Below are 140,000 nucleotides of genomic sequence, written 5' to 3' on the forward strand. Positions count from 1 at the left end.
GGTGCTCTGGAGGGAAACCACCGGAAGCTGGTCTGAGGCACACTGAATGCTGGGCCTCCACATCCTCTTTCCTTGGTCCTTGACTCTGCGGCCGAGGTTGCCCTGGAGGAGACTTATGGTGGAGTTTCCTTGGCATGGGTCTGGGTGGTTGATCTTTCTGCTTGAACCATCGAGGCTTGAGAATTCTTGATGTGAGCCCAACCCCTCCATAATGAGGAATAGTACTAAGCTTCGAACAGTGGGCAGAGAGGTATGTTAGCAGCTCTCTGTCTCTGGTAGAGCCATGACCTAAGGGAGGACCAAGAGTCTTAATGGAGCTTGGGGAGTGAGAAACCTGTGGGAAGGGAAAGCATGTGGGGAATCTCAAGGGCAGGCATGGATTGGGTGGAGTAAAGGCTCCACCCTAAGCTGAGGGCGGAGCCTCCAGGACGCTGCTCTGTTAAAGCCACTTCCAGAATGACTTCTTTTTCTGTTTAAGGTGTTAAGTGAGTGAGAACACACGGTGGAGGGATGAACAAGTGGGAAAGAGCAACCAGGGAGAGAGTATCGACTGCACAAAGGCCCCAAGGTGTGGAGGAGCTGGGCTAAGCCTTGGAAAGAGGCCAGAGTGAGAACATTCCCCGTGTAGGAGGCCAGAGAAGACCTGAGAGCCTCAGAGCCCACCAAGTTGTGCCAGGGCTAGGGGCCATGAGAAAGCTTGCGTACCATTCTTAGAAGCAGGGAAAGCCATTTGGGGAAGTTAGACAGAGGACAGCCCTGGAGGGAACATTCAGGATGATAAATCAAAGCTTTCTTAAACAAACAAGGGTTTAGCTTCTTGCTTGCCTTTCTCTGGATTCTGCAGAGACTAGGAATTAGACAGATGAGCTGAATGGATTGAACACCCGACTGTTCTGGGCCAGTAGGCCGGGTTTGGCAGTGTTTCCCTACAAAGGACTCATAGTAAACACGTTCAAGTTGGTGGTAGGCTGTGTGTTCTCTGCTGCTGTTAGGGCATGATGAAAGCAGCCACAGACAGTTTTTCAATGAACAGGCAGAGTCTGAATACCAATAAAACTTTATTTACAAAAACAAGCAACAAACAAAAATTAGTCTGTGCGTTATATTTTGTCAGCCACTGAGTTCTGTAGGCTGACAGAACATGGGGCATGAGGGCTCAGGGGAAGAGTGCATGAGGGTTCGACAAGGAGTCAATTCCAGGCCACTGTGACTTTCAGTAAGGATGTGGATAGGTGCTGGGTGATAAATTTACCAATACTTGGTAAAATTTAGCCATAAAAAGAGTAAAGGGGGGGCTGGGGATTTAGCTCAATGGTAGAGCGCTTACCTAGGAAGCGCAAGGCCCTGGATTCGGTCCCCAGCTCCGAAAAAAAGAACCAAAAAAAAAAAAAAAGAGTAAAGGGTCCTTAAGATGGCTTCACGGCTTGCTGAATTTCCCTAAACCATATTTCTGTAATAACTAGCATCTTCACACGAGAACAGAGCATGGACAGAAGGAGGACTCTCTTGCACCCTTGCTCTGAAAGTAGGCCCTATTTTGGTTTCTAGAACATACACGTGTTTGGTTGCTTTGTACTACATATCAATGCAGGCATGCGGTGTGCACTTGGATACCAGACTCCTTTCATGTTGGTGTTGGCGAGAGGGATCAGAATGGTGGTGATTGTCGATTCTTCAGTCTTACTGGGTAAGAAATACAAGCGTTTTAACCATTCTAACATGGCTACCGTAGACTGTTTTGTTCTGAGCAGTGGTAACCATTTCTCGCTAAGTGTGCATTACTTTTGGACACACACACTTCGATGGTATAATCGCAGGGTCACAGGATGGCTATATGTTTAGGTTTGGTAGATAAAATTTTGTGGGGCTGGGGATAGCTTGATCGTTTAAGTTCGATCATGGGGAACTGAGTTCAAATCCCCAGCCTCCATGTAAAAGGCCAGGTTCAGGGGCATGCACCTGGAAATCCAGTCTGAGGAGGTGGAGACAGTGGGATCCCTGGGACTTGCTGGCCAGTCAGTCTAGCAAAGTCAGCTCTACCCTCAGTGAGAGACCCTGTCTTTAAAAATAGGGTGGGGAGCAATTGAAGAAGCTACTCAACAATGATCTCCGGCTTCCACATATACACACGTGTACCCCCTGTCTTAGGTGAGCAGACACCATGACCAAGGCAAGTTTTATAAAGGACAACATTTACTTGGGGCTGGATTACAGGCTTAGAGGTTCAGTCCATTATTATCAAGGTGGAAGCATGGCAGCATCCAGGCAGGCGTGGTGCTGGAGAAGGAGCTGAAAGTTCTACATCTTGATCCAAAAGCAGACAGTAGAAAACTGGGTTCCATATGTCTAGGAGGAGGGTCTCAAAGCCCACCCCTACACCGACACACTTCCTCCAACAAAGTCACACCTATTCCAACAAGGCCACACCTCCTAAAAGTGCCTGTCTCTGGGCCAAGCATATTCAAACCACCACATACCCCATACAAGTGCACATGTATGAGCACACACACACACACACACACACACACACACACACACACACACCTCTTTTGGAAAGAGATGATATAGCAAGCTGCCCTCTCACAGGAAGGTATGAGGGTTCCCAGCTCTACACTATTTCTCTGTACTATTTTGTGTATTGAAGATGTTACTAGACTTTTTTTTTTTCCTTTTTCTTTTTTTCAGAGCTGGGGACCGAACCCAGGGCCTTGCGTTTGCTAGGCAAGCGCTCTACCGCTGAGCTAAATCCCCAACCCCTAGACTTTTTTTTTTAAGATTTATTTATGTATATGAGTACACTGTAGCTGTCTTCAGACACACCAGAAGAAGGCATCGAATCTCATTACAGATGGTTGTGAGCCACCATGTGGTTGCTGGGATTTGAACTCAGGACCTCAGGAAGAGCAGTCGGTGCTCTTAACCACTGAGCCAACTCTCCAGCCTCGTTACTAGACATTTTTAAATGAATCTTCTCTATGGTTACCTTGGGGTTACAACCAATTTTCTTGGATCTTGTCTCAATCCTCACTCCCAAAACCCTACCCAAGCTTCAGGGCTTAGCTCTCTTCCTCTGAATGTCCTACAGAGGCCCAAGGTCTTGAGGTCCCGAGAGCCTATGGAGTGAACCAAGTGGAGAGGGACAGTAGCGGGCCTCCTGGCAAAACTCTGCTTCTGGGTTAGGATATAAGTAAGTATTACTTTCATTCATATTGTTTCTTTTTAAAGATAAACTCTCACTTTTCCCTATAAGGAGAAAAGTGTGATCTTCACCAGGGCAACAGACCTACTGTGTCTGTCGATCGGGAAAGGTACAGCATGGAGGTCTTCCACCTCCTTCACCAGAGTGACATGGCATACATTGGTTCTCACCCATATGCTCCCGTTCAGAGTCGAGGCTGGACTGGAGACTGAAGCACAGTAGCTCAACCCAGAGGTTCTTTACTTGAGTATTTTCTCTAGAGGGAGTTCCTAGCTGCTGCGCTGCCCTGGTAACCCAGAGCTCCTAATCCCCATGGAGCTTCCTTGGGCTCAGGGGAACTGAGCAGGAAGCAGCATCCTTGGGAGTCTTATTAGCTGTTCTTTGGAATGTTGTTGGGTCATGGGTTCCATGACTTAGGTCCCAGAGGAGTTGTTGGGGATCTGTTAACATCAGTTTCATGTCTTGAGACACATTTTTTTCCACTGAGCTGATTTTCTTTTCCCTTCCTTCCTTTCTTTCTTCCTTCCTTCCTTCCTTTCTTTCTTTCTTTCTTTCTTTCTTTCTTTCTTTCTTTCTTTCTTTCTTTCTTTCTTTCTTTCTTTCTTTCTTGTGAACAATTCTCTTAATACTCTTGACATCTGTCTCAAATGCCCTCCACAGAGGACAAGTTCTGTGGGAACTGGGAAGTGTGTCATGAGCTCTCTTTACTCTGCTCTTAGGTTTTTCCTTAGAATTTTCTATCTGACCTCTGATTTTTATCTGATGATGACTGCTTGGAGTCTAGTCCATATCCTCTTGTATCCCTCCACAGAGGGCCACAGATACTACTTTTGAGGCCTCAAATCCCCATATAACACCCCATAGTCATTGCATTAATTACTCTGTTTATTGCTGTGATCAAATACTTGACAGAAGCTACTTAAGCTAGGAAAGGTTTATCTTTGCTTGCAGTTTGAGGGGTTATAGTCCCTCATGGCAGAGAAGATGTACCGGAAAGGAGACATCGGCTCACATCACGTCTTTCTGCAGAGAGACGAATGCGGTCGCTCAGTTAGCCTTACTCTTTTGACACAGTTTCTAAACTTCGAGCCCACCCCATGAAACTGTGCTACTCACATTTAGGTTGGATCTTCCCACTAGAAAATCCTTCACAGACACCCTGGAGGTGTGTTTCCATGGTGATTCTAGTCAAACTGACAATGAACCGTCACAGCATGGTGACTTGCAGTTTGAAAAATGAATGCTCCCCACCGGCTCATACATTTGAACACTTGGTCCTCAGTTGGTGGCTTGGGAAAGTTACTGATTTTTTTTTTTTGAGACAGGGTTTCTCTGTGTAGCTCTGGTTGTCATGGAACCCACTCTGCACACCAGGCTGGCTTCAAACTCACAGAGATCCATCTGCTTCTGTCTCCTGAGTGCTGGAATTAAAGGCGTGCACCACAACCACAGCCTGACTGGGTTATTGAATCTTTTTCTTTTTGGCTATTGAATCTTGATGGAAGAAGTAATCATTGAAATCACCAAGGAGTAGCATTTGAGACTCTGTAGTTGTCTTCTCTTCTTCTTCTTCTTCTTCTTCTTCTTCTTCTTCTTCTTCTTCTTCTTCTTCTTCTTCTTCTTCTTCTTCTTCCTCTTCCTCCTCCTCCTCCTCTTCCTCCTCCTCTTCCTCCTCCTCCTCCTCTTCCTCCTCCTCTTCTTCTTTTTCTTCTTCTTCTCCTCCTCCTCCTCTTCCTCCTCCTCCTTCCTCCTCTTCTTCCTCCTCCTCCTCCTCCTCAGCTTTCTGTGCATAGATAAAATGTGGTCTCTCTGCTTCCTGACTACTGGGTGAGCCCCATGCTCCTGCTGCTGCCCTGCCTACCCCACTGTGACAGACTCTATCACTCTGGACCCGTAAAAACCCAAATAAACCCTTTCTTCCTTAATTTGTGTCTTCTCAGAATACTGTATCGTAGCACTGGAAAAGTAGCTAATACATGACTTTAGGCAAGAGGAAGACGAGGAGATGTAACACAGAGAGCATGGTCTCTGTGTCTCCATTGTTAGATAAAGCTGAGCCTGAATGCCCAGCTGCACGGCCTTGGCTAAGGTACTTAGACAAGGGGTCTCATCTCTAAATGGGATAAACGTTGTATCTCTCTCACGTCCACAGTTTCCCCAGGCCAGCTTGCTCAACATGCAGTCAGCAGCAGGAATTCAGGAAGCGTTCTTTGCCCGGTCTTTTTGCATCTGAGAGAATCTTCCTAGGACAGAGTCTCTCAGGCAATTGTTAAGGAAGAATACTTAAGTTTTACAGAAGCTTAAAGCCAAGTACTTCTCAGGCATGGTGGCCCTGTGAGGCAGTTGCATTAGTACACACACACACACACACACACACACACACACACACACACGTCTGACCTGTGTTCTCATCCCCCTTGACCCCCACATTGCAGTGTGCTCACAGCTCTTCCCTTTAGGTGGTAAACTCCCAGCCTTTCCCCTTGGAGCTGAGCCGTTATGATGACAGAATGTGGTGGGAAGGATGTTTTGTTACTTTAACGCCTGTGTTTCCAAATCGTGTGCACAGTGCCAGCTCTTCTCTCTGGACACTGCCAGTCACTCTGTGCCAACCTCGATAAACCTGATAAAGGATGAGAGCCTCCATGGAGCAGAGACGAGCCTGCCAGGGGGAACCCTCCTGGACCAGACAGCACCTAGCCACTCTGTCAGCCAACAGCAGGAACACTGAGGGAGCCCACCCGAGCCTACATCGTTAACCACATCACGAAGGCTAAATCAGGGGCTGCGGTTCTCTGACGTTGGGTTTGGGAGTTAGTGTTTTGTGGGTGTTGCTTTAGTATGGTGTATGTTTGTTACACATGCACGTACCTATGTATGTTTGCCTGTGTTGGAACATGTGTGCTACGGGTGTGTATGCATGTGAAGGCCTGAGGCTAATACCCCATGTCTTCTTTGATCACCCCTCTCTGATGTATTGAAGCGGTGTATCTCACTGTGTCAGAAATCATCTATTCTGCTAATCCAGATAGCCAGCCTCTCCGGGGACTCTGAGTCTGCTCCTCTCCTACTGGAATCACAGGTGGGTTGCCATGACTACAGGGCTTCCACACGGGCTCTGGAGATCCAAACCCTGCACCTCGGGCTTGTGCACCAAAAAATTTTACCCGTTGAGCATCTCCCCAGACCTTTACTTAAAAAAAAAAAAACCAACCCAATTTTCTAAGGTTATTTTCTGCTCGTGAATATTTTGCCTGCAAGTGTATCTATGTATCGTGTGCTTACGTTGTTCATGGCGACCAGAAGAAGGGCATCCGATTCTCTGGACCTGGAGTTACAGGTGAAATTACAGATGGTTGTGATCTGATTTATGGGTATTAGTAACCAAACCCGGGTCCTCGGCAGGACCAGTCAGTGCTCCTAACCACTGAGCTATCTAGTCAACCCCTTGATTTCACTTCTTCTGATAGGGTCTCATGGGACGCAGGCTACATTCACTATGTAGCTGAGGTGTTCTTAAATTTCTGATCTTCTAGCTTTAGCCTCCTATTGACCATGCTGGGATTTGAAGAGCAGCCCCATGTCTATTACACAGAAAAGGCTAACCAGACTGCTCCCAGTCTACAGTAAAATCAAGCCCTAGGTTCGTTTCCTAACTTTGTTGATTTTATTAGTTATACGGTCTTCAGCTGGTCCGTCTTTCTCATGGGTGCAGCGATCTCCACACATAGCTTACCACACACAAGACAATTCGCATCCAGCCCAGCCCATTTTAGATGCACTACAATCGAGTCTCTGTCTCAGAGCCAAGGTGACACCGTCTGAAAGTTCAACGTGTGGGAGGCGCCATTGTTCTGGAAGCCAGTCTTGTCACTGACTGCATGTCACGAATTCTCTTTTGTAAGATAAAACATTCTTTCAACCATTAGCCCAGCTTCATTACCGGCAATTTCCATGCTTAAAAAAAAAAGCTATTCTTTTTTCCCTTAAAGACTAAGATTAAATAGCACCTTTCCCTGCAGGACACTTGACCGATGATACCTGTGTTCTTCGTATGTTCATATTAAGTGGTCTGGAGCACCAAGCCTTACACATATGACATTGCAATGCAAATCCTACCCCATTCCTCTAAGCAAAAGTCAGGTTGCCAAAAGCTGAGGAATTATATAATTATCAGTCTTGCTTGCTAGATAATTGTACTTTTTAAAGGCTTTACTCAAAATAGTTTTTCTTTCTTCTTCTTCTTTATCCTAAAAAAAAAAAAACTCTACATTTGCCACCATCTCTGAGTTAAGGGTAATTTGAATTTTCTTTCTTTCTTGGCATAGCTTTTCTTGGTACTAAAATTCCGTAAGAAACAGCATTATTATAGGTAAACAGAGAAAGCCGGAGGGCTTTTTAAGGAAATGGTCTGCACTGTGTTCTCCGACACTGAAGAAGGCCCTCTCATTTAATTGGGTCTGACATTCTCCGTCCGCACTCAGTGTAAGTGGGATGCTCTCAACACGCACCCCACATTTGCAAAATTCTTGAAATTTCAAATCAGGAATTTCGATGCAAGACAAAGACACGGACTCAGAAAACCACAAAATGCTCACCGTGGCTGACCGCCATCCTTTGAGGATGGAGATGCCCTGTCGCTTCTTTTAAAAACCCACTCGTTCAGCAATTTGCTTTCCAAAAGATTTAGATCACTCATGGGAGTTTTGGATCGTCCGTCAAATTTATGCCCTTCATTAAAAAAAATAGCCACAAAATTTAAATATTACAGTGTGTGATGCTAAAGAAAATTTAGACACCAAAAGCAGTAACCTCAGATGTGGAGCGGGAGAGGCAGATCCCAGCTTCTCTTTAAGCTTCCTCCTACTCCCTTTAATGCTTATTGTTACTAAATCACAATTCTGGACCTTCAGGATGCCAGCAGGTTTTGAGTAGCTCAATTATGTGGTTTGATACTGTCACCACAGCCCTTCACAGACAATACAGAACTGCCTCTTTGGAACACACAGAATGGGTTGATGGCCACATGACCAGAGCCCAGATGGGTGGGTGTTAGCACTTATCAATGATACTTGTTGGCTGGAATTCTGTCTTTTTAGCATTAACTTTTAGTTATTAAAGATGCACACAAAAAAGCAACACCCCTATGACTGGTTTAAATCCCATGCAGACATGCAGACCCTGGAGACATGTTCAATTCTATACTTACATAAACGTGCCTCTAACCGTATCTGTGTCTGACTGTGGGAGAAGCAGAGTAATTCTGACTGCCTGTTTCTCCTTGTGGCACCCTGGGAAGGGAGACATCAGCTGCTGCAGTTTGATCAGCATCGTGATTTTCGTGGGTCCCTGAGATATGGTACAGTGACCACAGGGCATATTGATTCCTACTTCTGGCTGTTGTCTGCTGACACGGCTTCCTTTGAATTAGCTTGTAGGAGAAGGCCCTTAGCTAGCAGGGTGGGGATAGCCTCCTTTGTTAGGCCTGTGGCCAGTGTCCATTCCCCATCCATTCTCCATCTTCGCCCTGCCATTTACTTTCCTGGGGTATGACAGTCACACAGGCATAGCTCCTCCATCCACCTCCCATGTGACAAGAGCTGGGTCATACTTTACAGGATCTTGTCCATATATCAGTGCAAGTAATTTTAATTGCACACACACACATACACAGAGGGAGAGAGAGAGAGGAGAGAGAGAGGAGAGAGAGAAGAGAGAGGAGAGAGAGAAGAGAGAGAAGAGAGAGGAGAGAGAGAAGAGAAGAGATAGGAGAGAGAGAAGAGAAGAGAGAGGAGAGAGAGAAGAGAAGAGAGAGGAGAGAGAGAAGAGAAGAGAGAGGAGAGAGAGAAGAGAGAGAAGAGAGAGAGGAGAGAGAGAAGAGAGAGGAGAGAGAGAGAAGAGAGAGAGAAGAGAGAGAAGAGAGAGAAGAGAGAAGAGAGAGAGGAGAGAGAGAAGAGAGAAGAGAGAGAGAGGAGAGAGGAGAGAGAGAGGAGAGAGAGAAGAGAGAGGAGAGAGAGAAGAGAGAGAGAAGAGAGAAAGAAGAGAGAAAGAAGAGAGAAGAGAGAGAAGAGAGAGAGGAGAGAGAGAAGAGAGAAGAGAGAGAAGAGAGAGAAGAGAGAGAGAAGAAAGAAGAGAGAGAGGAGAGAGAGAAGAGAGAAAGAAGAGAGAAAGAAGAGAGAGAAGAGAGAGAAGAAAGAGAAGAGAGAGAGGAGAGAGAGAAGAGAGAGGAGAGGGAAGAGAGAGAAGAAAGAAGAGAGAGAAAGAGGAGAGAGAGAGAAGAAAGAAGAGAGAGAGAGAAGAAAGAAGAGAGAGAGAGAGAGAGAGAGAGAGAGAGAGAGAGAGAGAGAGAGGTGGCCTCACTGCTGGATGCAGGGTGCAGATCACTACTTTTATGTTATAGCAATAGAAACAAAAGTGGCTTTCTTTTTTATTATTATGTTGTTTTATTTGATATTTCTGTTTAGTATACAAACATGGGCTAGATGCTTCTAGATGGTGGAAAGATCCAGGGAAATAAGCAACCTCTTCAAAAACGACTTTCAAAAGCACCACTCAATATTGATAAACGAATGGCCACAGGAAAGTAAGACGCAGTCTCGGGCCCCTATCATCAGGAAAAGATTCATGGCAAGATTTTGGGTACCATAGGCTCCTGCCATACTTTTGAAACTTAGTCTGCACATCTCAAAACAAATGCAGTACCTACGGTTGAGCATCATACCTAAAACAAAACAAAATAAAAGAAAAACAAAAACCCAAAAACCAAAACCAAAACAAACAAAAACCAACCAACTAGGCTTAAGCCTGCAAACATGAGGCTACTACAATAACACGTGCTACCCTGTGGAATTACCATGCCTGTCCTCAAAGAGTGAAGCGATTATGAGCAAATGAACACCAGTCCTACTTCCCACAATAAGGCATGTAGTGTGCAAAGTCAGACACCCATGCACACACAAACACATGTACAAGATACTTATATCTAATCTACCATCATCTATGAGATACACAAAGCCCCAAACACTAGAAACCCAACCTCTTTTAACACATTTATCCATGATTCAGTTATCCGTTGTTAAGCCCCTCGTGGTCATCTCAAAAAGATAGAAGGCTTACCCTGGACACATGTGCTGCACTCAAATATAGAGAGAGAACAAACAGCCTTCCCCGCCTGTCATGTAGCTTCAGAAACTTGCTTTCTTGGTCTGGAACCTGAAAACTGCCCAACCCCCGAAGCCAAGTATGACATGCTGCTAGTTTTTGTCTTGTTTATTTATCCACTTGCTCTTTCATTTCGGTGGTGGTGGTGATGGTGGTGACAGTGATGGTGATGGTAGTGTTGTTGTTGGTGGTGGTCATGGTGGTGGTGGTGGTGGTGATGATGGTGGTGACAGTGATGGTGATGGTAGTGTTGTTGTTGTTGGTGGTGGTAGTGATGGTGGTGACGTGATGATGGTGGTGGTGATGGTGGTGATGGTGGTGGTGATGGTGGTGATGGTGGTGGTGGTGATTGTGATGATGGTGGTGGTGGTGGTGGTGGTGATGGTGGTGGTGGTGGTGATGATGGTGGTGATGGTGGTAGTGATGATGGTGGTGGTGATGGTGATGGTGTGGTGATGGTGGTAGTGGTTGTGGTGGTGGTGGTGATGGTAGTGTTGATGATGATGGTGATGGTGGTGGTGGTGGTGTGTCTGTGTCTATGACATGGTGTGCATGTGTGTATGAGGTATATTTGATCCTGTGTGGTCACCTCACAGCCTGTATGTAGAGAACAGAAGGTCATTTTCAGGGATCAGTTCTTGACATTCAGCTTTGCAGGGTGTGATCTCTCTCATTTCTGCCATCTGTGTATTCCAGGTTAGCTGGCCCAAGAGCTCCAGGTGATCCTGTCTCTGTCTCCCATCTCGTGGCAGCAGCATTGGGATTATAGGTGTGTGCCACGGCATCCATCATTTTTTAAAATTAATCATTCCATTTTTTTTACAACTCAAATGGTATCTCCCTTCCAAGTTAACCCTCTACAACTCTCCTATCCCATCCTCCCTACCCTCTTCCCCTTTGTCTCTATGAGGGTGCTCCCCCACACACCCACTACTCCAACTTCCCCCTATGCTGGGGCATCCAACCTCCACAGGACCATGGGCCTCCCCTCCCATTGATGTCAGACAAGGCCGTCCTCTGCTACCTATGTATCTGGAGCCATGGGTCCCTCCGTGTACACTCTGTGGGCTAGTCTCAGGACATCCATCTTTATGTGCGTCCAGAGGACCTGAAGTCAGACCATCAGGCTTGTGCGGCGAGCCCTTTTGCCCAGTGACCTTTCATTCCAGTCCTATTCATTTTTGAGACGATCTCACTACATAGCCCAGGATGTCCTCCGTCTCTCTAACCTCCTGCCTCAGCCCCCTCTAATCTGGAATTACAGTGGTAGTTTATGAATCGGATGCTACCCTCTTGCTGTGTAATCCGGGGCCATGTTTTGCCCAGCATTCTCAACGGTGGAAGCTCTCTCTCTGCGATCTTAGTGGGGCATCTGAGTTTTTCAGTGTCAGCTCTGGTGACTTAAGGGAAGGTTTATATGACGTGTCTCCATAGCTATATGAAATAAAGAAAATGGGTTACAAACACTGGCAACTCAACTGCTCTACACATAGATTGTGAAGGAAAATCATACTAAGCAAAATAGTTGTGTCTGTGCACAGAGATGACGCCAGGAACTCCGTGTGGATCCATCCACACAGACATTACTGCTTTGCGTCTGCCTTCGTCTTATTTATTTGCTCGTTCATTGAAGAAAGTAGTCGACTCACAAGGGAAGATGTAAAAAATCCGGCGACCTCTAGATCGGCAACGTCAGCTCAAAATACTGCTTTCACCTCAAAGGGAACAAAAGAAATTTTTTCTGAGCTGAAGATGAATGACTGGGATCTGTGACCAGAGATTCAGGGTGTCCCAAATAACCCGTGTGTCAATGAGTAAACAGTTAACATGAAATTAGTATAGTCATAGAGCAAAAGTCCTAAATCAAGGCATTTTCTAAACATATTCTCGAGAACATCAGGTAAGCAGTCACCACAAAGCAGAGGGGACTCCCCTGTTCTTTCTGATGCCATCTGATGACACTCTTAACCTTTGGGTTGGTGGAAGGTACGGTTTTGCTGAGTTAATGCTTGCCCATAGTTTTACCTGATAATGAAAAGCACTCTGGGTTAGACACACAGGTGGACTGTCGATGATTACTAAAGGGGATGAAGATAGCCCAAAATAGTGTGGATCTGCAATATTCCCAAGCTCCAAAGCCATGACGTTTTCACCTGCTGTTTGGACTCGAAGAGACTTCAGCACGGGTGTGATTTTATTCTGGGCACATCAGCACTTACAGTCAACCAGCCGGACCCTACTCTGTCTCAAAACTCTGTGGCCAAATGGTAGGAAATGACACGTCCTTTTCATCATTTTAAAGTGAAGCGCAATGACAGAGCCTCAGGAATGGGGCCCCAGAATAAACCACACATTCCAACCTAAAATTGGAAAATTAATAATTAATGGCCAAGGAAAAAAATACCCAAAGCTGCAGGCGCATTTCAGAAACGGTGACCTTTCTGAGGCCAGGAAGAGAATCCTGAGAGGAGCAGGCACATCGGCCACAGCAACATCATGCCTGGAGAGAGCGCACATGAAGACTGTGAATGAAAGTTCAATGACTGTGTGGGAAGTCATAAACAGTCTGTGGGCACTAAAAGAAAAAGTGTGTGTGTGTGAGTGTGTGTGTGTGTGTGTGTGTGTGTGTGTGTGTGTGTGAGAGAGAGAGAGAGAGAGAGAGAGAGAGAGAGAGAGAGAGAGAGAGAGAATTATTCAGACAGTGTAAATAAACTGACTAAGGGCCTGGAGACATGGTTCAATGGTTTTAATACAGTTGTGAGGGCAGGAGTTCAGGTCTTTAGAATGGGTGGGTGTGGTGGTCGCACTATAACCCGAGGGCTTGAGATGGAGAGACAGGAGGCTCTATGGGCAAGCTGGTTAGCCAGGCCAGCCAAATTGTCAGGATGCAGTTTAGTTAGAGAACCTGTCTCAACTGTTTCTCCCAGTCAAGTGGTTTCTCCCAGTGAACTGAGGGGACAGTGATTAACCGCTAGCATGAACCTCCACTTCATGCATTCACACGCATTTGAACATGTATGTACATGTACATACACACACATACACACACACCCCACACACTCATATACTACATCATTCAAAACAAACAAACAAACAAACACCCCAAGGCAAACAGATCCATTTGAAAGCAGGAATTGTATCCAGAAAAATCAACAACATATTTCAGATGTGTTCATTTAATTCCTAATTACAAGTAGCTGACTTACCAACCAAGCGAGAAGAGGGATTACAGGCACTCACTCAAATTCCGTGTTTTCTCCATGTAGGGCAGTGGTTGATTTCTTGGTCTCTGAAACCTTTCGGTGCAGTGGACTGTGGTCAGATTGATGAGTCTTCAAACTGGATAGACCACCTCACTGACTGCAAGATAGGTAGGAAGCCACGACTGGCTGGGTTACCACTGACCCCCGTTGGCTGTCCCCAGGGAAACATCCAATTGGTCCTGATATTGTCACTGCACTTCCCACCCTCTTTCACATCCCTCTATTGGTGATGGAGGCAGAGAAATTACTGGTCAACGGCACGAGCCTGAACCCTGGCCTGGCAGAGGTGGTGCCTAGGCAAAGGCTGCTCAGAGACAGGGATAAGAAAAGAGATGGGAGTCAAGGAGAAACAGGGGGTATGCTCTAGCGGGGGCCTTCAATACTCACAGCCAGTGTCCAGAGATCAGAGGTTGAAGAGCTTTGCAAGCCACCTTAAAGGGCTTTAGATTTGGACTCTTACACGTCATTGCAGGCTGTTACGTGGGAGATTGCGCAATAGAGTAGGTCAGTAAGGAGGATTTCCTTAGCTCTGCTAAAGCCAATGATCTGGGAGCCAGGCTGGAATGGAGATATGCAGAGACGTCAAGGATCTGCCTGAGGATGCCCAGAAAGCTTGAACAAGGCCAATGGAGTGAGCAGGGCAGAGGAAGGGACAGCCGAGCCCTCGACGATGGGATTGGACTCGATATTAATTCGTAGGTTTATGGCCTGGATGAGTTAAATACGATCAAGAATCTTGCAGGAAAGGCAGACGGGGTGGGGAGAGCTTTCTGGGTGTTCTGTAGAGGTCCCTGTGGGTTGCCACTCAATTATAGGCGATTGTGTTGGACCTTGGGAGGGACTGAAGAGCAGATAGAAGTGAAAACCAAGGGCTTCGACATCATCATCCAAGGAGAATATGCCAAAGATATCCTCGAGTAATTGTAAGATTTAAGGGATGCCAGAGGACAGGAAACGTGTTTACTCATTTATTCATTTGTTGTTCTTTGAAAGATTTATTTTACCTTTGTTTTGTGTGTATGTGTGTCTTGTCTATTGTGTGTGTGTGTGTGTGTGTGTGTGTGTGTGTGTGTGTGTGTGTGCTTGGTGCCCAAGGAGCCAAAATAGGGCGTTAGGTCCCCTGGAACTGGGTTAAGAATAGTTGTGAGCCGTCTTGTGGGGACTGGGGGACATAATCTGGCTCCTCTGCCAGAGCAGGAAAGGCTGAGCCATCTCTCCAGCCCCTAGCTTTTGTTTTTTTTTGACCTTTATTTTTCAGGCAGGGTCTCCTATAACTCAGTCTGGCCCATGGTTAGTTAAGATGGATGGGCTCAGAGCGGACAGGTTCCAGGACATCAGACCAGAAGAGAATTAAATGAACAAGAGGAGACAGGTCATAGCAACGGTATGAAGGAAAACAGGGACAGAAATGGTTTTCTGAGACAGCCCAGAGAGACAGATCAAGGCAGTAGATCGCAGCTAGCCTGAAGAGAACAGAAGTGAGTGTGGACGTACAGGGAGGAGTAGTGTCTTGGGCTGGTGACTGGCTGCAGATGTAGCTGGGATAGAGTGTTTAACTTGCATTCAGGAAGCCCTGGGTTTCATGCTCACCACCACCTACTCTAGTGCTCTCTTCTATGTAGTGCATGCCTGTGTTTCAGACGCTTGGGAGGCGGAGGCAGGAGGATAAAAGGGCCAAAGCCATCCGTTGTTTTATGGGGAGTTTGAGGCCAGAGATCTTGTTCAAAAAGAGAAATGAGAGAGAGAGAGAGAGAGAGAGAGAGAGAGAGAGAGAGAGAGAGAGGGAGAGGGAGAGGGAGGGAGAGAGAGAGAGAGAGACAGAGAGAGAGAGACAGAGACAGAGACAGAGACACAGAGACAGATTTCAAGTTTACCTGGGAGGAGAGGATAATGGTGGTAGTTATGGGGAGGAGATGTGTAAGAACGTTCTGTAGCTCTCATAAGGAGACTGAGTACCCACTGCAGGCTCACTGGGTTAATGAGCTATGTCATGGGATTCCCCATTTTTCTGCTTTCTGAAGCTCCCATTGGGAGCCCTTCCTGGCCTCCATGTAATTCTGGGAACAGGGAGGTTTCTCTTAGAGGTTCCATGGTCTCCACCAAAGTCTCTCTTCCAAGGAACCCTTAAACACGCAGTGGCATCCCAGTCAGGACAGTCTTCCTGGAGACAGCTCCAAGTCCTTCCTCAACAGAGCTACTCAGAGTAAATGAGCTGGGTGAGGGAATTCTTCCCCGGGAGAAGGCAGATCATAAGCCATGCCATTGTGAGGGGCATTTCTGGGTAAGGCCTTACTGCTTTTGAAAGACTTGCGTGTAGAGGCCCTGTGTTGAATTAAGAATCCTTTTGATCACCCTCATCTTATTTATTGGGGCAGAGTCTCTTGAACTCACAACTTAGCTGGACAATATGGCTTCCCCTGAAGACCTCCCATCTCTGCCTCTGAAGCTGGAAAGGTGACTTGTGGTTCCAGCCTGGTACTGAAGTAGGTTCTGGAGATCCGAACTCTAGCCCTCAGCCCTGTGTGGCAAGTGTTTAACCGCTGAGTGACCCCTTCAACTCCTCACCCAGAGATTTCCCCAGACAGCCTCCAACGCCTTTGACTTAACTGGAGCTCCATGAGTGAATTTTACTTACCTGAGATCAAACTAGCCCTCTGCCTTGGCGAGGCTCCATGGCCACTGTTGCACTCCCTTGAGCTACGCCAAATTACTTCTAGTTCAGTGGCTCTCTGTGAACATGGTGTTCCTTTTTAGACCTCTATTTTGCATTCAAATGACTGCCTATGTCTGTATTCAATTTTGTGTGTGTGTGTGTGTGTGTGTGTGTGTGTGTGTGTGTGTGTGTGTGTGAAAAATATTTTATTTGGAAGGCTTGAGCCATTTCTTAGGTAGTAAGACTGTGGTGACTTAATTATTGCAAGGATGCACTCTCTTTTAAAAGGGAAATATAATGCTGGCATTGTTCTGCACTGTCATGTGGGACCCTAATCTCTATTTCATTGGCCCTTAACTTTTTGGGCTTGTCTTAAAACTTTAAGGCAGCCCATTGGTATCAACCCAGAAGGCAGCTGGAGCTCCAGTAATTGTTGGCCACCATATTGGCTAGCTTTTGCTGTAATAATCTTGATGGACAAAATAGCTCAGAAATTAATTGTTTGTAACTCTAGGCATTTATTTCTGTCCCTTCTAGGTTTACAGTTCTACAGAGTAGCTCTGAATCAGTGCAAACGTTAGCTGTAGGCTGATGCTGTTAGCTGATGCTGATGGTTCTTTATGTTCTCATTAGGCCGCTACTCAATTATTGTCAGGATTAGATCTGAGGGAGTTAATCTAGGAGGGTAGACGTCCAATAGCATCTCATTGGTCATTAAGTAAGATGGCCACGATTAAAGACAAGATGCAGAGAAATACTGTGGTTTGAAGGGCAAAGAATGTTACTGTGATTTGGATCTGGAATCTTCCTTAGAAGTCTAGGGGTTGAAAGCTTATTCTCCAGTCCGTGGTGCTCTAAGGAGGTGGCAAGCCATTCGGGTATGAGAATTAGTGGGGGGAGGTTAGGTCATTGGCGTCACACCCTTGAAGCCATACTGGGGCCCCAGCACCTTCTTGCCTTTGCTTCCTGGCTGTTGAGATGTAAATAAGCCTCTGTGTGTTCTTGTCATGACATACAATACCACCACCAGGGCCAAGCAAGCATAAACTGGAACCTCCGAGACTGTGAGTCAAACAAATATTCCTCCATTTAAAGCAGTGAACTCAGGGAGCCGGAGAGATGGCTTAGTGCTTAAGAGCACTCCCTTGTGTTGTAGAGGACTTGAATTTGTTTCCCAGCCCCACATGAGATGGCTCACAAGTCCTTGTAACTCAGGCTCCAGGGGTTTGGATATCCTCTGCAAAACTCTGTGGACACCTACACTTCCAACACACACTTGTGCACATAATTTAAAATAATAAAAAACAAATTTTTAAAAATTTGGTTATTGGGGTTGGGGATTTAGCTCAGTGGTAGAGCACTTGCCTAGCAAGCACAAGGGCCTGGGTTCGGTCCCCAGCTCCGAAAAAAAAATTGGTTATTGATTACCTTGGTGTTTTGTCAGAGTAATAGAAGACAGGTTGACTGTCTAATTCTATTAAGAAATGGAACAAGGAATTGCTCCTGTAATCTAACTTATTATAGACATCATTTTTGGATGCCGGGATGAGGTAGGAGGTTTAAGGGGAAAATAGAAAGCATCAATTAGTCTCAGAAATACTTTGAGAGTCCCCTACAAAGCTTCCCAGTCATTTTGTCTTTTTTTTTTTTTTTCTTCCCCCGGTGCTGAGGACCGAACCCAGGGTCTTGCGCTTGCTAGGCAAGCGCTCTACCACTGAGCTCAATCCCCAACCCCAAAGCTTCCCAGTCATAATTCACTGGTCAAAACCTTTTCTTATGGTCATTTTTAGCACCAAGGCAGCAGGGAAATATAGTCTTTCTTGAGGGTTGCAATGTGTTCAGCTAAAAATTGGTGTTCTATTAATGGGTCAGAAGAGAAAAAGAGGACTGCTGATATATGAACAGTAGTTTTCCCCACAGCATGCGTCGAAGTGTGGGATAAATGCGCTGTGGTGTGTTGTCTTGAGCCGAGAGCTTCACCCCTGCTGCGGCGTGTATTAAGCCAAACCACATGAAAATGTTGGTTATCCATCCATCTAGCCTTCAGATGCTGCCTGACGTCTGCGGGACAAGGCAGAAGACTCATCATCTGATCCCTAAGTCTATTTGACTCTCTTCCCCTTCGCCCAAATATAAAGGTCCTTAAGGGGAAAGTGCGGAAGTGTGTTTATTTCTGGGACTCTGAGACTTAGGGGTGTGGTTCGGAGAAGGGGGGCATTTCACAAAAGGCCTTCTGTGGTATCAGTAACCCCAAGAAGGGAGGTCATTCTGAGCCCCTGGGTTCGAACCACTGTGTCCTAATTTTGACTCCAGATGCAAAAAGGACGTTTTGGTGGAGAACCTACAGTCTGGCCTCCGCCCTCCAGGGAGAGGCAGGGTCGCTAGGGTTCCAGGCCTCCTTGACTTGGGAATCATCCACTGAGAGCACTGTAGAGGCTCAGGTCCCCACAGCCTTGGCAGAGGGAAAGGGGAAGAAAGGAGGAGAGGGAGCAAAGAGAAGGGAGGGGAAAAGAAGGAGAGAGAGAGAGAGAGAGAGAGAGAGAGAGAGAGAGAGAGAGAGAATCCCGTGGGGTTCTGGCTATTCTGCTAGCTCTCCTGAATCGCCCTACTTGCTCAACTTCACCGCCAACTCCACCGCCCCCGGGTAGCCTAGGGCGAGGCGGGGCGGGGCGGGGCGGGACAGGGCGGGGCGGCGGCAGCGCGGTTGTCAGGCTCCCTCTGGGGAGACCGTCCTTGCGCTGTGGCTGCGGCCAGCAGCAACCAAAGGGAAGAGGAGACCCGAGCGGCTCTGTGCAGCAAGTAGTTAGTCCCCGAGCCTTCCCGCGCCTGCTCAGCTGCTGTCGGGCCAGGTCCCGGAGCTGCTACCTGCAGCCAGGCCGCTAGCCATGCCAGCCGCGCCGGTCCTGCGCCCTCCGCCGCCACCGGCGACCCCTGCCCCGCCGGCACCCAGCCGCCCTGCGCCTGCTATCTCGGGTAAGTACCCTCGGTGACTGTCGGTGGGAACCCCACTCTGAGAGATGGGGCAGCAGAGGCAGACCCCACGGGGATGCACTGTGCAGGCGTGTGTGCATGTGTGCGATGTTGAGTGTATGTGTGCTCTGTGTGAGTGTTGTGTGCATGTGTGTACTTGTGCAACCCCTCTACACCATGGTTAAACTCTCTTGCTAGGGGTGACGCCGGCTTGAACGGTTCCCCTCTCTGGTCAGTCAGAGCACCATTCCTGGAAATATATACAGTACACTGGGCAGGAGCAGCAAGGTTGCAGAAGGCACCAGAGAGGGAGCTGTTATTGATTAATCTTCCTGGGCCAGGCAGTGGTCACCCAGAGACCTCCCTCATCCCATCCTTTCCTGAAAGAATCTGTTTTGGAGCTCTAGAGTCACCTCCCTGTCAAAGCTCACAGGAGAGTAGTGGAGTGGTTTTCTGAACCCTGCTCTCCAGAGCGCCGATTCTAACCAGAGCTATACAGAAGAACAAAGGGGGTTTAGAGAGAAACACTACAGGCAGAGTGTTTGGGGATTAGCAGGATAGATCAGAGCGGGAGAAATAGAACCATCAATTCATTTCAAATATAGCCCCACGTTTTCGCTCCTTTCCACGTCTGGCTCTGGGGGCGAGGTGTGGTGGAGAAAGGATAAGGCAGCTCCCGGGCTGGGCAGAGGCGTCTGGGGACACCTTCCCAGAGTATCTGCCTGCTGGGAGTGGGGCTGAGAAGTTGTGGAGGGAATTAGATTGTTACTTGCTCCTTACAGTGAGTCATTTCTCTGCCTCACTCCTTCTGAGTCCAGACCATTCTCTGTCCTTTCCTTGATGGCGACAGCTGTCTAGTGAAAGCGAGGTCCCACTGTCAACAGCCCTTATAACACACGCTGGCATTAAGGAGACCTGCACTTCGATGAGTGTTTTGGGAGATGCAGAGTGGGGTCTGTTGGCTTTTACAGGAGTGATCTGCCGGGCTAGTGTTGAGCTAAGGATCACAGAGGAGCGAGGTTCCCAGAGCTCTAGGCAGGGACTCATTATTCTTGGGGGTTAGGGAGCAGAAAGAAGAGCCCCAGGGAGGAAAGCGGGCTACGGAGTGCTGGTTCGTCTACTCCCAACTTCAGCAAAGCATGCTCTCCATGATAGTATTGTTAGCATGATGCCACAGGAGAAAGGGCAGGTGGAGGCAGCTGCGATTTCTGAGTTCTGCTTTCCAGCCCTCTTTCCCTCAGCCCTCTTGCGGCACGTTAAAGCCCTGAGTACTTGACTCTCAGCTATAAGCCATCCCCCCATCTTCGTTGGAGGCTGACCTTTGTGCTGCTCTGCTGCCACAGGCTCAAAGCAAGGACTGACTGCAATTGCACGTCCCTCTGGGGCGGCCCCTGACTGACAACTGGAGGGTCGTGAGGAGAAGGTTAGTCAGCTCAGGTCCTAGGCTTTTCCCTGGGGAGCTGAGTGAGGAGTCCTGTCCTTTGTTTATCAAAAGCTCCTGTGGCATCACATGGTTGACTCCCAAGGATCCTTGTGGGTCTTACTTCCCTCACTTGGGTTTTAGTTGGCTTCTGCACTTCCCGACCATTCTTTCCTGCGAACAACTACTCATACACTCAGTTCCTGTCATAGGGATTCCTCCTGGGGATCTGATTCTGAGGAAGAACAACAGCAAAACCAGCCAGCCAGCCAGCCAGCCAGCCAGCCAGCCAGCCAGCCAGCCAGCCAGCCAGCCAACCAACCAACCAACCAACCAACCAACCAACCAACCAGAAAAACAAACCCCAGAACATGGAGTCATTTCCCTTCTGTTCTAGTTTGCTCTCTGTTTCTGTTATAAACGCCATGGCCAAAAGCAGCTTAGGAAGGAGAGGGTCTATTTTAGCTTACAGGTTACCATCCACCATGAAGGGGAATCAGGACAGGAACTCAGAGCAAGAACCTGTGAGGAGAAGCTGAAGCAGGAGCCATGGAGCAATGCTGCTTAGTGGTTTGTGCCCCATGGCTTGGTCAGCTTGCTTTTTATGTAACCCAGGCTGACTTGTCCAGAGATGGCACTGCCCACATTGAGCTGGGCCCTCCCACATCAATCATTAATCAAGAAAATGCCCATAGACTTACTGTCGTCTTAAGGAGGCATTTTCTCAATTGAAAGCCCCTTTTCTCAAATGACCCTGGCTTGTGTCAAGTTGACAAAAATAACCAGCACACATCCCCTGCCCCCTCCCTCTTCCTCCTTTCCTCCCTCCCTTCTTTCTTCCCATGTTTGCTTTTGGGAGGAGGATCTCATGTAAACCAGGCTGACTTCGAACTATCTGTGTACCAGAGGCTGACCTTGAACTTGTGATCCTTTTGCCTCCACTTCTCAAGTGCCGGATTGCAAATATGTGCCACCATGCCTGAAAACCTTATCAGTCTTAGTGTGTTTCCTCCTCCTACTGTTCTGTACCAGGAGCAGTGGTAACAGCAGCAGTGGACAGCCTGCTTCCTTTAGGTTGCCTTTGGGTGAATTCACAGTGCCCTGTCTTGGCTCATGGTCTTAGTACCCAGACCCAGGACTGGCAAATCTCAGTAGCATGGCCCTTCTCAGTGTTCCTTTGGCACAGTGCTCAGTGTTCTGGGTGGGACGGCCCTTGGACTTGGTGCTCAGAGAAGCAGAAACAAAGTGGAGAGTTGTTCTGCTGTCCCAAGCTCTTAAATCTGTGTGTGTGTGTGTGTGTGTGTGTGTGTATGCATGTTTGTGTTTGTATGTGTGTGTATGCATCTATGTGCGTTCATGTGTGTGTGCCTCTGTGTGTATGCCTGTGTCTATGTATGAATGTGTATGCATGTTTGTGTTTGTATGCGTGTACGAATCTATATATGCATGTGTGCCTGAGTATCTGTGTACCTGTGTGTGTGTGCCTGTGTGCTTGTGTGTGCCTCTGTGTGTGTGTGTGTGTGTGTGTGTGTGTAAAATCTTTCCATTGGTTCCATGGCCAGTTCGAGGGAAATTCCCCTCTCATGTGACCCTTAATGTTTCAGGCAAAAATAGTTTGTTTTTCTCTGGATGAGCTGAGTTAATAAAGGCCTTAGTGTCTTCCTAAACGCAATAAAGGAAAGGAACGGTGCTGTGTCAACCTCAGACTCACAGGCTGCAGTGCTGCCTCGCCAGGGTGAGTGGCCTGGTGTTCTCCAGCCTGGTCTTGGAGACCAGGGGCCTTTTCCAGCAGGTCTCTATAGCTGAGAGGGCTGCTTTACTTGGAAGCCTTTGGTTGATAGCTGTTCCCTTATTGCAGTCCAGAGCCCTGCTCTATCTGTACCCAGGTTCCCCATCTTCCCAGGCGGCTGCCTGTTAACATCTAAATTCGTTCCGTCTAATGGCAAGCCCTTTTAAGAGTATCTGTGGGAGAGTAACTTGAAAGGGTTGTTTCCTCAAACTGCCTGGTGGTGTAGGTCAGAAGTGGGAAATCCAGGAAGGTGGAGCAAGGGGACGAAGACATCTGTCCTGGGAATTGGGGAAGGGCTTTATGTTTCATTCCTAGCTGTCTGAGGACTTCCAGAGACCCCAGGCAAGACTTTGAACTTCCCTGAGAATCTCAGTCTTCACCTTTCTTGCCTTAATGATAGCCATTCGCCTGACCTCAGTATCATTTGATGATTAAAGGGGAAACATTTTCATGAACTCATCAAATAGTTATTGAGCAAGCTTATAAAGAACTTACCTGGGGATAAGAGACGGACTCCTGGGAACAGTGGCGTGTGTGGAGGCACCATCATGTGGGTAGTAAGAGAGAGGGGAGATTAATTCCGGGTCAGTGGGACACGAAGGGTCAAGAAGACTCTAAAGTACCTACATTACTCTCAAAAGTCTTATCTAATGTTTGCCCACGGCAGGTTTCAGTCTCTATGGTTATGGAGTGAGAGCTTGGGAGCCTTTCAGACCTATCTGGGACTTCAAAGTCGTACAATCCTGTGACCCGCCCACTCTGAGCTTGTTTCCTTTTTTTATAGATGGGTATGTTCCACGTGTTCTGAGGAGACAGTGATGTACAACTCTTCACCAGATGCTACAATGGAAGACAATTGAAGTTACCGACAGGCTTAGGCAGAAGAGATTGTTTGACTGTACCAAACTTTTAAATAGCTTCGGGCAGTTTAACCATCTGGTGATGTAGGTAAAAATGGAGACTTGGATTCAGAATGTCTCGGAGCCCAAGATTTCTCTTTTCTTACGGGCACCCAAAATCTTGTAGGTGGTTCTTGTTTTGGGGACCACACTTGGAATACAAGGTCCTTAGTCATTTCTTCCCAGGGAAAGTCTGAACTCTCGTGGGGGCTGAGCAGTATGTGGGGAGACAGTGGACCAATTCAGGACTCTGGGGAGGGTCTGAGTAGGAACTGAGCTGAAGAGAGTCAAGGGACACTGTTATTAGGATGTTGTGTTTGGTGGGTGCTGGATCTAATCCAGCTGCTTTCAGATGTGCTAGAATCGTCCCTCCTGAGAAAGTTCCTTCCTACTCAGTGGCCACTGCAGCTTCTCTCTTATTGTGGCCTTGAGGATTCAGGAACACACAGGTTATTGGTGCAATCACAGTGTGGTGGGCCTGTATGATCTAACATTGATTGACAAGGATAATTATAACACGGAGACAAAAGCATTTTATAAAGTTGATGGGCAATGAGGGTGTGCACTGAGATTCTAGGTCACGCCAGTCAGAATGTTTATCTTCAAGAGAACAAATAACAGATGTTGGTGCAGGTGGGGGAGAACTTTTATGCACTGTAGGTGGGATTATAAATTAGTCTAGGCACTATGGAAATCAATATGGAAAGTCTTAAAAAGAAACAACCCTGGAAATGCCACAACCATGTGATCCACCTATGCCACTCAAGAATATGTAACCAAAGTCAATAATCAAAATCAGTACACAGTAGAAATATTGGATGCCTGTGTTTATTGTGATGCTAGTCATAACCGTCAGGGTATGGGATCTGCATGGCCATCAAGGGTGAACAGATAGTGGAAACAGGGTGTGTCTACAATGTGTCTACAATGTGTCCACAATTAATTCAACACAAAGAAAGATGAAACTGAAACAAATTAAACTCAGCATTGTCATAAGCAAAATAAGGAGAAGGGGGGAGGGAGGAAAGGGGGAGAGAGAGAGAGAGAGAGAGAGAGAGAGATAGATATTGGTATGCCACCAAGACCCAACCTGAGCCCAAATCCCAGAACCCTCACAATTGAAAGAGAGAACCAATTCACACATCTGTGAGCATGTACACACACAAATAAGCAAAGAGATAATCTTTTCATGTTTTATTTCACTCACGGAATTGCTTCTTCTCTCCAAATGAAATAATTATTTATTTTTATTTTATGTGTACGGGTGTTTTTCTTATATGTATGTCTGTGTACTCTATGCCTGATGTAATAGAAACCAGAAGAGAACATTAGCTCCCCTGGTACTGGAGTTACAGGTGGCTGTGGGGTGCTGGGAATTGAACCCAGGCCCCCTCTAAGAGCTGTCAGTATCCCTAACCATTGAGCCACCCCTCCAGCCCCTGCAATTTTTATTTTTACAAGAGTCATGAAGGGAGAAGGAAAAGTTTATGGAAAGAGGAAGTAGACAAGTAAGGAACAAGTGATGGCAATGGGGGAGGGGTGTTAAATAGAATCAGAGTACACTCACCACACACACCCGGCAGTATCACAGCCAAGCCCATTACTCTGTGTAATTGGTACGTGCTGATTGTAAAGGGGGAGTGTTAGGAAATAGAGGAAAACTTCCTGGTGCAATTGGATGTGAACTGACTTTTCGAAGCTTGAGTTACAGTGGCCGGGGCGGTGGAGGAGGTAAGCATGTGGAGAGTGGTGTTATGGGATAAGGGGACAGCACGTTCAATGGAAGGGTGCTGTGGAACAGTGAGGAGTGTCTTGTCTTTGAGCTGAGTCCCTTGGAAGATGCAGTGTGGTGGGTAGGGCTTGTGCTCTGCCTGTGAAGTGGTGTTAGCATGGATATGCTGAGTTGTGCTGCAGTAACAGCATCTTAATTGTCTTAAAAGCCAAGCTCAAGACAGGCACGGCCCACTCGTACTCGCTGTCTCTCACAGGCCAGGCGGGCAGACTTTCTCTAGCTTACAGTGTGGCCACCAGGACACGTGGCTGTGGAGTCAACCGTGCTGCCCATGTCCGGTGTGCTGACTCGATTCTCTCTTCAGTTTCATCTCTCCATATTACAATTAGTTTTGAAAAAAAGATTTATTTATTTATTTATTTATTTATTTATTTATTTATTTATTTATTATATGTAAGTATACTGTAGCTGTCTTCAGACACACCAGAACAGGGCATCAGATCCCATTACAGATGGCTGTGGCCACCACGTGGTTACTGGGATTTGAACTCAGGACCTCTGGAAGAGCAGTCAGTGCTCTAACCACTGAGCCATCTCTCCAGCCTCACATTACAATTCTTATTTTTACTAGACAACTATAATATTTAGTGACTATGGGGAGGGGGGGGAGAAGGGTCAGTTGGTAAAGTATTTGCCAAACTGGCAAAAGAATCTGAGTTCAATTTTCAGCACCCATGTTCATAAAACAAAACAAAATTGGGAGAGTTGGTGCACACCCATGTACCCAGAGTTAGGGAGGCAGGACCAGGAGGATCCCTGGAATGTGCTAGCCAGACAGTCGGGTCTGGAAAGCAGGCTCCGGATTCAATGAAGCAGTGATTGAGAAAGACACCGAGTGGTGACCCCTGACCTGCCCATGCTTGTGCAAACAAGTGTACACATACACAAAGACACAGGCACAAAAATAAAAATAAAACTAATATTTTCTCTTGGAATGCAAAGGCAGGTGAATGTCTGTGAGTTCAAAGCCAGGCCATTGTACATAATGAGTTCCAGGAAAGCCATATTTGCATAGAGAGATCATGTCTCAAACACACACACACACACACACACACACACACACACACACACGGACATGCACACACATGCACCCACACACATCTCCTTATGTAAATTACATTGATAATTCAAGAATATCTATGGGGGAAATATATATGGCAAAACTTGATTAGAACACAGTCATGTGAATGATTCATAATATTGTTCAAAGGACATAATGAAAAATAAAAGCACAAAGTTAGGGCAATGTTTGAGGACATGTGGTCCCCTAGAGTATGTCAGGCTTTCCTGGGGAGCATTGCAACTCTAAACTAAACTTGGAGGTCTGGTTTAGAGACATCATCTTGTCCAGGGAATATGGAAGTGTTGGTGGGAGCAGGAAGCAAGGCTGAAGATGTCAAACTGGGGTGTGTCTGCAACAGGATGAGGTCTGGAGTGATGGGGTGGGTGCTGAGGTCTGGAGTGATGGGGTGGGTGCTGAGGTCTGGAGTGATGGGGTGGGTGCTGAGGTCTGGAGTGATGGGGTGGGTGCTGAGGTCTGGAGTGATGGGGTGGGTGCTGAGGTCTGGAGTGATGGGGTGGGTGCTGAGGTCTGGAGTGATGGGGTGGGTGCTGAGGTCTGGAGTGATGGGGTGGGTGCTGAGGTCTGGAGTGATGGGGTGGGTGCTGAGGTCTGGAGTGATGGGGTGGGTGCTGAGGTCTGGAGTGATGGGGTGGGTGCTGAGGTCTGGAGTGATGGGGTGGGTGCTGAGGTCTGGAGTGATGGGGTGGGTGCTGAGGTCTGGAGTGATGGGGTGGGTGCTGAGGTCTGGAGTGATGGGGTGGGTGCTGAGGTCTGGAGTGATGGGGTGGGTGCTGAGGTGGATGTGATGGGGTGGGTGCTGAGGTGGATGTGATGGGGTGGGTGCTGAGGTGGATGTGATGGGGTGGGTGCTGAGGCAGTAGTTATGAGATGGGGAGGAGGAAGCACCAAATGTAGGTGCAGATCAGGTCAGGCGCTTCCTCGACAGGACGTGGAGACGTACTGCACTGGGAATTGATGAAGAGGCTGAGATTGGTTGAAATCTGCTGCTGCTGAGGATGAGGCCCACAGGTAGCCATGGTGAGGATACAGGACTCTATTGATGAGGGCCACAGGTACCCAGTAGCGTTTTCCATCCGTCTTCTCTAACAGACGTGACACTTCTGACACCAGTCTGAGGTTCTTCTGCATCTTGTGGTGTCTGTTCTTTCCTTTGTGGATGAATCTGGTGGGGTTATTATCCTCCTTTGTGTCTGCTGCTTCTGACTTGTTGGAGTAAGGTCTGAAACATTCTGCCTAATTAGGACTGCATTTTTTTTTTGTCTCCTACATTTTTAAGGAAAGGGGAAAAAGTTGAGAAAATTATGGATGGTTTTGACATAGAAGCTGTCATGCCAATGTTGTGAGATTCATTATCTGGCTTCAACTTTAAGAGCCCAGTAAACTTTCCACTCTGTTCTTTAAGGCAGAGAGGCTTAACATTCTTGTGGGGAGGGGCAGATGGAAACTCCACACGCTGAGGAAGGGAAAAGAAAGGGTAGGAAACACAGAGACGGAATGTCATAAAATAAACCTGTGTGTGGCTTCTACAGGGAAGTGTTATGGTAACTGAAACGTTCGGTATGAAGTACTTAGGGCTGGTGAGGTGGCTCAGTGGGTAAAAGCATGGGCCACCAAATCCTATGACCGTGCCTCTGTCAGTGGCATCCGTCTGGTGGAAGGACAGAAGCAAAGTCCAGTAAGTTGTCCACTAACTAACTAACTAACTAACACACACACACACACACACACACACACACACACACAGAGTAAGAGTGAGAGAATTAAAAAGTAAAAAAATAAGAAAGAAAATGGTTTTAAACCTCACCCAGTGTTTCCTTTCTTTATAATGATTAACCTAATACACCAGCTGAAAAGTAGCACCGTGAGCCAGCATGCCCAAGTGCCTTTTTCTTCCCTCTTTTTACCAGAGTTGAACTTTCAGCCTCACTGGCCTGGGGAGGAGAATCAAAATAGAGCCTCTGAAACTCCCTTGGAAACATGGAGCCCACTTCTCCTGCTTCTGTTGGGACTGGTGCTGGGGTTCTTGTGATTGGGCCATCTTGTTTAGCTGAAAGTGAGGTCTGGCTTCAGTGAGGGGATGTCTCAAAAAAGAAGAGAAAAAAACAAAAGAACCAGGAAGGAAGTGAATGGGAAACACCCAATATCACACTCTGGCTTCCACATCCACACACGTGGAACTCTCCCAATATGAACATGTGTGTGCACACATACAGAAACACAGACAGACAGACAGACAGACAGACAGACAGACAGACACACTCTACACATCCTGAGATCAAGTGCACACTTGCTTCCCCCCAGGACTGCACACTCCTTGAGGACAGGAACCTTGTACCTTATCTAGCCCACCCCTACCATGGCGCCTCTCCAAGGGAGCAGACCCCACAGGCACAGCTCCTGTAGGACTCTACAGGATGCATCTTTGGGCCTCAAGGTTGACAGGGTTTTAGGAATGACTTAGGTGACATTGGTAGAGAGTCTGGGGAATGGAAGAGGAAGGTTGTTTCAGGTGTCTGCAGCTAGAATCCTCTGGAGCTTCAGTTTCTGTGTCCAATGTTTGCAGTGGCAATTGGGTCTTGCCAGATACCTGTGTCCTTTCTAGGCAGCTGCCTTGGTCCCTGTCCATGGTCCCTAATCACACCACCTCTCCTGGTTTCAGGGGCGTGGTTTGTCCATGTCGGGGACGTGGTTTGTCCATGTTTGGTGCAGTCCAGAAGAACAGGCGGGGCAGTTCCTGAGCATTGGAGCAGCACTCAGATGCCAAGAGATTGCCTACAGACATCGATGTTTGATGTTTCTCTCCTTTAGGCAGGGCAGCCATGAGACATGCCTGCAGTTTCCAGAGATTCTCAGCAGATTACGCCAAATGGATTTAGATCCTTTCCCAGCTTCTGCTTTAGGGAGGGCCCAACACTTTGGGCTCGTTTGTGTTCTTGTGAGCAGCTTCTGTAACAGGACAGGGGACGGGAATATTGTGTGTCATCTCTTATGCTAGGCAGCTGAAACTCAGGGTACTGCCTCCGCTCTGCTCTGTTGCTCTGGCCGTCTTGGGACTGAGTTCCTCAGATCGAGGAGATGATATGGAAGAAACCTCGTGAGCACTCAGGGGTTCATTAGAGCAAAGACTTACTGTGGTGAACCTTTGGGTTCTGGGGATTTATTAACCAAGGCACTGGCTTGTCTGTCTGCACATCAGGTTGATCCTCTAAGGACTCTGGGGAATCGTTTCTTTTCTCTTCTCTTCTCTTCTCTTCTCTTCTCTTCTCTTCTCTTCTCTTCTCTTCTCTTCTCTTCTCTTCTTTTCTTTTCTTTTCTTTTTTTTTGGAGTTGGGGACCGAACCCAGGGCCTTGCGCGCTCTACCACTGAGCTAAATCCCCAACCCTGACTCTGGGGAATCTTTGACCCACACTTTCACTTAAAAAATGTTTTATCTTTTCGTTTAATTTTTTTTTGAGACATGATCTCATGTATTGCAGACTGGCTTCTCATCAGATACTAAAGCCAAGGGTGACTTTGAACTTCTGATCCTCCTCACGCGTGCCGGGGTTACAGGAGGGTGCTACCACCCTCTGTGCTTTGAATGTTCTAGGCAAACCTCTACGAACTGAATTACATCCCCATCCCTAACGACTCCTAACCTTTAAGACACTCGTTGGGGGCTACTATTAAAGTAAATATGAGTGGTTTTCTGTGTCAGCTGTAATTCCTGCAGAAGGCACCTTGGCTTTATTCATGGAATGAAAATTCAAATTCACTCTACTTAAGAATCATTAGCCCACTAATGATCGTGTCCTAATATTGAATAAAAACAACCCCAGCTTGCCTGCTTGGGGTACAATCATCTTCGATTCTGCATTAAATTACAGTGTCAAGCGGCAGCTAGTTGGAGGCCGTAGTTTTGTCATTTCCTTGAGTTCCTGAAGAAGTACTGTTTTGATCATATCTCTGTAGTGAGATATGAGAATCTGCATTACGGATTCTTTTTTTTTTTTTTTTTTTTGGTTCTTTTTTTCGGAGCTGGGGACCGAACCCAGGGCCTTGCGCTTCCTAGGCAAGCGCTCTACCACTGAGCTAAATCCCCAGCCCCGCATTACGGATTCTTAAACAGTGGGCTTCCAACCCACCCAGGGTTGTGTAACTGAATGTGTGTGTGTGGGGGGAGGGTAGGGTCATGAAACATTTGGCAACAGAAAGGTTTCTGAATGCACAACTCACTATTAACTCAAAGGCAGACAGGTAACAAACCTGAGGTGCTTCTGGCCGTGTTCATGGCTGTTTCCTCACGTGACGTCACTGCAGCGTTGGCTCCTAATACAAACCACGTCGTACACTTCTCCCTTTGCGTGCTGCCGGACTCTTTAACCCCAACAAACCTTGAGTAAAACACCTTGGGTCTGATTCAAGACTGTTATGTTTTATGGATTGTAGTGTGTTTTTTTTATATATATACAAAATCTTCTGCTCTTATTAAAGCCCACGATTCAGTTACAAAAGACCCTAAAGGCTTTTAATTTTTTTCATGTTGCCATTACTTAGCATCGAGTATAAAATTAGTAATATCTGTGGTGCCTCGGAATGGCTCACTTTAAAACAGTTTGAATTGCTGGCTCGAGTATCATCAGGAATAATTCAATGGATCTCGACTTGGTATTGGGACAGAACAAAGAGTAATTTGATGAATTTTGATTTGGGATTAGGACAGAATCTCTCACAGTTTCCGAAATGACCCCCAAATACAGCGTGGCCATCTTTCTATGTATTTATGCAAAATAGCATTCTCGGGGGTGATGATTATAAAAATCAAAACACCTGTCAACCCTTGGGAGACACTGAAGATGCGTGCGTCCTACAGAATCAGCACTGGTGGCAGGATTCTTGTGACTGGGCTAGAGAGATGGCTTGGTTGGTAAAATGCTTGCTGTGTAAGTATGAGGACTCCAGATTGGTTCCCTGGCAACCATGAAAGAAGCTGTGTGTGCATGGTAGCACACGTTGGTAATCCCAGCTCTGGGGAGATGGTCACAGAGGGAACTGGGGTATGGGGGGTGTTCTGGGGGCTTTGGGGGGGACAGGGACAGGGACACGGGGAGGGGAGCTCCCTGACCAGCCAGTTTAACTAAAACTGATCTCCAACCTTGGTGAGTGTCAGTCTCGAAAAGATAATGAGATGGAAAAGAATTGAGGAAAACGCCTGATGTCAATCTCTGGCTTCCACATTCACACAGATACACCTTCTCGACATGTGAATGTGCACACGCACACGTCCCCCTCCCCCCTACACACGTTCCTGTGATTGAGGGCACAACTGCCTCCTGAGAGACTGTTCACTCCCTGTGGACTGGAGCCTTGTCCCTAGGTTATCTAGGTTCTCCACTCGTGGAACATCTTCAAAGGAGCAGTTCCCACAGGCATGTGCCCCTGCAGGGTTCCACAGGAAGAGTGGAAAAAACTTTAAGAAACCCCTGCAGTTTTCTACTAGCCTCTCTCTTTGTTCTCTCTGGAAACTTGCACTAATTAGTGTCAAACAGCCTTTCACCTACCACTTACAATGGGGAAGAGCTGGGAGCTGTTTAAAGCAGCCTCAGCTTCTTATGGTGTTACTGTCTGCTGTGGACTGTGATTCTTCCATACCTCTCTCATGCGCATGTGCGCGTGAGCGTGGGTGCGTGCGTGCGTGCGTGAGTGTGTGTGTGTGTGTGTGTGTGTGTGTGTGTGTGTGTGTTCATATCAGAGGACAAGCCTGAAGCTCATTCCATGGTGGCTACTTATTTTTGAGGCAGTGTTTCTCATCTGTCTTGGAACTGGACAGTTAGGACAGACTGGTGGACAGTGAGCTCCGAGGATCTGCCGACATCTGTCTCCCAGTGCTGGGGTTATAAGAAGCTACCACTGTGCCCAACGTTTTACATAGGAGCTGGGGATCAAACTCAGGTCCTCAGACTTGTGCAGAAAGCCCTCCAGGCCTCTCTTCTCACAGTTTTGTACTGTTCCTTACACTGATCAGATACATTTCTTATTAAAGCTATTACCGGGGCTGGGGATTTAGCTCAGTGGTAGAGCGCTTACCTAGGAAGCGCAAGGCCCTGGGTTCGGTCCCCAGCTCCGAAAAAAAGAACCAAAAAAAAAAAAAAGCTATTACCAAGAATTTTCAAAAGTTGAAAAAAAATCCAGCCTATTGAAGTTTCTGTCGGGAAACTGGTATGCCTATAAACTTTAAAAAAATACCTTAAAATTAATGTACAAGAAAAATGAGTTATTAAATATTTTTACCTTATACTGGGCCACTTTTAAATTGTATTTTGTGATAAAGAAACGTAGGAAATGATTTCATGAGCTTCAGTTGTTTTTCCAGGTAGTTTCAGAATAAATAAATAGAGCATGTCCTAGACTTGAAGTGAGTTTGTAGAGGGAGAGAGGGAGCAAGGAGACCGCAGAGGCCGTGAGCATCACAGGATCCTGTCCTCACAGCCAGGCAGAGTCACGGGCGCCATGAAGACCAACAGCTTAGATCCAGCATGCATTTCTCTTTGAAACATAGTCTCTCACACATGTAAGATCTGCCAGAGTCTGGTCAGAGAGAGAGACTCCGGAGTCCACACATCAAAGCCTTCTTGAAGACAATTGGTAGTTGTTGGTAATAACACAGTCTGTGTAACAACAGATGATGCCAGAGGCAGCCACCCCCTCACTGATGCCGAAGACGGGCCCGGCAGGCCAGACTGGTTAACATAAAAGCAAGTGTAAGGATGGCATGTTCTTAACCTGTGCACTTGGTGAGAAAACCAAAATGATAGGTTATACTTTAAAAATAAAAAGGAATCACTAAGAAGTTGGTGTCCAAGCATCAGCCCCCTTTATATTTTGGGATCTTGGGGTCACCTGCAGCTGCAGCATGCAGAGCCATGGGCATCTGACTTAAGAGAAAGTTTCAGTTTCTGGGTGGAAGTGTGCTGTGCGTTGGCTGTGGGAGCTCTTTAGTGCTTTTCCTTGAGCGTTACTTTATTAAGTTAGACATTCGTGATGCGATTGTTTTATGCACAGACTGGACAGCTGAAGAGGTTTCCCTGCTCTTGAAGAGGGTGTTTTAGAGGATGTTGACACCGTGAAAGGAAGACAGTCGTCACACTCACAAGGAGGGAGTCTGGTAACTAGTTGGCCATCCCAGGGTCCCATGTTCTCCGGCCTTTACGTAGGTCACTTCCTGTTTTCTAAACCATTCGGTTTGTTACAAAGCCAAAACAGCATGGCTGCCGGGTTCTCTCCCTGTTTAGCGATTTGTGCTTTCTTCCTGGCCAGTGCCAAGCAGTGAAGGGTGTTGGTGGAGGTGCAAGGGGTGGGTATAGAAACAGACTGAGCCTCCTCCACTGAACCCCAGAGTGCTGTCTGGGACAGCGTGTGGGTTTTCAAATGCTCTTAAGGAGTGCGCTAACAATTGGAGAAAAAGAAGGCTCAGCTGGTAAAGCTCTTGCCGTGCATGAGGCTCTGAGTTCGGATCTCCAGTTCCCATAAAACAAGTCAAGGAAAAAAAACCCCACAAACTTTTATTCCCCATGCTGGGGAGAAGGACAGGAGGAAGACTGTGCTAGTGAGTTCTAGGCACAGTGGGAGATGCTATCCCTAAAAATAAGGCCAAGGAGAAGGCTTGTCCTGAAGAGACACTTTGATTTTGAGCCTGGTGATCTGCGTTTGATGCCCCAGAATCCACATAAAAATGAGAGGGTCAAGTTCACATTTTCTGTGTACTCACACCAGGGCATGAGAGTACACACACACACACACACACACACACACACACAAATAATAATAATAATAATAATAATAATAATAATAACAACAACAACAGCAACAACAACAAATAACAAAATAGAGATTAATGAAGATGAAGACCCTGGCTGTCACACACCCGTACACACGCACACACACACACACACGCGCGCGCACATACACACACACTAATAATAATAATAATAATAATAATAACAACAACAACAAATAACAAAATAGAGATTAATGAAGATGAAGACCCTGGCTGTCACACACCCAGACACACACACACACACACGTACACACGCACACACACACACACTAATAATAATAATAATAACAACAACAACAACAACAAATAACAAAATAGAGATTAATGAAGATGAAGACCCTGGCTGTCACACACCCAGACACACACACACACACACGTACACACGCACACACACACTAATAATAATTATAACAACAACAACAACAACAACAACAACAAATAACAAAATAGAGAGAGATTAATGAAGATGAAGACCCTGGCTGTCACACACCCAGACGCACGTGCACGCACACACACACACACACACACACACGCATGCATGCACGTACGCACACACACGCACCCATGCATATAGACACACACATACACATGCACACATGCATGCATGCACGTACGTACACACATGCACTCATGCATATGCACGCGCGCACACACACACACACACACACACACACACACGCACGCACGCACACACGCACACCATGAGCGATGGACTTTTACTTGGAAGGATGGAATAGAACATTAAATATCTATTCATTTTATATGAGGGAAAAAAAAGGAAAGTTTTGCATTTGCCTTATGCAACTGTCAGGAACTTGGCCTTTCTGGTGTACGAATTGTCTCCATCTGGATGTTGTCATGGAGTTTCTTTAACCTACAATTAGTTACCTTCCTCTATAATCCAGCCAGTAATAGGCATACCTTTCTTACTTTAGCAATTATTTTCATAAATGTTCTTCTTCCTTTCCCTAATCTTGCCAGCATCTGTTTTTAGTGTAATAGCTTTAAAATTAGGTCCCGAAGCAGTCACCGATAATCACCGTCAACTAGCCACTCATTTACTCGCACGTATTTATTGAGACTTTACTATGTGCCACCATGTATGATGCAGCAACGTCATAGTAGCTGTGGCATTAGAGAGGGAGGGCATCGGACGGAGGTCAAAGCATATCATGAATTCCTCTATTGGGACTGTACAGAGGGTTGGTACTGGGGTGGAGGATCGTGTCCTCAGCGGATGAATCAGAGTAGGGTGTGGGGTCTGTGGCGGACGTGAGCCAAGGAAAGGTGAGAGAGAAGCCCCTGGGGAGAGTCCAGTGAGCTCTCACTTGTGTGTTCATACATGCGTCTGTAGAGGGGCACACACGGAAGTGAGGGTGGACGTGGACGTGTGTGAGACCTCTCAGTGAGGGTCTCTGGAGAACTCCAGTGTGTGCCTGATACCTTGGAATGCTCCCTCAGGGCAGCTTTCCTGGGTTTCTCCTGCCTCCTCAATGGTGTAAATGTTGAGTACGTGTGTGGGACCCATGGGGTGAACGGAGCAAGTTCAAACAGCAGATGAAAAGGCATGGGAGAGCTGGGATCCCCTGGGCTAACACAGCAAGAGCAGTGGTTAGAGACAGCTGCTGCTGGGTGTGGGGGGCGCTGGCACCGGCCAGAGGTTTGCTGTGCTGGACCTGCAGAAAGCTGACTGGGAAGCTTTAGATACATGTGGGGCCGAATATCTGGACATGTAGGCCTGCACCTATAAAAGTAACTTATTCTCCTGTAGTAATTGCTGTCTTTGACTTACTGCCTCTGTCAGTAACCTAGGTCTAGTCCTGGAAGCTTCTAGCCTCTGTGCATTCTTATTTCCAACCTCTGAGACTTGTTGCTGAACATGGTCACCTCCCCTACTCCCTTTTTTCTTTCTGACCTCTGGCTGGCTGGTTCAATTCAGTTGTTCTGGCTCCAAACTCCTCTCTCCACTGACTGAATCAGTCTGGCTTCTCTCTCTAGGCTCTCCTGAATTGCTCTGCTTGGCCTCATACTAACTTTGACAATCTGTTCTAATCCGGCTCACCCTCATTCTCTGGCTTGTTCTCTCTTCACCTGTGTCTGGTTTGTTCTTTCCTCAGTCTGTCTCTGTAAAACTCTCCTGGTAGGACTACCCCTTCATTTCTCTGCACTACCCATCAAATAGCTTCCCTTTCCTCTCTCTTCTCTTGAGAGTCGAGCGTATCCTATTCTGTCAAATCTTCCTCTGATTCATCACTCTGTCTGCCACTCAGTTAGACATCGCTCCAAACATGGGTGCTTCCCTCTACAAACTAACTTCACCTTCTACTTTTAACTTTACTTACTTTTGTTTGGGATTAAAGGTGTGGACTAAGGGCATGTCTGTATTTCAGTCAGAGGGATTAAAGGTGTGTGCGGAAGGCTGCACCACACCACAACCTGAAACAGGTATTTTCAGTAAATAACACAATTTCAGGGTTCACAGTGTGATCAAATGTCCTATAATACATGCCTTTAACCCCAGCACTTGGGGGGTAGAGGCATGAAGATCTCTTTAAGTTTGAGGCCAATCTGGTCTACATAGCAAGTTGCAGGATGGCCAGGATTACTCAAAAGGAGGAGGAAGAAGAGGAGGAAAGGAAGGAAAGGAAAGGAAAGAATTGGTAGGACAAAAAGAGAAAGAAAAGTTGGCGTGCTTGTCCAGCACGTGACAGGTTGCTCTCATCAATAACTCGTAATGAGCATTCCCTGCCAGCCTACCTCGGCCATGGCAACAGCTCAATACTCTTGGAATCTTCCCAAGCAAATGCATTTACGCAAGCCATGTTTCTGCAAGGAGACAGTGTTGCATAATCTCCCCCCCCCCTAAAAAATCTTATACTTCACTCCCCAGGGAAGCCAGGTGGTGACGGGGCAACTGGAGGTTCTGAGGCCACCTATGTTTGATGCCTTCAGAAAGTCGGATGGGCTCTGTCGGGAGCTGTTCTTTCAGGGAAGCCAGCCTGCCTGGGTTGCACTGTGGTCACGGTGTGTTGAGTGTTTCCTGCGGCAGAACTTATGGCTGGCACCTTGCTACCATATTTATAGGGTGTGGGAGGTACCACAGAGAGAGGGTGCTGGACCCGGCCAGCATCTGTGATGTTATCCTGGCCTTGGCTTCTCTGGCTGGGTACTGGGACGGCTCCCAGAGATCTGAGGACACCTGTGATGACTTTCCAACCACACCTTTCCTACTTCAATTTCGAAGGAAACGAAACCCATTCTGAATCCTGAGATGGAGGAAGCGACTGCACCTTAATCCGCTCTATGCCAATATTCTTCTTTGTTTGGACTCTCTGTTCGCTTTAGAGAGCTTCTTTTTTTAGATCACTCTCTCTGCAGGGACATCGGGGACGCTCACCTGTTCATTACCAGCTCCGGGAACACAGTGTGACTTTATTTTGCCCAGTGGGATGCCAGTTGGCTTCACAACTAGGGCAAGGCTGTCTCGCTAGGTGTTGGTGCCCACTGGTGGGTTTTGTGTCTGTTCTCTTTCCTCTGCAGACCCTGAAAGTTTGCTTTATATTGTGGTTACAAAGGACGAGCTAAATGTGCTTTTGTGCAAAAGAATTCAGCATCCAGGAGAAATAGTTTCCGTGCCTACTGCTGACCCGTGTAATAATTGCTAAGTGTTCGTTGTCTGTATATATAGTTGTGTCTTTATTAGGAGTCGCTTGCCTATCGATAGATGCTCTCATATATAGATGTTCGTATTCAGACAGCCTTTGCACCCGCCACAGTCCTCCTGAGATTGGATTTGTGACTTTACTTTTGTTTGCAAAGGATTTCTGTTTCAGTGCAAGCTGTTCTTGAGAGGTTTTGTCAGAGAGAGTCGAGTGGATCACTTCAGCCACTACGCTGATGAATATTTATGAGAAGTATCTTGTCAGTCAGGTGTACCGAAGACACGGATAGCAGCACAGTGAAGTCAGGCGATACTTGTCTTCCATGGAATTAATGCGTTTCATTTACATTATTTATGGACACAAAATCATCAAGATATGTCCCTATGACTTATCTTACAGTCAACCCCACTCCGTCCTGTGTTCATGTGTGTCATGAATATGAATAAGATCCATTATTTATTCTTAAATAGTGTGTGTGAGTGTATGTGTGTGTGTGAGTGTGTGTGAGTGAGTGTGTGTATGAGTGAGTGTGTGAGTGTGTATGAGTGTGTGTGAGTGTGTATGAGTGTGTGTGAGTGTGTGTGAGTGTGTGTGTATGTGAGTGTGTGTATGAGTGTGTGTATGAGTGAGTGTGTGAGTGTGTGTGAGTGTGTGAGTGTGTCTGAGTGTGTGTGAGTGTGTGTGAGTGTGTGAGTGTGTGTGAGTGTATGAGTGAGTGTATGAGTGTGTGTGAGTGTGTGTGAGTGTGTGAGTGTGTGTGTGAGTATGTGAGTGTGTGTGTGAGTGAGTGTATGAGTGAGTGTATGAGTGTGTGTGAGTGTGTGTGAGTGAGTATGTGAGTGAGTGTGAGTGTGTGAGTGTGTGAGTGTGTGTGTGTCTATGGGGCGGTGTATGGGTACGTGAGTGCAAGCCTCTGTAGGTGGAGGCTGGAAGAGGGCATTGGATCCCCTGGGACTCGAGCAGCAGATTGGGCGCTTACATCTGAACTCTGGTCCTTTCCTAGCCTATCAAGTGTTCTTAACCACTGAGCCATCTTTCCATCCTCCTAAGCTGTATACTTTTGAAACACCCTTCTTACCAGCTCTGGGAACAGCGTGACTGTATTTTGCCCAGTGGGATGCCAGCTGGCTTCACAACCAGGGCAAGGCTGTCTTGCTAGGCGTTGGTGCCAACTGGTGGGTCTTGTGTCTGTTCTGTTTTCTCTGCAGACCCTGAAAGTCATTTTAATTGCTCACTATTTAGCTGTTTGGGGCTCCTCACTGAAGTGGTCTTACTAGGAAATCAATATCACCTAAAACTTAGAATTACTTTTTTTTGGGTGGGGGGGGTGGGCAAGGTTTTGAACGTAGAAAGTCAGAATGGCTTTCAACTCCTGGCAATCCTCCTGCTCCAATCTCTGGAGTACTACGACTACAGGTGTACATCACACTCAACTTTCAAAAATGACCATTTAAGGAATCTTCAGGCTGTGCCACTCTTCTGTCCCACACAGTAGCAGATGGGGGACTTTCACCTGTCCTGACACACACAGGACAAATGGGAAATCCCAGCTGCGGATGCTGACAGATGGTTTAGGAATCTTTAAGTCCATCTAACTCCATCCAACAGAATAGTAGAGATACAGAAACGATCAGAGGAAGACATGCGAGTTTGCTCTTTAAAAAAATTCTGTGGTGCTGTGGATGGACTCCACGGTCAGAGGTTTGCCTGACAGGTGCCCACTGTGGAGTCAACCACCCACGAACTCATAGCCCAGCCCTGGGAGTAGCCTTTCTACTGCTCTCTCTAGCCTCACGATGAGGAATGCACTGTTACTTTTCTGTGGATGTCAGAAAACATCTGATCAGAAGCGATTTTAGGAAGCAGAAGTTTGCATTGGTTCACGGCTTGAGCAGATACTATCCACTGTGACAGAGAAGGCAAGGAGGCAGATGACTCCTTGGCAGTAGGAGCGTGTGGCAGCCTCTTGCTTGCATCTCAAAAGAGGAGAGAGAGAGAGAGAGAGAGAGAGAGAGAGAGAGAGAGAGAGAGAGAGAGAGAGAGAGAGAGAGAGAGAGAGAGAGAGAGAACGCTCAGGGCCTTTCAAAGATCCACTTCCTCCAGTGGGATCCACCTCCTAGAGACTCAGCAACTTTTCTAAACAGAATCTGGCTGGAGACCAAATCGTTTAAACCCGGGAATCCGCGGGGCATGTCGGTCTTGCCATTAAACGTTACGGAGGAAGTGTGTTAAAGCCCCATTTGGCTTGGTCGGTTTGAAGTGCTGTATGACCCTGGCCAGTGGGCTGGGGGTCTGGAGTCACCAGACAGACAAATCAGTGGTGAAGTCTTAGCGTGTGGGTGGCTGGAGGAGAGGGCAGAAGGCGGGGTGAGTGCTTCCAGCAAGACCCATAAAAAAAGACCCCCTTATCTAGCATTCAGCTCAAGGCAAGGCTGCCGAGAAGGGCTCTGACGGAGTTGGGTTTACCAATTCAGGTCACTAGAGGTAGCAGCTGGAAACCGCACCCTTTTGTGATTTCACCGAGTGGGCGAGTGGGCGGCAGAGCCTTGGGGATGCAGTTGTAGGAGAACTGGAAGGAAACATTAAACCCAGTGGCAGGAAGGGAAGGCCAGATGTCCCCAGGGAGAGCTCCTGGAGGCCCAAAGCAGGCCAGCTTCCTCAAGTGTCCCAGAGAAAGACCACACGAGGGCAGGGTGGATTGGCATGAAACGCTGGGCTGGCAACAGGTCTGTTCAAGAAAAGAGTTCAGGCCACTTCCGAACCAGTGAGGTGGGAGAGGAGCTGTAGAGTACACGCCAGGCAGTGGCTGAATGCCCATCGGCAGACAAGGCAAGAGAACCATTACGGCCAGCTCTGGGAGCAAGTGGGGCCGTGTTAATATTACGGCTCAGTGCACTGTGTCCCGGCTGCTCGGCCGCTCACATAGGCCCTCCACCTGCAATCTCAGTCCACAGAGCAGTGGGTCCCTAAGGTATAGTGTGGCTCCTCCTCTTCCCCCAGTTGCTATGCAACTTCTTTCCCCGCCCTTTGTTGTCCTCTGGCTGTCTCCTCTCCCCAGAGGCTTCTGTTGAGCCTGAGTCAGGCAGCAGGCAGGGTGATTTTTTTCCTCACTTATACCTGGTCACCTGGGGTCCAGAGGTCATACAGGCTTTGGAAATGTAGCCCCTACCCGCTTCCCTTTTCTCTGTAGCTTAGAGGTTCTCGAACCAAGATGTTTGTTCCCTCTTCTTTCTTTGAGTCGGTCTCAAACTGTCTGTAAACCTGCGGTATACTGGAGGATGGCTCCAAGCTTTTGACTCCCCAGATTCCATTTCCCAAATGCCGGTTTTACAGATGTGCACCCCTGGCCCCCCCCTCAGTGCTGAGGTAGAACCCAGGGCTTTGAGAATGGTAGGGGAGCACTGTTGAGCTTAGCGACACCCCAATTTCTGTTCCCTCTTCAGGCATTCGGCCTGCTATCTTCTCGCAGACCTCAGGAGCTTCCTCTGCTATTCCCTAGCTCTCTGGATCTACCGGTAACTGCAGCCAATAGAGGCATGCGCTCGGGTCTGCGTCTGCTCGCTGTTTCCCATGGAAGGGAATCATGGACGTCCCTCATCACTGTTCTTGGTGTCATGTCTTGCTCATATCGCAAGTCTCACCTTATAAGATTAAACACTTGCAGACAAGCCCCACTCCCAGGAGACCCTGGCTTTTGACTTTGTCCTGGCTTCTCAGAGTGTGGGACAGGGGCGGGGGAGAAATGCAAATCCCGGGCCGACTCCCAGAAGACTGACTGTTTAACAAACTTCAGGCAGTTGCTACAGGATGCAGCGAACTGGAGACTAACCAGCAAGCCGTTTAACCATTAACATAGGCACTCAAGGAGGCAGCAGAGGACGTCAGAGGAGAGTTCAGAGGCTGCTTGTCAATGCTTTTTTTTTTTTTTTTTGTTCTAGGGTAGGTTCTCTTTCCTCTTCCCTCTTCCCCCTCCCCTTCTCTTGCTGTCTATGGAGGTGACTCCAGTCGAGACTCCTAGCAGAGGAGGATATGACTCCTGAAGTGGCCACTTCCTGTAGCCAGGCAGGACACCCAGGGGAGGGGCAAGCATAGCACAAAAATCCTTCGACCCAAAATGTGTCCTGTCTGTAGGATGTGCATGGACAAAGACAGAACAGAGAGATCCTGCCTTTAAAGATGGTCCCCAGGAACACTGGAGGCAAGACAGGAGTGAGTCACACTAGTTCCACTATGGCTATCACGAACAGCTTAGTGGGATGTATCTGCTAACGGCCAGGCAGAATAGGCCACTCCCAGAGACGGTGAGATACCTCTGTGCCTGGAGGCACCTAGGGCAACGGTGACCAGATCAGCAGATAAAACCAAAGCAAAACAGAGTCACTCCTAAGAGAAGAGAGTGAAAAACAAATTTAATCTCCCTTTGGGTGTCTCAGTCAATGTCACGATGTTGGTAAAGACTGGGGTGACAGCATCCGTCCGGAAGAGCTTGATGGGCCGCTTGTGATGACAGCATCCGGTGACAGGACACTTCTTTCCTTGTCACTGCTTCCAGCTTCCATTATTTGAACGCTGGCCGGGTTTCCAATTTACAGAACAGCGGCGTCTCTGCCATGTTCCCGGGTTTTAATTCATTTGGAAAACTCTCCTCGGGATGTTTGCATTACCAAGCGGGGACTGCACAGATGTTTCTCTGGTCTCATAGCCACAAGTGAGCAGAATGTGTTTGTTCCCAAATGATGCCTGGAAAATGCCCAGAACAAACTCAGCGAAAAGGAAAATTTCTTCCATTTCCTATCCTGAATCACAGTCCATCTCTGAGGGAAATCCGGTCAGGAGTTCAAACAAGAGCAGGGGCAGGGACCGTGGAAGAGCACTGTCAACTAGCTTGCTCTCAGGCTCACAATCAGTGCTCTCCTCCTCCTCTTCCTGTTCCTCCTCCTCTTCCTCCTTTTCTTCTTCCTCCTCCTCCTTTTCTTCTTCCTCCTCCTCTTCCTCCTTTTCTTCTTCCTCCTTCTCTTCCTCCTCCTTCTCCTCTTCTTCCTCCTCCTCTTCCTCCTTTTCTTCTTCCTCCTTCTCTTCCTCCTCCTTCTCCTCCTCTTCTTCTTCCTCCTCCTCTTCTTCTTCCTCCTCTTCTTCCTACACCTCCTCCTTCTCCTTCTCATTCTTATTCTTCTAGAAGAATTTATTTATTTAATGAATGTGAGTACATCGTTGTATCTTCAGACACACCAGAAGAGGGCATCGGATCCCATTACAGATGGTTGGGAGCCACCATGTGGTTGCTGGGAATTGAACTCAGGACCTCTGGAAGAGCAGTCAGTGCTCTTAACCACTGAGCCACCTCTCCAGCCCCCAGCTCTTTTTCTTATACATTCCAGGCTCATCTACAAGGGTTGGCACCTTCCATAGTGGGCTTGGGCCCTCCCACATTAGTCAACAATCAAGAAAATGCCAGTTGTCATGCCTATGGGCAAATTTGATGGAGGCATTTCCTCTGCGAATGTTACCAAAATGACAAAGTGACAGGCAGAGAAACAGAAACTCAGAAGGATCCTGGGATTTCCCGCATGCACAGCTAACGAGACTAAGGATTTAATGGCAGCTTTCTGACTCTGCATTCCATGTTATAGCCGCACAATGAAGTTCTCTCGAACTCTGAGCAAATGGACCACTGTCGCCTAGTTGTTCCTTACACGCTTTCCTTGGTGGTTTTCCCACAGAAGACGAATGTCTGCTACACAAATTCTTTCCCCTCCAGTTTTAACCCATCCACTGGCTCCGAGAGTGAGGACTCTTGGTGCTCAAAACAGGGATGCTGTTGTTTGTGGCAAAAAGTGTGCAGCTGTTGGTCTTGATTGCCAACCTAACAGGGACCAGAGTCACCGAGGAGACAAATCTATGAGCATGTTCTCGAGGGAGTTTCCAGGTCAGGATCACTGAGACGGGGCGATCACTGTAACTGTGGGTGGCACTGTTCCATGGGCTGCAGTCCCCGGCTGAACAAAAAGAGTGAATTGAAACATCAGACTTTCATCTCTCTCTGTTTCCTGACCATGGCTGGTGTCTTAGGGTTTTATTGCTGTGAACAAACACCATGACCAAGGCAAATCTTTATAAAGGACAACATTTAATTGGGACTGGCTTACAGGTTCAGAGGTTTAGTCTATTAGCACCAAGGCCAGAGCATAGCAGCTTTCAGGCAGATGTAGGGCGCAGGGTGAGAGGAGTGAGGAGCTGAGAGTTCTACATCTTCTTCTGAAGGCTGCTAGGAGAATACTGGCCTCCAGACAGCTAGGACAAGGGTATTAAAGGCCACACCCACTCCAACAAGGCCACACCCACTCCAACAAGACCACACCCACTCCAACAAGGCCACACCCACTCCAACAAGACCACACCCACTCCAACAAGGCCACACCCACTCCAACAAGACCACACCCACTCCAACAAGGCAACACCCACTCCAACAAGACCACACCCACTCCAACAAGGTCACACCTACCTCAACAAGTCCACACCTCCCAACAGTGCCATTCCCTGGGCTAAGTATATACAAACCATCATAGATGGAAAGTAACTTGCTTCCTCACCCGCCTGCTTCCGTGACTTTCTCCACCTTAGTGGGTTGTACTCTTTGAACCCAAATAAATCTTTCCTTCCTTAAGTTGCTTCTGTCAAGTGTCTTGTCACAGTTACAAGAAAAGCAACAAATACAGTAACCACGCAGCTGCACTTCTCCTGGGGCTCTCTTGTTTCTCGGTGCACCTAGAGCTCTGTAGGGCCATTACTGCTGAGTTCTCTGTCTCCCAAGGATCTGGGTGTCTAGGTAGTGGACTGAGCATAAAAGATGCTCTGTGTTGGAACCCGAACTGTTCTGTCTTTACCTTCCGTTGGTTGTGTCCTGGGTTGTCTCCTTGGTTCAGAGACACAGTGCCATCAGCTTTTTCTCCTTACTTCCAGGGATCCATGAACGCTTTGGACAGAGTCTTGGGAAAATGTCTCAGCGTAGCTATCCTGACAACCCAACCCCTTCTTTCCTCCCAGGCCTGGGTACCTTGGGGTCAAGGTGCCCACCAGAAGATCTATATCACGGCCTTCCAATGTTCGGGCTCATGAGGTTGGAGGTCCCCTTATGACTCATATCTCCAGTGTGGAGGCCGTCCAGCGTTGGTCCTGTTTCATGAACACTGCCTTACACCACTCCGATGCACCATCTAAGACCTCTCTCCGGGGTCTTCCCAAGCCTCCCTCCGTGATGAATCTCTCCCATCACTAATGCATTTGGTGTTTCTTTGCCTGTGTGTCAGGACTCCTCTCTTCTGACTTGTATCTGAGGACACTTCCCTTCCAAAGCCCATGGCTGTCGAAGGCAGGGCTAGGAATTTCGTTTCCCACGGCTGCCACAGAGATTGCTATTTTCCCACTTCCTGTCTCCCCCAAGTGAGACTTGTGTCATCCCTTGGTTTGACACTGTCATGAAGAGACTGACCGTTTCTCCAAATAACCAGAACGTCTATTCCACCTTGGCTTTGCACTTATCTGTAGAAACCTCAGGACAACCTCTCCTACTCCACGGCAGGGTCCTGGGCCCTGACGAGGGGACTCAAACCCACTTAGTGTTGAAGGCTTAACTCAGCTCCTGTCCCTCACTCGCTCCTGATGCTCTTTCTTTTGATATTTGTGTCTGGTTCATCTCTTGGCTTTTCCTGGGAGTGGTCTCTGGCCCCAGCCAATATTTGATCCTTTGTGCTACCCTGTCTGGGATATTGGTTGAAATACGGTTCCCAGGTCCTATACTTTGACTTCACAACCAAGGGATTGGTAAGTCTGAATCAAGGTCCTACTGTATATGTGGACCCTTATTTTCTTTTCCTCCTCACTCACCCTTCACACGTATGTGTGCATTTAATGGCCACCTTCCCTCATAACCTTCCTCAGGTCCAAGATGCAGGCGGTTTAGATCAGTGTTCCTGTTGCCCGTGACTGGGGCAGAGTGACTGAGAGAAGGTATAACCGATGTCCGTAAATAAATCCCTTAACTGTAACTGCGATTGTCAAACTCACAAACTCAAGGCACGTGGGAAGCACTGCTTGTCATCTGATCGACAATGTGCCTAGATAGAAAGTGTCTCAGAACAGATTGTCTGTTATAATTAAAAAACAAAACACATTCTGTGTGGCCAGGAGGGCCAAGCTGTCCATCCCCGCGCAAGCCGGGCTTCTGCTGTGGTTGATTCAAATACATGTTGAGGCAATCACTAGGAAATTTTAGACATTATAGTTACTTAAAAATATTTTTGTTGGGGTTGGGGATTTAGCTCAGTGGTAGAGCGCTTGCCTAGCAAGTGCAAGGCCTTGGGTTCGGTCCCCAGCTCCAAAAAAAAGAACCAAAAAAAAATATTTTTGTCCTATTTTAAAATATTTGTGTGTGTGTGTGTGTGTGTGTGTGTGTGTGTGTGTGTGTGTGATGTTGTGAGTATAGGAGTCCAGTACCTCGGAGGATAGAAGAAGGCACCGGATCCCCTGAAACTGGAGTCACTGGTCGTTGTGAACGGCCTGACATGGATGCTGGACCAGTCTGTGCTCTTTTTTTTTTTTTTTTTTTGGTTTTTTTTTTCGGAGCTGGGGACCGAACCCAGGGCCTTGCGCTTCCTAGGTAAGCGCCCTACCACTGAGCTAAATCCCCAGCCCCCAGTCTGTGCTCTTAACCATTGAACACCTCTCCTGCCCCGTGCTTATAACCTTTAAAACTAATATTGTTATTCCGCTTCATGTGTGTTCATGTGTTTTGCTGCATGTAAATATGTATACCGTGTGTATGTGTGTGCCTGGTGGTGGAGGAGGCCAGGAAATCTGTTGGATCCTCGGGAACAATATGTCTGTGAGCATGCTATGGGCTATGGGTGTGTGGGAGTCAAGCACCTAGAGTCTTTCAGAAGGTCAGCTAGTGCTCTTAACCACCGGCCATTTCTCTGACCTCTGACTATACTTTTTTTTTTTTTTGACGCAGATCTCCCTATGTATCCCTCAGCTGGTCTGAAGCTCACTATGTAGACCAGGCTGGCCTTAGATTCACAGAGATCCACCTGCCTCTGACTCCAGAGTGATTAAAGGATTGGGCTGCTGTGCCTGGCGTGTTTATTTGAGGCTGGATCTCATTTTGTAGCCTGCTAGCCTGAAACCCATTGTACAGTCCAAGTTCTAACCTCAGATTCATGGCAGTTTTCCATGTGACCATACCTAGTGTTCTCTCTCTCTCTCTCTCTCTCTCTCTCTCTCTCTCTCCCTCCCTCCCTCCCTCAGTCCCTCCCTCCTTTTTGGTGCTGAGATAGGATCCAGGGATTTGTACATCATAACTATCAAACACACATTGTTACACTGAGATGAACTTTATTTGAAATAAGGAGAGAAAAAATCTTCTAGAGATGAAATTTCTCTACTTGGATTACAATCCTCAAGCTCTTTACACCAACCTTTTATGCAAACTTTCAACTAGATCTTTAGCACCCCCTTTCCCCTCCACACATTGGCCCGGCAGTGTTTCTGATGACGGGCAAAGCTGTGCACCTAGACTTGTGCCGTAACCGAATGAAATGATAGCACAGAAACTGATACTAAGGTTATAGGGGAAGTGTTGATAGCTGTCAGCATTTCGTTAAATGAACTACGACCTGTCTACTTTCCTATTTACTCGACAACACTGGGAGGGAAATGCTACCTTCCTATTGTCACAGGTTTAAAAGAAGGAAGCACAAAAACTTTGCCTGAGTCTATAGAAATAGTTAGGGGTCACTCCAGGATGGAAATCCTGGGCTGCCTCAGCTGCGACCATCATGCTGTCTCCTCATACAGCTTCCCTTGTAGGAGATGAAAGTCTAGCTGGGCAAAAGGATGGGAAAGATCAGAGGCCCCTGAAGTTCTGAAATGTTTAGCTTCAGGTTGCATCCTAGGCAGACAGTTTGGGACTTTAACTTGTGTTCAATGGGCCAGACCCTCACTCCAGTTTTCCCAGTTGTGTCTTGGCTCAGGGGAGGTCTCTCCAAAAGAGCTACTTCAGCCTTTCTGTTGACCCCATTCTGGGCTCCCACAGAGGAGACTGAAGCTGAGACACAAAGCTTAAAGGTGCTGTCATCTATCTCTCTGTCTGTCTGTCCATCCATCCATAGGTGCATCCATCCATCCATCCATCCATCCATCCTTCCATACATACATACATACATACATACATACATACATACATACATACATACATACATATACATCCTCCATCCTTTATCTGTCTGTCTGCCTGCCTGCCTGCCCATCTGTCTGTCTGTCTATCATCTTATTTATTTGTTTGTTTGTTTGTTTATTGTAGCTGGTAAATGAAACCCGTGTCCTCTTCTGTGCTGGCTAGCTGTTCTGTGACCAAGTTACACTTCCAGTCCTTCCATCAGTCAATCCAGAAGTCCAAAGGATTCTTTAAAGCCACTTTGAGTAACCCCCTCTGTATTTCTCCTATTACAGGCCATCGGGGTCCGTGTGACCATTCTCTAAAATGCTTAAGCTCGAAGATCTCTGAGAGAAAGTTGCCAGGCTCCTGGCTGCCTTCGGGACGAGGACCTCTGGAGAAGCCAGTCCTGGGGCCACGTGGTGCCGTCATGCCGATGTTCAGCCCTCAGAGTAGCCTCCACTCAGTCCGCGCAGAGCACAGCCCACTGAAGCCCAGGGTGGTTACGGTGGTGAAGCTGGGCGTGCAGCCCCTCCGCAAGGCCACCCTGCTCCTCAACAGGCGGTCAGTGCAGACCTTTGAGCAGCTCCTGTCGGACATCTCTGAAGCCTTGGGCTTCCCGCGATGGAAGAATGACCGTGTGCGGAAGCTGTTCACCCTCAAGGGCAGGGAGGTCAAGAGTGTGTCTGACTTCTTCCGGGAGGGCGATGCTTTCATAGCCATGGGCAAAGAGCCACTGACATTGAAGAGTATCCAGTTGGCTATGGAGGAACTGTATCCTAAGAACCGCGCCCTTGCCCTGGCCCCTCATAGTAGAGTCCCCTCCCCAAGGCTAAGAAGCAGGCTTCCCAGCAAGCTTCTGAAAGGAAGTCACCGCTGTGGGGAGGCAGGAAGCTATGGTGAGGTAATGGGGAACAAGGCAGTCATTAGGCACCAGGGCAAGACTTCCACAGAGCTGGCCCCAGAAGACAAGGCAAGGGCCCAGAAGAAGTGGGTAGGAGGGAAACAGGAATCAGAAAATGGTGGCCTGCCGTCACCTAGAGAAGCCACTCAGGAGGAGACGCATGCAAGTGGGGAGAAGCACCTCGGGGTGGAGATTGAAAAGACCTCGGGGGAGATTGTCAGGTGTGAGAAGTGTAAGAGAGAAACAGAGCTGCAGTTGGGCCTGCAGAGGGGGCAGTGCCCTCCGGGAACCAGTGAGCTGGACCTGGGGAGGGGCCAGAAGAGGGATTCCGAGAAGTTGGTCAGGACCAAGAGCTGCAGGAGGGCTTCTGAGGCAAAGTCTACAGATGGAGAGGAAGGGTGGAAGGGTGACAGCCACCGGGGCAGCCCCAGGGATCCCCCTCAGGAACTGAGGAGGCCCAACAACAACTCAGACAAGAAAGAGAGCAGAGGCTCAGAAGCTCAGGAAAGTCACCCTCAGGGCGTGGCCAAGGCCCAGAAGGACCTCATGGAAGGTCTGCCAGCTGTAGAGGAGGGGGCGGTGGACGCGAGGAGAGATTCCAGGCACACATGCAGGATTAAGCATGCTGCCTGGCTCCGGAGAGAGCAGCAGGCTGAACCCCCACAGCTCCCCAGAACCCGAGGGGAGGAGAAGGAAGCAGAGCATGAGAAGAAGTCAGGTGGTCTGGGAGGGAGGAGGATGCTAGAAAAGGAGTCTAAGACGAAGCCGGAAGAGAACCGGCCGGAACGACCCAGTGGCCGGAAGCTGAGGCCCACGGGCATCATCTCAGCGGATGTGGAGAAGCACTATGACATAGGTCGGGTCATTGGGGATGGGAATTTTGCCATCGTGAAGGAATGCAAGCACCGAGAGACCAGGCAGGCTTACGCCATGAAGATTATTGACAAATCCCAGCTGAAGGGTAAGGAGGACATTGTGGACAGTGAGATTTTAATTATCCAGAGTCTCTCTCACCCCAACATAGTGAAACTGCATGAGGTCTACGAAACAGAGGCAGAGATCTACCTGATCATGGAGTACGTGCAGGGAGGGGACCTTTTCGATGCCATCATCGAAAGTGTGAAGTTTCCAGAGCCTGACGCTGCAGTTATGATCACAGACTTGTGTAAGGCCCTCGTCCACATGCATGACAAGAAGATCGTCCACCGGGACCTGAAGCCGGAAAACCTCCTGGTAAGTCTGCAGTTTTGCTGTTGCAAGGGGGGGGGGTCTATAAAATGTAGGACACAATGGGTATCAACTGCTTCACGCTGTGTGCTGGCCGGTTTTGTGTGTCAACTTGACACAAGCTGGAGTTATCACAGAGGAAGGAGCCTCACTTGAGGAAATGCATCCATGAGATCTAGCTGTAAGGCATTTTCTCAATTAGTGATCAAGGTGGGAGGGCCCTGCCTATTGCAGGTGGGGCCATCCCTGGGCTGATAGTCCTGGGTTCTATAAGAAAGCAAGCTGAGCAAACCAGGGGAAGCAAGCCAGTAAGCAGCATCCCTCCATGGCCTCTGCATCAGTTCCTGCCTCCAGGTTCCTGCCCTGTGTGGGTTCCTGTCCTGACTTCCTTTGGTGATGAACAGCAGTGTGGAAGTGTAAGCTGAATAAGCCCTTTCCTCCCCAACTTGCTTCTGGGTCATGGTGCTTTGTGCAGGAATAGAAACCCTGACAAAGATACACTGTTTTACCTTTGTGTTCGAGACTATTCCCTTACCCTACTTTAACATGCTTACTTCAGTACTTAAAAACTTGGTTACAGTTCCTAAATTGCTTAATAAATTTGTTTTGATTGTTACATAAATATAAACCTTTCTATTTAAATAAGACAGAAAATGTTTCCTCTTACCCTAGGAGATAAATATGTTTGCTTTGATGGCGAACATGTGACTTAATTTATTGAACACTTACATACCCTCTGGCATAGATAGTGAGCGTCTAACTGGTGGCGGCTTCTCCCTCAAGCTTTACGCTGACCATCCGATCCTCCCTGTGTCCTCTCTGAGGACAGTGCTGTGCCAAGGAGGTCCCGTCTGCAGAGCTGGAGAGATATGTGTGTGGATCACATGTGGCTTGTGGGAAAGTGTCTTGGTTTCTGTTGCTGTGATGAAACGCCATGATAAAAAGCAAACGGGAGAGAAAAGAGTTTATTCTGCTTACACTTCCACATCACTGTTCATTGGAGGAAATCAGGACAGGCACTCAAACAGGGCAGGAAGCTGGAGTCAGGAACTGATGCAGAGGCCATGAACCAGTGCTCCTTACCGGCTTGCTCCTCGTGGCTTGCTCAGCTTGCTTTCTTATAGAACCCAAGACCTCCAGCCCAGGGATGGCACCACCCACAACGGGATAGCCCCTTCCCCACCATCAGTCACTAATGAAGTAAATGCCCTGTGGGGTTGCCTACAGCCTGATCTTAGGGAGGTGAGGTTCCCTCCTCTCAGATGACTTTAGCTTATGTGAAGTTGACATGAAACTATCAAGCACAGGAAGGCAGGTCCCCAGAATTTGCTTCCTGATTTTCTTTCTTTAGATTAAGACCTTATCCTTTCCAGAACTTAGTGTTGAATGAATTCCCTAGGGAGACAGAAACAAAACCCAATGCATCCAGACAGGGCACGGATGACAGACAAAGAAAGATGCCACCGTGCTTAGCTTAGTGGTTTTATTAGAGTTGCCTAGGGGAGTGGCGTGTGGATAACCCAGGCAGCTGCTTCACTGTTCACCCCTGCATGGATACTGATGTCCTACCCAAGCTGGACCTCTCTGCTGGACCTGCAGGCAGTTTCACAGGAGAGCCTCTGTTCCTACAGCAGTTGTTTGCTAACCTTGGGGGGAACCTGAAAACTTTCTAAGCGCCACGAGTCCTAAGAGCCTTCCTCTTTGACCTCTTGAAGAGTGAAGGCTTTGATTGGAAGCAAATGGCCACATAAGAGTTTCCTGACTTATTTCGTTTAAAATTTTTATTGGTGCTGGGGAGATGGCTCTGTGATTAAAGGTGATTGGTGCGAGAGGACTTGAGTTCAGTACCCAACACCCATGTTTGTCTATAAATACAGCCCCAGAGCATCCAACTCCTTTTCTAACATCCCCGGGCATCTGAACCACATGATGTCCACATGCACACACAGACAGTACACTCACATATGCACGTGATTAAATAACCAAATACATCCTTAGATGATGAGTGCGTGTGTGTGTGTGTGGGGGGGGGGAATGGAGCATTCATGCAATAGAACCATGTGTAGTGGTCAGAGGACAGCATTGTGGAATCAGATCTCACTTTCCACCTTGGTATTTCAAACTAAGGTGTCGAGCTTAGTGTGGCCAGGATCTTTACCCATTGGGCCATCTCCTCAGCCTTATTAAATCTTCCTGATTTAATAAGAGTAGAACACTAACTATAAGTAGTACCTTGGATGGCTAAGCTAAAATAGGCATGAGAAAAAGCAGCATCCCCCTGACACGCAGAAGCCAGAACATCTTTCCCAGCTTGGTTACATGCTCCTGCTCAACATAAAAATGTCACAGGATGCCCTCCTGCTTCCCGTAGGGCCACTGTGTCTTGAGTGGATCCTGATCCTGGGCTCCAACTGCATAGGTGGCAATAAATAGCCTAGTAAGGGCACCAGTGGAAGGGGAAGCCCTTGGTCCTACTAAGGCTGGACCCCCCAGTGAACAGGATTCTTGTGGGGAGGGCGGTAATGGGGGGAGGATTGGGAGGGGAACACCCATATAGAATGGGAGGGGGAGGGGTTAGGGGGATGTTGCCTCCTTCTCCTGCCTGCACATGGGAACAAAACACCCAATCAGATGTCAGATGTGCTGCTACATGCCTGTAGCCCCAGTACTTGGGAGGCAGGAGGATCAGGACATGAAGATCACCATTGGCCATCTCTAGTGCAGGAGCAGCCTGGTCTTCTAAGGGCCCTGTCTCAACAGAGACACCTCGGAATGACTCCTACCTCCTCACCTGCCCACCAAAGCATCCTCAAACTGTCCCCAGTTCAATCTTCCAACTCTGCCAATCTGCTTAGAGTTTTGGGTGCTCTCCGAGACAAGGATCCCGGCTGAGTGTGCTCTCTCTTACTGCAGTGAGGAAGGAACCCAGTGTGTCTTACAAGTACATTCCTGGCAGTCTTGGTCACAACGACAAATCTCACACTGTCGCCATCTGGCATCTCTGTTCTGTTTTCTTCTTCATAGCTGTGATCACCACCTGACATGTTCTGATCACCACCCGGCACATGCTATATCTTTACTTTTTTTTAAAAAGGAAATTATTGGGGGACTGGAGAGATGGCTCAGAGTTTAAGGGTACTGGTGTTCCTTCAGAGGACCTGGGTTTGATTCCAACATGGTGGCTTCCAACTATCTGGAACTTTAATTCCAGGGGATCCAATGTCCTCTTCTGGCCTCCTTGGGCACCAGGTATTTACACGGTGCATAGATAAACATGCAGGGGAAACACCCATCCACATAAATAAATAGATTATTAAAATTATTTTAAAACGAACCACATCTTTATTTATGTGTTGTATATTGAGGGAAGCGGGTGGCAGGTAGCTATGGGCATAGCACATTTCAAAGGAGGACAATTTATAGGATCAGGTCTCTCTTTTTGCCGTATGGGTCCTGCAGAAGGAAGTCAGGCAAGCATTTTTACCCAACTGAGCCATCTCACCAGCTGTGATGTAACAATGTGATCAAAAGCAAACTAGGGAGGAGACTGTTTACTTGGTTTACAAATCCTGGGTCATAGTCCACTGAAGAAGCTAAAGTGGGAGCTCAAGGCAGGAGCCTGGAGGCTGTAACTGAAACAAAGACCACAGGGGGGTGGGGGTCTAGAGCGGTGGGCGGGGGGGGGGGAGGTGGGGGATGCTGCTTACTGGCTTGTTCTCTGTGGGTTTCTCAGCCTGCTTTCTCGTACAACATACCACCCCAGGAATGGCTCCTCTCACAGTGGCCTAGCCCTTGTTCTTCATCACTAATCTAGAAAATGCCCTATAGATTTGCCTACAGGTAACCCAATGGTGACATTTTCTCACTCGAGGTTCTTTCTCCAGGTAACTCCAGGTCAACAAAAACTGACCAGTATTTAGTCCAATATTCAAATTAAAAATATTTATCGTCATCATCATCACCACCACCACCACCACCACCACCACCACCACCACCACCACGTGTGTGTGCTGTACATGCGTGTATGTGCAGTGCATGTGTGTGTGACTGTGGGTGTGCACATGACATGGTGTGCACATGGCAGTCAGAGGACAACTTTCCGGAGTTGGTTCTCTGCTTCTGTTTTACTAGAGTCTTTCTTGTTATGGCTCCTGTGCCCCACAAGGTAGCTGCTCCTGGAGTTTCTGGACACATCCCCATCTCTGTCCCCGCCCTCTTGGAGGAGTGCTAGGATTCCACACGCGTGTGCCTGCGTCTGGATTTTTATATGATTTCTGGCGATTTCCCTCACATCACCAGGCTTTCGGAGTCTTTTCCCCACTAAGCTGTCTTCCACAGTTCTACTTTTCCTTTCTTTCCTTCCTTCTCTCCCTGGAAAGGCAGGTCCGTGATATCAGGGTTTTATTCAGGCTAGACTGAGAAACAGGACCGTTTTGCCACACGGCGGACAGTTAACAGACATTAGTTGGATGACATCATTCCCTGCTGCCTGGGGAATGGCAAACGCTCCGCTGGATGCTGATGTCATCAAGACCAGAGTATGGAAAGGACTGTGGTGCCCAGGCATTTATCATGCAGGGCCACTCAGAGCCTGGTTGCTGCAGACAAAGCAATGGTGAATGAGACGGTTATGCCAATAAGCCATGTGGGTGGTTATTTTTATTTTTTTATTTTTTGGGTGGGGCAAATTGGCCAGGAATTTAGTTCCCTTTAAATCTCCAGGCTGCAGAGCCGTGTCTGTGAACTGCCCCCACGGGCAGCCTAAAGGCAGACTGAGTCAAGCTCATTTTCCTGTGAAACGAGGTTTGTGTTGACCATTAACTCAGGGACTCCTGTTTTTGCCAACTTTAATAAAATTGCAAGAGGAATTTGGCTGTTTGCCTGCATGGTCTGAATTAGCCTTCAATAACTCTCTTGGAGAAATTGAATTTTTATATTGCTGGTGTTCTTGTCCCTTCTCTATTGCTTTTAAACATTCTTTATTATTATCTCTCTCTCTATCCATCCACCCACCCATCCATCCATCCATCCATCTATCTATCTATCTATCTATCTATCTATCTATCTATCTATCTATCCATCCATCCATCCATCCATCCATCCATCCATCCATCCATCCATCCATCCTTCTATCTATCTATCTATCTATCTATCTATCTATCTATCTATCTATCTATCTATCTATCTATCTATCCATCCATCCATCCATCCATCCTTCTATCTATCTATCTATCTATCTATCTATCTATCTATCTATCTATCTATCTATCTATCTATCCATCCATCCATCCATCCATCCATCCATCTATCTTTCTATCTATCTTTCTATCTATCTATCTATCTATCTATCTATCTATCTATCTATCTATCTATCTATCTATCTATCCATCCATCCATCCATCCATCCATCCATCCATCCATCCATCCATCCATCCATCTATCTATCTATCTATCTATCTATCTATCTATCTATCTATCTATCTATCTATCTATCTATCTATCTGGCTAATGTATTCACTGATGTATCCCAGACTTGCCTCAGGCTTGCTGTGTAGCCCGAGGATGACACTGAACACCTGATCATCTCACCTTCATTTTGTACTTGCTGGGGTTACAGACACGTTCTTTCCCTAGTTTATGGGAAGGAACACAGGATTTCAGTATGCTACTCAGACACGCTACTGAGTTACAGCCCCCACCTCTCCGTCTTTTTGTTGTTTCTGTCTACTGGGTCTGAACTGGGGCATTTTTCCTGTTTGATGTCGACTTTCAACAGAGTCTTTGTTCTTTCCCTTGCTGTTTTTACTGAACCCTTTAAGCAGGAGAGATTCTTCTGAGAGCTCCGGGTAGGTCCTAGGAGCTGGGTGTTTCCTACACACGCAGACTAATGCAGTCCACCCACACCCACACCCACAGTTTCCATATGGGAGAGGTCAGGTGTCCTCCGAGACTATTTTCACTTGGTCACAGTTGGCTTTACCTTGTATATTCTGACCAGGGCAAGGTCCTGGAGTCAGTCTGTGGTTCAGCTCGTTCTCGAGGTGCAAGTGAGGGACGGACTTGGCACTAGTGTGAGGGGCAGACTTGGCACTAGTGTGTCACCAGAGAGTGAGCTCCAGGGCTGGTTGAGCCTGTGACGTTACTCTGAGCAGTAGGAACTGTAAAGGTGACATGTCCAGAGTGGACAAATGTCTCTGGAAAATTAAGCAGGCACAGATCTTTGCAGATCTTTGCAGATCCACAGCTGAGCTCTTTTGTTGCTTTGAGGCAGTGATCAGTGATGTGTATGTGGGCGTGCACGAGCGTGTGTGTGTGTGTGTGTGTGTGTGTGTGCACCTGCACGAGCGTGTGTGTGTGTATGTGTGTGTGCATGTGTGTGTGTATGTGTGTGTCTGTGCGTATGTGTGTGTGCATGTGTGTGTGTGCATGTGTGTGTGTGTGTGTGCCTGTGTGTGTGTTAGAGAGAGGGGGAGGGCAAACTACAGATTAGGGGATGTAATTTTTCTCTTTGAAAGTTTTCATCATTTATATACACATGTACAACATATTGGGAGCAGATTCACCTCCCGCCAGCATCTTGTCCCCTCCTGATGTTGCCCGCTTCATTCTTTCCAACTAGTCTCTCCCCGCCATGTTTATATATTTTGTATATGTGTGTGTACTTGTATGTATGGACAAGTCTTAATAGCTATCTATAGTATTTTCAGCCCAACACGTGATTTGTTCATGGCTAATTGATTCATTTGGCATTTAGAACTTTCTGATTTTGGAGAAAAAAAGTCTGTTTTATTCTCTCCAAATACACTCTGTACATGCATGTGTGTGTGTGTGTGTGTGTGTGTGTGTGTGTGTGTGTGTGTGTGGTGTGCGCATGTACACACACACATGTGCACATGTATGGCTTTGAAAACAGCAGAAAGCTCTGTGGGTCAGCCATCTTTTGTGTAAGAGGTAATGCCTTGCTCTTCCTGGGTGATCTGTCGGTGGGCACTTATTGAAACAGGTGTCTACCACATGTATGAAACACGTCTGCCCTTTTTCTGCCTAAGTAAAGTTTGGCATGCTATGTCTAGAGTCTACATGCTCTCCAGTGCCAGGCTTTGGTTTTCTTCAGACAAAGATGAAGCCTCTGCTGGACTTGACAACTGATATTTATTGTCTGGGTTTAGACAGATACCATTTCCAAGCTTGTTGATAGAATAATTATGTTGCAAATGTGGATTCAGTATCTACCCTTGCTGCCATGGTGATCAGCATCTGTCAGTTGGTGTTCTTCACTTGCTGTCCAGTCAATGCTTCTGTCCTTTAAGAGGCGGTGGCTGGCTCTCAATTAGACCTGTCTTTGCTAAGCCTGGGAAATGCTTCTTTTAGCACCAACTTCTGACCGAGCAGCGGATGGTAAGTGACGCTGCTTTTACAGACATTTTCTGAGCACGCTAAGAGCTCTTAATGGACGTAGCAGCTTACCATGATGTTTTAATCAACAGAAATATTTACATCTGATAATTAGGCCCCGGAGTAACATTTCAGGCCTCCTGTATTGCCAAGTTCATCTGGTCCCACTGATCTCATTTCCTGATATTAGAATTCTTCTACCCTGAGGGTTATTTAGACTCCCGAGATCTTGCAAAGAAAGTTTTAATTATGAGACTTTCCAGCTTGCAGAAATATCCCTGTTAATTGCTTCTTCTGCCTGTACGGGTCCCCTGATTCCCAGGGAAGGAGGGAGGAAGCCACAGAAGCCTGAGAAGGGGTGGTAATTAGACCAGCTCACCCAGGATGGGGAGAATACAGGCCACGTATTCTCAACCAAGAGAGCTGGGTGAGCGGGCGGCAGCGATGGAAGAGACGTTAGACTCAAGCAGAGTCCTTCTAGAAGCATCGCTTCCAGTGGGAGGGGGAAGGGGAGTCTTGTTCGGGGAAGGAGCTGGGAGGAATGAGGTAGGTGGATGATCAGTTGCTCCTCTCGGTGACATGTGGAGCTGTTGCCTTTCCTGGGTCTTGTCACTGTTTCCAGGTGCTACGCCTCTGAGTGCATGGAGTAGAAGAAATGGAGGTGGCTAGGTAGGGACAGGTCACAGCTTAGGTGAAGGCTAAGGCAGAGCCTTTCTTGTGGGTTCCAGGATGAAGGAGGTTTGTCTAGCCCTCTAACTACTGAATATGGCTGGGATTGTGCACTGTTAATGTGTTCTTCAGGGTGGTAAGGAAAGCCCAGGACGAAAAGGACCCACACATCCCTTGCCCATTCTTCCTCTGACGTAAACCTCTTCCATCATTTTGTTGACCTTAATTCTCTATGTCCTTTTCCCCTCTCCCTTCTGCTGTGAGATACAAGGAGGACTCAGTGGTAGCAATTCTTCTTGACCCACAAGGCATTTCTCCTGCCAGCTCTAACTCTTTTCTCCTTAGCTAGAAGCTAGGCATGTACCTCTGTTTTCTCGTTAATGCTCCAGGCATTAACAATTTTGCACATTGGTAATAACCGTGGTAGCATATCTCATCCGGCCGGACTTCATTAAATTAAGAAACATGGATTTCAGCAATAACACGGAATCTTGAGAGACAGAGTTAGATGAAACAGGGCTTTAGTCCAGGTCATTTTGTTAATGAATCCTGGTGATATCTTGTTGCTACCTTCCTAGGAGAATGTGTTCTGGTGCGCCCTTGGAGGATCGAAGATTAAATTTCTCAAGGTTCTTTTAGCTGGAGAAAGCAGTTAAGTAAATCTCTTCTGTGAGTTTCCAAGATCTAGCTCTCCCGAGGCTCAGTTTCTTCTAGAAGAATCTGATTCATCTTCTGGAAGTCCTGTCTGTTTGGGATGATGTAAGGTCAGGGGAGGAATCTGGGGCTGGACTCTGAGGTAAACTCCCTGTTGTTTTTTTGGCATTCAGCTGAAGTCAATAGATGCTAGTGGTCATTCCTGTGAATGGGTTGGGATGGTGGGTGAGGAGAGAGGACTCTAGTATCCTGACCTGAAGCTAGTTAGCGTGGAACTCATCTTTTTGATGGAGGAAGAAGACTCCAGGGTAATTATAGCAATGCTAGCTTGACTGAATTCAGGAGTTCATGGACGGTGAAAATACGCGTGTAGTAGACATTAGGTACCTGTTTCAGGATGCGTGGCGCATGTGCTTGCGTGCGTACGTACGTACGTACTTGCGTGCGTACGTACGTATGTACGTGCGTGCGTGCGTGCGTGCATACGTCTGTGAAGGAGATCACAAAATAGAACAGTAGCTGAAGGGGTGTGTAGAAATGGACTGTATAGTTTTTAAGTTGGGAGGTTTGGCCCTGTGGCAATGGAGCCAGTCTACAGGCTGGGGAACTAACTCGCAGAGAGAGCAGCAGGGTGAGCGAGAGCAAAAAAGACCAGTGACCTAGAGACTGCTGTGCTCTGACCTGTATGGCTCCCTGGCAAAGGCCATTTTCAGGCATCCTTTGATTTTGTTGATCTTCCTTTCCCACACCCCTCCCCAGAACCCCCATCCCCCTCCTCCTGGGTATTTTTTTTGCTTTCTATCTCCCTGCCTCTGGCTTCCCATCCCCGGAAGCCTCTTTTCTTCCTCTAGTATGACTTGTACTCACCCTTTCTGTACACATACATATAAATACGAAAGTCTAGGGTCTGTATTTGGGAAAACACGGGGCATTTATTTTTCTGAGTCTAGGTTGCTTTGCTTAATGTAACTATACTCAGTTCTGTTAATTTTTTTTCCCCTCTGCAAACGTCATGGTCCCATTCTTCTTTACAGCTGCATAAAGTATCATCTCGTAAGGAGCCGCAGTTTCTTTCCCCGTCTTCGGTTGATGGACACCCAGGCTGGTGTCCCATTTCCTGGCTACTGTGAACAGCTTGGCTGTTCGTGATGGTCAGGGATTACAGTACCTTCTATGTTCAAGTGTAAATTAGTTTATAGCGCTGGCATCTTGATACGATGTGGATCCTAAGATCACTTCAGTCCTTGTTCGTTGGAAATGTGCGTTGGAGGGAAATGACCCAAAGAACCTTGAAGATCCAAGCCTACCATTTAAGGGTTCCTTGTTCATCTGTTCTCTGCTGCCCCCTTCTGCTTAGAGATTACAAGTATATTTTAAATTTTATTTATTTTTATTTTTTAATTTTTGCTTTTTGAGATAGGGTCTGTACAGTAGAAAGTGGCCTGGAATTCTCTAGCCTCCTGAGTGCTAGGACTGCAGGCAGCGTGCACCTCACAACGGATTGCATAACCATGCTTAAATTGATCTACTGCAGAGGAGCAGAGTGGAGGCCGTTGGTCACAACATAGCGCTCTCTCTTGAGGGACACGGATGTCACTCAGTTGGTAGAGCGCTGGCTGCTTGAAGCCGCGTGTTTGGTCCCTAGCAGGGCACTAACTAGGCATGGCGGTGCACACCTATAATCCCAGCCCTTGGGATCTGGAAGTGGGAGGATCGTAAGTTCAAAGTCATCCCGTGCTACCTAGCTTGGTCTACATGATACCTTATCGAAAAAAAATCTTTTTCTTTTTGAGGTTTTGGGGTGCATGTGTAGTTACCCGATGCTTACATCACTGGTGCAGACCACCTGGATTTGAGGCAGGACGCTCTGGTGTGGCTGGAAAGGGGGGAGCATAGACAGATAGACCAGTCAGTTACTCAGACTGTGTGTAGTTATCTCTTAATAAACTGCCCGTCAGAGGGCCTGGATCAGTCCAGCAAGAACACGGCAAGGAAAAACGAGTTTAGATAAAGTTGGAGACTTGGGTGTGGGGAAGCTCAGACACAGGCAAGTAGATCCAGGGCAGGATGCCTTCCAAACTCAGGAAGGCCAGAAAGGCTTTTTGAGACATTTAATGGGGCCTTTGGCTGCTTGGCCACATGAGAGTCCTAAGAAACCAAGCCCCATAAAGGACTTGCCAGGAGTCCTGGATCATAGCTTAGAGAACCCAGAAAGCCATCGTGGGCTTGGGGCGGGGTGGGCAGTTTGTGCTGCTTGATTTCCATCTTTAGAAGGGATGTGTCCTTATTCACTGTCACCCCAGGGGGGATGCTGAGAAAGGGATGAACTCCTGGGTCAGCGCGCATGGATCTGAGGTGAACAAGTGTCTGATAGAGAGACGCGCTAGACGGGTTTCCTGTTGGGGTGGAGGTCTGACCTGAGGGTAAGAGAGGTAGTGCTGCAAAGCAGTGTATTAAGATGCCCAGACACCTTACACATTGCATAGCCGTAAGTGGATGAAGCTGTTTATGTAGTGAAGCCAATGACAGCTTTGAGAAGGGCCGAGGAGACAGGTCATTGGGCAAAGGTGCTTGGTATGCAAGTGAGAGGAACTGCGTTCAAATCCCTGGCACCCACAGAAATGCTAGGCACGACTGTGCATCTGTAATCAACGTGTTGGAGAACAGAGACAGGTGGGTATCAGGATCTTGCTGGCCAGCCGGCCTAGCTGAAACTTCAAGTTCAGCGAGAGATCTGTTTCATTGAAAAGGATGGTGGCCGGGGAGTGGGGGTGGGGACAGACAATGTCACCATGCTTACCTGTATCTACACAGCACATGCACAATGTACCACCTCTCACGAAAATAAATAGATAAACACATGAGAAAATAATAACAGACAACCGTGGAACTATTAAAGAAACCACAAGAGTAGAACTGGAGTCTTTACCACACCGGTCCTCCCCAGCAACGGGTGGTGTTCCAGGTGGGAAAAGCTGAGCTTCCGGGAGACAAGAGCAGCACTTTATGCTCTACACAGGCCCATAGAGTCATCTAAAAACTGATGTGCTGTTTTGAAGACATATACAGGACATCAAACATAATGCAATTTTAAATGAAAGCCTGAGTTCCCGGAACATTTCATCTGATCTCCACTGGCCCAGTGCGGGGAGGGCAGGCTTTGGAATTGTGGGTTTCCAATTACTTCTTTGATAGAAGTACCCATTTTATTTTGATGTATTGAATTGGCCAGATACTTTGATTCTGATCATTAGGCTGGAAATATTTGCAAATATTTTTGTGGGGAACATTTTTTTTTCCTCAACAATTAGGTAGTCAGATGATGGATGGAGAGGGTCCATCTGGCAATTCCAGGCGCTAACGATGTTTTGCTTTCCTTTCCTTCCCAACTAGACTTTCTAGCCTAAATTATTCTGTTGTCTCTTTCAGACTGCATCTGCCTCTGTGTGTAGAGTGAGCAGAACTGGGTGTGGGGTCTGAAACTATGGTTTGTTCTTGGCCAGGTTAATTTGGGAGACAGTGATGTGGAGAGGCTTGGATGGGGTCTGCAGGACACCCTTAGTGATACACGGATAGTGGTAGAAACAGAGATAGTTAATTAAGGAAGAAAAGCACTTTGTAGAATGGAAATGAGCCTGAGTTAGGCAAGGGGTAGAAGCTTAGTAGCTCCCGGATGGGCAGGCAGGGACGTGTGCACCGCACTGCAGGGACGTGTGTACCACACTGCAGGGACGTGTGCATTGCACTGCAGGGGTGTATATACCACACTGCAGGATGTGTGCACTACACTGCAGGGACGTGTACATAGCACTGCAGAGATGTATGTACCACACTGCAGGGACGTGTGCACCGCACTGCAGGGATGTGTGCACTGCACGCCATGCTTTCTCAGCTGCCAGCCTCGTTGGGTTTTCCAGCCTTCCCCTTTGTCATTGTTTCCATTCATACACCAGTTTTGACCGAGACTCAGCCACTGAGACACGTGCAGCTTGTGGAGACCTTGGCCTCAGGGTGAGAACCTCATGTGTGACACTATGATGTCATCAGGATCTCCCCGAAGCTTCTGCTTTGAAATCTCCGTTGAGAGAGTTTGGAGGTGATACAGAGAGGACAGTGTGGAGACGGCTGTGCTATGGCAGGGAGACGCAACCCTTCCAGGAGGGCGATTCCCAAAAGGACCACTCTGTGTTAGACACTCCCACACTGCAGGAAGGCTAAACTCTGGAATCGACAGCTTTCTCTGAAGCGCTTTCCTGCCCAGTTGATTGACAGGCCCATGACTGAATTTTGGGAGGTCACAGCAGTATGTTCTTATTCTTTATCAGGAAGCCGATGGCCAGATAGTGATTTCACAATCTTCCTCGTAGTTCCGACAGTCTTGCCTCTACCTGAGTCCCTAGAGGCAACTCGGGTGCCATTTTCTTGATCCACAGTCGCAATTCTGCTGTTTCAGTTTCAAATTTAACTGGGGGGGTTTACAAGGGAGGGGCCCATCCTTAAAGACCACAAGTATCTAACCTGGGGAGAAGAGACAGGATGGCTACCCCAGCCTGCATGTTGGTTGCCACTAGAACTCAGACACAGGGAGACCCACCAGTCCCTCTTGCTCTCACCCCTGCATGCTGATGGGAGCATGGGAGATCTGTGCTCAGGTCCAGCAGAAACACAGGGCGTGAGCCGCAGACAACACGGACGTGCCTCTTGTGGGTATGGCAGCCACAGTGAGGTTCTTTTCTTTGATAAAGGTGTCCAGTAAGTGTTTACCCCAGGCTTGAATCGACAGTGGTGTTCATCATCTGATCTTGCCCTTCGCTCCTGTGATGTGCTATGGGCAATTGATCTTTGGTTTAGTTGAATTGGTACTTATTGTTATTGAAGAAGGCTGGAGTTTGAATTTGTGTCTGGTATTTTAAAATTTCCCTAGACGGAATCAGCTTACACTGTATGGTCAAACCATGCATTTAAAACTTGGAGCAAGATAGTACTGGGTTTGACCCTCATCTTCTCTATGCAAAGTGTAACGTATGTCTGTTTATCTATAGTGGAGGTTGGAGTCAAGTTCTCTCTCTTCCTACCCTATGGGTCCTGGGAATTGAACTCAGGTTATTAGTTTTGGTGGCAAGCCCCTTTACCCACTGAGCCATCTCACTGTCCCCCTAGACCTTTGCCTGTTCTTGCATGAGTTGGTTGATGCTCACAGTGCCACAGACCCGTGTTAGAATGCAGTGGTGTCCAGTAGAGATGGTTTCCATCTGCACTGTCCAGCACGGTGCGCAACTCACATGTGTCCAGTGCAGCTGAGAAACCGAGTTTTAATCAGTGAGTTTTTAACATCTGATAACACACGACGCTGAGCTGGATGGTGCAGTGAACCTGACGCTGGTTCTTTGGTTGAAAATGTGAGCAGCTGCATTGAGGTCAGGCTGGACGTGTTTGTCCTGGGGTGTCCTGTGACTTCCATGGGTCACTGCTGCTTTTACTTGGTTGTACACGCATACTACTGTCTCAGTGTCCTAGGTTACACACACACATACACACCACACACACACACACACATCAGTGTCCTAGGTTACACACACACATACACACCACATACACTTACACACACACACACTACTGTCTCAGTGTCCCTGTTTGCACACACATACTACTATCTCATTGTCCCTGGTTACACACACACACACACACACACACACACACACACACACACTACTGTCTCAGTGTCCCTGTTTGCACACAGATACTACTGTTTCAGTGTCCCTAGTTGCACACACACTACTGTCTCAGTATCTCTGGTTACACACAGACACACACATATACTACTGTCTTACTGTCCCTGGTTGCGCGCGCGCACACACACACACACACACACACACACACACACACACACACACAGCTGTCTCAGTGTCCTTTATTTCCATCAGTTTTAATGCTTTGGATGCCTTGATCCCTTCTAGGTTCAGCGAAATGAAGACAAGTCTACCACCTTGAAGCTGGCTGACTTTGGCCTGGCCAAACATGTGGTGAGGCCTATATTTACTGTGTGTGGGACGCCAACATATGTAGCTCCTGAGATTCTTTCTGAGAAAGGTAAATGTTACCCTTTGCTCTTTGGTACTCAACCTTTGTAATCAACAAATGCCTTAGTGTTTCCAACAAGGAACTGTTACAAAAACTCAGATAGCTGGAACTTAGGCTTAAAAACATTCATTTGCTTGTTTATTTGTGTGTGTGTGTGTGTGTGTGTGTGTGTGTGTGTGTGTGTGCGTGTGCATGTGCGTGTGCGTGTGCGTGTGTGTGTAGCCAGGACAATGATGAAAAATAGAGAACCTGGGGAGAAATCTACTCAAAGAAGGCCATTTGTACCCAGATCTAACACTATGGGAGAAAATGGAAACATTTCTTACACTAAAAGTTTAAAAATTCCTCTGTGAACCTCCATTTAAAGGCAAAAAAGATCTCATTTCAGACTCCATAGATATTCATTCCCCCTTTGTGTAGACTCAGTGAACTACTTTGGCAACATACTTTGTAAAGCACATAAACAGAAAATGTTTGGAAGAGAACCTGACTGGCATTGGGAAGTGAATTTACCTGTTAGCTGAGACAGAGATTCTGGGTGGGTTGAAAGCTTGGTCATAGGTGGAAGGCAAGGGTAGGTCCCAGTTGACAAAAACACCTCGGAGCTGTGATGAGGAGACAGCATGTGTGAGGCTAGAGAGTGGAGACTTGAGACTAGTCTCACTGGTTTAAAAAGTCAGCGGGTTGGGTAGGCTAAGCCTAGACTTAACCCAAAAAAGGAAGTGTTTAGATTTTGAATGACAGGTATATGAGAACAGTGGAAGACATAGGGCATTGTGATTTAAGCAACGATGAATTAGACGAGAGACAAAGCAAATTAGTGTGAGAGTGTGGAGAGTGCACACCAGCTAAAGTGGGACGCTGGAGAAAAGTTCTCTGAGGAAATGAGGTGGGAAGGGTCAAATTCCCATCACACTGATAAAGAGGCATCAATACAGACCCACACTGTCCTGTTGGCAAGGATGGGATGTCCTGGATCAATGTATCATATTGGCATTCTTCGATCTGATGGATAAACTGGTGAGCTGGGGGCCCTGCCGTGTTGCTTAGAGCAAGGACAGTTAAGTTCTGATTCGGGGAAGTCGCAGGTAGCAGGGAAGGCCACCGTCAGTAGGGAGCTGGGCTGCATGGAAGATGGCTTAGGAACGCACAAGTGTCAGAGGCAAAGGGAAAATCTTAAGAGGGGCCAGGGCAGAAGAATCTGTCCCCCAAGAGTCAACAGTCCTTGAGAAGTGAACGGTCATCACTGGGCTGTCCCCAACGGGGACTTCAGGCTTTTACTGACTTGTGTCATGACAAACCTGCTCCAAGACACGTCCATTTAAAGCTGCCTGTTGTGTTCATTCCTAAAGGCGAGGAGTCAGAAAGTTCTTGAAAATGCGTATATGGCTGTGTCGGGAGGATGCTAGGTAATATACATAGATAGGAACCTCATCTGGACATCACTGTTCCAGTTCCATCCTGTTCCTGTGGCGCACACCGTGAGCAAAAGCCGTTTAGGTGAGGGAAAGGCTTATTTTGTCTTGCACTTCCAGGTCACAGTCAATCACTTAGGGAAGTAGGCGGGAGCATGCAAGGCAGGAACCTATAGGCACACTGCTTGCTATTCCCGCCACAGAACTCACTCACAAAAACGGAATTCCACAGAAATCAAGGAAGAATGGTGCTGGCTGGCTTGCTCATGTTGAACTAGCTTTCTTATTCAGCTTAAGCCTAGGGATGGCACTGCCCATAGGGGGCTCGGCTCCTTTACCTACATCAGTTAATAACCAAGTCAGTTCTGTACAGATATTGCTCATAGGCTCACATTCAGCTGGGACCCCCCCCCCCCCTTAGGGGATTCTAGGCTATGTCAAGTTGACAGTTACAGCTAACCAGGACAGTTACTTTGTACATTTCATCTCCAAAGAGTTACATTATAATCGGTTACCATAGTTGTTACTTTTCTTTTTGCTGGGACAAAATACCAGACAATAGCAACTTAGTGGAGGATGGGTTTTTTTTTTTTTGTTTTTGCTGTTGTTGCACAGTTCAAGCTAAGAGTTTATCACCTTTGACCTGCCTGTCTCTGTGTCCTTGCAGGTTACGGCCTGGAGGTGGACATGTGGGCCGCAGGTGTGATCCTATACATCCTCTTGTGTGGCTTCCCTCCTTTCCGAAGTCCTGAGAGGGACCAAGACGAGCTCTTCAACATCATCCAGCTGGGCCAGTTTGAGTTCCTCTCTCCTTACTGGGACAACATTTCTGATGGTAAGATTGAGGGGCTCCCTGTGATGAGAAGGAAGGCTGTGGGCTTCTTCCCACTCTTTTAAAGAGTGGTCTGGAGAGGTATTTGTAGGGTGTGGGTGACGCTTTGAGTGGTACTCAACTGTCCTCACACATGAATAAGAGACTCGGAAGTCTCCGTTTAGATCCGGCCTTCCAGTATATGACACACTTAGTTTAGAAGGGATATGTTAACTTTTCTGGAAAAGATATTGTCCTAGGCACACTATGCCAGCAACATAGTTAAACACATACGCCCGTGTCTCTTCCCATAATAGCAGAACTTACTGAGTAAAAATACATTTTACAAAGCAATCTTAATGGCAGCAATTTGCCAGATTGGTAATTGGGCCAAGGTTAACACAGGTTCTTTTTATTCCAATCTTAATTGCAAATATTTACTCTCATATATCACGGGATAAATGCGCGCGCGCGCGCGCGTGTGTGTGTGTGTGTGTGTGTGTGTGTGCGAGCGCATTTACACACACACACACACACACACACACACACACACACACTGAATAGATACACGGGGTTTAAGTGGGTTGCAGCAGAATTTCATGAAGTTTCAGAAGTGGGCACATAGGAATGTAAGTAGAATCTGTATTGATAAGGTAAGGAACCCACATTAGAGACAGTCACAAGGCTGCCATTGTCAGTCAGGCTGCTGTGACTCACGGGCTTTGAGAGTGAAGTTGTGTTGAGTTTAGCCAAGAGGTAGAAGCACAAGATGGGGGCTGTGGCTAGAGCCCCGAGATGAATAGGTGGCAGGCCCAGGCAGGCAGATAGGAGGATGGGCAGGCAGCAGTTGGGTAGGCAGTGCCAGGAGTGCGGACAGAGCCGAACTGAACCCCTGGGAGAGCCAGGAGCACTCTCCCTGTGGGTCCTTGAAGCATATTCCCGGTATCTGATGACAGGGTGGTGGGGACTCTTGCCATTAAGGCCCAAGTTAGGGTGTTGCACCCTTTCTCAGTCTGGTATGCTTAAATTCTTGGCCCTGTTTTCTTGATATGATTTTAATATTCTCATGTTACCCAATGGCCTCAGTTCACTCCAATAAATTTATAAGTGGCACATTTTCTACTCCTGGGAATAAGTTACAGGCCTGTGCCTGGTGACTGGTGCTGGATGGATGGTCCCAGTGTCCACCCGGCCCTTCTCTATCCTTAAGATGGAGTCAAACTCTACTTATAAACTGGAATCTCTTGGGGCCAAGCACAATCTGAAAAAGCCATTGGTTTCAATAATATGGAGCACCGTGTGGCTTGGTCTCAATAGACATGACCAAACCTCTACCCACTCCAGAGATACCCACAGACGACCAAACACCTACCCACTCCAGAGATACCCACAGACGACCAAAGCAACACCTTCATGAAAGGGAGACTTGGGGGACCAGTGAGTTTATTGAATTTACTTACACAGGATGGGTGCAGGGTGACTTTCAGGAACAAGGATTACCCCAATGTGCTGTATCACTGAATACTCCCACCCCATCATGGATGAGCTTGTGGAAGACGCACTGTGGAGTCTGCTTTCTTTTTCTATATACTCTAGTCCCTCCTGAGATCACTTGTATTTGGGGCATGGTGGAGGAAGTGATGTCTGGACTCCCAAACATGGTTCCTTCTCTTCCTTCCCTTTGCTAGAAGGGATCAGCAGCTGCCACCGTCATGGAGCTAGCTACCCAAGTGTTATTCTGCTTGGTTGGTTGCAATGGTTATTGGCTAAAGTGATTTGCATTCCAGAGTGGTCATGTAAAAAAAAAAAAGCCATATTATAGCAGGGAGGGGTAGAATCTGCCCTGCTTGAAGCAGACAGGGCAGGAGAAACCTGTGGCTTCTAGACTCTAGAATTGCTGGAAGGGCATACGGGAGGCACCTTTCGATAAGGGAGAAAAGAGGGTATTTTCTTTCTGTGTGCCATGAGTCAGGAGGGAAAGCCTGCAGAGTAGGGGTGAGGATTGGGGAGGCAGAGGGTTTTCTTTTGTCTACTTACCCACAACCCTGCCTACCAGTTAGGTTTGGGGGAGAGGGAGAAGTGAGTAGGTCTGAGAGAATAGAGCCAAGTTGAATGCCCTTCAAGGGAGACAGGGCATACCTGGCACAATGGAGGTATGAAGCAAGAGACCTCAAGGGCCACCAGACCAAGAAGGTCTCTACATTTGATGGTCTCTGGGGAGGGTGGGGAGTAGGGGAGAGGGGGGGTTCTAGACCTCACAGAACCAGGCTTAGTTAATATGTGATCTACACCATGTACCTACATTCAGGTTGCCTTTGATTCACGGCCAGGGGGGTGTGGGGGCTAGACTTTTAGTGAGAAGCCAGGAAGCCTGTAGCTGCTGCTGGTCTCTTTGTAGGAGGTGGAAGTGGCCGGTCAATCTTAGACTGCATGGGGCAGGGCCAGACCTGCGGGGCTTTTCCCTGCGGCACCTGCAGGGGTAAGAGTGGGTGGGGGTGGGGTGGAGATGGGATCTGCCTTCTAATAGTCTCACCACCTCTCTAGGACCAGCGTGGACTTGAGCAGGAAGTGGAATTCATTTGATTTCCTGTTAATGACTACTCACTTAGGTTTCTTGACATGCATTTCAGTTTCGTCAGCATGCAGAAATATCTACTAGCTTCGGGAAAGGGAACAGGTTTGATTTAAAGATTTGTTAGTTTGCTTCGACACTTTGAAATACGGAGACGTGGTGCCCTGCCCTCTGTTTCCTTGGCCTGGGTATGCAGATGTTAGAAGTTTGACATAAAGAACCGGAGCGCTTTCCTGTGCAGCTGTGCTAATTAGCCTTGGTCACACACAGCCAATTCTAACTGTGAATTATTTCAGTCAATAGAGTACCACTAGCCAGATTTCTCTTCTTCCTTCTCCTTGTCTTTCTTTCCCATTTCCTCTTCCCTTCCCTTCCCTTCCATCATTCCCTCCTTCCTTCCTCCCCCTTTTTTCCTACAGCCTTTCATTCCCCTTTCCTCTCCTCCCCTTCTTTTTCTCCTCTTTCCCCTCTGCTGTTTCTTCCTCTTTCTCTGTCCTTTTCTCCCTTCCTCCTTCTTTCCTTCCTTCCATCCTTTCATCTTTCCATCCTTCCTATCTTTCTTTTGGACTGGACTTCACTCTGTAGCCCAGGCTATCTGGGAACTCACTATGTAAATGTAGCTCTCCTAGGCTAGCCTCAGACTCAGGTAATCCTCCTGCTTTAGCTTAACCTGATTGCTAATGCTCAGTGGTTATGAGTGACTGGGACAGGTCTGGGGTTTTTCTGTCTTCTGTCATGTTGCCCTGGACAAGGAAAGTTTGTTAGCACCCCTGCTCCCAGTGCTAATGTGGATGTATGGGTTCCCACCTCATGCTTTGGAAGGAACACTTCAGAGCCACCCTCATTCATTACTTTCCTCCCAATTTCTCCCCCTCCCATAGCTGCCAAAGATCTGGTGAGAAATTTGCTGGTAGTGGACCCCAAGAAGCGGTACACGGCCCACCAGGTCCTACAGCATCCCTGGATTGGGATGGTGGGGCACCCCAGCACAGTGAACCCACAGAAGGAGGAGTCCCCCAGCAGCGAGGGTCGCTTCCAGAGCCAGCACAAGAAGGTTGCAGAGCACGTGTCGTAACCTGCCTGGGACATCTGTCCAGTTTGGTCTCCTTGAGGACAGAGAAGAGAGGGGACGTCTGCGAGCAAGATCATGCAAGACACTTCTCCACAAATCTAGGGAAAGAGAAGAGCCACCTGTCATAGTCTAAAGAGTGTTTAGAAAGCAACAACCTAATGTTGAATGATGTATGATATTTTTAGATTTGTATATCTGAAGTCTTTAATACTTTTTTTTGGGTAAGAATTGCCACGAATGAGGAGTTTTGATAATAACGATGAATTCTGTTTTCTTCTTGAAGTCGAGTTCATGGTGGGCTACATGAGTGTGTTTCACATCTCTCAAGCTCCCCCACACAGTGAATGAGGTGATTCTTGGCTTTTCTATCACAATAAAACACGATGAATAACAGAGAAAGATCTGCCTTGTTCAATGGTGGGGAGAGCTGGGAAAGTAGTTTGACACAGCTGTATTTTAACCTTTGACAAAGAGACCAATACATGTGGTTCTACAAACTGAAATTCCATGAAAAAACAAAAAACAACCCAACACTTTTTTTTTTTTTTATGAATCTGCGGGCTGACTGATTAGAATTTCACGATTTTGGAGAACTGGAATGTACAGATTGAGAGCCAAAATTTACTTTGGGTTATCTCCCATCCCATTAATAGTCATGTATCACCCAACTGTATGTATGACCTGACAGACAGAGCTGTTGGAACGTAGTAACTCAGCTGGGCACTGGCTCCTACTAACCCAAAGCTAAGACTGAGAGCATTCAAAGCCGGCCGAAGAGATTTCCCCACTTCGCTGTCAGCCGCCTGCCTGATCACGCCACCAGTATATTTGGTAAATTCATTGATCTGAGACTTTGTTTTATAATAATTAATAATAATAATAAAATCACATAACCGTTTCCAGGATGGGATGTATCATTTAGGACAATGTGAATGCCGCCAGGTCATGGTCCCTCATGTTTGGCTCCCAATATTTTCTGTATGGAGCAAGAGCGGTGTTTCGTGTTGACAGTTCTCATCCTGCTTTACAGATGGAGAAATGGGGGTACAGGATGACCTGATCTGCCCATTCTTAGTTTACAATGGAGGTGGACCTTAGTGCAGATTGGCCCGGTACCCCTGTTCTTGTCTCTAGCGTCTATCCTTGTGTTAATTTTACTTGGGCATTAAAGAAGCATCGATCCTCACTAGGTAGAGAGGGAAGGGGGATTTGAGGGAGGAGAAACCAGGAATTACTACTCAATCTCCAGAAGGGCATGGGCTCTCCTTGAAGGGCTTATAATATAGTTCTAATACACATGCTTCTTATGGAGATGACCAGGCTATGCCCTGAGACATGGGAAGATGGGTGTGTGAAAAGCTGTTCTCTCGTGGCATGTTGTGTGTATTTCTCTCTCTCTCTCTCTCTCTCTCTCTCTCTCTCTCTCTCTCTGTGTGTGTGTGTGTGTGTGTGTGTGTGTGTGAGTGCAGGTGCACCTGTATGCAGAAACCTGAGGACACCCTTAGATGCTGTTCCTCAAGTACTATCCATCTCAGGTTTTGAGACACTGGCCTGGAAGTCACCAAATAACCTAGACTAGCTTGTCAGTGATCCCTAGATAGATACCCACATGTCATCCACCCCAGCACTGGGATTATAAATGCTCTATCATGTCTAGCTTTAACATGGGTTCTGGGTATTGAACTCAGGACCCTATGCTTGTGAGAGCTTTGCAGACTGAGCCTCACTGTCTCAGGTTCCCTGCAGGAATTACACTGAACTCTGGTGAAAAGACTTGAAAACTCACAGCAGAAGTAATACAGACACCTTGCTTTCATGTTTCTGCACCCCACGGGCAGGGCTTAGTTCTTTATGTTCCAGCCGTGGCCCCTGACTGCTCCTCTCTTGTACTCTTTAAGAAGCAGAAGCAAAGACATTTCAAACAAAACAGAACTGGAGGAGCACCCCTCTCCCCAAAGACATTAGTGAATCTGGTTCTATTCTTAGCAAATGCCCAAAGCCAAACCTTCAGACTGAAGAGGGTGATTCCTTTTGCTGTGTACCTTGCTTCAAAGTTCCCCCAAGCGGAGAATCATTGTTAGGAGACCATCCAAGTTTGAACAGAGCCACAGAGATTCTGCCTGGATCGAATGGCTTTGGCTCTGCGCCTGCCAGGTGGACACTTTGAACTTCTTGGCTTGGCTCTCAGCCCTACAAACATTGCTCAAGGGTTGAGCATTTGTCTCTTTTCAGCTTGGCTGTCTCTTCGAAAAGCCTATTTACTTCCTGTAAGGTGACCCACACTTCCTGGCTTTATCCCTTTCCTTTCTCCTTCTCTCCTCTCCTCCCCTCTCTTCTTTCTCTTCTCCCCCCCTTCTCTGCCCTCTTTCTTTCTCCTCCTTCCTTCCCCTCCCTTCCTTCCTCTCCCCTCCCCTCTCACCTTTTTCCCAGTCCTCCCCCTCCATTTCATCCTTCTCCCCTCCTCTCCTCTCCTCTCCTCTCCCCTCCCCTCCCCTCTTCTCCTCTCCTCTCTCCTCCCCTTCCCTCTCCTCTCCCCTCCCCTCCCCTCTTCTCCTCTCCTCTCTCCTCCCCTTCCCTCTCCCCTCCCCTCTTCTCCTCTCCTCTCCCCTTCCCTCTTGTCCTCTCCCCTCCCCTCACCTCTCCTCTCCTCTCTTCTCCTCTCCTTGTCTCTCCTCTTCTCCCCTCTTCTCCCTTTCCTTCCCCTTCTCTCCTTTCCTTCCTCTTCCTCCCCCATTCCTTCTGCTCTCCTCCCCTCCCCTCTCCTCTTACCTTCTCCCCCTCCTCCCCTTCCCCTCCTCTCCTCTCTTTTCTTCTCTCCTGTTTCCTTTCCCCTCCTCTCTCCCCCTCCATTCCCTTCTCTCTTTTTCTTCTTCCCTTCCTTATCTTTCACCATTCCTCTTTCAGTGTTTCTGTCTCTTTCTTCCTTTCTTTTAGAGACAGGGTCCTTCTCTGTAGCCTGGTCTGGCTTGGAACCCACTATATAGCCCAGGCTGGCCTCACAATAACCAGGCACGAGGTCCTCTGTTGGCCAGAGCAGGAGCAGCAGCTGTGCCTTCTGGCACACATCTCCACATGCTTACCTCTCAAGGCTGACACAAGCTCCCAGGCATGCTACTTCTCCCTGGGAATCACAGCTTTTGACCTAGGTTTAGATGGGTATCTTCATACCTCCCTCTCCCCACTGCAGGGCAGCCTACATGGCAGCTTGTAGGGCATGACCCAGAATGAGGAACAGAAGCTAGGGTGACACTTAGGTGCTGGGGACCTCCTGTCCTGGAGCAGGTTGAAATGAGACACAGAGTCGGACTCAGGTGTGGCTTTAAAGACTGATGGTTTCTGGATGTTCTAGCTCTCTAACTATACTAAATGCTTGTTGATAGTTTCTAAAAGGTCCTTAAAAACATTCCTGATTTTTCTGAGGTGAGGGCTGTAAGTCGCTGGTTTAGGTGATTAACACCTGTAGCCTAAGGTCTGGGATTCAGTAAAGCAGTCTTTGTTATGTCTCTGCAGGAACTGGGCAGCTCTAACTTCCAACCTGCTAGTTGAATTCGCAGGAAGAAAAAGTGACACTTAGAAAGTGGTTTTAGTTTTTATTTCTAAGTTCTGAAAAGTTTCCTATGAAAGCTCTAAAACAGAAAGAGGAAAGGGGTTTCTGAGAAAAAGGGGATAAGAGATCTGAGAAAAAGGGATTAATAGAATCTAAAAATGTGGGACAAGGAGAATGCTTAGAAAAGAATGCTCTCCTCTCTTTGTCCTCAGCACTTAAACATCTTTCAGAATACAGGAGCACATGGTAAAAAGTTCATCACAAGTTCATACATAAATTCAAATCATAAATCGAGTAAGAAGTTTACAGCAAAGAACGTTTATGTGCATATCCATTAGGAGTGATTATCTGGCTAGGCACTCACTATGTGTCACAGCTCCACAAGTTTGTGGGGAGCTAAAAAGCCATAGCTAAGTTATTAGTGATATTTTGTATAGATAAACCATCAATATTTTTTATCTTCTATCCTAGCACCTATAATAGTTAGTTTCCTTTTTATGACCATTTGTTAATGGTTTTACAACCTTTTGGAAAGTGCTCTCATTAGTTGATACCTGCTTTCTATCTCAGTAGTGGCTGTAAAAACTGGCAGAGTTCTCACTGCAGTTTTGATTATCAGAAAGGGTTTAATAGCAGTGTTATTAAAAGAGCTTAATAATTGCAATAACTTTGGAAATTCTTATGGGATCATCATTAGGAATTAAGAAGTCTTCTATTTGTCTATATAGCATCACTGTAAGACAGGACATCATCATAGTTCTGCAGAGATCTGCTCAAAAGGGTGGGATAATACCTAGTGAGATATATATATATATATATATATATGTATGTATATATATCAGGAAAAGTACATTAACAGCTTAACAGCAGGGATCTTTCCTAAAATGAATTCCTCCTGGGTCTTGCCTACCAGAGCTCTGTCGTAGATTTTAATCCAAGGCGGACCCATCTCAGGAAGATCACCTGCTAGTTATTAGCTTGTTGGCTCCTGACACTTAGGGGTGGCAATAGGAACACCAGTCACTTCCTGTCTACCACACAGTCCCATCTCACTCTCCTGATGGAGGGTGTCTGGGCCATGTGATCTGCTGTCACCATCAGACACAGCTGGCTGAACTGGAGGTGAACATTTGACACATCCCGCCAGGCAAAAGTCCCCCCACCCCCGAATTTGGGAACAGATCCTAGTCTCTCAGCTCTGTGGAAACCACATAATCATGGGAAACCTGGAGCTGGTGGATCAGGGACAGGGACACCCATGTGACTGTCTCAACAAGGAAGCAAGAACAAAACAAAACAAACAAAAAAACCCAACCAACCAACCAAAAAACAAACAAACAAAAAAAAAAACAACCAACAAACAAACCAACAAACAAACCACCACCACCACCAAAAACCCCAACCAACCAACCAATTAGAGTCCGTGGTAGATTGTACGGTTTATCTGATTCTCTACTTGACTTCCTATTCTTTGTTGTTTCTGGGAGAAGACTGCACCTTCCTGCCTTAAGGAAGTCATGTGATTCACCTTAGCCAGTGGGATTCAAGCACCTAAGGCCAGTGCCCAGAGATTTATTTGCCCATTCAGCTTGGTACCAGAGCTTTTGCCACAAAAAAAGCCCTGGGCATTCCTGGTTCAAAGAAGATAGACCGTTAGAAGGGACCAGAAGCTGGCCCGTACAGGGAACAGAGTGACCATATCTGACCTTCGGGATGACTAAGGAGAACAACAGATGGATGTAATTATGAGCCCTGGGAACATGGGGATTGTGAGACACCATAATCAGCCCTAACCAGACTCATGGTGAGTCACGGAAGCACTCCCTTTAGAGGTAGAAAATTCTAGTAAGCCACTTATGATGATTAATGTTGATTGCCAATTAATAGAATCTAGAACATCTGGTGATGGGCCTCTGGTCATTTTTGTGGGTGAATTATCTTGGTTACATTGATTGAGGTGGGAAGACATGTTCACTGTGGGCAGTACTACTTCCTGGGTTGGGACCTTGGAATGTATACCCAAGGATGGGAAAGGAAACCTAGGCAGAGGTTGTCTTTTCTGCCTTGACTGTGCATGTGGGGTGAGCATGTGCTCTAAGCTCCGACTGCTTTGACTTTCCTGCCATGATAGCCTGGGTCTTGAATTGAGAGCTAAAAGAACCTGTTTCTCCTATTAGTTTCTTTTATCAGGGTATTTTATTACAGCAACAGGAAAAGGAACCACAATATCCTCTATATGAACTTTATCCATTTACCTATCCATCACACATCAAATAGCAATGTGTGTGTTTGAGTGAGTGAGTGAGTGTGTGTGTGTGTGTGTGTGTGTGTGTGTGTGTGAGAGAGAGAGAGAGAGAGAGAGAGAGAGAGAGGAGAAACAGAGACAGAGACACACAGATATACACACTGAATCACAGACACAGACACAGACACAGAAACTAAGTTATATATATATATATATATATATATATATATATATATATATATATATATATAGAGAGAGAGAGAGAGAGAGAGAGAGGGAGGGATGAGGAGGAGGAGGTGGAGGAGGAGGAGGAAGAGGAAGAGGAAGAAGAAGAAGAAGAAGAAGAAGAAGAAGAAGAAGAATCAGAATCAGAGAGTGATGTTCACAGAAATAGACACACAGAGATGAGACAGAGAAACAGAAAGAGAATGTTATATTATATGATTTCTGGAGAGACACAAACAGATACAATACCAATTGCAAACTGGAGGAATGATTCCACCTCAGTCTAGCTTGGTGATCAGTTAGCTTATAGGGGTTATCTCCAGGAGAACGATGAAGAGTTACAAGGCATGCTTGTTTCAGAGGCAGCTGCATTGCTGAAAAACCCCCTGCAGCATGAGCGATAACTCTGGGAAGCTGTACCCCGGAGTTCCCTACTCAATTTGCAGGCATCTCTCCCGGGGTTCCACTTCCTGGCCTCCGCCATTTGTTTACCACCTGTATAATAGTCTCACATTCTGATATTCACACAGCTGAGTGTTGTAACTTAGTAACTTTCCTAGGTGTGGAAGTTTAGTTTTAAGTCTTTTGAACCTCCCTCCTTCTAAGGGGAATGTTTTCATTTTAGAGGAAATAGCTACACAGCAGTCAGAGAGACAGAGACACAGATACACACAGAGGCAGACAAACAGGAAAAAAAACTAGAAAGAATGAAACCATTTTATACACTGTTTGTTAAATACTACAGACAATAAGAGGTGCGTCTTTTTGTTCCTCTCTCTCTCTCTCTCTCTCTCTCTCTCTCTCTCTCTCTCTCTCTCTCTCTCTCTCTCTCTCGTTTCTTTTTCAAGATAGGGTTTCTCTGTGTATCCCTGGCTGTCCTGAAACTCCATCTGTAGACCAAGCTGGCCTTGAACTCACAGAGGTCAGCCTTCCTCTGCCTTCCAAGTGCTGGGATTAAAGGAGCCTAACAGCACTTCTGGGCATCAGGTGTGCATTTCATATCCCTGTCACTCATGGCCCATCACACAGACCACAAATTAGCTTCATGGAAGGCCACATCTATGACCTATGATCTATAAACACCACACTGGTGGGGGGGTGTTCTGTGTTCACACAATTGTCCTTCGTACATGACCCTGGCTGCTCTGTCCAAGGTTCTTCTGAATTAGATATACTTGTGACATGATTGGACACACTCGCTCCATTCTCATAGTCATTTTTATGGCCAGCGTGCAGCTTGTAGCTGGATCCTTGGACCTCTGTTGATGTAAATGCTTCCTTAAGATGTTAGCTGACCTCTGGCAGAATCTGCCAGCATCTCCTGAAATGCAAAATAAACCCTACATCAGAATCAAGCTTGCTCTGTTATCATTTTTGATAATTTGGTGTGTATTTGTGTTAACTTACTTTTGGATTATCCAGACAACCAACACCCTCAAAAGATTAAAACATCCCACAGAGAAGTTGATTAGGTTGAAGAGGAAGGACCAACCAGACTTTCCACATTCTGAGCAGCAGGTGGCGCTCCTGGCCTTTGGAATCGCGCTGGCGCAGAGGTTGAGCACGCGGGTGGAGGATGCAGTTTGCAGTTGGCGCATTGCAGTGGGCAGGAGGTGATGCATTTTATTAACTTCATGCTTTGCTTGAGACAAGGTTTTGTTACATAGGCACGTTGATGTCAAACTTGTAGTTCTCCAGCCTCAGCTACCTCAGTACTGGGGTAATAGGTGTGTATCCCACTGGTGTATTGGGTCATCCACATTTATTTCAGGCAGGAGGCAGGGCTACTGTTAAGCTCTTGGACTATGTTCTGTACTTTTTTTTTTCTCTTTAGAGTGAAAAGTAGTTCTAGTCCCAGCCTAGTCTGGTGGTGAATGGTTTGGTGGGGAAGGGGGTATCTTTAGACGCTCTTGGATACAAGCGGAAAGGGCTTTCCTGTGCCGTTCTGTCATCTGGATGCTGGTGGGCAGCCCTAGTGCCAGGGTGAGGGTGTGGAGGTTTGTGTCTGGGAAAAGGGACCTGAATTCAATGTGTGGGGGTCGTACCCGGAGGAAGTCTGGGAATCTCAGCATCTCTGTCTAGCCATGTGGAGGTCAGAAGTTGGTGTGTGACCTTGACTGGGGTTTGCTTTAGGAGCCACTTGGAAAAGCAGCAACTTTTTTGGGACACATCTACAGGATGTACTATTTACACAGTTTAGGGCAGGCATTTTGTGTTTTTTGGTAGAGGTTAAACAGAATTGTAAAATTGGAAGTGAAGGATCACTGCCGCAGTGGGTAGATAGCCCTCCCTCCCTCCCTCCCTCCCTCCCTCCCTCCCTCCCTCCCTCCCTCCCTCCCTCCCTTCCTCCTTCCTTTCCTCCCTCCTACTCCTCATTTTTCTCATTGCTGTGACAAAACACCCAACGATACCAACATAAAGAAGGAAAGGTTTCTTTTTATTTCAGCTCCTGGTTTAGCCACGGTGGGACCATGAAGCAGAGATGGATGGGTGCTCCTCTCCCTTTCTCCTCTGAATTCAGTCCAGGGCCCCAGACGGAGGGAAGTGCTACCTACACCCTCTCTTTACATTCTTTCTTATTCACCAGACTAAGACACTCCCAGCGTTCAGACACCTGGCCAGCCCTCACCCAGCAAGAGGACAAAGCAAGGTTTGCATTTTAAAAAATTAATTAATTAATTAATTAATTAATTTATAATACCGTGTTCTGCCTGCAGCCCAGAAGAGGGCATCAGATCCCATTACAGATGGTTGTGAGCCACCATGTGGTTACTGGGAATTGAACTCAGGACCTCTGGAAGAGCAGCCAGTGCTTTTAACCTCTGAACCATACCTCTGGCCCCAAAGCTTGCACTTTAGATGCCTGCATTTCAGTTGTTACTCCTGAGGCCCTGGCCTCAGTCTGTATTTTATATAAACCCTTGGCCCTTTCTAGGGGTAGGCGGCTGCCGAGACTGGCCCGTTGTCTACCCCTAGGGCACTTCAGGATCTGGTGAGGCCAAGTGGCCTGGCATTTGGGTTACTGGGTCCCTAGCTCTTTTTGCCCTGTTATTACCTGAGGTTTTAGGACCTCCACACATCTCTCTGTCTGATGACTTAGAGGCTCAGAAGTGAGAGCAGTGACTTGGCCTTGTCCTGTTGCTCGGCAGCCTTGCCCCCAGCCCTGGGACACCGGTATTTCCCCATTCCTAAGGTGGGAAAAGGACAAACTTCGAACCCCCCGCCCCAAGTTGGTTCTCCATCCTTCCTTTTTGCAAAAAACCCCAAAAGGCCAAGGAACGCAAAAGCTGCCTGCAGGAACCCAGGAGACAGGAGCAGAGTAGGCTAGAGGCTTCCAATGAGCCTCCCCCTGCTGCGGGGTCTCCAGAGCCTACTGACTAGCTTTGCCTGCACTTTAGTGGACGAAGTAGACTACACTAAAGTAGACTGCAGCCCACTTTCCAGAACACTGTCTGTTTTGTTTACCGGGATTGCTCGGGTTAGGATTGTAAATTATCATGGATAGTGTGAACACTTTTAGCTGGAGATAGTAATGTCCTATCCTTAGCTAAATAAACAATTTCCAAGGACATCCTTGGAACATGACTCTGAAGCGCGCGCGTGCGTGTGCGTGTGTGTGTGTGTCTGTCTGTCCTCTCTCTCTTTCTCTCCCCCCACCCCGTCTCTCTCTCCCCGTCTCTCTCTCTGTCTCTCTGTGTTATGTAGCCATGTTGATGTCAAATTTTTAATTCTCCAGCTTCAGCCACCTCGGTACTGGGACAATACGCACGCACGCACGCACGCACGCACGCACGCACGCACGCACGCACGCACGCACGTACAAGTGAGTATAGAGCCAGAGGATAGCCTGAGGTCCTGTCTACTTTATCATTTGAGACAAGGTCTCTCAATTGGCCTGGGGTCTCATAGGCTGGCCAGTTAATGGGCCCCAGGACCCACCTGCTTCTATCGCTTCTGTGCGGGATACAAAGGACGCACCGCCACGTGCATCCTTTAGAAGGGTTCTGGGCAGCTTCCAGGGACTAAGCCACTACCTAAAGACTACACATGGACTGACCCTGGACTCTGACCTCATAGGTAGCAATGAATATCCTAGTAAGAGCACCAGTGGAAGGGGAAGCCCTGGGTCCTGCTAAGACTGAACCCCCAGTGAACTAGACTGTTGGGGGGAGGGCGGCAATGGGGGGAGGGTGGGGAGGGGAACACCCATAAGGAAGGGGAGGGGGGAGGGGGATGTTTGCCCGGAAACCGGGAAAGGGAATAACACTCGAAATGTAAATAAGAAATACTCAAGTTAATAATAATAATAATAAAAAAAGAAGGGTTCTGGGCTCAAGTTTAGTCTGAATGCTCGCATCTGCCTTAGCAAGTGAAGAAGTTACTTTATTTGTAACGGAATTAGGGTTTTTTGTTTGTTTTGTTTTTTTGAGTTTTGAGTTTTCCCTTTCAGGACTGGTGACATCTCGACAAATGAACAGAAGTGACCAGGTGTTCCTGATGGACGTCAGGCTGGATAAATAGCCACCAGGTGGCGCTGCATGCAGCACCGCAGGCTTCCTTTTCTGTGTGAGTGGCTGAGCCTTGTCTGGTCAGGGAAGTAGCTTTGCTTGGCTGAGGAAGGGTTGCGTTTTGCTTGTGCACAACAATGCCTTGCTACTCACGCTCCTGACCTTGTATCCTAGGGACTAGCTATATTGGTTTCTGATGACTGCTTTCCTGACAATCTGGCTTAGCAGCTCTCTCATTTTCTGCCTTGCTGGGTTTAATGTCACAAATCGGGATATTTCTGTCTGACAGATAAGGACCGTGCCATCAGAACAAGCTGTTCTTGCTTGTGGTGACAAAAAGCCTCCACAGTGCTCAGCCCTGGCATAGCTTAATTCTATCCTAGGGCAGGGCGAAAGCAAGACTGGGTGGACCAGGGGCTGGGGTGGGCAATGCTGGGAGTCGGAGGTGAAGAGAAGGATTTCAGAGGTGGGGTTGTCATGAGAAAAGGCTCATAGCTGGAAGGTTGTTGGGGTTGGAGTGGAGCTGCAGAAGGAGCTTAGGAACGCACTTTGACAGAGAAGTACAAGCAAGATCTTTGCATTTTAAAAATGTCTGCTTTGCCATAGACATCGAGGAAGCCAGATAGACATGCTCTCAGTCAGATGAATCTGTCAAATTGCTTCCTGGAAACACGTGTTCTGGGTTCAGTGGGGAACAAGTTTGGGTTGCATTTGCTATTGAGGATTCTTTGGCAAGGTGGTAGGCAGGTGACGTGGAGCCAGCTGGATGCTGTGGCCACATCTGAGGGCTGCTGAGTCCTTTGGGTTTATTTGTGCTTATTCTCTGAGAGAGGAAGTGAGATAGAAATCGAGATAGATAGATAAATAGAGAAAAAAGAGGGTTGGGCTTGGACATCAGTCCTAGAGAATTAGCCTCTCTTTCTTTGCCTCTCTCCTCTTGTATTTTTTTCTTTTCTCTTTAATCTCATTCTCTCTCTCTTCTTCCCTCCCCACTGCTCTTTCCCTCACCCCAGCCCCAACTCTTGGGTCAGGAAAAGATTAGATCAGCCTAGCTTAGAACTGGCCAAGGTGAAGGAGAGATAAGGTCTTGAGACTGAAATGCACATATTAAACATTTTTTTCCCTAATAGCAGTTGCTGACAGACATGAGACCTGTGTACCGCTGTAACCTTTAAAAAGAGCCAAGGGTCAGCCAACATTTTAAGATTAGAAAAGTAAACATTGATTCTATTGACAGTAACCCTGGAGCTGTGTTTCCATATGCCGAAAATTTGAGAATCATTGTATGATGAAATATGTTTTTATCCTTGGATATAGTAGTCCCTTAGAAATACTGATATTTTGTGTTGGAGAGATGGCTCCAAGATCACGAACTGCTTTTCTAGAGAGCCCAGGTCCAATTCTCATCGCCGGCACGATGGCTCACAACCATCTGTAACTTCCATTCTATTGGATATGACACCATCTCCTGGCCTCCTCACACATTGGATATACACAACGCATAGACCTATAGACAGGTGAAGCACCCATACACATTAAATAAATAAATAAATAAATTTTAAAAATCCAAACATTTAGATTTGGAGGCTGTGTTTATGTGTGGTCTAAGGTGTCGGCCATAGTTTGGAGGCCAAAAATACATACCTTCTACAAAATGTTTTTCAAGTTTTAATTATGTTTACTTATTTTGTACATGTGATGTGCATGTATGGACATGTATGTGCTATGACACATATAGAAGCCAGGAAACAGCTTTGTGTGAGCCAATGTTGTCCTTTTCTCATGTGATCTGATTAAGGAAGACACCTGACATTGACCTCCGGCCTCCTCACGTGTGCACGAACATGTACATACAGATAGATTTATTGAGCTCATGCATTGATAGGACATGTAGATGTGTGGATTGATCTCTGGATGTGTTATGACTGGAGATTAGCTGATTAAGGCTGGGTGTGGCTGGGCTGTCCAGCCTTGGCTTCAATGACTGAGGAAACTCTCATCTAAGACTCTCTTGGACAGGATCTGCATCCTCCATGAACCAGCAGTTTCTGCTGTACACCCTCGGTCACTGCAGCGATGAGTTACAGTAGCAAGGCCCCAGTGCAAACCCGCACCTCCAGCCTCAGCTATATGCTAGCCCTTGCTGGTCAAAGCGAGTTTACAGCTGGCCTCAAAGCCATGGAGCAAGGACTATTCCACACTAGGGGATCTTCAAAGACTGGGCAAACAGTGTGGACAGATGGAGATACAGGAAATTGGTTTCCAAAATGCAATAGTGCGTATGAATGAGACTGTGCATTGATCAGAAAATGACTCTTTATGCTACTGTTAGCTTGATACTTACACCTAAAGTCAAATTTTTAACCATCTTTAGAACCTTCCTTGCTGCTATCTTCCAAAAAATATCCTGAAGCCCCCACCTATGTTTTTTATGCCTCAACCTTACCCTTGCTTCACAGCTAAACTACAGTTTCTGCTTCCTCCGAGATGCCCCAACTTGGTGCCAGCTTCTTCTGAACCTGCATTACTGGTCACATCTTGTGTTACTGGTCTTGGCCTACAGCTGAGAGGTCTCTGTGAGTGTAGGCAGCTCTGAACCCTCTATCTGGCTCTCCAAGCAATGCTCAGCAAATGCTCTCTTTGTCCAGGAGACAGAAACAAATGGATCACATGGTACGTGGCTCTTGTGAAGAAGGGAAGCCAGAGCTCCTGCCCTGTCCCTGTCATCCTCCTGCTCATGTCCGGACCTCTCGGAGGAGACAGTCACTGGAGGTGCCTAAGTCCTGATTCACAGTCCTGCTTCTCATGTCCCTCATTACGCTGTTTGATATCTGATGCCTAGCCACATTGATCTGTGTCTTATTGCTTTACCCAGAGCTGATTAGAAGGCAAGATAATTGGCTTGTATTAGCTGATAATGAACTGTGTTTATGAGTCAGGAGTCTGCTTGCTCAGAGCATCTGTCGTGCCCTGGCTTTCTCTCAGCGGGTTTTCACCTGTTGTTCCCACTCCTGGAGAGCTGGCTTCCAGGTGCCTGGAAGAAGTCAAAACTCTGTTCTAACGCAACTTCTCACAGGCCCTTCTTAGGGTCAGGGCCCGAGAGCTGCCTCATCACCCTGGTAAGTGTCACAGTGGCTGTGATTCTCAGCTTTAATAAAAAAAACTTAAATGGGGGAATATGTCAAGTGTCTAAGGTAGACATCACACCAGTATACTGACAACAAGTGGGCTTTGATAAGAGAACACTTCAAATACACTCCAAACAGAACCGTGAATGTCCCTGCACCACTTAGACCCGATGGCTGGTAACATCTTCTGTTTCTTGTCTTATCATTCTTGCACCTTTTATTTTGTCAGGTAATTTTAATTTTTATGGTTATTTTCTCTTTTCCGTTTTTGTCATGTGTGTGTTTATGCATATATGTGTATTTTTTGCATGTGTGTGTGTATGTGTGTGTGTGTGTGTGTGTGTGTGTGTGCGTGCATGTGCATGTGCATGTTAATGTAGGCACATGTGTAAGTATTTTCACCTGCACATGAGACTTCAGATTGATGTCTGGAATCGTCCTCCATTACTTTTCCACCTTAGTCATTAAGGCAAGGCCTCTCAGTCAAACCCAGAGCTCACCGATATGACTAGTTTTGCTAGATAGCTTGCTCTAGGGAGCCCTGCCTTTGCCTTCTGAGGCTGGAATTAGATATTTACATAGCCGAGCTCTGGTCCCCAATGCTGGTGTGGCAAGCGCTTTAATTGCTAAACCATCTCCCCAGCTGTTGGGTAATCTTTAAACAAATCACAGATGTCAGACTGTTTCATTCCTGAGTACTCAGACAGTTGATACATGTTCTTCTGCCTGACATCCACCCATAGATCTCTGGGGCTGACGACATTCTCTGGTTTCTCCTCAGTATATTGAGCAATCTAATCGTGATTTTTGTTTTGCCATGTTGTTCTTTTGTTTCTCCAGGGACATTGCAAACAAGAGATATGAGGTTTGTTAAGCCTTGTCTCCACGTTCAGCTAATAACCCTTGCAACAGGCCATGAGGCATATGAGGAAGTGTGTCAACAAGTCAACAGTCAAGGAACGTGCCACCACATCGGCACATGGTGTGGGCTCAGATGGTGGGAATGACTTGGGGGATGACCAAGATTAGGGGAGGTTGCACTCCAGCTGCAGGATGTGAAGGGAGCATCTGCCCCATGTGTGAGAGAAACTGTAACCCCAGAGCCAAAGGAACCACAGGGCAGAGATGAGCCCATGAGACCCTGAGGGGAGATGGCGGGCTGGCGAAGGCATCTTGGCATCCGATGGTCTTTCTTTTATTAGTGACATGCTTCTGCTTCTATGCTCAGAAGCATTGTTGGAATTCTCAGAAGAGCTTCTGGATAAACGGAGGCATCATTTGAGCTCTCAAATGGGGAAGTTCAGGACTTCTTCCTCCATGTTCTCCCTAAGATTTCCTCTGAAGAAAAAGTTCACTCCCAAATATTAGACTGCAGAATATGTCTTTGTATGTTTCTCCACAGTCCCTGAAATGGTCTGTTGTGACAGATAGTCCAAAGACCTCTTTCTGCTATAGGACAAGGAGAGAGTGAGGGCGTAACACTTTCCTTTCATAACTTGCTGCCAAACCTGATGACTTGAGTTCAAACCTCAGGAGGGAACCCACCTCTAGAAGTTGTCTTCTGACCTCCACATTTTTTTTTGCCACAGCATGCATCTGTGCACATACAATTATAATAAAATAAAAATACAATGACAACCACATCCTTTCTTGTGTCCTAAATCATGAAAGCACATCTAGAAAAGAAGAGAAAAGCGTGCTTCTGGAAGAAAAATTTTCAGTATTTTTTTTAAACACTGAGAGATTATCAGAGTCACTGAAGATAACACGTCTGACCTTTTCAAGTCTCAGTTTCTGCACCTTTGAAATGATGATTGTCTTGGTATCCAGATAACCAGAGTTTGCAAAGCACCACATCCTTTGAGCGTGGTGTGATGGGCAGTTCCCTGCTTTTCCTCAGAGCATCACTCTGAGCACAGTGTCCCTCTGCTCGGCTGTCCCCAGAGTCCTTTGAACTTCTGTGGCCTCATGTAGGCACACTGCAAGGGAGTAGAGGAATCAAAACCAAGGGCAGCTCTGAGGTGAAGGAGCCATGAGGGTTCACTATGAGTCCTATAGCCCTTCTGTGTTCTGCTCTCTGGGTGCACCTATGCAGCTCTCCCTCAGTGGTACAGAGACTAGACACAGCTACAGAGCATCCCACAGGCTGTGCAGGTCCTACAGTGCTCTCAGAAAGGGAGGGCCTTTTTCTAGGCTATAATAGGATAAAATGTCCAGAATGTGGCAGGATCCTCAGGACAGACAGTCAGATGATATCTCTCTCTTTGCCTCCTCTGTGGGCCAGTTGAGGTAGGCAGCTAGGGAAAGACAAGGTAGCCATGGGAACCTAGTTGATCACAGTCTTTCTTTTTTTATGTCTGTCTGTCTGCCTGCCTGCCTGCCTTAATAGTGTCTCATGTAGTTCAGGCTGGTCTTGAACTCACTATGTAGCTAAGGAAGGCTTGAACTCCAATCTTAATCCTAAACACAATCCCAAGCTTTTCCAGTACTGAGTATCACCCATCAACATACTCCTGTAGTGCTGAGAATCAGGCCCAGGATTTTGGGCATGGTAGACTAGCACCCTACCGTTTAAACTACACCCCCAGCACATTTTTAGGAAAACAATTGTTACAATGTTTTGTCTTTGTGCATGTTTGTGTACCACATGAGTGTCTGTCGCCTGAGGAGGGCATTGGATTCCCTGGAACTGGAGTAACAGTTGTAAGCCACCATGTGGGTGCTGAGAATTGATCTCAGGTCCTTTGCAAAAGCAGCCCACTGACCCTCATATAACTTCTGAGCCATCTCTCCAGGCCCCCTAGTGAATAATTTTCAAATTTATTACTACTATGACTTTTATTGGGACAGCTCTTAGCTACATAGGTCGGGCAGGATCTCTTTGGTCTTTGTCTTGGGAATGACCTGCTGGGAAATCTAATTTTCTTTGGGAGTTTATGAGAGTCCAAGGTCAGGACCCATTGGTCACCACTAGAGTCTTCATCTGCCATTTGCGCCAACAACACCTGCCCATTTCCTTGGGGTCAGCCTTTCCGAGAGGCCCACGGTAACCTGCCACATGTGTCTGCAGCCGGCTCTAACAGTACCTGTTCCTGCATTCTGCTGGACCTCTGGCTACACTTTCCATTTCACGGATTCTGCATTCTGGTTGCATCTCACAATCCAAGCAGCTCTTTTCTCCTGGCTTCCATGGTGCAGACTGAAGTGATGGGTGGATGAGAAAGCTCACTTTGTGGTACAGACCCTGGTATTGGAGTTAACACAGACCTCGCTCACACAGCTCAGATCTTGGGTGAGCTTGTCAGGAAACAGAGTGCACACAAATTCAAATCAAGTTAAAGAGGGGCTGGGGCAAAGAAGAGCTCCAACAAGGAATAAATAGTGAGATATTACAGGGATAAAAGTCAGTAGAAGCTATGGCTTCCACTTCCCAGAATAGGCCAGAGGTGAGAGTGGCCAAGAGCTATACCTGCTGGAGAGTTGTAGAAGGAACGGTGGGCCACCTCTATGTTAATGCTGGGGGCTGTGCAGCTGCAAAAGTATCTCCTGCAGGAGGACCTAATTGAGGACTGCCTGAGAGAGCAAGGACTGCTGATGCAAACAATGCCAACAAATCAGGAACTGCTGTTTAGAAGAGAAACTTTCCTGGAACCAATGGGGGCGTGGGTGGAGAGCATTAAAGGAGCTTGCAGCAGTGCTCAGATGGGCTTGCTGCAGTGTTTCTCACCTGCCCCAGGAGTCTGTGTCTTTGATTCTGCACAAACTCATCCCCAACCACCAAGGGCAGGTAGGGTCAGGCAGAGAGCTGTCCAGGGCACAGGCAACAGAAAGTGGCTGTCTCCACCCAACTGTGACCTTGAGAGAAAGTAAACACATGCCTTCCTCCTTTCCTCTCCCCTTTAGTTTAACACTAGTAACTTAAATTGCCAGCGCCAAGCACAAGCCGTAGGCCAAAATGTCCCACATTGGTTCGTCTGCAGCCCAGAGCAGGGCAGAGAAGGGTGACCAAGGGCTGGAGAGCAGCAAGTGAGAGTTCACAGGACAGATAGCGTATGAGCATGATAAATATATAAAATGTGATAGGTGATGAGAGTTAATAGACATGACGTGGAGGACAGAGATCATTGTACTGGGCTGCTGACATAGCCCAGTAGGTGCTTACTACCAAGGCAGGGCCTAGAGTTCAGTTCCCAGATCCCGTGTGGTAGAAGGAGAGAGCTGACTCCTGCAAATGGTCCTCTGACCTCCACACGTGTGTGGTGATGCCTGGGTGTGTCTGTGCACACATTCACACACAGACACAAAGTGAATGACTGAATACAGAATTTAAAATAAAATGTGATATATGCTGGATGATGTCTATAAAATAAATAAATGCATAAAAATAAAAGCATATTAACTTTCCTCTACACTGAGCTTTCCTCAAGTTCATTATTTGGAGGGAAATATTACACTGTCATGTACAGAATCCCTATCCCTAGCCATTTACTTAATTTCAGTCCTTCTGTGGGATTCTGGTAAGAATGTTTTAGTTCAAATGAATACCAGGTATTCTGTTTTCTAAAGGAAGAAAATATGATATCTACAGGGGAATAGTGGGTGAATCTAATATTTTTAGGATTGTATCTTACCTTCCATCACAAAAGAATGGGTATATATATTATATATTATAACAATATAATTATATAGAATTAACATAATATATAATGTACTATGATAGATAATATAATTAAAAATATACACACACACACATATAAAGTTCTGGAATCTCATTGTTGTTTTAACTCGCATTTTGTTGATGACACAGGGGAGTTTTTGTGACTGCAGTTTTTCTGAGCTCAAAGTCAGTATTTGTCCCCGAGTGCCCAGTCAGCTCTTCGTCCTATTGTAAATCGATCCATTGGTATTCTGGTTGAGTTTCCTGCCTATGCTCAGGAACAGTTCTTTGTCAGATGTGGCTCTTGCAAATATTTTCTCCCAGTGGCTTGTTCCTTGCTCTCTTGTCAGTTACTTTCAAGCAGCAGGAAACCCGAAGTCCAGTGTGTCAATATTTCTTTCATAGAGTCTCTTCAGTATATCTAAAAGTCATCTGGAGCCCCAAGGCCATCTAGACTTTTCTCCTGAGTTGTGATCTAAGAGATTTTAATACTTTTCCTTCAGAACAGTGTCTCATAGGTATGGGCTTGTCTGTCTGATTCTCCTGCCTCCACCTCATGGAGTTCGCCACCATGCTGGGTTTACATGGGACTGGGGATAGAGCGGAGGCAAGCACTCTGCAGACTGAACCAACATCTGCAGCCCCCGTCTGGACTTCTGTAGTTTTTCTCTTTAGGTTAGAGTATAGGATCCATTTTGACCCTCTTTGGTGAAGGCTGTCAGGTCTGTGCCTACAGTCTCCGTACTGTTGTATGTGAACATCCGCAGTAGCTTGTGTTAGGAGACCCTATCACCTGTCTCCTCCTCAAACACTGTATGACTGGATGAATGGAGTGTCTGTTTCTCGGCTTGTGTGTTCCATTCCATTGATCCATTTCTCACCAGAAGCTCACTGCCTTGATTACTTTGGCTTTATGTTGTTATTAAATATCAAATATTGGCCACACCCGTGCGGAAAGAACATACCAAACCAACACCAACATGGTTCAGCCTGGGAAGGGGCGATAGAAAGAGAAGATGGCGAGGGTGGAGGGAGTCTCCCTTTTATTTGGAACATGACGTAAAGGTTCCCAAGTAGAGCTGCGAATTGAGCCAAAAGGTCTTCTGGGAATGTATGACTGTTGCCATGGCAACAGTGACCAACCGGTGTCTCTCTAAAGGCAGTTCCTGATACCAACACTTTATAGATAAAGTTTGAATTTGGGCAGTGTCAGCCTTTGTTCAGTACTGTGGTTGCTCTTCTGGATTTTTGACCTCTGTGTGTAAACTTTATAATAAATTTGCCAATATCCACATTGTTTTTCTTTTTTGGGGGGGCTGGGATCCCAGTGGATCTATAGATTACATCGAGAAGAACGGTTGCATCAATAACATTGAGTCTTCCTATTCAGGAACATAGAACACTTCTCCATTTACTTAGTTCTTTGACTCCCTTCATCGGAGGTTTGTACTTTTCCTCACCCTTTGAGCACATTTTGTTAGATTTGTACCTTGTTTTTCCCTGATAGTCATTGAAAAGAAAAGCATCAGCTCAGGACCCCCAAGACCAAGTTCTCTGCACCAAAGAGATTTATTTGTCCTAGAGAAACACAGGGCAGGGTTAAGGGACAAAGAAGGTAGAGGAAGAGGGAAAAGGGAGCAAAGAAGAGAGGAGGGAAGGGGGAAGGGAGGGGGAAGGGGTATTTGTCCTGGAGGATAACAGGAAGGACTGCCTCTGGATAGAGAGGAGACAGATGTGCCACACAGGAAAATGGTTTATAAAGGTACAAGGGGAAACCCGGGTTAGGATGAGGTGTTTCATTTTGATGGGCATGTTAATTAGGTGAGCCAAAGGGGTTTCGATTGCTGGACTTCAATACTTGGATAGCTGGACCTTGGTAGTTGGAGGAGCAAGTGGGCAAACAAGGGAAAAGACCTTGGAGTGTTAGCCTTAGGAATGTAATCTAATGGTTTCTAACTTGGCTGAAGGAATGAGGAGAAGGGTAGAACTGTGCTCACCAGGATCCAGCTGGCTAGAGCCCCTTTGTAATGTAAATGACATTTGTTGTCTCGCAGTTTCCTCTGAGCTAACATCTTTCATCTTGGAGGGAAGCTCAGTGAGACACAGGATGTTCTGAAGGGAGGTCAAACATTCCATCCTGCAGAGAAGCTCTTTAAACTCAGGAACTAAACAGCTTAAACGTTTCAGGAAGTCCCTGAAACTGACCACATACCCTACCTATGCCTTCTCCAAGCATGTACAGCCAGTTTTAGGATTGTGAGAGAAGCTCTCAGTAAAATTCAGCTGTGTAGAACAGGCAGAGACCAACCCACTTCGCTCTCCAAATTCTTGTGCTGCCTGCAGGGTGTGCAGTGAGCTCCAGGTTCCCAGCTTTTGTGAACTGTCACCCATGTTGGTGTGGGCTTCAGTGATCCAGCTGTCTTTGTGTCATTTCTGTTCCTGTAAGAAACCCTCTCCACTTCTGTAAGTCACCCCCATAAAACTTACTGGTTCAACAATTCAGACCCTAGTAGTATCCTTACTTTGGTCGGTTGTTGGTTCCCTTTGTGAGATGAGTAGATGTTTGGTTCTAGCGCCCCAGGAACAGCGTCATACAAGACTATTATATTTTGAATTGCAAGTTTCACGTGTCCGTTGCAGGAATACTGAGGAGCGATTGCCTTCTGTATACTAACTTCGTATTCTGAAGCTTTGATATAATTGCTAAGTGGTTCTACAAATCTTTAATTTTGTTTATCTTAAAAAAAACCCAACTTTGAGGTTCCATGGTTTTAACTACATCTTTTTTCTTTTCTCTATTTACTATTTGTATCTTTTAATCTTTATTACTCCTTTTTATCCCTTCTAACTCTGGGACTAGCTTTTTTCCTTGTTTAGTTCCATGTGGTATTTAAATTAGTTTAATGAATTAAAAAATGTATGTATATATGGATATATAATGTATGATGTATATATGTATGTGTGATGTATGCATGCATGCATATATGTGTGCATGCATGTATGTGTGTATGTATGATGTATGTGTGTATGTATATGTGTATGTATGTATTTATGATGTCTGTGTGTATGTATATGTATGTATGTATGTGTGTATGTATGTATGTATGTATGTGTGTATGTGTGATGTATGTGTAATGTATGTGTATGTGTATATATATGTATGTATGATGTCTGTGTGTATGTATATGTGTATGTATGTATTTATGATGTCTGTGTGTATGTATATGTATGTATGTATGTGTGTATGTATGTATGTATGTATGTGTGTATGTGTGATGTATGTGTATGTGTATATATATGTATGTATGATGTCTGTGTGTATGTATATGTGTGTATATGTATGTATGCATGTATGATGTATGTATGTGTGTTTGTATGTATGATCTATGTGTGTATGTATGTATGTATGTATGTATGTGTATATGTTTTGGTTTGTCTTGGCTTTGTTTCATGTGCATTCAGACATTTTCTCTCCTGATTACTTTGGACTCAGGGTCCGTTCAAGAGCATTCTCTTTAATTTCTATTGATTTGTAAATTCTCTGGCTTTCCTACCACTTCGATTTATATTTTGCTTTTTAAAAATTTAATGAAATTTCTGTGTTTGCATGTGAGCCTGAGTAAGTGTATGTGTGCATAGGTGCCCCTAGAGCCAGAAGAGGGCAGCAGATCACCTGGAACTGGAGTTACAGCTGGTTGTGAGCCATCGTATGTGGGTGCTGAGAACCGAACCCAGGTCCTCTACGAGAGCCGTAAGTAAGTGTGCTCACCGACCGAGCCATATCCCGCTCCTCCCACTCTAGTCTCACTTTATCATGGACAGATAGGTGGTTACATTTGTTTTGCAGCCTAACACTAGATTAGAGACAGTGCCATGTGTCCTTGAGAGGAATGCGCCTTCTGCTGCTGTTGGAGGGAGCATTCATTTGGTCTGTAGTGTTGGTTAAACTTTCTGTTTTCTGGTTATCTTCTGCCTAATTTTTTCTGCTCATGACTCAAAGTGTTGGGGGAACTGAAATTTGTGACTATCAAGTTGTTACTGTCTCTATCTTCAATCCCGTATTTGTTTTCCTTTATGTATTTGGGTGCTGTGCTATTTGGCACACACATCTATAACCATTGTCTTTTCCTGTTGAGAGAGCTTTTCTTGCTGGACATTGCCGTTCTTGCCTCCATCTTTTGAGGTAGCCTCTTATTTCTTTTTCTCGTAGGACTGTGGTCACCCTCGCTCTCCTGCGGGCCCCACTGCATGGGGTGGAGTTTTCAGATCTTTCGCTTTTAACCTATGTGTGCCTTTACCTGTAGAGCGAGCCTCTTAAACTGTGAGTCGTGACTCCAGGTGGAGGCAAAAAACTAAAGGCAGAGAATTTGGCAACAGGCAAAGCTTTCTGAAATTCAACAACTAAAACTCACTTTAAAAGTCAGAGATGTTTCAGGCACTACTCACCTGTGTGAAATCACAGAACCTCACTGAAACCTTGGTTCTGAACACACGACAGGAACCCCATGAGCTGTGTTCTGGTGCCACACGGTGCCAAAGCATGTAGTCTGAAACCCTTCGGCTTAGTTTTGAGACCATTGTATCTTATCTGTGGCCGTGATTTTAGTGCACATTCAAAGTTTCCTGTCTTTGTGGCAGCACAATGGTTTGACTGTAGAAAATGGAGATTTTTAGTATTTTCACACTGTTAATCGTTGGCACCGACTGACATACTATACATTTTAATTGTAATATATTAGAATTTTTAAAAATTGCTGGAGAGATGGCTCAGTGGTTAGGAGTACTGGCTGCTTTTTCAGAGAACCTGAGTTCGATTCCCAGCACCCACATGGTCATTTTTAACTATCTGTAACTCCAGTTCTGAGGAGTCCGGTACCATCTTATGACCTCTGTGGGTAACAGGGCCGCACATGGTACACAGACATGTATGTAAGCAAGACATCCGTCACATAACATAAAATAAATGAATCAAAAATTTGAATAATTACTGTTTGAATTTTGATTTAGGATTAGAGCAGAATTTTCAACAATTTCTGAAATGGCTTTAAGGGAAACATAATTCTGCCATTGTATACTATGTATGTAAAGTAGCCTTCAACACTGATACCTGTAGAATCAAAATGTCACTCATCTCTGAAAATGTTGCAAACGCTGTGTGCTACAGTATCAAAGACTCAGCAAATATCTGACTCTTTATGTAAAAATAAGCAATTCATCCAGTTGCAAATTTAGTTTTATCTTTACTAAATGGTAAATTTATATGTATAATCATACAATTCCTTTAAATACATTTCTCTATAACTTTCTTATTAGTGGATGTTGGATTTATAGCCATGTTGCTGTTGCTGTTGTTGTTGTTGCTGTTTTTGAGACAATATCTCCCATTGTAGCAAAGGCTGGTCCTGGTCTGGCACCCATTGTATGTGGATCTCTTAATGGATGTTTCTGTTGCTGTGATAAAACACCACATGATAATGAGTGAAACTTGGGGAGAAAAGGATTTATTTCATATTATACTTCCAGGAAACAGTCCACCACCGAGGGAAGTCAAGACAGGAAGTCAAGGCAGGAACCTGAGAGATCACGGAGGAATCCTCTTCCTGGCTTGCTCCCCGTAGCTTACTCAGCCTGCTTTCTTATACATCCAGGGCCACCTACCCAGGGGTCCCACCTTGTGGGACGGACCTCATACATCAATCGCTAATCAAGAAAACACAGTGTAGATGTGCCTATGGGCAAGCTGAGGCCTTCTCTAATTTGAAATAACTCTAGCTTGTGTCAAGTTGACAATAAAGCCAGGCGCGACAGTAGTCAAGGCTGACTGAACTTTACAGAGATACTCCTGCCACAACCTTCCAAGAGCTGATTCTAGGCATGAGTCCCCCTGACTGGCTAGGAAAAATCTCATAATAATTTACTTTAAATTGTAAAAAATCCTGCTTCTACTACTACACAACCTACCGTGTCTCACATCTCTTCCCCCATCCATGTTGTGATTCCCGAAACTACTTCCTTTGTATTTCGTGAGCGTGTTATATTAGTGTAATTTCCATTGTGTACCTGAGTCAGAAGAACTTATGAAGAAAGGAGGGTATGGGGGACAGTGGCTTGGCTCCGGTGAGGACGTCATATGCTTTCACGAAATCATATGGACACGAGTAAGGATGTTCATGAGTAAGACCACGGATAAGGATGTTTATCCGTTTACAGAAAAATGAGCAAAGCAGGTTCAGAGATTTCCCATGTGCCTCGCATTCAGGTTTTCAGTGCATTAGCATCGATGGGGTCAAACCCAGGGCTGTGTGTGTGCCAGGCAAGCAGTCCACCAACCGAACTGCAGGCTCAGCTCCCCAACTTACTGATATTTCTCAATCTATCATGGCCCTAGGCATTGAAAGGATGACCGGCCGGAACTCAGGGGGTCTGAGCAGTGAGGGGATGCTTATCAACCCATACCTGGTCTGTGGGAGACAAGGCACTCACACTCCAATTAAGGGGACTAGAAAAAGCAAGGCAGTGTTTAATACTCCACTGCGCAGAAAGGGATTCCAGCATGGAGAAAAGACAAAAGACTGGCGTTTTAAGGTCCCAGTTCTCCAGAAATTTCCGCCCTCCTTTTCAGCAGGCAGGAAGTCCAGGGAATTACAATCTTCCGGCTCTTCTAGAACAACCCCCCTCCCAAGTTCCCCGTCCTGCTCAGGAGACAACACATTATGTAAGAAGTAGTCTGGCTTTGAGATGACTTCCCCTTCTGGTCCTGGGCTCAAAACTGCCCTCAACTTTTCTAGCTCTAGAGACTTGAGACAAATGGGTTCCAGACGCCAGGGAGGGGAGACAGGGACTCGGCGCCTCCTGTTCACCTGTCACTCTGTGAGGTAAAAGCCCAGCATACTGAAATGGACCGTATCAATTACATCTAACAGTCACTCCTTCTACGCAGCCTTTCCATCGGCATCTCCTGGCGAGAGAGGATGTATTTCCCCAACCGTCATCATAAATTTCCATGATATCCCTGGTTATTTTCGTATTGATTTTTGTATGCTGAGAATAGAAGCACACTATTGACCAGTTCTCGTAGCTGAAGTCTGTATCTGAAGCGGGAGGACATGTGATTCCATTTCTGTCAAGGAGTGAGGGGAGAGGGGTGGGAGCAGAACCTTCCAGCTTCTTTCTTTCTTACCCTCCCCCCCACTCTTCCCACATATTGACAGGACCTTGGGAGAGGTGTCAGAGCCGGCCACGCATCCCACTTCTGCTTCTGCCGAGCTAGCCGCTGCCTTTGCTGTGTCACCGCTTGTGGGGGGCGGTTCCCACTGTTACAGATGTTTTGGGTTTTCTGTATGGCTAAGGCCAACCCTAATGAACAGCTATGATGCTGTCCCAGCTCACTTAATAGTGCAAAGAATGACTACTGCTTTTAGCATAGGACATCATAGAACACCTTTCGATTTTAAGACTCGCAGGTCACAGCCAAACTGTGCCAGTAAGCGGTTCTCAAAAGACAGTTGAACCGTGTGCTCGTTGATAATGAGTTTCTGATGCCACCTGCAGAGATTAGCGATGTCGCATTATTAAAGTCTATGTGGATGGGTATCAAATCCAGCCAGATGCCTTTGCCTTACATTTACAACTGCACATTGGAAATGAATGGTTGTAGAATTCACCCCTCAGAGCCTCGCAGCCGTCACATCTTCCTCAGATCAGCTGCGTCTGCTCGAGAGCAGCCATCAGATGCACAGCTGTCACCTGTGAACGTTCTCTCGGAGGACTGGGTAGCAAGGGCTGCTGGACCCTCAGCTGAGAATTCAGCTGCTCTTACAGCCATTTGTACACAATTCTGCCCTAATTACATTTGGCACGGGGTGTGCGTATCTCAGGAGTTGGTAGAGTACAGAGATGTTGGTTGAGGGGGCTCCGTCCATGGGTGAAGATTTCCCGGCACTTTGGGGTCTTTGGCTCTTGCCAGTAACTCCTCATCCACGCTCTTGAATCAGAAAACTCGTTGGTTTCTCAGGTCGAAATTTGGTGGAATCCTACTTTGTTCATTGGTGGGTCCTTATGGGGAGGAGTAGATAGTGTTCAAGTCTCCCCCAAGAGGGAATTTTCCTAACACTGATGCATACAGGTAAGGCTCCTGTAGGACTGAGGGGCTTTTAGCAAATGGGACTTTCAGTGTTGAAACCAAGGAGTTCTCAGGCAAGCCAGGAAGGTGAGGGAGGTGAGGCTAGACCACACTGCCCACTGTCTCACAGTTTTGTCTGGGCACTGAGTGGTGGGCCTCTGAGCTCATCCTACTCTCTTACTGTGAATAATAGGAAGACTCGACTCTCTCCCAAACTACAGGGAAGCCATTGTATGAAGGGTTTCAGATTCCTTTCCAGCACATTCAGACTGGAAAAGGGAAGTTAGCTGGTTTATTTCTCTTTCTTCAGTTCCTGCTTTTGGCACATCCCGCCCCTGCTGGTGGTGATGAATGTGGCTCTGAGGCTGGACTCCCCCGCCTTAACTCTCTCTTGGTGGGCATCATGTCCTCCTCTTGGCCGAGTGGTTGGGTGACTGTTTATCTACTCAGACCACTGCAGATGTGGGATGCCAGACATGCAGGCTTCCTGGTGAGGAAATATGAGACAGCCAATGTTTAGACAAGCCGAACTGTACTCGAGTCTATGTGTCATGGTACACGCGGCTCTTAGAAGTTCAAGTATAAATAGAACATGTGGCAGCAACACAGATTTTTGCTAGCATTTTATGACTGGGTAGCTTTATTGATGGTATTGAAGGAAATTGAGATCAAGGGCCATTATTGTTATTTGTATAGGCACATATGAAATCTCTATCTATCTATCTATCTATCTATCTATCTATCTATCTATCTATCTATCTATCTGTCTGTCTGCTTGTTCACAAGTACGTGTATCTGTCTGTCTATCTATCTGTCTGCACCTGTGGAGTGAGAGGTTCAGGTCAGGTGTTTTCATTGCTTATCACTTTGTTTACTAAGGCTAGGTCTTTTGCTGAACCTGAGACACACAGAATCCAATGGCTTAGACAATCCTAGAAATCTCCTGTCTCCACACTGTGAGCATTGGGGTTACAGGTGGGCCACCAAGACTGCCCGGCCTTTATGTAGGCGCTGAAGACCTGGGCTCCAGCCTTCATGCTTTTGCAGTGAGGAGTTCATCCACTGAAGCATCTTCTGAGCCCCCATCACCATTACCTGAGACAGACTTTCATGCAGCAGAGGCTGGCCTGACATTCGCTGGGTAGTCCCCTGCCTCTGTCTCCCAAGTGCTGGGATGGTAGGCGTGTGCCATCATGTCTGCCTGTTCAAGAACTATTAGGATGAAAGTTTTGGAAGAGTACTCAATCTTTTAAAAAGACTAAATATTATTTTAAGTGTGTTTGTGCGTACACACATGAGTGTACGTGTGTGTGTGTGTGCATGCATGTGTGTGCATGCATGTGTGTGCATGTGTGTGCGTGCATTGTGTGCACGTGTGTGTGTGTGTGTTCCCACACTGAGTGCAGGTGGTTAGGATGCTGGATTCCTGTGGAGCTGGAGGTACAGGCTGCTTGACAGGGCTTCCTGGAAGCAAGCTCTGTTCCTCTGGAAGAGAAGCTACACTCTTACCCACTGAGCCATCTGTCCAGCTCCAGGATCCCTCAATCTGGCTGATGAATATCCCTTTCTCCACAGAAAGGTTGACCCAGCTACAGCTGTCTTCTCTGTGAGGTAGCGACCTCCCTATGGCAGTGTGTTTGAACCTGAAAGGTTGGCATGGCTCCTCCCTGGTGCTGCCATTATGAAGTGCTGGCCTTCCACAGCATTCTTGTTGTGGCATAGAGGCTGCATCTGTCACCGTTAGCTGGCGACATGAGCGTGTTTTAAATTCTCTGTGATGGAAGGAGTGCATGGCTTTTCATCCTTTCCAGGGAATAACTTCACAAAATTGTTTCTTTCAGAAGAATATTTTCATAGTTAGCGGAATTCATTATCCCTGTGGCAGCAGTTCAAGGTATTACTTTCAAGATGCTTCCCTTCTCCCTGCCACTCACTGCCCAGCTTCTAGACAGTGGGCTTGCATTTGGCAGCCTGTTTTCTGGCTTGTACACATCTGACTTTCTCTCTTGGTGGTAAGCATATTTCTGGAGATGATGTGTGGGTTCTGAGTTTAAGCTGACAAGATGTTAATGCCCTCTGCTATTCAAATGCAAATTTTAGGCACAGAGTAAGCCTTTACTTGTTCATTTATTTATTTAGCTATTATTTATTTACGGTCTTTTTGACTCCCGGAGAGTTTACTGTTCTTTTTTGAAGCTTTCAGTCTCCCTTTAAAAGTTCAATATTTGTGACTCTGAGATCAGATGGGGGGTCGGGCGATAGCTAATTCTAAAGTGCTTGGGGTGTGGCATGAGGACCTGAGTTCATATCAGTACCTAGGATAAAAGCTAGGCACTGTGGTTTCAATCACAGCACTGGGTAGGGAGGGACAGGTGGACTTTTGGGGTTTGCTGGTCAGGCAGCCTGTCCATTCACTGAGCACTGGATCCTAGTGGGAGAGAGTGTTCAAAGCACGCGTAGCTCCTGAGGAATGACACTGAGGTTGACATCTGACCTCTACTTGCACCTATGCACACTTGTATATACATGAAGCACACAGACAACACATACAGGCACACAGATACAGACATACAGATGTACAAACACAGGCATACAGACACACACACACACACACAGACAGACAGACACACACACATAGTCAAAAACATACACCTTAATCAGACATCTTCATTAAACAAATCAAGGCAAGCTCCGTGAGTGAAAACTCAATATCTAGTCAGTCGGCTGCGATAAAAGTGGATTTCTTGGAAAAATTTTCTTTATCAGGTTTTCTTTGTGTTAATATCCTCATCTGAAATCCAAGACACATGTATTAGTTTTCTATTGCTGTGTAACAAGCCTAGAAGTTCAACATGACATGCTAACTCCCACCGCCCATGATATCAAAGGTGAATATTTTTTCTGGGTGCCCTGATGAGGAATTTGTTTCCAAGGTCATTGGCAATATTGTTAGAGTTTAGTTTCCCTTTGCTTGTAGATAGCTGGTGTGTGTGTGTGTGTGTGTGTGTGTGTGTGTGTGTGTGCGTGCATGCTACATCACACATGTGAGGTTAGAAGACAAATTCAAGGAGTTAGTTCTTTCTTTCCAACATGTGGGACCTGGGGATCAAACATAGGTTGTCAGGCTTGGTGGCAAGTGCCTTTACCCGCAGAGTCATCTCCCTAGCTCACCAGGTCTTGCTTTCTTGTGGGCAATCACAAGGCTGGTCTCGTTTTTAGGGGCTACTCTTAGGCTCTATTCTATATCTGAGTCATTGTAGTACTCCACAAACCTTACTCATATCTGAATCCTACTCACAGAAGGCAGGTGTGATCTCTCTGGTCTTCACTGTTAACCTGACTGGGTTTAAAATCACCTAGGAGACACACTGTTGTTTGTGAAGATGTTTCAAGGGTGGGTTAATTGAGGCAGGAAGACCAGCTCTCGGTGTAGGTAACATCTTCCACCAAGTGGCCCAGATGTAAAGAGAGCAGTGGTGGTCTGAATATGCTTGGCCCAGGGAGTGGCACAATTTGGAGGTGTGGCCTTGTTGGAGGGAGAATGTCACTGTGGGGGTGGGTGATGAGACCGTTCTCCTTACCACATGGGAGCTAGTCTTCTCCTAGCTGCCTTTGGAATATGAAGTGAAACTCTCAGCTCCTCCAGCCCCACATTTGTCTGGATGCTGCCATGCTCCTGCCTTGATGACAATGGACTAAGCATCTTAACCTGTAAGCCGGTTTTCTTATATGAGAGAGTTGCCTTGATCATGGTGTCTGTTCACAGCAGTAGAACATTAAGACAAGTGCTGAGGATAAAGCATGCTATTTCCTCCTGAGTGTGGCCATTGCTGCTCCTGCCATCTGCTTACATTGCATTTCAGCATCTTCCAATGTGGACTCAGTGCCACCTACACTCCAGGAACACCAGGCTTGCAACATCATATTGGGACTGCTGAAGTGTCCAGTCTCAGTGACAGACAACTTTGCTGGACCAGCCGGCTCCTACTATGTAAGGAAACTCAACCGATTGTGTGTGTGTGTGTGTGTGTGTGTGTGTGTGTGTGTGTGTGTGTAATGTGTGTTCTCTACAGAACCTTGCCTGATACACAAGCCTTGTAGAGGGACATGTGTCATTGGAGAACCATGACTTCTGACAGGCATAGTGGTGACAGTGGCAGAGTGTGACATCCACTTTCTCTGTGTTTTGAAAAGATCTGAGCACAGAGGTCATCCATATAGAATAGAACATGAGCAGAAGTGCTTAATTTTAGAAGACAGGCAGACAATGTTTCCTGCAACCCCCCCATCCCTACCGAAAAATAGGATGATAGAAAGAATAAAAGAAAATACTAGAAAGGTGACTGCCCTCAAAGGTTAGATTTCTCCACGTGTTAGCCATATATTTCTATTGCTACCAAATGGGCTCACCCCTGAAATTCCAGCACTCAGTAGGCTCAGGTAAGGGTATTGCCATGAGTTCAAGGCTAGTTGGCCTGCATAGTCAGAGCTTGTCTTAAACAAAATAAGCCAGACAACCAACCAACCAACACCAACCAACACCAACCAACCAACCAACACCAACCAACCAACACCAACCAACCAACCAACCAACACCAACCAACCAACCAACCAACACCAACCAACCAACACCAACCAACCAATCAACCAACCAACCAACACCAACCAACACCAACCAACCAACCAACCAACCAACCAACCAACCAACACCAACCAACACCAACCAACACCAACCAACCAACACCAACCAACCAATCAACCAACCAACCAACCAACCAACACCAACCAACACCAACCAACCAACCAACCAACCAATCAACCAACCAACCAACCAACCAACACCAACCAACCAACCAACCAAGTAACCAAACAGCCAAGCAACCGACCAACCGGCCAACCAACCAATAAGAAATAATGCACATCCACTTTGTGTTCCATGTCCCAGACTCTCTGAGCACAGGGATAACTGGGACTTTGGTCTTTTTGCCCTCTGTGCGTCTGTGCTACATGAGTGCTGCAGAGGCAAGAAGGGAGTGTCAGATCCCCTTGAGCTGGAGCCATAGCCGATTAAGAGCTGTCTAATATGGACACTAGGAACTGAACTGAGGTCCTCTGGAAGAGCAGCAAGTGCTTTTAACCACTGAGCCATCTCTCCAGCCCCAGGTTGGCACAGTTTTTAAGATCTTGCTTTTCTTACCCCTTGGATAGCTGCCAGGCAATTTCTTAACTTACTTTTGTGTTGGATGGGACACTGAAGTCAGAGGACAGAATGAAAGAAAGAGACTTTCTTGTCCCTATCTGTCAGATTACCACAGGAGGGAGATTCCTGCATGCCATGCCTCTGTGGAGTGGGCCAGTGTTTCTTTCTACTGTGATCATTAATCTACTGGCAAATACCCAGTCCTGTAGTGCAGTTGGCTTGGATTTGGCCATTAATAATATGCAACCTTTTCTCTTATAAGCTGTTTGCATGACTGGGAAGACACTTGCCTTATTCTCTCATCCATGAACCCTTCCAAGCTCAGGAGCACCCATTTTATACAGAAACACGCTTTGGTTCCCAAAAGTTAAATTGCAAATGTCACATTGTGCAATTGATGTTCAACTTAGGTCTTTAAAAACCCATTTCTGAAGAAAGAGATCCAATTAGACTAGATTTTGTGGCATTACATATTAGGATAAGTTGTTTTAATTAATGTATTATTTCAGTTGATAAACGAGGTCAGGCTACTTGGACAGAAAGGAACACTTATTGACTGATTAGATTGTGAAGATTGACTGGCATTGCAGATAGGGAATAGGAAATCACCTGCCAAGATTTATCTGATATTTCAGTTTTGATGGTAATGGAAAGTACTTTATCTCCCAATACTGCTTAGAACAGATGTGCTCAAAATCGCATCGTCCCATTCCTTCCTGAGTATATTGTCTAAACAAAGTATTCACAAAACAATGAGAGTATCAGGTGTAGCTGAGTGCAATTGGTAGCCACGTCATAGATCTTGGTAAAGTCTCTCCTGTCCTAGGATGTCTAGAAACAGAAATGTGAGTGAAGTGACTATAGCAAACTCCTTAGAAAACATGCAAATACAATTCCCTGTTCCTCACTCACAGTGAAATTGAAAGAAGATGGAATTAAGCTGTCAATGCTGGATCCCCGTGACGGTTTGCATATGTTTGGCCCAGGGAGTAGCACTATTAGAAGGTGTGTTGGACGAAAAGTCTGTCAATGTGGGGGTGGGCTTGGAGACCCTCCTCCTAGCTGCCTGGGGATGCTCAATCTGTTCCTGGCTTCCTTTGGGTGAAGATGTAGAACTCAGCTCCTGCACCATGCCTGCCTGGATGCTGTGATGCTGCCCTGTTTCTGCCTTGATGATAATGGACTGAACCTCTGAACCTGTAAGCCAGCCCCAATTAAATGTTGTCCTTTATAAAACTCATGTTCATCATAGTGTCTGTTCACATCAATAAGACACTAACTAAGAAAATCCCCAATTTCTGAGTTAACCCCAAGAATACCGTAGAGTAGATGCAAGGTGTATCATGCAAATTTGAAGCCATTTCACCAGGTCTGGGCATGTGACTCACTTGGTAGAAGACTTCCCTGCTGCACATGAAGGCTTGGTTTCTGTCCCCAGCACCGCATTAATGGGTGTGGTGGTGCACTTCTGTAAGCTCAAGGCCAGCCAGGGCTACCTGAGATCTTGTCCCAGGGAGAGAGAGAGAGGTAGGGCCAGGGAGTCAGTCTCACACTGAACTCCTATAATGCTGGCATTATGGTAGGATTCAGTAGTTCTACCTACAGCCGCCTGAAGATGTGAGGATTTACTGTTCTCTTATTCCTCGGTGGAAGTGTTCCAGATCACCAGATGTGCCTGGTGACTTGATGATGGAGGACCCAGCATGCATGTTCTTATCCTACAGATGTGGTCCCAATTTGATCAACCTTCAGTGAAGAGGTTACGGAGAACATAGAAATTCTGTAGGGTTTTCTTTCTGGCTGGCATTCAAGCAAGATGTTTCTTGGCTATGAGGAGGGCCACATCTCATCAAAGCAATGACAGATGGTGGGAGATCAAATCCAGGCTCATGCCCAGGGGGTAATACCTAGAATGCTTATGAAATTGTTTAACTTTCATCATGGCGTGTAATGCAGAGAATGATGGGTAGGTGTTGGCATTCCTAAGGTACTTACCATGGTGCCATTCAGTGGATTACAGTGTCAGTGAGTTGTAATTTAAAAACAATGAGAGAAAAAAATCTTCTAGGGGGAAATCCTTGGAGCTTGTTGAGACAGGAGCGATGTGTTTAACCAACTCAATCATTCCTACAGGTCACTGCCATATGAGCTGCTCCCTGCTCTTGACACCCATCACAGACCCCCATTCCTTGGGCTCTTAGCATTTTCTCATGGATTTGGGATGTAGAGAGAGTGATGCTATTTTCCTTGTGGCTGACTACAAACTTGTTATTTCTGAGAGTCAATAGATGTGACAAAATAATAATAATAATAATAATAATAATAATAATAATAATAATAATAATAATTTTTGTTGCAATTTAGGGATAAGAGAACTGTGGCTTTGAGTCTCATGACCTCGCACTGACCTTGGAAAATTGCTACAGTTGTCTTTCATTAGATAAATGGAGAGCTGCAATTGGGCTTCTGAATATAGAGTCTTTGTGAGACTACTACTGACTGGGCCTTCCTGTTATTTTTCACAGTAGAATGTAGCCCTCACTGAAATCTGACCATGCTAACTCCTATGGCAATGGGTTGTAAAGTACTCACAGCATTCTTATTCCACTAGGACCACCCAAGGAAGCCCCTCAGTGTCAGCTTCTATGACCATGCATCTGTTGTGTGGTGGCCTCTATAACCTGTGCTGGCTACATTTATGTCAGCTTGACACAAGCAAGAGTCATATTGGAAGAAAGAGTTTCAACTGAGCAAATGCCCCCCACCAGATTGGCCAGTGGGAAGCCTTTGGTGCATTTTCTTGATTGATGATTGATGTGGGAGGGCCCAGCTCACTGGGTGCTATAAAGAAAGCAGGTCTGCAAGCCAGGTAGAGCAGCCCGTAAGCAGTGTTCCTTCATGGCTTCTGCTCCAGTTCCTGCCTCAAGGTTCCTGCTTTGCCTTGAGTCATCCCTGCCCTGTTTGTGTTCCTGCCCTGACTCCCTTCAGTGGTAGATGATAATGTGGAGCTGTAAGCTGTAATAAACCCATTACTCCTCTAAACTTTTTCTGGTTACAGTGTTTTATCAGAGGAATGGGAATTCTAAGAGAGTGTCTATTTGAAAGGTAATGATAATTATATTTAATTCTTTGCATGCATGTGTGCATGTCCCCACCTTTCTTTCTCCCTATCCTTCTCTCCCCCCACCCGTGTATGTGTGTGTGTGTGTGTGCGCGCGCGCGTGCGTGCACGCTCGCATGCTTACATACAAACACCAGAGGTTGGTGTTGGGTGTCTTCCTCAATCAATTCTCCATCTTGAGGTAAGGTTTCTTAGCCTAGAGCTCACTGTTTGGCAGGTCTGACTGGCTAGTGAGCCCACGGTCCTCTTGTCTCTGCCTCCACAGCACTGCGATGGCTGGCATGTGCTATTGCACCCTGGTTTCATTTACTTGGGTGCCTGGGACCAAGTTCAGGTCCTCCCGCTTCTGCCCCACCTTTAGGACTGAGTCCTGTCTCCTGCCCTGAGATGGTGAAGATTAAAGAGACAGCTACCACGGTGCTCAGGCAGTGACCAGTCACCCTCCAGTTCTTCCAGGCAGGAGATGACCTTGGGGTGAAACTCTCAATGCGTTGATGGGCGGAGGGGATGCTCGGGGCTAATCGTCTCAAGGGTGTGAGTATAGAGTGAGAGTAAACAAAGCAGACAGTGTCGACTGCTTATCACAGTTATTTGGGTTACAAAGACTCTATTTTCAACATCTTATAGTTTTTAACTTCCCAGTTTTCAGAAGGAAAGGGTGTGATTTGTTCTGTGGAGTTTCAGTTACTCATACGACTCCCAAGGGGCTTTGCTCTCTGAAGAACCATTTTATCTCTAGGATGCTGCTGGATTTTAACACCACAGTTGTCACGGTTTGGATCTTAAATGTTCCCCTCCAAGCCCATGTGTTGAAGGTTTGGTCTCCAGCTAATGGCTCTGGGGGTTGTGCAAACTATAAAGTATGAAGCTCAATTGGAGGTGGGAGGTCACTGGGAGCTTGATTTTAAGAGTGTACCTTGTGCCTGTTCTCCATCTGTTTCCTGGATGCTATGAAGTGAGCGCCTTTACCCCAGCACCATGCCCATTCTACAGATTGTTCTGCCTCAGTGCTGGCCTACAGTGATGGGGCCAATTGGTCACAGGAACCTTTGAGACCATGAACCCCATGAGTCTTTCCTACTTGATGTTGATTGCCTTACTGTTTTGTCTCAGCATCAGGTAACTTGGGTAACAAACGCAAGATACATGCATTAGGAAAACTGATTGTGAATAGCAGTAATCCAGACATGGGATGGCTCTACAATGCTATTCTAAGTTTCCAGTCTGTATTTTCATTTATCTGCATAGTAGATGTTTGAGTGGGTAACTTTGGCCTGAGACTAATGTCCAGGGATCTTCAGGTGACATTTTGGGAACCTTAGTGTATCTTTAGCATTCCGGATACTCTTCTTTCCAGCACAAGTGGCTTGTCTAAACTTCACTGATTCTCCCAAGAATAGGGATGTTTGGGGAATTTGTATTCTTGAGAACAGAACCACTTCCCTGTTATTATCACAAAATTACTAATAATGCAGAACTGGATCTGATGATAAGAATGCCCACGGTGGCTCTGTTTACGACAAAAAAATTAAACCAGTGCTTATGTATAATTATTGAGATACAAATCTCTTCACAGTTCATGCAATAGCCACCCCACCTTCCCGACGTTTCAATGTCATCCTGGAAAGCAACATCAGTCCTGCAAACATCTCTGAAGGGCATCTTGAATGGCATTGAAAATGACGGTCATGAGAAGACCCAGGAAGCAAAGGAGTACATAGCTGTAAAATGTAAATAATGATAATAATAATAATAACAATAATTCCCAACACAATAGGAACCATCTTGAATGAGGGTGACCGGCCACAGTGGTGTGTCTCTTGAATGTTTCCACTTATAAGTGAGGAGAGTGAATGTGTGCTCCTAGGCGATAGTGGGGTGGTCTGAGAAAGGAATCTAGACCCATGGTAATAATTTTTGTCTGAATTAAATCAAGTCCTAGGGTTTCATATTTAAAGTTTAATGTATATGATACAATGTTCTCCCTAATAATTTATCCTTCAGTTTAATATTTATGAAGTTCAAAGTTATTACTATCAAATAAAATCGATGGCTCAGAACGATCACTGTACTAACCATGGACTTCGAGGAACCCGTGGGCTTCTTCCAGGATATCCACTGCTCTGGTTTACAGCTTAAAGTTGAGTGTAATTTCTACTCTATTAGGCAGTCCTTGCAGTATGACTTAGAAGTAGTGCCTATGATGACCCTGGAGAAAATGCCAGCCTCTCTCTGAGAGGTTGGGGTGCTAGCTCTGTAGCTCACTGGGAGCAAAGAGGAGCCTGAGATGGATGAAGGGAAGAAAGGAGAGGCTGCTCTGAGGAGCAGTGTGGGGGTGACACAAAGCACTGGTCGTAGCCTGGGTCCTGGTGAAGGGAGATCTGCTCAGCTCCACCCCAGCAAGGACTTGGCCAATCACACTGAAATCCGGCCTGGTTAGAGGATGCTCTAGGAGATGAAGTTGTGCAGCCCAGATAAAACTCGAGGACCAGGTGGTCATTCTAACTGTAGCCATAGTTGAGCTGAGTAGAAACAAGGCCTAGTCCAGCGACGTGGGGCTATCTTCTACGGAGACAGAGATCTCCTGCTTCTAGGAAAGCAGAGCTCAGCCTGTCATTTAGGTCCAGGGCAGAATTTCTCACTTGGTGCCAGACACCATACTGGGACACTTAGGAGAGTTTGGCAGGAGGAACCATGTGGCTAGGCTGGTACTTAGTGGAGGAGTAGACTCCATTCATCTGTTGTTTAAAAATTAGAGATTCCTACCCTACAGTCAAGAGCTGGGAAGAAAGCTTCTCAACTTGATCAGAACGAAAGCCATTGGTTGTCTTTGGACTTTACTAGTTTTAGGATGGTGCCAGGACTAGGCCTGTGTCAGATTCTGGAGGTGAAGAGTCCTGTGGCCAGCAGAAAGGGGAAGAGTGGAAAGGAGGGAACATGGAAGGCAAAGACTGAGGGAGACACCAGCTAAGAGACAATGGAAAGGTTTACCCAGAAGTGCCTGTGTTTCAGGCAGACATGTGGCACAGGACAGCAAGAAGCTGGCCAAGTGTTCAGTGCTGGCTCAACGTGATGATACAAGGCAAGGTTTTGTTAAGAATAAAATTGTTCAGACATAGATAAGAGTCATACACTCAGGATCATCTTGAAGAGGCCAAGAGGGATGCGTGATTTCACACAGTTTCATAGTTCATTACAGTGGCTTGGTCTTCCAAGGCATGTGGGTGACCGTTACATGTTAAAACTCATGATACAAGATGTCGAGAGTGTTCTGACTGTGCTTTAACTGTAATGTGTATATTTAAAACAGATATATAGATACTGTATGAAAGTGTTGCATTCTGCCCCTAAATATCCTTGAAAATTTTACATAATTAAAGTAGGGACTGGGATACATCTCAGTTGCTGGCACATTTGCTGAGCATTCATGAAGCCCTGGGTTCGAATCGAGCACCACATAAAACTGGGTATGGTATGTAGAGAAAATCTCTTGTGTACTGTATGGATGCAACAGCTGTCAATTAAAGCTGGTTGGCCTGTAGCTGGGGCAGGAAATAGAACGTGGCACATCCGGGAAGCAGTATGGATTCTGGGAGAGAGGAATCGGCCCACAGAGAGAGGAGGATGATTGCATGCAGCTAAGAACCAGGTAACTACACGTGGCAAAACTTAGGTCAGAGTGAATGGGATGTTAACTTATGAGACGGTCAGAGAACAGCCAAAACTTATGGCCAAGGTGTTTGTTTATATATTTTGAACCACAGAGTTGCTGTTTTTGGAGCTTGGGGTGGGGAGGAAAACATGCATTTTACAGAGGTGGTGCATGCCTGTAATCCCAGCATGGGGGAAGAGGAAGGAGGATCAGAAGTTTGTCGTTTGCAGTTGCACAGAGAGTTCATGGCTAGCCTGGGGTGAGACCCTGTTGCAAAGACTAAAAAGGCAGGTGAAGGGATAATTTTGAAGGCTCCTACTTTGCACCAAATGTATTCTGCTGGTGTGCTTGCAGGGTTGTTTAGTATTTTCCACCATCCCTTTAGTTTAGACAATGAGTCCACTACCACCACCACCACCACCAATCACCATCACCTCCACCATCATCACCACCATCACCACCATCATGACCACCAGCACCACCACCATCACCAGCACCACCACCATCACCATCACCACCATCATTACCACTGCTATTATTGCCATAATTAACTGGTTAGATCTCCTGCTGGTAACACAGTTGTTTTTTGTTTTCTTTCTTTCTTTTTTTTTTTTTTTCCGGAGATGGGGACCAAACCCAGGGCTTTGTGCTTGCTAGGCAAGCGCTCTACCACTGAGCTAAATCCCCAACCCCCAACACAGTTGTTTTAAGTTCATGTGTGCAACAACCATGCCATGACCAGAGGACAGCATTTCACAGCACATGCTCCTATGCCCCAGCTCTTGAATTCTTGTGATATTCCCCGAGCCTTGTGGGGAGGAGGTTGATGTAGATGCTCCATCCACAGCTAAGTATCCACAGTCACCCACTCCCAGCACACTGAATCTCACTGGGGCTGAGAGCAGCACAGATCTATGGGTAAAAATAATATTCAGAATGCAGGTTGATACCATGACCGTCCAGAAAAGCACCGAAAGAAAGGTTTCTGCCTTGGCTACATGACTTAATTGGGTGTGATATTTCTGATACCCTTAGTTGTTGCTTTTCCTGTTTCCATTACAGAGTCAGGGAATCAGCCTGACCACAGGCAGGGGGGCGCTTTGTAAGAAATAAGGGACAGATATCCTTACTCCTGGAGTCTGCTCCCAATAAATGTAAATGGCATATAATAATTTATCAGTTTAATTTACCTTATGAAGTTGTAGACCCCCCCCTTTTAATTTTAGGGACAAAACAGCTCTGTGATCTGTGCTTCTGGATCCTGGGCAGTAGCTGAGGCCTCCCTAACATTTGGTGAGACTCCTTTTATCCAGGGAGTATCCATCCATTTTGCATTGGATGAGAGTAGAAATCAGCGTTTTGTAGTATTTCTCATTTCTCTGCCTCCTATCTCACCCTTCATTTACTGGCTGGGCTACAGACAAAAGCACTCTTGTCCTGGGAGGTGGGAAGGGAGTTGTGGGGGTGGAACCAGCATCCTGTGGCAGTCTTTAGAATATGGAGCACATTTAAGGGGTGCTGGGCAGCAAACGGGTTTGTACACAGGAATCCACATCAATGTATAACCATCCCAAAGGCTGCTGTGAAAGGTTCCCATTACCTCTCTAGTCTAGTTTCCTGCTGGGAACCTTGTATTTACTTGAGCCCAACTCTTACCACTCTGCCCATTCCCCATGAACACTCCTGGGTAGTGACGTTTCTGATGTGCCTCCTGACTCTGCTTCCTAGTCCTTTTGACATTGAGTTCCTCTTTGGGGCTTCCTAGCTGGCAAGCATCTGCTGATGGACTGGACCATAGCATTGTGAACCTGTGTGGAGGGAGCAATAGCTGGGAGCACCCTGGTGTGGCCTCTATCTCCTGGGCATAGAATTTGGGACCCACTCGGGGAGGGGACAAGGAGGACATGAACTCCGTGGATGGAAACAGGCGGACACCATTCCCTGCTAAGCAAAGAACAAGAATATTTTTATACCCCTACCCGTTTTTTATTACAAGTCATTGGTTTAAAACAATTTCTGAGCCCAGTGGAGACCCCTGTTTCTTGGCTTTATTGACATCCCGTGGGGTAGGAACACCATGAACTGACTATGCATTCATCTAGCAGATGGCTTGTCATGCCGTGCTTGGGTTCTCAGTGGGTTTGGCTTTAGTGTTAAGAGTTAGGAACTGGGGGCTGGGGATTTAGCTCAGTGGTAGAGCGCTTACCTAGGAAGCGCAAGGCCCTGGGTTCGGTCCCCAGCTCCGAAAAAAAGAACCAAAAAAAAAAAAAAAAAAGAGTTAGGAACTGAAGGGAATCTTTAGGACTCCTTTCGGCTTCTCCTGGAAGAGCAGAGTTTATTCCTGTGGGTCATCTTTTGTTTGCTGATGAGAGCGCAATGTGTTCATGCTAATTGGATCCGTCTGTTTGGAAGTATTTTCTGCTATCAAATGAATGCAAAACCAACAACTATTATTTACAAGAGCTTCGAGCAGAAATACACTCCTCATGAATGAATATAAAGTTAATTTTGTTTGGAAACAGCAGAATTTTAAGAGGAAAGACACAAATGTCTGTCAGCTTCTTTGCCATCTGCATGGTTTTGAAGGCATTAAGCATTCTCCTGTGTTGCTCCAAGTGTGGGGTTCTTGGGGCTTTGGTTGAGTCTCCTTTGTAAAAGAGACAAATGTCTGTTTACTTGGACTTTTTTTTTTCTTTTTGAAGAAACAAAGGGTTGGAAGACCAATCAGGCGGGAGGCCAGCGCTGCTCCAGACGTGGTCTGAGGACTATAGTCTGGAGGCTGTGTGACTCACCCTGGAGGAGCTAGAGGACTGTAGAAATGAACCGAACCCTGCAAACTGCTACCGCCACAGCCACACCCAACATGTGACTTGTGGTTTCTGTTCTTGAAGGGAGGGTAGATGGTTCTAGAAGGTTCTGGTAGCCAAGCTGCGTGGTGAATCATGTGAGGTAAAGAAGACATTAGAACCGAAAGGCAGATGTCTGGGGCTCCTCAAAAAGGAGCCTTTGTCTTCTAATTCTTCCAATACATTTCTTGTAACTCAACCCAGAAGTCATTTAGATGTGTAATCTACCCTGTGAATAGCTGCCATCTACTTCAGGTTTTAAATGTCTTTAGCACATTGAAAGTTATTTTAAAAAAATATTTATTATTATTTTTTTGACAAGGTCTGGAAGGATGACTGCAAAAATGTAAAAAAAAGGCTTTATAGGTTGGACTATCCAAAATGACCTGGAGACTTTTTAAAATTTGTTCTGCCTTTTGTCTCATTTTTTGTGGTACAGGCTTACATAAAGTCATTCATATAGCTCTGGGATGCTTTAACAATGCTCCCCCAGCGCCTACCACCCTCCCTTTCTCTTCCTTCTGATTCCTGCTAAGGTAGTCCCTCTGTTCCCACACATGTATCTGCTTCTGTTTTCACGTTATTAAGTATACACGTGATTTTCTGTCTCCATCAAAAATCCTGAAACTGCCAAAGTGACAGACAGACCACTTAGTATTTATCTTTCTGGAATAAATTTAATTCACTTTCCTGCAGATGATATGACTTTGTTCTTCTGAGTAGGGAAAGACTATGGACTGTGGAGAGAAGGCTTAGAGCTGAGGTAATAATCTGTTCTTGTAGAGGACCAGAATTTGGCTCCCAACACACACATCCAGCAGCTGATAGCTACCTGTAACTCTGTCTCCAGGGATCCGTTGCCTTCTTCTGGTCTCTGCAGGTACTGTATTTGTGTGCGTATACACACACACACACACACACACACACACATGCATATACATAATAAAAAATAAATCTTTAGAACTATTTGATTTTATGTGTATAATTGTCTTATATATATGTATATATTATGTGTATAATTGTCTTATATATGTATGTATATATGTATGTATGTATATATATATACACACACACACACATATATATATATTACTTTTCTTTACCAATTTCTGAATCAATTGAAAGGAAAATTATACAGATTTAAGGTTTAAAAATATGAAGTTAAAAGAGTATGTTTCAAAATTCACAACCTCAGGACTAAACACTGTGAAAAGCAAGTCCAGGCTGCCCCGCCCTGCCGCTAGAACTAACAGACCATAAAAGGAAAGGAATGCAGAACAGACCAGGAGTACCGGATCTGACTCACAGTCCACCTGGCAGGAAGAGATAAGCCCCTAGCCCCCGACATCCAGGACGCCCCAAACCTGCCAATGTGTGTAGCTATACCTTATTACCTCGTCATGTGAAATAGCCAATCATATGTGAACATGTCTATGTGCCTCGTTTGAATCCACCAATCCCCGTAACTATGCATCTGCTTCTGTATGCCTGCTTCTGCTTCCCCAATCCCTATAAAAGCCCCATGCTGGAGCTGCTGGGCGCGCAAGTCCTCCGAAGAGACTGTGTGCCCGCAGGTACCTGTGTTTTCCAATAAACCCTCTTGCTGATTGCATCCGAGTGGACTCGGCTCGGTCATTGGGTGCTTGGGACTCCTCCTGAGGGAAAGGTCCTCTCCGGGGGTCTTTCACAATAGGTTTGGTTCTGTGACTTAAGTTTTCTGTGACTTGGGCTGCTATGAACATCAATGTGAAAGCGTCTTTTTCTGCATGTTGAGCTGCCTTCCTTTGGGAATCTCATCTTAGTTCTCAGTACCAAGGGGAACTATGGAACACACACAAACCTACAGAGACAGACAGAAGTCTGTTGAGTGATGAATGGGCCATCAAGTCAATTAGGAAGGAAAATGTCAAGTTCCTAAAACTGAATGGGAACAGAATATACCCTGTGTGGGGGATGGGAGTATGTAAATGTTGTCTGAGGTTCTTGGTGACCTGAGAGTCTCTGCCTCAGGATCTTCAGTGCTAAGGTCTTGCTGACCACAATGCATCTGATTCTTGTTCGTGGGGCTGTTTGTTCCAGCAGCTCAAGTGAGCTGTCCACGTCCGTAGCTGCTTCACTCAGAACTGACCACAGGGTCGTTTTCTAACACGAGCTGAACACAGGGGCTCTGAGGAGGGCTAGCAGCACATTGATTGTGTGTTTCCAGTTTTATTTTCACGGACAATGCCAGGTGCTCATTACGAGGAGCTTTGGGCAGTTGGCTTCCCAGGATGCACTTGGATAAAGTAGTTGACGTGTTTGGCATATTTGACTCACTTGTCTGGACCATGTCAACAGCTGAATGGAGTTAACAGTTGTGTCCACCTGCAGCCTTTTGGGTATTAGTTCAGTGCAGAAGAGGAAAACATGTCTGGATTGGAGGTCAATCTCCCTCCTTTAAGCCCAGCCTTTCTAGCCCATCCCCCACCCTTTTCACATAGATCCAATATAAAAAATCCCCAGTTCAATGCAGGAGTCTTTACCTCAGTAGTTCTAGGGACTTTTTCATGGGACGATCTCATTTGGGCAACCTACAGGCTTACTTTTCCACCAGCAGGCAGCTTGGAGGCCATCGCATACAGTTGGCTTGCATTCCCGAAGCAGATCTCCTCTCACACGGAATGAGCATTCTGCTCAAAATTTTTGGGTGAGATGAAAAAGAGGGTTCTTCTACATTGCAAAATATGGCAGAATCTTAGCAAACCAGATGTGTAAAGCAGCTTTATCCCAAACCCACAGCTTCTGGGCTCCTGTATTTTTCTGGAGGAAATTTCTTGTATTTTAATTGCCAGGTCAGTCTGCCCACTGTCTACCCAGTGCAAGCCCTGCTTTGTCTGGCCAGTGGTCGCTTGTTGCTTTTATTTTGTTTTTGACTCTTTATTTTGTTTATCTTTCATTTTTAAAGATAAATAAATCTATGATTTATTTGTCATAGTTTGAATATGCTTGGCCGAGGCCGAGGGAGTGGCACTATTAGAAGGTGTGGCCCTGTTAGAGTAGGTGTGGCCCTGTTGGAGTAGGTGTCACTATGGGTGTGGGCTTAAGACCCTCATCTTAGCTGCCAGGAAGTTAGTCTTCCACTAGCAGCCTTCAGATGAAGATGTAGAACTCTCAGCTCCTCCTGCACCCTGCCTGCCTGGGTGCTGCCATGTTCCTGCCTTGATGATAATGGACTGAACCTCTGAACCCGTAAACCAGCCTCAACTAAATGTTGTCCTTATAAGAGTTGCCTTGGTCACGGTATCTGTTCACAGCAGGAAAACCCTAACTAAGACATTATTCTTTCTGTGGAGTGCTCAATCCTAAAGGGACATCTGTACCACACCCGCTCCTCGCAAGTTCTCAGGGATCACCATGGAGGAGGGAATTTTTCATTCCAACCCTACCACGGACGTAGTGGTTGAGTGTTGCAAAGTAGTGTTTTTCCAAAAAGGAAAGGGTATTGTACATGCAAACTGTCAGACAGCTGTTATTGCATGCATAAGACTTGGACAAGATCAAGCCAGCCAAAATCTCAGCATGGATGGGGCTCATGAAGAGCTATCCCGGCTGAGGGGCTACTGGCGACTGATGACTGCTTGTGGAGGGAGAGTTTCCCCACTTTCGATACAGCCCCTGCTAGGCTGCCTATGGTATAGTGAATGGCCCTGAACTTACGTATACACTGGTGGTACTTAGAGGGACCCAATGCCTTTTTTTTTCTTTTTAAGAGCACTTGAAATTAGGAGGGGAAGGTGGTTGTGGGGATGTGGGAGGAGTTGGAAGGTAAGTGCGGAGGGTCAGATTTGAACATCTTATATCCACGTATAAAATTCTCAAACAATAAAATAATTCTACACAAAGATATTTACTCTTTGACAGTTTTTATTCGTGTGTATAATATAGTTAGATTTGATCATTTATACGTGCTGCCCTCTGATATCCTCCTTGAACTCTGGCTGAATCCTTCTCTTTATTGATGCTAAATTTTCACGTTTAAAGTCCCCGCCATCAATGCTGCTTATTAAGATATTTGTTCATAAATGCCTCTTTTTTCCTAGACTAGAATTGGCTATGAAGAAGGTAGGATTCCCACTCACTGTTGTGGGTGTAATGGACCTAAAGGGGAGGTTACTGCTTTTGTCCTTGTCCTTGTCTCTCTCAGCAGCAATGTGGAGCTTGTGTGCTCCCAAACTCCTCTGTATGTAGACATTGTTCAGAAACCCACAGCTTCCCCAGCCTGTGATCTGGTGTAATCATTCTTTTCCTTGATGGCTTCCTATATCTCGCTCTCTTGTGATTTCTTGCTTATTGAACAGGCAAGAGGCCTTGTTCACACTCTGAAGAAGCTGAAAGGCTTGTTGCACCCATAGACAGATGCTCATTTCATCCTACTACATAGGTCAGAAGGACCTTGTAACCTAGGCAGAAAGGGCCAGGGATTCATAAAGGGCCTTACTGAAAACCAGTTGGAACTACAGAGTAGGGGCAAGCCTGTGTCCTTCAAAGTATGGTGGACCACGGCGAGCACTAACTGGCTATGGAAGATGAAACCAGCCAGTCAGGTGCCGAGCCAGAGCAAGGATGGATCTGGAGAACAGGATCCGGGTCTTCAGGCATGCAGCAAAGCTGGGAGAGGAGGCAGAAGAAGGTAAGGGCCCAGTATATCTGTGCCTTTTATTCACCAGCTCTCATGATAGTCTTGGGTGCTCTAGCCCTGACAATGGTCTTGAGAGGATGTTTGCTCCCACTTCAGACTTCAGATGGATAGAAACAGGTGCATTCGAATCACAGCACACTCGGTATCCCTATCTTCTCTATAGAATTAGGGGAGGGGTTTCTTACAAGGTGCTTATACCGGCTGCTATCCACTGCACAGGGAGAGCTTAGTGTAACTCCGGAATCAGGGAGGGGAGCTGTGCTGAAATTTGGCTTTGCATTTTGTTAGGGCCACAGTAAAATGCAGGACCCAGGGAGTTATAAAACACATGTATTGTAAAACAGTTCAGCTAATGTTAAAAGGTCAAGTCAGCAGATGACTTGCTCTTCCGGGTTGGGTGACAAAATTTCATAATGAGTTCTGAGAGACTGACAGGTCTGCCACATGGTTCACTTCATCTGGACACGTGAGGCAGGCCTTTAAGTCAACTTTACAAGTATTTCTCTGCATTTGCTTGCTTCTCAGTCCCCTTCCCCCCATCTGTTTGACAGTGTAATAGTTCTGGGCTGGGGCTCTGCTATGACCTCGTTTTGGCTCCTCTTCTATTAGCTATCAAACTTCCGGGTGACATATTTGCTAATGGTTTAGTGAGCGAAGGGACTAGCAGGTATAGTTGCTTTCCATAGTCACCGAGAGGGTCGTTTTCTGGGTCTTTGCTCAGATAGATCTGCTCTGTGCTGAAATTGCCAAGTCACAGAGGATGATTTAGCAGCCATGGGGAAAGTCAGAGCTGCATGGTACACCCTCAGAAACGACTGTCTTACTCACCGTTGTTCAGACTTAATCGGGAGAGAGCAGGGCAGTGACAACGCCCCTTATCTCCAACGGAAGCAGAGCAGGGTAGGGCAGCTCAACAAATTAGGAGAGATCCAGAAACAACAAGCACCACTGGCCTCATTGGGTGCCCTTTTTATTTATTCCTGACAAATGTGATTTATGGAGCCCAGTTCCTTTGTCCTAGTAAAGAATGGAGCTATTGGCCTCATGTCCCGACACCATAATTTTGTTTTAAACCATTCTGTCGATTCCTATGCATTTTCTGCCCACAATCTATGCACTTCTTTGTCAGTTCCATAAATCATTATAGATAAGCAAATCCCTCTTTTAACCTTTTTGGAAAGATAACATGACCAATACTTTCTGAACATATTCCCCTGAGCATGGCTGTGGGGAGATAAATGCAGTCTGTCTTGATGGCACTCTATCACACAATGGCATGATTTATGGAGGGGAGCGGGGTGTTCAGTGGGGCTCACCCAAGACTTTTCAAAGGGTGTGTGTGTGTGTGTGTGTGTGTGTGTGTGTGTGTGTGCCCGTGCGCATGTATGTCCTACGGTGAAGATTTCTGCAGTTGCTTCTATACATCATAACTGGGCAAAAGTAGAAGTTTTAGCCAGGGATAGAAACTTTAGTTTTAAAAATATATATGTGTATATTTATGTAGGTATGTAAACTTAAGATATTTATTTATTCGGTGTATGAATGTGTATGTGTGTGTGTGTGTGTTTGACTGTTCATGAGTGTATGAGTGTATGTGTGTGAGGTGCATGTGGAGACCAGCCTTGGGCGTTGTTTATCAGGACACCAGTTTTAAAGCATGGGTTCTAGGGCTTGAACTCAGATCCCTGTGCACCGTACACACTTCACCCGAGCTCTCCCCAGCTCCTGTTTGCTGCTTTGTTTGTTTGATTCTCTGCATTTCCATTGACTCCATCAAAAAGCCTCAACCAAGGAGCCTTCTTACATCTTCCAAAGACACGCACTTGGAGTGAACCTTTAGAATGAAGTGAGTTTAATTGAGATACAGAGAGAAGTGAGCGTGTGTGGCCCATGGGAAGAGCCCTCTCCTATATCTTAACTGCATAATTTTTTTTTTAAAAATGCTTTGCTGTAGAATCATGTGTCCGAAATCGAGTCAGTGGAGACCCAGGCTGTGGTGTGAGGCTCAGTTTACAGATTTGGGAAGGTCCTCTCCCCTCCTGTCCCCTCCTGTCCCCTCCCCTCCCCCTCTCCCCTCTCCTCCCCCTCCCCTCCCCTCCCTTCCTCAGCACACAGCCATGACAGCTCCTGTGGAGTCTCTTTCATCACTCCACTTTAGTACATGCTCTGTCCATCCTTGTCATTCACTTCCTCTTCCCAGTGGCCCCTGCTCTTTTAAGTTTTCCCATCAATTTAGCAGCAACGATGGTAACAAATTCTCTTTGTTTCTGTGTACACCGAATTAAAAGGCCTTGAAACCTGATACTGATATCCCAGTAATCCTTCATTTTACTTTAAAATTTGCGAAACTAACACAGCTTTTCTATTTATGAAAAGGCAATTTATTCATTTTTTTCCCCCTGCCCGAATCTACCTTGGCAAACCATCGAGTTTGCTGGGGTTGTTGATAGGAGCTGAGAAACTCAGACGAGGTTACATCACCAAGAGTCCAAACCACTGTCCAAATCACTGATAGCTACGCCAGCAGACAGCAACAAATATGGCCAATGGTTTAGCCCATGAGCCTCATGGATCATTAAGTCTCATGGGCATCTTTCGCTCTTCCTGGGCAAATGATAACAGGTCCCATCTGCTGAGTCTCAGGAGTGAGAGCACAGCTTCTCCTATTCAAGAACACACTGGTCACTTCCAACCTGAAGGAAACAAAACAAACCCAAGACTTGTTCTAGCATTTCTCTCTCTCTCTCTCTCTCTCTCTCTCTCTCTCTCTCTCTCTCTCTCTTTCTCATAATCATTATCATCATCATTTCCTCCACATTACGTAATTACCCTCAGCAAGTACTGTGTCTACTGTCTTACCGGAGTCTATAATAAAATCCCCCATTCTGCTGAATCCTAGCGATTCATTTTTTATTAAATAGTTTGCTTAAGTGAAAGGGTAATAAGAACTACCCATGACCCTACATGTGCAGACTGCTACCAAGACTGATTTACATGTTTCCAGAAACTTAAAAGTACATATGTGTTTATAATGCTCAGGATATGGAATTAAACTTTATTTTACATTGTCCCTGATTTTTCACTGAATAATAATAGGGCAGATATTTCATTCCAAATCTGTGGCTATTTCTTCATATGCACAACAATATCTTTAAGATGAATCTTGGTGAATTATTTGAACTCTCTTTCTTCAGTTTTCTCCTCTGCAGAATGGGAATGGATCCTTAAATGAATTCTTCAAGTGGGCATTGATCGTGGAGGGCTTTGCCGGACTTAAGGCATCTCCTCATCCCAGGACTCAGCCCCAAGGAGGAGTCTCTGGTTTCCAGGCTTCTCTCACAGAAGATGAGAACACAGGGGCAAAAAGACGGAGTAAGCTTGGTATCTGCTCATGAGAGACCAGTGTGAATGCCCCTGTTCCATTGCCCAGCTTCTCTCTGGGAGATGAAGAATATATTTTGGAGAAGCACTCAACATCATGTGGCATCTGCTTCCTAGGGAACAATTAGAAACAAGAAAAGGACATCTGACCTCATTTATAAAGAACTTGCCCTTTAAGAGAATGTAGGCGTGGTACCTTACAAAGGTCACAGGTCAAAGTGCTCCCTCTCTTGTTTGTGTCTGAGCCTCATGCATCCCAGGCTGGTTTGAGACTCACTATGTGGTTGAGGGTGATCTTGAACTTCTGATTCTCCTGCCTCCACCTCCAGAGTGTTGGAGTTACAAGCATGCTCTACCAAAGTTTATGAAGTGCTGGAGGTCCAACCCAGGGCCTCATGCATTCTGGCGAATTACTCGACCCACTACAGCTTATGCTTTATATATGTTCAGCTCACTTTTGAAAGAGAGAAAACTTTTTGGTGTAGATAACCACGAGAAATCATAAAAAAAAATCATAAATACTTTTAGCTTACATCTACTGGGGATTAACGAGACCACTTTCCATCCGCCATTGATATGCTATCTTTGTTATTATTTTACCTATCGGGACACTTGGGCTGGGGTTATCTATCTCCCGGTGGAAGTGGGTGGCATGATTGATTTGTAAGCAGAGCTATACGGTTGTGACTTTCTTCCTTCATCCTCCATTAGGATGCCAGAAATACTTCTTTCTCTCCAGCCGTCTGCACCTTTAAGGAGCCCTGTGGGCATGTGGGTGGTTGCACCACATCCGGGATCAGACAGTACCTGACATCACTGACAGCCGCACATGGGATGAGCCTGCATCCCTGCATATTTTGCCCTTGCGACTGCATCCCTGTTGTGTGTGAGCTTCGGACAGCATCTCAGGAAACACACTCTGGCACTGGGTCTGCTTCTTGGTTACATAAGGCCAAAGTAGAGGGGACACTTGTATATTGCATCTAGATTCTGCCTTTAGCTGGAAACAGAGGCTTCCTACCCTCCCTCTGGATGTAACAGAAGGGTAGGACTTATTGTGTTTCTTGGTGGTTTTACTGACCTATTCCTTTTCTTTTAGGGCTAAATGCTACAAAAGCAGAGTTTGCATTGTGTTTGCCAACCCTGCCTAAGAATGCAAACAAAACTCACACTTACAGTCCCACATAAGTGATCTTGTCCCCAAAGGGGCACAGCATGTGCAAAAATGCCTTCCCAACAACAATTCTCTATAATTGTGCATGCAAGGGGTGTTTGTTCACAAGTGTATGCTTGTCTTTAATCACTGTTGATTACATGGCGGGTACTGTCCTACCCTCTCAAAATGAGAATTCTCCGTATACCAATGGCTTCCTTAATTGGATAGAGGTTCCCGTGGAGTAGAATTCTGTTCCATAGAATTGTCTAATTGGAGCTGGGGTAGAAACAGAGGAAGAAAAAAAATGGTAGGGACATCAAGTTCTGAATAAATTGAAAGAAAAATCTAAGTGTGGGTTGTTGGACCCTGCTGTTCTCCCAAACACATCTGGTGAGAACAGAAGGAAACAGTGACCACCCCTCTCTCAATGAGGTGAGAGCTTTCGCAGCCTTAAACAGCATCTGGTGTTTCTTGAGTCTTGCTTGGTGAATGTAAATTTCAAAAGGGCCGAACAGAGGCAAAGAGAGGAACATGTGGATGGAATGGTCCCTAATAGCCCAGCTCCACCGTCCATGCTGGGGACAGAGGTGAGCAAGCCTTGTGAGTGACAGTCTGTGACTGTCTTAGCTAGGGATTCTATTGCTGTGATAAAACGCCATGACCCAAAGGCAAATTGAAGAGAAAAGCATTTGTTTCCATTTACAACTCTTAGGTCATAACTTATCACTGAGGGAAGATTGGCAGGAAGTGAAGGCAGGAAGCTGGAGAAGGAACTGAGACGCCATGAAGGAGTGCTGCTTCATGGCTTGCTCAGTTGCTTTCTTATATACCTCTGGGACCACCTGCCCAGGAATGACACAGCCCTCAGTGGGCTGGGCCCACCCTCATCAATCATTAATCAAGAAAATGCCCTATATATAGACTTTCCTAAAGGCAATCTGACAGAGGCATTTTCTCCACTGAAGGTCCCTCTTCTTAGATATGTCTAGATTTGTCTAGAAGAAACAACTTGACATAACCAGTCAGAAAAACTGACCTCTTGTCGACTTGAGACAAACATATCACTATTAAACCACAACCATTCCTTTCTCGTTTATCCCCATAATCTTATGTTAACAACAATATCTCAATATGAAACACATTTCAACTTTTAAAAGTTCTAGTCTTTGGGTGGGCACCAAATCATGACACTCTTACCATGATGCCATGTTGTGCTTACAACAGGAGCATAGCATGGCTGTCCTCTGAGAGGTTCTACTTGCTGTTGACTGACATAGATGCAGATACTTACAGCCAACGGTTGACTGAGGTCAGGGACCCCTGTGGAAGAGTTAGGGGAAGGACTGAAGGAGCCAAAGGGGATGGCAACACCATAGGAAGACCAAAGTATCAATGAACCTGGACCCTTGGGAGCTCTAAGAGACTAAACCACCAACCAAGGAGCATACATGGGCTTGTCTGTGGCCTTGGCACATATGTGGCAGAAGACAGTAGGAGAGGAGACACCTAACCTGTAGAGACTTGGTGCCCCAGGGAAGGGGATGCGGGGGTTGGGAAGTGAGGTGGGGGTGAGTGGGTAGGTGGGGGAGCAAAGGGGAAAGAGTCTGGGGTGAAGAACTCTTGGAGGGGGAACATTTGGAAGGCAAAGAAATAGAAATAAAATAAATAATTCTAGTCTTTAAAAGTGCAAACACTTACTGGGTTCGGTCTTTAAAATCCTCAGTCTCTCAACTGTATTTTCCTATAAAACCACAGACAAATATAAATTAAATGCTTTCTTATTACCAGAGGGAATAAACAGGGCATGGCTATATTCAAATCAAAGGAAAACCAAAACCTGATACTGTAAAGCTCTGTGTCAGGCATCTGGGACTCATGCTTTTCTTAGCTCCAAAGGGCTTGGACCCCTCCAGGTCTCCGGCTCTGTTGTCCACAGCACACACAGCTCATCTCATGGGCTCAGCTGACTACAGCCTGCTGTCTATGGTGGTCCTCTGCCCGTCCTGATATCTCTAATGTGCTGGGGTCTTCACTGTAACTGGGCTGCACCTTCACTAATAGCTGTCTTCATGGCTTCTGACCCTGCCTCAGTGGGCCAAACCTCAACTTCACTCTATGACCCCACTCAATCCTGGGGCTTCTACTGTAACTGAGCCTAGATGTTCACCAATGGCTTCTCCTGGGGCCAAGCCCCAGCTCTTCTTCATACCTTCAAACCCAGGAGCACTTGGGAGACTGCACACGTGAGCAGGTTCAGCTGCCAGCACAAGGTACAGACTTGGTCCTCGCTGGACCACAGCCTTTGTGTGCTGATCTGAGGAGACTTCCCAGAAGATCTTGCCTCAGTGGTGCTTTCTCTCTCTCTCTCTCTCTCTCTCTCTCTCTCTCTCTCTCTCTCTCTTTCTCTCTCTCCTTCCTTCCTTCCTTCCTTGCCTTTTAAAAATCGAAATGGCCTCTCCACGTAGCCCTGGCTACCCTGAAAGTCTTTATGTAGACCAGGCTGGCCTCAAACGCACAGAGATCTACCTGCCTCTGCCTCCCCAGTGCTGGGTTTAAAGTCATGTACCACTTCTGCTGGTCACTTCTTTTCTTTTTTTTCTTTTTCTTTTCTTTTTTTTTTTTTTTTTTTTTTTTTTTTTTTTGGAGCTGGGGACTGAACCCAGGGCCTTGCGCTTGCTAGGCAAGTGCTCTACCGCTGAGCTAAATCCCCAACCCCTGCAGGTCACTTCTTAATCCCAGTTGATTCCTCAGCCCCAGCTGTCTGGAGCTATAGACTCTTGGTTTAAAATGTCACTCAAGTGGCTCTGGTAGAGTCTGTACATCTCCCTGAAATGACACAAGCCAGGCCTCCACTATCTGCACTCTTCTCCTCACCCCAGTCTTCCAAGTTCCCACAGAATAGCCCATTAGGTTCTGAGTACTCAATAGTTGGTGTGAAAGTGGATGCCTGTTCAGTTTATAGTTGTGTGTTTGTGGTTTGCTTTGGTACCATATAGGCAAATCCATTTCAGCCATTTGAACTTGGGCAACAAAGGATTAATGTGTAGGAGATTTAAGTCTTAGAGAAATAAGCCACTGAAGTAAACTATTATTACGGGAGCTGTGCACACAAAGAGACAAGCACTGGAGTAGAGGATTCCTCCATCTTCCCTTCACCCAAGATGCAAGGCTCTGGTTCCCCGGTTCTCAGAGACAAGGGCTATGCCATCCTGTAGCCTAGGGTGTCTGGCAGCAGCAATCAATGCTGGTGTTTTCCTCTTGATCTGCTTCTCAGAATTGGGTGTTTGAGGTTGGTTCCCAACTGAGAGCTTTTCCCAAGGGGCCTTTCAGGGTTTTGGAGGCCCTGGAAGAAGCTTTGTCTGGCACTGGTGTCTGCAGAGTTTAGGCAGATGAACGTGAGGCCCAACGAAGACAGCATTTCCAAGCGGACTGTGTGTTGTACACTGTAAAGGCCCACTCACATCCCTAGTGTCTGTCCAGTACACTGCCTTCCTAGCTCCTGTGAGTGCCACCAGCCTGTTTCATAACCACCATCTTTCTTGGGAAGTGATTCTGGGCTGAGGAAAGGCACGTGGCCTGCAGAATATTGGGGGCATGGGATAGCACCCCCAGATCTTAAAACAGGCACCTCTTGAGGGAGCAGCTTCATTACAGAACAGGGAGGCTCAGTTGTTCCTTTTATATTTGTCTGATGATCACTTTGAGTATTGTTAAATGAGAATCTCCTGCTGATAATTCTTGCTGTTCAGGGGACATTTCTTTCCCTGTCTCGAGGACTTTCTGTCTTCCTGGGGACTTGGCTTTAGGCTGTGGCTCCAGAGTTAGCTCTGTTTTACCCGGACTTTTTAATCTGCAAGGACAATGCTAATTTAGCCCTGAGGTGCAAACTGGTGTTTCATAGGGAGAAACCAAAGCATCATGATGATTTCTCTGTAGCCTCCACACTCCTGGCCGGGTAGAAGCTCTAACTGTTGAACTACTTAATGTGCAATATACTTTGAATAGATGATTTTGTTTGGTTCAGGGTTTTTGAGTTCTGTAGGTTTCTGAGAGTCTTGCCTATAGGTCTTAAAGGGCACTTTTCCTTCTGTGTGTCTTTCCTGATGTATAAACTTCTTTCTGTTTCTGAGTTCTTGTCACCATCCCAGATCCAGTGGGTCACTTGCTACTGACATATGCTTGCTCTGACACCCTCTTGACGTTTACAACTGCTCTGTTATTAGATGAATTCACGTTATTTGGATTCCTATGGTATTAACTTCGCAAAACTGATTGATAGTTGTCATCGCCCATTCCTGCTCTGACTGCTTATGGCTGTGACCTCCATGGTACTGAGAAGACTAAGAGGATGATCCAGGTCCCCTGGGAAAAGAGGGTTATGGACTGAATGTTTTGAATCCCCCAAATTTATGTGCTGAAGTTCAATCCTCTTCAAGCCAATACTTAGACGTGGGACTTTGGGGTGCCTGTGTTTATATCACGAGAGTGGAGCCTTTCTGATGAGACTAATAGTTAGCAAGGAGCTGGACTCTCTGTGCTTTGTGAAGTGTCAGTGAAGAAGGAGCTGTGTACAAGCCAGCAAATGGCTCTCCCAGACACCAGATCTGCAGTTACCACACCCTGGATCCCACAGACTGTGGAGCTAAGCACCAAGTAGGGACTGTTCAGCTCACCATCTGAGGTAATTTTGCTAGAAAGTCCAAAATCACATAGGAAGGGGAACCCACAGTTCCAGATTTGTGTCTGGAAGAACAGGTGACTGATCATGGGACCAGGGGGAGGCTGACGGATGCTGACTGCAAAGGGCCATGTGGGCTACATGAGGAGGAGGAGGATCTCTCACGAGCATCAGTGGCTACAGTGGGCCTATGCTTGGCAAATGGCTCAGCACCCTGTGGATGGCACTCCTGCCTTGTGTTTCAGGTGTTTTGGGGGGCACTGTTGAGCCTTCGTAGATTTCATGCCCACTGAGCAAGTCACATCATGTGTTTAAGCCACAGAATTAGTTCCTGGCACATAGAAAGTATTCATCACAATGAACAATTAATGGCTCATCTAGACAAGAACGACCTATTGGCTCTGAAGGCCCCATTGCTCTCTTGGACCTTCTCCAGAGCGCTTAACCTACAACCAGGCAGAGAGACATGATTAGAAGAATTGCAGGCTCAAACGAGGCTGCATGACTAGAGGGGAAAGGAAGCAGGTGACACGTCAACTGACCCAGAAGCTAAAGGCGGATCCACTTGCCAGGGGAATTTATGTTTCTTAAATTTTTCCATTACAAACAATGAGTTGCAAGAGAAAAACCACCAATTAAAGTGGACTGTGAGCCTAAATTGGATCTCTTCATGGAAAAACCAATTATGATTATGTTTTTATTAGATACATGCCTGCAACTACGCAGAACTCACTGAATTTGGAAACCTATTTTTTCTCTCTCTCATTAAATGTAAATTATTTGTGAGTAGAGACCAAGAGAATATATTCTAAACCTAAACTCATTAAGTATCTTAGGACAAGGGTCAACGCATGAACAGGCCATCTTCCTTTTACATCCAAACACAGATGGTCTGCAGGGACTGAGTGCAGAAGGGCAGCCTCGCCAAAAGAGAAAGGGGGAGGGAAATTTTTATTTTCTGCAGGAGAATTCTTTTTTTTTTTATTAACTTGAGTATTTCTTATATACATTTCGAGTGTTATTCCCTTTCCCGGTTTCTGGGCAAACATTCCCCTCCCCCGTCCCTTCCTTATGGGTGTTCCCCTCCCCACCCTCCCCCCATTGCCGCCCTCCCCCCAACAGTCTAGTTCACTGGGGGTTCAGTCTTAGCAGGACCCATGGCTTCCCCTTCCACTGGTGCTCTTACTAGGATATTCATTGCTACCTATGAGGTCAGAGTCCAAGGTCAGTCCATGTATAGTCTTTAGGTAGTGGCTTAGTCCCTGGAAGCTCTGGTTGCTTGGCATTGTTGTACATATGGGGTCTCGAGCCCCTTCAAGCTCTTCCAGTTCTTTCTCTGATTCCTTCAACGGGGTCCTATTCTCAGTTCAGTGGTTTGCTGCTGGCATTCGCCTCTGTGTTTGCTGTATTCTGGCTGTGTCTCTCAGGAGCGATCTACATCCGGCTCCTGTCGGTCTGCACTTCTTTGCTTCATCCATCTTGTCTAATTGGGTGGCTGTATATGTATGGGCCACATGTGGGGCAGGCTCTGAAGGTGTTCCTTCAGTCTCTGTTTTAATCTTTGCCTCTCTATTCCCTGCCAAGGGTATTCTTGTTCCCCTTTTAAAGAAGGAGTGAAGCATTCACATTTTGATCATCCGTCTTGAGTTTCATTTGTTCTAGGCATCTAGGGTAATTCAAGCATTTGGGCTAATAGCCACTTATCAATGAGTGCATACCATGTGTGTCTTTCTGTGATTGGGTTAGCTCACTCAGGATGATATTTTCCAGTTCCAACCATTTGTCTATGAATTTCATAAAGTCATTGTTTTTGATAGCTGAGTAATATTCCATTGTGTAGATGTACCACATTTTCTGTATCCATTCCTCTGTTGAAGGGCATCTGGGTTCTTTCCAGCTTCTGGCTATTATAAATAAGGCTGCGATGAACATAGTGGAGCACGTGTCTTTTTTATATGTTGGGGCATCTTTTGGGTATATGCCCAAGAGAGGTATAGCTGGATCCTCAGGCAGTTCAGTGTCCAATTTTCTGAGGAACCTCCAGACTGATTTCCAGAATGGTTGTATCAGTCTGCAACCCCACCAACAATGGAGGAGTGTTCCTCTTTCTCCACATCCTCTCCAGCATCTGCTGTCACCTGAGTTTTTGATCTTAGCCATTCTCACTGGTGTGAGGTGAAATCTCAGGGTTGTTTTGATTTGCATTTCCTTTATGACTAAAGATGGTGAACATTTCTTTAGGTGTTTCTCTGCCATTCAGCATTTCTCAGCTGTGAATTCTTTGTTTAGCTCTGAGCCCCATTTTTTAATAGGGTTATTTGTCTCCCTGCGGTCTAACTTCTTGAGTTCTTTGTATATTTTGGATATAAGGCCTCTATCTGTTGTAGGATTTCCCAATCTGTTGGTTGCTGTTTTGTCCTAACCACAGTGTCCTTTGCCTTACAGAAGCTTTGCAGTTTTATGAGATCCCATTTGTCGATTCTTGATCTTAGAGCATGAGCCATTGGTGTTTTGTTCAGGAAATTTTTTCCAGTGCCCATGTGTTCCAGATGCTTCCCTAGTTTTTCTTCTATTAGTTTGAGTGTGTCTGGTTTGATGTGGAGGTCCTTGATCCACTTGGACTTAAGCTTTGTACAGGGTGATAAGCATGGATCGATCTGCATTCTTCTACATGTTGACCTCCAGTTGAACCAGCACCATTTGCTGAAAATGCTATCTTTTTTCAATTGGATGGTTTTGGCTCCTTTGTCAAAAATCAAGTGACCATAGGTGTGTGGGTTCATTTCTGGGTCTTCAATTCTGTTCCATTGGTCTATCTGTCTGTCTCTGTACCAATACCATGCAGTTTTTATCACTATTGCTCTGTAATACTGCTTGAGTTCAGGGATAGTGATTCCCCCTGAAGTCCTTTTATTGTTGAGGATAGTTTTAGCTATTGCAAGAGAATTCTTGAGACAATGCTCTCCTAGAACCAAGAAAGGGTGGGAATTTTATTCTGGAGAGCTCTATGTAGTCACCTAAAAAGGCATAGGGTTTAGGATGAGAAAAGTAGTGATTTGAATAAGAATGGCGCCCGTAGGCTCAACTATTTAAATGTTTCATCAGGAGGGAGTGGCACTACTTTAGAAGGATTAGGAGGTGTGGCCTTGTTGGGAGAAGTTGTCACTGGGTGTGGGCTTTGAGGTTTCAAAATTCCAAGGTAGGCCTAGTGTCTCTCTCTCTCTTCTTGCTTCCTGTGAATCTGGATGTAGAACTCTCAGCTACCTTTCCAGCACCATGGCTGCCTGAATGCCACCATGCACCAGGGATGCCATGATGACAGTGGACTAAATCTCTGAAACTGTAACTAAGCCCCAGGTAAATGCTTTTTTTTTTTATAGAAAGAAGATTTTCCTTGGTCTTGGTGTTTTTTTCCCAGCAACAGAATTGACGAAGACAGGGAGGGTGGCATGGACACTACTGGGCACATTTCTTGGATTATTGTTGAAGAAGGAAAGATGGGTGCCTGCAAGTCTTCCAGGTCCATAGATTGAATTGAGATGAGGGTAGGAAGACTCCTGTGTTCAGATGTGTTGCATCATTCATATATTTATAGAAGACCCTGGACATACATCCGTTGCGTTATAGACAGTCTGTAGAACATTTCTGACGATACTCAGGAATAAGCACAAGATACATTCTGAGACAACTTACCGGCTAGCGAGGTTGTTTAGGTAGAACAAAAGGAAAGGGCACTTTGAAGGTGATTTAATATAGGAATCTCTCCTCTTCCCGCCAGGCTTTTTACCTCTTGTTTTAGGGTTTTACTGCTGTGAACAGACACCATGACCAAGGCAACTCTTATAAGGACAACATTTAGTTGGGGCTGGCTTACAGGTTCAGAGGTTCAGTTCTTTATTATCAAGGTGGGAGGATGGCAGCATCCAGGCAGGCATGGTGCAGGAGGAGCTGAGAGTTCTACATCTTCATCTGAAGGCAGCTAAGGGAAGACAGGCAGCTAGAATGAGGGCATTAAAGCCCATGTCCACAGTGACACACCTACTCCAACAGGCCACACCTCTTAATAGTGCCATTCCCTGGGCCAAGCATATATAAACCATCACACTTCTCCTAACTGCTAACGTTACCATCTAGGGGGTTTGATGAGGTTTGATTTCTCAGCCAGCTAAAGACTTCCAAGGCAGAGAAAGTCTCAGACACAGCAGGCAGTGGTTTAGAGTGTATGTGTAACATGCATGTTTGATGCCAAGCATCCCCTAAAAGTTAAAAATTAAACAAAAATAAACTGCATGCCACAAATTATATAGGAATGGGTTCCTTTTCACCAGAAAATATAATAATAACAGTCTGTCTATAGAACAGGAGCCAGAAACCAGTCATGACGAAGCACGTAGGCACTGTTGGCAGTGGGTCATGTCTGTATCCTCGCCATTAGCATCTGATACTCAGCCCCTTCCTCGGCTGGTGTCTGCCATGGCCAGGCTCACTGGATGTAAAGGGATGCAAGGAATACTCCACAATACTCTCCCCTCACTTGCTTCCCTCCTTCTGTGGCCACTCTTTATAAAAAGATCTATTTTATTTTAAAGTGTGTGTGTGTGTGTGTGTCTGTCTGTCTGTCTGTCTGTCTGTCTGTCTGTCTGTAGGGAGCCGTATTGGATTTGGGCCTGGCCGCTTTGTGACTGTATAGCTCAAGGTGGCTACGTGACTCTGGGCTGTATGGCCACAGATGTTCACCCCTAAGATGGCTGCTGTAAGATTATGAGATTGTTGGACAAAAGCCTCTCCCAGGAAGATTCTGGGAGCAATCACAGGATGTTTCAGCCTGAGCAAAGCTAGTGCCCTGCCCTGAGCAGATTCCTGAGAAGGGCTCGACCTTTTCAAAGGATATGTCCCCGGAAGACTGTTGCCTCTTTGTTTAAGGAGATTATCTTGCAGTTTAGTGATTCACCTTATATCCTTGGGCACTTCTCAGTACTCCCCCGCCCTAAGCTTCAGTTCCTGCTTCAATTCCTGCTTCAGAGCTTTAAATGCTGTACATTCCTCTCAATAAACGAGACCTTGACAACAGAACCTTGCTTGGTCTCCTTCTTTTCTCCCCCCTCTTGACCCTCATGTAGCGCCTCTTCGGGACCCTGAATAACTGGACCTGCTGGACAGGTCATCTGTCTGTCTGTCTGTCTGTCTGTCTGTCTGTCTGTCTGTCTACATGTCTGTGCACCTGAGTGCATGTGCTCCTGGATGCCAGAGGAAGGTGTTTGAGTTACAGGAGCTTGAGCTGTAGGTGCTGGGAATGAACAGCGGATCCTGTTTAGCACAGTGTCTACAGTGTCTACTCTTGTAACAACTCCTCCCCGTGGCTCATCACCCGTCACCAAGGCTGGTGACCCGGATGTCATGGTACGGAGGGGAGTTTGGTTTTTCCCCATCATCTTCTACTTTGGAGTTTTCTTCACACTGTTTTTGATTTGTGTCTTGAAATCACCTTGGATTTTTCTCTCTTCCTGTCTTTCATGCATACCCCCCTTTCTTCTGATCCTGTAATCTTGTATTGTGCTTGTGAATGAGAGTAACTGGGGTGGTCTCTGGTGTACGGGGAGGCGGGCATTGAGAACAGGGTGAAAATGAATGGCTGGATAAGACAGGGTGGAGGAGGGGTCAGGGAAGGTACGTGAGTGATACTAAACCAGACCTTGACTCGGTTGTCTGCACCTATGAAGGCAGAACAAGAATAATGGCAAGAACTGTGAGGAAGATGTCAGAGAAAAGGTTTCCCAGACCTGAAAAGGGCTGCAGGAAGCTGGCACAGCGTGTGGTAAGCTTTGCAGGAGCATAAGGTTTGAAAAGCAAAGCAGCCATCATGGGGAGATGGGAAGAGATGTGTAAGGAACTGAGGTCTGGGTGAAAACCATGAGTCCCCTAGAATACAACAGGAGGGGCAGTGCCCTTAGTGTCGGGAGCTCACAGAAACTTGTCTATAACTTTTCTGTGACATCAAAATGTTCTTCTACCTTGGTGCTTGACACGGAGGTTGAAGTGGAAATAGAATGCGATTTAATGTCGAGCGGCTACAGTTCCCGTCGTCGGGAAATGTTAACAGAAAGCTAGATCTGAAGCAGAGCCTCTCTTGAACAAATTGCAGATGGTCCCTCCAATCCGGGGCAAATTGCAGGCAAGTGTTTTTGTTGAATATTACAAAGAACTGTTCCTTTATTTCACTGAACGCTCTTACTCATGTACTGAGTAATTTAGACAGTAATTTTTATATCTATAGGAATATAACTCTCTGGGGCTAGAGAGATGGCTCAGCGGCTGCTGCTCTCCCAGAGACCCTGAGTTTAGTTCCCCATACCTATGTCTGTCAGTTCCCAACTTCCTGTAACTCAGCTCCGGGGCGTCCCACAGCCTTTTTCTGGCTCAGTGGTCACTCCTGGTAGAAAGAGAATATAATTTCATATCGAAAGAGTTTGATTATATTTTCTAAAAAAAATTATCAGAGGAATTTTAAATGTGAGTTTCTTGAGGTGGGGGGAATATGGTTTTTCTTTTTTTTTTTTTTAAATCAATTTTGGGAGCTGAGTACGTAGCTTGGTCGTAAAGTACCCGTGTGACTTTGACTCTCAGCGTGAGGGTGGCGGTCGGGAAACACATATTAAAGATCAAATTTTGGTGGTGTGGGTTTTGAAAATTATTTATGAATTTATTTATCGTACTATATCTATAGAATATACTAATGCATTTACTTGTACTATATCTATATTGATAGTTTTGATTTTCTTTTTTTAGACTTTTCCTGGCTCTCCCGTGTGGCATCAGATTTAGCCCCACAGAGAGACTCACCAGCTCTCTCTTTGTTTATTCAAGATGTCTATTGTTCCGTCTCCTCTCTTTCTGTGCTCCATGTTTTCACTCTCCCTTTTATTTTTTATTTTTAAATTTAATTAAATGAATTATCATCGCTTTTTTCTTATTCACTTTCCATCCTGCTCACTGCCTCCTCCGGTTACCCCCTCCCACCATCCTTCCCCTCACTCCCCCTCCCTTTCTCTGAGTGGGTGGGGCCCCTGGGCATACCCCCCTCAAGCACATCAAGTCTCTCTCATTCTCTTAATGCTCACACATACTATTTATCAGAGGAGACAAGCCACCCGTATCCCATAGCACGGATGCACCGCACCATCTATTTATATCCCCGTAGACCCATCCCCTTTGCCCCACATCTCGACTGTTTCTAATTTTATGCAATTCGAAGCAGCAACATGCCATTATAAACAGCACCGAGCAAACGCTATTTTCCACTTATAAGATTCAAAAATAGAGTTCTTGGATCTCAAACCACTGGGTTTTAGAGGAACGAGTTTATTTATTGACTTATTTCACTCTCTCTTCTCCTGTGCTGGACACTTCAGACGTTGTCACCAGAGTTTCCCAAGTCTGTTGGGTTGAAAAGCTACGTTTTATTTCTGGGTCTGTTCTGAGCATTGCTGTTTTTAGTGCATGTGCTTACGTTCCTGTTAGCGGCTATGGAAGCAGGGCGCAGGGCTCCAACTCATTCTTGGAACATTGCAGCCTCTCATTCCCTGGAGACCTAATCAAAGGCAGATCCCTGAGTCAGTGCCATTGGCTTCTCAGCAAGAGAAGTCACCAGGAACTGGCAGGGCATTTGTACAGACAGGGCAGGCTTCTGTCTTTTTTGGTATCTAATTTTTAAAATTTTTAGTGTGTGCATCCACGTGCATGATGTGTGTGTGTGTGCGCACGCGCGTGTATGTGTGTGTGTGAGAGAGATGTGTGTATATGTATGTCTGTGCATGTGTGTGTGATGTGTATGTATGTGTGCATGCACATGTGTGTGTGATGTGTGTGTGTGCACATGTGCATGTGTGATGTGTGTGTGTATGTGTGTGATGTGTGTGTATGTTTGTTCGTTTTAGCTCCCTGCCTTCCCATGCCTGCCTTGCAAGTTCTGCATGATTACACCTGCTTTACTATGAGGGAGTAGCTGAGGCAGGACTCTGGATGCTTCCAGTAGGAGAATGCAGAGTCTGGGTTTGCAGAAGAGTCTGTGAGAGGAGTGCCCTAAAGAAGTGGGTGTGCTTGGGGTTGGGGATTTAGCTCAGTGGTAGAGCACTTGCCTAGCAAGCTCAAGGCCCTGGGTTCAGTCCCCAGCTCCGAAAAAAAAAAAAAAGAAGTGGGTATGCCAAGCTGGGGAGATGGCTTAGCAGATAAAGCACTTTCAGTGCAAGTGTGGCGATCTGTGTTGGATGCCCAGAATCCTCTGTAGCATGAATCTGTAATCCTAATTCTTCAGAGAAGAGATGGAAGGCAGAGACAGGAGAATCTATAGTGGTTCGCAGGTCAGGAAGCTTAACGTAAAGCAAGATGAACAAGAGACCCCGGCACCTGAGTTTCTGCTCTGTCATCCACTGACACACACGCTGACACACATGTTCCTGTTTTATTCTCCTTCTTCCCTCTTACACACACACACACACACACACACACACACACAGAGAGAGAGAGAGAGAGAGAGAGAGAGAGAGAGAGAGAGAGAGAGAGAGAGAGAGAGGCCAGAATACAAGTAAAATAAACTAATTTTTTTTTGGTTCCTTTTTTCGGAGCTGGGGACCGAACCCAGGGCCTTGCGCTTCCTAGGCAAGCGCTCTACCACTGAGCTAAATCCCCAGCCCCCCATAAACTAATTTTTTAAAAGGTAATTCTGTACTCCAATAGCCAGGCAGGCTGACCGGGTGGGGTGTGCAGACAAAAGGGTCCTAACTTCTTTGGTTCTTTTTTTTTTTTTTTTTTTCGGAGCTGGGGACCGAACCCAGGGCCTTGTGCTTGCTAGGCAAGCGCTCTACCACTGAGCTAAATCCCCAGCCCCGGGTCCTGACTTCTGATCGGGGTCCTACATGTTGGCTCAGTGACTCACACGCAGAGCTGAGTGATCACATCTACGTGTGCAGAAGCTGAGGGCGGACAGCGGGAGCCGAGGGACGCACAGCGTCAGTTCCTTGGGCCATGCACCCCTCGCCAGCCTTCAGACCGTGGAAAGGATGGTGGCTGCGTCTTTTCTGCATTTCAAGTCCCACATGAGCTTTCTCTGGGAGCTAAGCAGACCCAGAGCCATCCACGGTAGGAAATCTCAAGATACTGTTCCAGGTTAGGGGTTTCCTCATGGGGCAGGGTCTATAAAGCCACAGCGTGTTAGACACTGATTGTTTAGTGACTGATAATGTCACTTCTTGACATGGTCAGATGACGAGGAGAAAGAGGTGGAAAGTTTTGGTCTGAGAAAAACAGCAACAGAGGGATGGCAGTGCCCAGAGTCTGCTGGGGTGCGGGCTAGGGGTGGAAGGACTGTCTGAACCCTTTCTTTTCTATTTTTAAAAAAGATTTATGTATTTATTTTATGTATATGAGCACGCTGTTGATGACACACCAGAACAGGACATCTGATCCAATTATGTACAGATGGTTGTGAGCCACCGTGTGGTTGCTGGGAATTGAACTTATGATCTCTGGGAGAGCAGCCAGCGCTCTTAACCGCTGAGTCATCTCTCCAGCCCCTGTCCTGAACCCTTTTACCACAAATATCTATTTTAGGTTTTAGTTGTGGTATGTGTGTGGTGTGTGGTGTATGTGGTATGTGAGTCACGGTGTGCGTATGTGTGTTGTGTGAGTAGTTTGTGGTGTGAGTGTTGTGTGTATGCTTGTGTGTGTGTGTGGTGTGGTGTGTGTATGCTTGTGTGTGTGTGTGTGTGTGTGTGGTGTGGTGTGTGTACTGTGTGTGTGTGGTGAATGGTGTGCTATGTGTACTGTGTGTGTGTGGTGAATGGTGTGTGTGTGTGTGTGTGTGTGTGTGTGTGTAAATATACCTATATGTAATGCCTGAGGAGGCCAGAAAGGGGCATCAGATGCCGTTGAAAGGTCTCTGCCCCTGCCTAGGCACAGAGCTATTTCTCAATCTCTCTTTGCCCTTAACTCCTCTTTTGTCCCAGGCACAGGTTTATGGGGGCCATGGGGACTTGACCTCAGGTAGGAAGTTTGTGGGCTCATATTTGATACCATATCGCACACTGTTGGAACTCTGGCTTATCTGCATGAACTGATCTCACTGACACTGATGCTTTCTCCAATTAAGGCAACCTCTGTCTCAGCACCACCTCCCTCCCCCCATACCCCATAACCTGTACAACCATGTTAGGCAAATACTGAAACTAGTAGGTGTTGTCCCCAAGAGACCCGGCTGTGCCTCTGTGAATCCCCGCACATGCTACCTGTGCCCCCTGTGAATCCCTGGTCTTCATATGAACCACAAGTGCACACATGTGGAGGGAAGCCTCGGCAGCCATCCCGAATTATCTCGCTGTGCCTCAGTTTATTTGTGTGGAAGATAAGGCTGTCAGCCACCTTCCCCAAAAGGATATTCTGAGCTTTCACATAGAAGGCTTGACATTTATTAACCAGGGTCATAGGAAAGTCCTGATTTAATCTCTGGAAAAAAAATGCTTTGGAAGTTGCAGACATAGGGACCATATAAGCATGAAGAATTTTGCCCATAGCTCTTGAGGGAGGCGGTGGCCAGTCCATGGGGCGTGGGCTAGGTCTTGGTTCCTCTGCTTTACCCTCGGGTCGCAGAACAGTGAAGGGAAGAGACAGAGACGGCCAGCGCACTCTTTCTGGTTTACGAGACATTAACCTTTCACATCCTAAGTGAAGATGAGAATTCTGAAACATGAGAAGACAGAGGCCTTGTGGTCAAAAGCTTGTGGAGACAAGTAGCTTCCTAGTAGGAAGACAACATTTTTGAAGAACAACGGGCAGGAAAACTTGACAAGATCGGCGTAAAGTCATGGCACATTAAAGACATGGGGCGTCAGAGGTACTCTGAGAATACCACCTCCCATGTAGCCTCCCTTTCTCTCCCTTTCGCTGCCTTTTAGCCTACCTCACAGCCCTAGGCTACTTCCACCTTTATGTCATATATTCGTGCACGAATCCACCTATCTGAACAGATCTATGATCCACAAAGGCGAGAGAATGTACTAGTGTTTTGTCTTCCTGAGCCTGACTGAATATGACAACTTGCAGTTACACTTCTGGCCACTGGGGGCGCTGCTGCAGCAAAGACCGCTGTAAGAGCGTCTCTGGGGGTGTTGACTACAGTTCTTCGGGTGATACCCAGTATTACTAAAATGATAAAACAAGCCTTTACGGACTATGTTATTTATGGGTGCTGTATTTTAGAATACATGTCTAGATTAATAGTGGATAGACTTACACAAGAGTAAATACTGTTGTCCCTGTTCTTGTATTGATCAAGCAGTCTGTGCTTTTTGGGAGAAGGATGGAGGGAAGCCAATCAGAGCTGAATTCCTGGGAAAGGAAGAAGGCCAAAGGCTTTCCATGATGGAAGCGGCAAGGAGCTGATGCAATAGGGATCTTGAAGAGAAACCGGAAGCACTGTCTGCCACACTCATGGGAGCAGCATGAGCCTTGCCGTTTCACGGCTGCAGTTGGCCAGGTCTATACTCCCCACTTTTCATTTAAAAAGATTTATTTTTAATTATGTGTATGTGTATGGGAATGGGCACATGAGTGCAGGTCACCGCGGAACCAGAGACAATGAATCTCTTAGGAGCTGGAGTCATAAGAGGTTGTCAGTGCCCGGATGTGGGTTCTAGGAAGCAAACTCAGGTCCCTGCATGTAGCAGGAACAGCAGGGCAGCCTCTGTGTAAAACGCTGGGAACTGTGCAGCTGCAAAAGCATCTCCTGCAGGAGGACCTAATTGAGGACTGCCTGAGAGAGCAAGGACTGCTGGTGCAAACAATGCCAACCAATCAGGAACTGCTGTTTAGAAGAGAAGCTTTCCTGGAACCAATGGGGCCCGGGTGGAGGGTATTAAAGGAGCTTGCAGTAGTGCTCAGATGGGCTTGCTGCAGCCTTTCTCACCTGCTCCAGGAGTCTGTGTCACTGACTCTGTGCCAATTCACCCTCAACCCCCAAGAGCAGGGAGGGTCAGGCAGAGAGCTGTCCAGGGCACAGGCAACACATGCAAGAATGGTGATCTCTCTTACTTGCCGAGGCATCACAACGGGTCCACCCCCGTCCCCCACCTCCTTTTTTTCTGAGAATGAGAAATCACTAAGAATTTCTAATTGTTTCTCTTCTAGTGTGTCAGGAAGGGGTTTTCCACAGAAGTAATCTATTTTCTTATAGTTATCAGTTTTCAAATCAGAAACCCAACAGAAGTCATTTGTGTGTGTCCACGTACGTGTTCATGTGTATATGTACATGAAGTCCAGAGAACACCAAAAACAATTCCATGTCCAGCACGGAAGGAAGGTTTTTAGGAAGCCAACGGATACACTTTACTCACGTTGATTGGTCACTGAGGAGGGACAGTAGTGAGACTTTCAGAAGCAGAGTTAGGAGGCTGACATGATTTCACCAGGGGGACGATGTCCAGGGGGACGATGTCCTGGGCGACTTTTCATGTTGCCCTCACCTGGGACCGTGCAGCTCATGCCCCAGGCAGGGGCCCGTTTTCTATGACAACTGCCAGGATCAGGGCCCCAAGGTATAAACCCTTAGGGCTTCTCCTGTCATCATTCTGAGCGGAGGCTCAGTTTGTAACTAAAGATATTTACATGATTTATATTCAATAATTTATTAATTAAAATTGTTAATTATAGTTTATTAAAATTCATGAGGCTTTTTTTTTTTTCACAGAGGGGAAGAGTTCTCAAAGGCTCCTGCCCCTCTTTGTTCCCGGGTTTACTGAACTCTTTGATCTGCTGAGGTGCAAGAGGAAGAAAGTTCCTGGAAGAAGAGGGGTTCTTTGGGGTCTGGTAGTGGCAGGGTTGGGGAGAGCTGGGGAGAGCAAGGAGGAGAAATGGTGGACAGCTGAGTTAAGATTCTCCCCTCCCCCTGATTTCTTTGTTGACCTCTTCAGGTCAATTCTTCTAAGCTCAGCTCATGATTTATGGGGTGGATTTCTTGTGAACAATGTTGAGGTGACAGAGTTTTGCCTCCAGCCTGAGTCAGAAACAGCTTTCAAGGTCATAGGCTCAGCAAAGCAAAGCAGAACAGAGTCTTTGGATCTTTCTAGATGTTGTGACAAAGGTTTTTGTACTTGTTTGTATGAGGGACTTGAACCTCTTAAGCATCCCTCTCCAGATTGTAAAAGGACAAAGAGACCCAAGCTGGCTGGCACTTCTGCTTTGGATACATATTCAGTTTGACAGGAAATGTTACAGTTTGTTGAACAGGTCCTCTCTCTAGAGAGAATCATGCTGGGTACAAGGAAAAAAAGAGTCAACCATCTTCCCCACAAATGTGTATTCCTGAAACTATGACAAAGGTCAGTTCTTTCTCCTACATCGCCCGTAATCCAGTGACAGAGGGACTAGCAATGTTTGAGTTTACGGAGCAGGGCACGGTAGGACATCCTACCTTAGCAGGGCATAGAGAGTGAAGGAACAATAATGGCTCATTGTGGGTAAAAGGTTCAGGAGACCTTCATGCCGGTGCACAGCTCTAGCCCTCTTGCATAGTAATTTTCAAAAGCCACACACCTATACCGAGATCTCCATATCTGATGCCCTGTACCCACCCTAGGTTGGGCCTTGCTGATTTATAGTTCAGGAAATGACCTGCTAATTTGCACAGCTGTGCCGAGCACAGGGATCCCATCAGCCACCACTTTAGGGCCACCTGTTAGGGCACTGGGTTTTCATTTGTGTTTCTAATGGGGTACCAGCATAAGAGTTTCAAGGTTAATCTCAGGCCCAGACTTACTCTTTCCATTTTACTTGAACAGCACCCACAACTTTAGATTTAAGGATCTCTGATGTGCAAACAATTTCTACTCCCCCACTCCCTTTCTGTCCCTATCTATACCTGGGAGTGGTGGAGACTGGGGAGGTAGATATAAGGAAGGGTCTTGTGAGCTGACTGTCAATCAATGTTAGGTGTTGACTCTAATGGGTCTCTAGCATCTTTTGCTGACATGTAGCTGACCGCCAGGGATGCAGTCCCTGCCAAAGGCAGACATAGTCACTCCTATGGTTCAGTTCTTGAACTCAATCTTTATTTTGAGAGCTTTGTTGACTCTCTGGACCCGCTAGAGTT

At 46.4% G+C, this 140,000-nt stretch overlaps 1 protein-coding gene and 1 long non-coding RNA gene across 3 annotated transcripts; both read left to right on the forward strand.

The window, feature by feature from the left end:
* Positions 1 to 18,998: 18,998 nt before the first annotated feature.
* On the forward strand, positions 18,999 to 71,624 carry Dclk3 (doublecortin-like kinase 3). 2 transcript variants are annotated; one of them, XM_087562449.1, is made up of 6 exons: positions 18,999 to 19,249; positions 48,216 to 48,818; positions 49,848 to 50,056; positions 64,726 to 64,858; positions 66,932 to 67,099; positions 70,529 to 71,624. In XM_087562449.1, the coding sequence occupies exons 1-6, from the start codon at positions 19,162 to 19,164 to the stop codon at positions 70,720 to 70,722; spliced, it is 1,395 nt and encodes a 464-aa protein (XP_087418575.1). In that variant the 5' UTR covers positions 18,999 to 19,161; the 3' UTR covers positions 70,723 to 71,624.
* A 6,697-nt stretch (positions 71,625 to 78,321) lies between these two features.
* LOC108351782 (uncharacterized) lies at positions 78,322 to 86,014 on the forward strand. The gene is made up of 5 exons (XR_015628236.1): positions 78,322 to 78,349; positions 79,324 to 79,386; positions 81,187 to 81,302; positions 83,893 to 84,363; positions 85,213 to 86,014. It is a non-coding gene; the product is annotated as an uncharacterized LOC108351782 (long non-coding RNA).
* Positions 86,015 to 140,000: the final 53,986 nt, after the last annotated feature.

Source organism: Rattus norvegicus, chromosome 8, assembly GCF_021556685.1.
Source record: "Rattus norvegicus strain SHRSP/BbbUtx chromosome 8, alternate assembly SHRSP_T2T, whole genome shotgun sequence".
NCBI classification, from domain to species: domain Eukaryota; kingdom Metazoa; phylum Chordata; class Mammalia; order Rodentia; family Muridae; genus Rattus; species Rattus norvegicus.

Bases quoted from the DNA above. Each gene is read 5' to 3' on its own strand.
- Dclk3 (XM_087562449.1), top strand. From the start codon at position 19,162: ATGCCAGCCGCGCCGGTCCTGCGCCCTCCGCCGCCACCGGCGACCCCT. The intron at 50,057-64,725 runs GTAAGTCTGCAG...GATCCCTTCTAG, and splicing joins TGAAGCCGGAAAACCTCCTG to GTTCAGCGAAATGAAGACAA. The intron at 67,100-70,528 runs GTAAGATTGAGG...CCCCTCCCATAG, and splicing joins CTGGGACAACATTTCTGATG to CTGCCAAAGATCTGGTGAGA.